A 144179-nucleotide genomic window follows, 5' to 3' on the forward strand; every position below is an offset into this window, starting at 1 on the left:
CTTCCTTCCACCGTCTCTTCCTTTTTTCCCTCTTTCCTTCCTTCTTTTTTCCCCTTCCCTCTCTGTCCCTTATAATAGAAAGTGTGTGTCATATCAATAACATTGTTAGGAGCAGGGCTACTACTAATGAGTACTGCCTTAACGAAAGCATTTGCAGGAATGAATTTTCTGACTCCGCTGGATTAGTATGAACCTAAGGGGCTACAACAGCGTTCACAGTGGCTGCAGATCTGCAGGTCTGCTTCACTACAGATTCCAGGAGCATTAAGAAAATCACAGGTAGTCATTTTTAGGCTCTAAGGTCAGTAAGAAACATGAATGTGGCCATCTTTATAAGTCTTTGTACATCTTTTTGTCAGGTCCAACTTGTCACCAAAATAGAGTACACAACTAAGAGTTTAAAAGAACTTAAAATAAAAATTCTTAATAGGAGACAGATGAATTTTTAACATGAATTATCTCCTCCCATGAGGAGAAGCCAACTTCATCAATTTTCTCCCAATTATCCCCAATTTTATTCCACAAAAATCCCATCTGAGTCATGAAGAGACAGTGAATATGCTGTGTGGAGACTGTGGAAGGAGGTTGCAACCAACAATCCAGGTGTCTGATCTGTGTTGAGTTTGTTGATTTGCAGTAGCAAATAGGATCCATCTTTTGGTGACTGTAAGGTGTGTATATCAGTACAAGGTAATATTCTAAAAGGATCCCTAAAGATGCAGAAACTTACAAAGTACAGAGGCCTAACCAAGTCTATTCCTTCAGATAGAAATACCCAAAGAAAAAAATAATTAATACTCAGACCACAGTCTCAGAGTAGGGACACTATGGTTTGTTTTCCAAAGCAAGTAAAGGGGATGGGGGATAACATACAAAACATACAATGTAATACATGAAAAGTGTACTGACCAGCAAGCTTTGTTAAGATCCAAATGGAATTTCAACATCTGAGGAATAAACCAATATGAGGAATGTGTTAATAAGGGTTTCTTCCCATGCTTCTTTGGCTTCAGAGAAAAGACTGATAATTTTTCCCTCTAGATTTTTGGTTCTGATGACTGACATAAAAGCAAAATGAAAAATTTACCACGTGGATCTTTTAAAGCACAATGCTGATCAAGGAATGTAAAACAATTTTTAGGTTCCTTTTATGCTCTTCTATGAGAGACTATATTACCATTTCCAGCTACTAACGGTGAAACTATTCTGTCTTTTCACATCCATATTCATTGTCAAGATGAGCTTGTTCATGGTAAGCAAGTGGCTGTGAGTCATCAGGCTGGAGCCATTAGTCATACACAGAGAGGCAACGTGTAGTCTGGTTGGTTAACTGGAACTCGCAGTGAGAAAGGCCAAGTATCATTTCACAGCAGATCAAGGCTTAAAGGTTTTTGGTGTAGAACTCTGTAACACTGCTTTTCAAGATGCATACACATACACACATATGTAAGTATATATACATATGCATGTACATATGTATGCCTATATACACACACATATGCCTATCACGTGTGCATGTGTGTGTATTTTATATATATCCTCTACCCCTAGTAAGATCTGGCAGCTTTCAGAGTACCAGTCACCAAAAACATTCTGTTCACACAAGTTAACAAGGTAACAATGGAATGACTTCTAAATCTTTGATTTATCAAAAGAGAACTAAAATCACAACATTTTTGGTTATTTTCTCTGTAAGTGCACAGTGAACAACATTTTTTACAAAATGAGAAAACAGTGCCGTAGTGATTTAAATTATAAAAACAATAGCAGGAGCTACTTTCTACAGCATGCAACACTATAAACACAGTGGGGTGACGCCACAGTGAAACTTAGGGAGACCATCCTGACATTTGAGTTTTTCAGCTCCCAGCCGAAGCCTGAGAGGTGATGAGGAATGCACATGAAACCATTGTCTGTTCTCCTTTCCATTGTCTTCAATATGCAATTGTGTTTTCTTTCAGAAATCCATACCTAAAATACTCTCTCCTTGTTAATGTATTTCGTATTTATCTTTACAATATAATGATTTCCAATTTCCCCAGAGCAACCCAAATTAATGATTGCTGTACATCAAATGAGGGTAGAATGAGCTTTGTGACTAATGGGCTAAGTCACAGTTTCTTCCTAAGGACATTCTTTCAACTTTCTTTGGCAGCAAATTATGCATATGGAGAAGGAATTTTCCAGGAAAATCTGGAGTTTTAGCTTTTTAAAATATGGCTTTACTAGGAATATGGCAGATTCTTAAATCTAAGAAGTCCTCTTCTCCCAACGTTGGGGCAGGAAAAAAAAAGATATTCAAAAGAGGAGCAAGAAAGGATTGGTATTTTGGTACATATTCCTATGGTATGAGAAACAGTGTTCTCCAGTGGTGTCTGAATTGTCCCTGACAGGGCTTCCTGAGGCTATACATACCCTTTGATCTGCTTGGGTGGTCATCACTAGTCTTTGGAACTACAAGGTATTGCATTGGAGAACCTTCCATGGCAGGAGTTTCTTGCCTATTTGGCAATGCTTATCACCACAGAGAGAATGGGAGTGATTTGGCTAATTGGCTAAGAAAGAGGAAAGTTCTGGGTGGGTTAGTTTTTATCAGTGACCACACAGAGTCCTTGGTAGAAGATTGGAAACCACTCCAATGGGGCAGCTTTGTGGCAGAGGGACATTGAGTTGATTCTGCTTCCCTGGGAAAGAATTGGTTCTGTCCCTCTCTTCTGCCTCAAGAACTTTGTAACTGAAACTGGGCTTTAATGATATTTTGAAAGGCAGGTAATGGAGAGATGAGAATCATCCTCCATCACAGGTATGTGTTTCATAACCTTTGATAAATTGACTTCCCTGTACTCCCAAAAGAGTTTACATTTTCTTTCCACAGTAGGTCCACTAAACTCACAAGAAAAGCTTATGACATGAGATTATGCCCTAACAATACCTTAATTAAATTATGGGCTAGAAAAAATACTGGTGTTTGAAAAGGTAGTGGAAGAATTTTTTTTGGCATTTTTGATCTGAGAAAGCACATTTTTAAGAGCATTGCTAAAATCATTAACAGTCATTGAATGTTGGTAAATATTACAGTTTATATATATATATATATGTAAATGGCTCTTATTTTGTGCTTGTTAGTTGTCACAGAAGTCTCCATTGCTTCTTTTTAATCTCCTCCTCTTATTCCTTCCCCAACTCCTGCTCTTCTGTTTGAATAATGTAAGTATTTATGGTTGTGGGATTCTATTGGTCGTCCTCAGCACTTGCGCATCAGGTGTTCTACCACTGCTGTAAGTGAAGGTCCATGGGAGAATTCAAATTGAGATCTGTGACATCCAGAAAATCAATGTTGAAGATGCTGGGCCCGCTGGTGGTGAGGGAGCTGAAGCTTGGTGTGGAACTTGGCGGAGTGAGGTCTAGCCACTCCATGGTTTCCCAGGGAGATTCGGTGAAGCTTAATGGCAGCCCATTGCTGTCCACAGATGAAGGTGAAAACTGAGTGTGCATCGGGGAGAGGGGACCTGGCAAGAGCTCGTGCGCATTGAAGAGGTCTTCTGGAGCCTTCCCTGAGAATCCATCCATCATGCCATCGAAAGAAGGTTCCTCACTCCCAATTTTTAGAAGGGTGACATCACTCACCTTTCCTAAGGGGCTCTGGGAATTTAATAAGACTTCAAGATGCTCATCACTGTCTGTGCCATAGTGATCGAATGGTAGCTGGACCCCTGAAGACACTTGTTCAAAGGAAGCTGAGGGCTTGGGGAGGGCAGAAGTAGGGCTTTGGGAAGACCTGGGAATCTTTGGGACTTTTGGTAAACATGAATGATCCTCTCGGGCATCAGCAGGCATTTCTGTTGTTAAAACACAAAGCAGACTGTCAAATCACTTCACATAGAGCATACCACACACTGTGAATCTTTGGAATGAATGAGTTACACTTAGATATAGGAGATGACTCTGCTTCTCCGGTCATTGCTCATTACCTTGTCTCATCCTGGGCTGCTCTATATATCCCCAATTCTTCTTCCCACCCCCTGCCCCCAGTCTCTCTCCAAATCCTTTCTTTCTGGAAATTTCACTGTGTGTTTATTAAACTCTCAAAATAGTTTCCTTTACCTGCTCCTTCACTGACACCTGGCTGTCCCCTGAGGACACTGCATCTTCTGTTACACCCTCAGTGTGGCCTCATTTACTTCAGAGCCAGAAAGTGAGTCTTCCTGGGTGCCACCTGCTGACACTATCTGATTGTCACTCCCTCACCTTCTTATAACTCCTCAGTGGTTTCGAGAGTCATGCTGCCCTCCTTGCCACCCCACCCCAGCCCAGCCTCCTGGCCACTCTCCCTCATCCATTGAAAACTGTTCCCCAGTTTATTGTTTTTCCCCACCTCAACTCTTGTCATTCCATGTAACTTCAGCATCCTCAGAAATGACCCAATGTCCACCTGGCCTCTGAGTTTCTTGATACCACCATTGCCTTCAATTTCAGTGTGTCCTTCAACCTCACTCTTGGACAAATGCTGGACCTTGTCATTTCCAAATACTGCATTCCCCTGAAAGCCCAATTTCAACCAAAATTTCTCACCTTCAATCCATCTCTTCCTTTTTCTACAGCTTACCCAAGGACAACTTCTCCACCACTTGGAGTCATTCCAGTCTACCAATTCTACTATTTTATCACCATCCATGAGTCGCTTCTGGTTTTTATTTCTGTCCTTGTCCAGACTATATACTCTGGTCTACCATTATAATTATTCTTTTATAAATATCCTCTATATATTTGTACTTTACCCCTTCCACCATTCTCCTCTGGCAAAACCTCACACTTGGGTGAATCTTACAATCCATATTATCTGAGCCTGCCCTGGATCAGCTGGACATTGTAAGAGGAAAATTACACAGTGAAGCTGACCAGTTTTCTTTTAAGTCAATGGTGTAGCAATCTACTGTTTCTCTGGAAAACTCGATTAATTTCATGATTGATTTATAACTTTCTTTCCACAAATTCCCCATGCTCCCTTCCTGCACATGTACTCTTTGCTGACCTCACCACACATTTTATTTAAAATATAAAGGTGTCTACTTTGAGCCTTCTCATCTTTCCATCATAAAATGTATAAGGATACCCACATCTGTGCCCATCTTTGCCTTCTCCTCTTTTGTTACAGTGGAGGACCTCCCTGTTCACTTGCTCATTGTCAGTATGCTTTACCAGACTGCAGACTCTGCAAAGGTGGGGACTTGGTCTAGCACAGCATTGAGCCAGCTGCCTGGACACTCTTTCTCTGAAACTTTGTGTTGTTACTTAAGGGTCAGACCTGAGGTTTTCCCCTTTCTATCAACACCTACTCATCACATGACCTTATTCATTTGTGTGGTTTCAAATTCTAAGCATATACTATGTAATTTAAAATAAATAAATAAAAGGGGCAAAAATAATATGTTGATCATTTTTATTGCTAGCTTGAATGATATTTAAGCAAGAATGGACCATTTAATGGGGCATTACTAATTGAACTTCATTTTGAGTAGGTGGTACAAAAACTTAGTTTATTCTTCTTAATTAAGAAGGTATGGACATTGGCATTAGAACAGTAGAAACCGTACAGCAAGAAAAACATTAGGGAAATAGGGACTGAGTTGAAACATGAAACCTGTTAGAATTATTAGTGAAAGTGTTTCTTGGCAAAGGGACAAAGGCAGTGAGGAATCATCCACTAATGCCTTCCTTTATCTGCTCAAAGTAGACAGGAAGCTGAAATGGAGAGACTACTCTTCCCACAGAGGTTTGGTCCCATTTAGAGTGAGCATTCGAGTTTGCTCCCTAGAGGACATGCAGAAGCAGAGCATCCCAATGGGCAAGGCACATGGCATCTCACCTCCACTCTCAATGAGGACATCCAGGAGTTCATCCATCTGTTGACTGCGAGTCATCTGCTGTTACAAATTAACCGAAGGAGGACAGAGAAGTCAAAAGGCAGCTGCCTCTTAGACAGGAGATCATTAGAAGCAGCACTACAGGCTTTTGAACTAGACTTGGTTAGTTGTATTTTTCATTGTGGTAAAATACACAAAACATAAAATTTACCATCTTAACCATTTCAGAGTGCAGTTCAGTGGCATTGTTAAGTACGTTCACGTTGTTGTGCAACTATCACCACTATCCATCTCCTGAACTTTTTCAACTTGTAAAAGTGAAACTCTGTCCCCATTAATCAACAACTCCTCATTCCCTTCTTCTCCCAAGCCCTGGAAACCACCATTTTATTTCCTATGCCCCTGTGAATTTGACTACTCTAGCTTCCATAGATAAGTGGATTCATATATAGTACTTTGCCTTTAGTGACTGGTTTTTTTCACTTAGCATACCGTCTTCAAGGTTCATCCACATCAGAATTTCCTTCCTTATTAAGGGTGAATAATGTTCATAATCTGTCTATAACACATTTTCTTTGTCCTCATGAGGAAGCAACACTTGGGTTGCTTCTACCTTTTAGGTTTTGTGACTAATGTGGCTATGAACATGGGGGTAACTGGGTTTTGGCCCTTCGTTCCACTTGGAAGTGAATGTAGCCCAAGAATGTGGCTCATATTTTTCTAGTCCCTCATTGCATTAGTTTGTGGAACCCGTCGACACTTGGAGGAAATGGACCCCTCCCTTCTGGCTCATTGGAGTTAAGTAGAGTCTTATTTATGGAAGTCCTCTTTGCTTGGCTTTTTTCTTTTCTTTTGAAACTATGAAGGATCAGTTGATGTTCACAGATACCAGGGTGAGACACAGATTGATTTCACTCCTCTGAGACTGCAGTCCCAATAAACACAGGTGTCAGTAATCAATACAGATGGGAGCACTGCTCAAAGAATGAGTCATTTGCCAGCCCAGGAGGATTCAATGCCTACAAGGTCTGACAGGTTATGTGAATGGGCCAAATATAGAACAAAGGAGAAGGGTAGATTGTAAAATGTATGTTATGGTTCAAGGAGGCAGCAAATCTTTGCTTCAGGTGATTGTTTTCTGGCAGAATCATGGCCTTAGTATAGCCAGATCCCCTAATTTTTCAGAAATAGAAAGCCTACATTTTGCATAAAATCTCCTAATATTTAAAATATTTTCTAGGCCAAGTGAAACCTGATGTGATGGTGGGGTACCAGTATGCAGGAGCTGATGCAGATCTTTTTTCTGCAAAATATGAAGGGCTAGCCATTATTTGATACCAACTCAGGCCATTTGGAATATAGATCATTAATTGCTTCTTTTTTTACCTTTTATTTTGAAAATTTTCACACATAAATGAAAGTAGAGGATACAATGAACCTCCATTGTCACCCAGCTCAATAACCGTCAACATTTTGCCAGGAACAGTGAAATCTGAAGCAGGGAAGGACCTTACAAAGTGTCATCCTGACAACTGCACACATAGGTTTGAGTTGCACCCGAACAAGCTGTTAAATGCTACATTACCTAGAATCATTACAAAGGAGATATCAGCACTATATTGTGTCACAGAAGTTGAGCACTGCCCAGCCTTAACAGCAGAGGTAGCTGGCTGGTGGCACCAAGTCCAGCCACCTGAGTGTCCAGGCAAACCTCTTCCCTCAGCCTCACATGGCTTATTTACACATCAGCCCCCTTCTACAGTTAGCACCTACACACTTTGTCCATTCTGGTGGGCAGACACCAGATGCACTTGATACTGGAACCCACAGGCATGAAGTCGCACCCTGTAAAACAAGGTCCAATGTAGCCAGCCCATACTTCTATAAAGAACAGTTCATGCTGTTACCTGCTTTACTGCATCTTCATAGGATGGAGGCTGTGTTATTTCGGGAACTGCTGACGTTGACTTAGAAAATGTTGGGGATGGAATTGAAAACTTTGGCCCTGCCTTATCAGAAGAGTGTAGACCAGCCATCTGTGTTAGTAAAATGCAGAAATAGACAATCAATTCATGAGTCAGAAATGGGACTACTTCTGTATTAGGAATTACAGGCTAAATTTTGGAAAAATTGCTTTGAAGGGGAAAAAGGAGTTAGCACTTAGAAAACAAATCCAGTATGTTAACAATAGTATGTATCACCATGGACTTATTGCTGGAGGCGTCTTTGATGATAACCTCACAGATTCATCTCTAAGTTATACCCTCTCCGGTTAGAAGAAAGCATGATTAGGAGAGGAAATAAAGTAAAAGAGTCCAATACAAAGAAGTCCATCACCCCAGGAGTTTCTGGAGTAATTTATCTTCTAGGCTGTTTCATTCCTAACTAGGTATATTTGCAGAGTTGGAGATGCTGCTGGGGAAATCCCTTCAAGATTCAGCCTCATGTATTGTGGTGGGTTTGTGTTCTGCCTGGGCCATTTTGGGGTCTCCATTTTCAAAAGATGCCTTGCCCTGGCTTGTGGTATGTAGCACTTTTCTGTCATGACCATCTTATATTTGCTCCTCCTTATCATCTCTTCATTGCTTCTTGGAACTCCCCATATCCAGGGACCTTCATGTCCCTGATTCTTCCACCTGCTGATATGTACCATCTCTTCCTTTTTCTACACCGTGACCCCAACTTTCTGTATCCTTCCAACCCTTGTCACAGATTTATGCACTTCACTTTTTCTCTAGCATTATTTTTTCCACGCTCCCCTATTCAATCTTCAACTTCACCGTACTGTGTAGTGGTTTCTTTGCCATGTGGTGTCACAAACATACAGTAAGCACTTTTAGTCATCGTGACTTCTGGAATGATCCCAGGAAATGACCCATTGGAGTACCAGGGCATCCCTCAACTACCCAAGGGTAGTTGTTTCTATCTAAAATGTCATTTATGTCAGCTTTGAACCTCATAATTGGGAGGACAAGGGCCACAGAAGAAAGAAGAGACAAAGTCAGTCCCAAGTTTAAACCTTTTTCCAGGTGCCTACCTTTTGCTGTACACCTGGGCTTTGGGGACAAGGGTCTACCCCAGTACCATGACTGCTGTCTGCTGGGGCTCCAGAGAAAGGATGGTGAAGACTGGAAGGCGGAGGAGAGAAGCTTGGAAGATGGCCCTCGTGCACTTCTGAGCTCTGTAGAAAGAAAGAAACAACAGATTATTTGCCCACCTGTGGTATGTTTGAGAGTAGCCTTACTGGCTCTGGTGTATTATCTTGAAGTCTATGACCAAAGTCTCAATTCCAGCTGTGTATGTATCGCCTTCTGCTCAGAAATTTGCAGTGGTTCTGACATATCCTCAGCATAGGGGCTCCACTTCTAGCCAAGGTTAGTGTTCAAGACTTTACACAGTCAAGTATTAGTTCCTTCTGCAAGTTTAAATTCTGCTAATCCTTCTATGAGTTTTCCTGAGCATGCCCTGTATATTCTACCTCCTTATCTTTTTTTCTCATGATATGCCTTTTCCCTGACTCTCCTTTTTTAACTCTATACTTCCATTTAAGTTCAACACCTTCCTAAAGCCTTCCTGGATTTTTCTATCCCTTCATGATCAACCTGCCACCCCTACTTCCACTACAAGGTCATAAATACGGGTCAGTAATGTTATCCTACATTGCTCAATATCTTTTTATCATGTAATCATTCCTGTTTTTAACAAGTGCTTTGTAAACTGTAAATCACTGTATAAATTTGGATCTTCTTGAGAGTATCAGTATCATTAGAATTGAATGTCTTATGGTCCAGCACTGAGTAAAATGAGTTACTTTTGCCTTAGTTGCCCAGGACACAATGCATTCAATAAATGTTATCAATGATGATGATAATGCACTTAAGTCCCAACACCTCCCAAAGTGCCAATTCAGGGGTGAGCATAATTAGTTTGAATGTGTTGTTCCACTAGGCCTGTAAAAATATATTCTCATTACCTATGGCCACACCTCATACTCCCAGCATAGAGAATATTCAGTGTAAAAAGAGCTTGTATTTTATAATCAGATAGTTCCAGGTCTGTGCAACCCTGGATACTGGCTTAACTTCCCTGGACCACATTTTCCTGAGTGGCAAATAAAAAATAATGACTTGAAGCCCCAAAGATTGTTGTGATGATGAACAAGGTTGCTCATATACATGCCTCATAGACATACATATACATATACATAGGTATACATACATTACATAGACATACATATAAATGGCAGGAATGCAGTTAGAGTCTCTTTCCTATTCCCTTCCTAATGATATAGAGCTCAGAACCTTTTGATAATATAATTTTCTTTCTCAGATTAACTCAAATAGAGGCTCCTAATAATTCTTTGGCTTCATAGACAAAGCCAAGTCTTTGATGATGACCTTGGTTTAGTCTTTGAAATAGTTCCTCTTCTGGGCCATCTCCTACAATTTTCCTCTCACTTCATTCCAGCCACACTGGCCTTCTTTCTGATGCCTGAACATTACATGCATGCTCCCACCTCAGGGCCTTTGCCCTTGCTCTTCCTCCTTCGCCTGACATGCCTTCACCCCAGATATTCACAAGGCTTTCCCCATTACTTCTTCAAAGCTTTGCTCAAGTGTCCCTGGACTTTTTATTTTTACTTAAGTTTGCAAACTTCCAAACTCCTCACTCTCCTTCTTTGCTTTCTCTCCATAAGATGTATCATCTTCTAATACATTATGTATTTTAGTTATTTTTTTTAACTTGCTGTCTGCCCTCACATGAGGATGGAGTTGTTGTTGTTGTTGTTTTTTGGCTAGTTCAGCACTAATCTCCAGAGACTAGAAAAGGGCCTGGACTGGCACACAGTAGGTGCTCAGTAAATGTTTGCACTCTGTAGACCACCATACCGAGAGACTAGTAAGGTCTGTTAACTCCCCATTTGGCTCTCCTAATGCATTGCTTTGACTTAGGGTAAGAAATCCTGAAAACAAGCTTTGGCAATCTATAGCTCTGTGAACCAAACTTGTTTTTTTGTAAATAAAGTTTTATTAGAACACAGCTGCATGCATTTGTTTATAAGTTGTCTATGGCTGTTTTTGTGCTATAGGGTGGAGTCAAGTAGTTGTGGCAGAGGCCACAATGCTCACAAAGTCAAAAGTATTATCTAGCTTTGTACAGAACAAGTGTGTTGATCCCTGTCTCAGAGAAGCCAGTTGGTCTACTCTGAAGGCCTGAGAGTTTTGGTGTCTGGGAGTTACTGTTGCACTTTTGATAAACACTTCCCATTGAAAGTTCCAACGCCAGCTCTTTTGTTTTCAAGTCTCACCTGAGAATATGTTTATTGATTTTAGAGAGAGAAAGAGAGAGAGAGAGAGAGAGAGATTTATGCAAGCAAAAAACATCGACCAATTGTTCCTGTATGTGCCCTGACTAGGGTTGGAACCTGCAACCTAGGCATGTGCCCTGACAGGGAATTGAGTCCACAACCTGTGGTACACTGGGTGACTCTTCAACCATTGACCCTCCCAGTTAGGGTGCAACATCAGTTCTTTAGAGTTGCAAATCTATATTCCATTTCCAGGAGGAGGGGTATATTCGGGCATAGAGCAAGGAGTTCTTACCTGTGCAGTACACCCCTGGGTGCTGACAGGTGAGGAGACCCTGTGCCCTTCTCCTTGAGTGCCTGACGATGAAGCTAGGAAGTAATGGTTGTTTGGTGATGGGGGCAAACTAATATGTTGTGGGCTTTTCACAGCCCCAAGTGGCGAGTGCTGTGGAGAGCACTGTGGGCTGAGAAACGTGGAAGAAAGAACGTTGGTTTGGCCAGAGGACTCCACACAGTGGCCACTCCCGGGGGGCAGGAGGAGTGAAGCAGCTTCACACGCCTGTGCTGGGCTGTCCGAGCTGTTGCTTTGTCTATTCCCAGCTATTTGTTGGGATGCAAATGGGCAACTGGAGACAGCATCTTCCTGCTTGATGGGGGCTCCCAGGAAGGGCAGCGGCTTCTTCTCAGAGCACTTGCTCCTCTTCTGCTTCTGCAGCTGCATGCGCAGCTCCTCCACGTGCCTCTGCTCCTGCTGCAGCTTCCAGGTGAGCTCATTGATCACCTTCTGCTTCTCCACCAGCATCTTGTCCTTCTCGGAGTCCAGCCCGTCCAGCTCGGAAGGCACGCTGCCCCCATTCAGGCTGCTCATGAGGCTTTCCTCAGGGCAGAGGTGCACAGGGGATGGGTGGAGGCCGAAGGAGGGTGAAGCATCGTTGAAGGTCTCTGGCAGGGACCCGGCCACCGATAGGTCTGATGAGGCAGGTGAGATGGGGGGGCTGGAGCTGGTACTGCCAAAATGGTAGAAGCCATTAGATAAGGCGCTGGTGGAAGGGGAGGACTGGTAATTGGGCAGGGCGTTGGTGGGCGTCACGGGAAAAGTGACGGTCGTTATATCGCTGAAGTTGGGCACAGGGTTCCCAGGACAGTCCTGGAAGGGCCGAAGCCTGTCCATGAGGGCCGTCTTTGTGCCTGATACTGGCAAGCCTCGTATTCGAAGCTGTTGTCTCAATTCAGAAACCTGAAGAAAGCAGGGCACTGTTAGTGTGCTGTTTAATGATGATTTTTAAAAAGTGTATTTATTATTACATGAACTTGAAAACATCACAAATAGAATTTCACAATGTCCACGTCTCTTTTTAGTACTTCTTTGTGACTTCCTCCCCTGCGCCTATATAAATCAGTTTTGCACAATTTTAATAATGCTTTTAAAAGATGTCATAGACCATGTTTTCATGGTTCCAGGATCAGAGACATAGCCCAGAAATGCAGAGCCCAAACGAGCCACAGAGGCAACTACTGTGCTGCCCTGCAAGTCCAATCCTGGCCCTTGTCCCCATTTTACAGATGAGAAAACAGACATCTGCCTAAGTTCAGATATTAGGGCACCGGTCACCCTGAAACATGCTGATGCTCTGGTGCTCTGCCTCCCAGTCTCCCCACGTGTGTCCTTTTTGTGGGTGATTCTCAAACCTGAGCAGGACCAGAATCACTGAAATGATATGCTGCTATTAAAATTTTTTAAAATTATTGACTATTAAGCATTATGAAAAATGTCCATGTGTTAAACAAAAAAAGCATGCCAGAAACTTATGCTCACATAATTATTTTAGCACGGTTATTTTAAAACAAAATAATGTCCATGTGCACTTTAAGTGTAGAAGGAAATATAATCCATAATGCTATTTGTGAGTCAACTATCTATTAAAATGCTCTTTACTTCTCTACACTCTATTATATTTCAATAATGAATATATATTACCTTACACTCTGCTAAGTTATTTTAAAAGATCTGCAACAACTTACACTGCCACAAGCAATAAATGTGCTCTCCTCCCTTCCCCATCTTGCTATCATTGTTTTTATTATTTTCTTTTAGATTTGGCTTGAAAAAGTACAAAATGGCAACTCATTGTTTAAATTTTGAATTACTTTAATTAATGAATTCTGTATTTATTTTTAGAATCTGTTCTGGCACTGAATAAGTTAGACTACATTATTAAATATTGCAGCTCAAGTTATAAAATAAAACGAATGCTGGTCAAATGCAATTTACCTTAAGTTTCAGAATGCTTGGAACAAAGTTTTGTACACACCTCTTTCTTATATACATTGGTGTTTCAATCATTGAAATTTTAAACCACTTATAAAGGAAAAATTCAAACATACATGAAAGTAGATGAAAAAAGGTAATAAACCCCATACACGCATCATCCAGTCTCAACAACGATCAACTCGTGCCCTCATGCCCAATCTCGTTTCATTTACATGCAAACCATATCTTTATGCTTTCTGAGTTATGTTGTAGCAAATCATTTAATCTTCATATATTTTGGTATTTATCTCTAAAAGATTATGTACTTTAAAGAAACACAGATATAATGCCTTTATTACATCTAAAAATGTGAACCATTATTTCTTAATATCCATTGAATGTTATTCCAGTCTTTAAGTTTCCCACTCACTTTCACATTCCCTTTCTCTCTCCCTTTTCCCAGTTTGTTAGAAAGTGGATACAAAAACAAAAACAAAAAGACGGACTAGGATATTACTGCTTATAAGTTTTTAGTGAGAAACCAACAAACTCTTCTTGCCTTACCTTTCTGATTACTGTTTTGGAGAGTCACCTTCATTAAATCCTTTTATTTCTTCCTTTCCCAAAGTGTGATCACATCACTTGTTCCCCTTATTCATCTTCTCTCCTTCCTTTTCTCCCCTGTCTCCCCTTCCCTCCTCTTCTTTCAATTTTGCTCTATCTCATCCACTCTTTCAGTTTCAATCCTCCCCGCTGTGAAAGCAATTTCAAAAATTCTGCACCTATCCCTGACAACACTGTTGAGCCCAGCCAGGTTGGTATATTTGTAACAGATGGAAAGTGGATAACTTTTTTCTCTACATTGTCCTGCTGGTACCTGCAACTCAACTTTCCCAGACTGAATGAACTTGCCAACGTCCCTTCAGATCAGCTCCTCAGGCTACCCTCCCACTTTTTGCTCTGGAGGAACTCTCCCAGGTGCATTGGACGAAGGTTTCTTCCTCGACCCTCTCCCACACACCAGTGGTGAAGTCCAGTTAGGGTTTCTTCTGTCTGTCCCTCCCTTTGAAATACCAAAGCCTCTGGAATCAGTCACGTAAGTTCAACTCCCAGGTTTGTCATGTATTAACTGGTTAACTTGCATATCATTGAACCTCTGTAAGATTTTGAGTTTTATGTTCATAGTTAAAACTTATCTTGCAGCAAAAAAAAAAAAATAAAACCAATCTAAGTAGAATGGATGACTGATAGTTAATATTAAAAAATGGTAGTTGCCATCACCATCATCATCTCCTAATACCTATGCTAATTATTATGGCTACAACTGGCCAATGACCCTGTGGACACCATTCTGGGGGTTCTGATAGCTGGTATGTCACACCTGGCTATGTTTTTTCTGGGACCAAGGCATCTCCAATCCTACCTGACCCAAGTTCCCACCCAGAGGTAGACTACTTTAAAAAAGAAATCCTTTTTATTGTGGTAAAGACATATAACATAAAATTTACTACTTAATCATTTTTCAATATACAGTTTAGTGTTGGGCAAAAATCACCACCATCCACGTGCAGAACCTTTTCATGATCTCAAACTGAACCTCTGTCCCCATTAAACACTAACTCCCCATTCTCACCTCACCCACCCCTGGAAACCACCCTCAATTTCTGTGTCTCTAAATTGGACTACTCTAGGTACCTCATATAAGTAGATTCATTCAATAATTGTCTCTTTTTGTATGGCTTATGTCACTTAGTGTAATATTATTTTCAAGGTGAGAGAGACTGCTTTTACCTCTATGGATTCATGATCTGGGGAGTGGAAGATAGTAACCTGCGACTCTGGAGAGTATTATCATATGCTCGGCACCTTCTTCCAGGTTATGGGTGCCCAATTCAAACCTAAGCTCTTGTACTCAAGTGGAAGGAATGGAGGAACCAAGACACATTTTATTTCCTGGTGTTGGCACTTGCCAGCCATAGAATTTCCTTTACGGATCATTCCTTTGAAACAACCTCATCCTACTTCCCCCCAAAGAAGATAATGGCTGAGAATGGGAATGAGAGTGGCAAGTGAGGGCTGAGAAAGCGCTGTCACACTGGCACAGTGAAGACCGTGGGGACTTTTATGAATTCAGGTTTTTGGAAATGATGAAAAGATCCTTTGCTGGGGGAGAATAGTCGATGAAGTGGAAGCCAAGTAAGCAGGTGTCGTGGCTGAAAATGCAGTGAGGCATTGCAGGAAGCATGGGTGCTCACACATTAGAGAAGTTGAAGGCACTGCTTTCATAGTTTGCAGTTCTTCCGCTAATACTGGATGAACGCACATGCAATCCTCAGGATCGCTCCAAAGTGCACTAGGTTCAACTCAAAGCTCAGGATCATTTCAGTAACCTGAGGTCCATGTGCTCTGTGAGCCAGAGTAAATCACTAGCACATTTCAGAAGGTCTCAGTTTGGGGGATTTCCTAAAATAGTACAGTGTGTTAAGTCATATAATGGACACAGAGTTACCAATACTTTATCTTGATAAATAAAGACTAACATCCTTACTTAATGATATTTCTTTTAATAAAAAGAAACACAACTCTCCAAGAAACACTCAACTTTCATCTACTCTCATCATTTCCTACTGGAAAGTATCTTTTAGCACTGAAAACACTGAGAGAAAATAAGTACTTTGAATAAAGATTAGTCAGATCTGTTGAACATGCTTAGATTTATGAAAAGCCCTCCACATGGTTCTTATTTTCTTATTTCATCATTTTGGTGAAAAGTCACCAAGGAACTAACCTCTGGCTGAGAGCTCATGTCAGCCCCACAGCTGCTCTCTGGGCCAGGCTTTATCACGTATATAGGATTGCATTTGATTTTCACAGTCAGTCACTTATGCAAATGAGGGTTCTGAGGTTCAATAGAATTAAGAAATTAGGCCAAGGTTGCATGGCCAGTAACAGTGCTGAGATAAGCCTTCAACCCCAGCAGTTAACACTCTCACCTCCTTGAGTCCCTCCCATGTGCTTCTCCAAATTGCTCTTCTATACAAGAAATCAGTTGGTCAAAATGTTATTGACAATGTACTGAGGTATTTGTGAAAAAAGAAAAAAGAAGAAAATCATGCCAAATCCTATACCTTCAGATCATCTAGGTTTGATGGGAGTGGGCCTGGTTTGAGAGACGAGACCCCAGTTTGTCCAGAAAAACTGTTTTTGACAGGAGACAAAGGGGTATTGCTCAGTGGTGTTGAAGAAGAGTTTGGATTTCTGACCATCTGTTCATTTGGTTCCCTGAAAAACAAACAAAAAAGAGGCACTTAATATATAGTCAAATCTAGACATGTGGCTGTGATATTATGATATTACAATTATAAGAAATAACCATATATATTTGTATTCATGTGGTTTCTGGTTTGCAACTCTTAAAACCCTTGAAATTTCCTAAGTAATAAGTGCAAAGGTATCTTTTGTCATGTTAATGAGGTGACTTTTGGACTCTGTTTAAGGAGGGGTGCTGGTTGCCAAGAGAATCTGTCATGCAGTTAGAGGTTTAAAGCTTTTTTTCCTACCCCCTGACCTCCAGGTGGGGGAGAGGGACTGGAGATTGAATTCACCAATAGCCAACGATTTAATCAGCTGTGACTTTGTCGTGAAGCTTCTGTAAAAACCCCAAAGCTTGGGAGTCAGAAAGTTTCTGGGTTGATGAACACATGGAGGTGCTGGGAGAGTGGCTGGCTTGGAGAAGGGATGGATGCTCCACACCCTTTCCTCCTGCCTTGCCCTGTGCATCTCTTCCATCTGGCTGTTTCCTCAGTTATATTCTCTCATAACAAACCAGTAATCTGGTAATTAAAATGTTTCTCTTAGTTCCATGAGCCTCTCTAGCAAGCTAATCAAACCCAAGGAGGAGGGTTGTGGGAACCTCTGATCTATAGTTGGTTGACCATAAGCCCAGGTGACAACTTCTGGACTTGCAATTGGCATCTTAAAGGGGTGAGAGTGGCAGTCTTGTGGAACTGAGCCCTTAACCCCTTAAGGGTTCCATGAGCCCTTAGCCCTTAGCCCTTGACCTGCGGAGTTTGATATTATTTCCAGGGAGCTGGTGAGAAAATTAAGTTGAATTGTTGAACACCCACCTGATGGAGAATCACTTGGTGATGTGAGGGAAACCTCCCCCACACATTGGAATTGGGTGACCAGGACCTTTAGGGGGTGCTGTATTTAGATCAGATCACAGGTTAATTTGTCTACCCGGATCAGGAAAGTAATAAGTCAGCAGAAGAGGCAGGGTGAGGAAAACCCCAGCAGGTGAGATGACAGGTGGCAAAAGAGACTAAAGCTGAGCTTGGGGGAGACAGGAGGTTTGTGGAAGAAAGTGGTGGAGACACTGGCATGTGGGCAAGGCATATCGATGTATGACTGAGCAGGTCCACTGTCCCATGGAGGCAGAAGCATGCCTGGGAGACTGTCCTCAGCATAATCACCTACCTCACCTGAGGCTGAACCGAGAGACAGCTGAAACCCGCCTCCCAGCTTCAGAGTGGAGGAGACTGACCATTGAGAAGGTGACCTGGTGTGGAGGTCACACCCTGGGGCTCAGGAGTCACTCTTCTTTTATTTCTCATTATATAAGTAACACATCTTTACTTTAGAAAGTTTGTGGAAGAAAGGAAAAGACTTTAAGTAATGAAAAATATTCATAATGTCACTATCTAGAGATAACTATTATCAACATTTTATGGATTTTCTTTGAGTTTGTATATTTTTAAATTGAATCCATTAAAGTAAGATTGATGAATAACATTATATAAATTTCAGGTGTACAACATTATAATACAAGAAAAAAAGGAAGTCAGTCTTTGAGGTTGTCATTCAGTCACTCAGCCCTGTCACTTCCTAAAATACAAGTGCTGAACCGATTTAAGGAATGTAACCTGTGTTGGAATTGCTCACAATTCCAGCATACACTATTAAATGGTTCATCCTCTCTGTTCCACAGTTCAGTCTGCAAGTGCTCATACCTCCCCTTTTCCCAAGCAGGCTTCTGATTCAGGGGCATTGATTTACTTGCTCCCTCCTGACCTTACATTCCTGAAAAGGTATGTGTGGTTTCTGAACAGTCATATCCTACACATACCAGAGAAGGACATGATGCACTGTGGGACTCTCTGGATCTCAAGGCGCTGGCCCATGGTGCCTCAGATGGGCAGAAGCCCTCTGCGAGCAGCTCCCAACCCTCACCCTCCTGACTCACTTGAGTTGTGCGTGGTGAGCCCCAGGGTAGCTGAGCCGCTGCTGCTGCTGCTGGCTGAGGATCTGGAGCTGCAGGAAGAGCTGCTGCTGCTGGAGCAGCCGAGCATAGGCTGAGTCCATGGGTGGAGGTGACTTCTCTGCCTTCTGGTCTGGGGGAATGTACTGGTGGTACTTCAGCTTCTTCACCTTTGGCTTGGGGTCCTTGGGCTTTTTGTGGCGGTTCTTACTGTCACTCAAGGACTTGGACTGCAAAAGGGTAAAGACACGCATGTGCTTCAGGTGGGAATGATTGGCACTATGGGTATACTGCGAGGAGGTTTTGTCTGACCAATGTTCTTGAATCTCAGAAATATAGAACAGCAAAGGCACCATGTGCAATCTCCAGGACATCAAGCCATCTACTAAACAAACCCATCACAAGTGTAATACACTGAGAGGACAGCCCTTAGGTGGGGAGTCTTGAATCTCAGAAGTGGCTCCTGGAGTATTTTCTTCCTCAAGTAGAGTGAGATTAAGTCTGGGTTTTAGTAAGAAAGAACACTTTCCTCACCTTTAGCCAGCTGATGGCCTAATAAAGGATGCATTCTGATCCTGGGATTGACTTGTAAGAAGGTTCTTTCTTATGTACACATGTAATCACAGTTTGACTTAGATATGACATAAACTTAGATCACATTAACCTTGTCTTTGAAAATCCATAATGAGAAGCTTTGTTGGTTCAGGCTGAAAAGTCAGATAGAATGTTCCACTCCACCCCCAAACCCTGATATAAAATCAGGAAGTGATACCCTCTGAACGAATGACACTGTACTCACTGCAAAAAGGGTTTACCACACACCAGGGCCCTTCCGGAAGTTACCCTTTGTGGAGCATGATTTGGACACATTGAAAGAAGTGAAGGGTACAGGCTAGGAAGCTGAGAGAAATTTCTGGACGTGGTACAATTACATTACTATATCCTAGTTACCTCACCTGCAAGTTGGGGAAAACATTCTCTGCTTTCTATCTCAGTGATTAAGATAAGGGCAGTATTTAGATAACATTGAAATAATAATAATAGGTCAGAGGACAGTGTGATTACCGCTATAACCTGCTTCTAAAAGCAAAAGGCCTCTAACAAATGTTAGGAAGCAAAAGGTCCATACTGTGACCAGTTGAAAAATACAAATTTTTAAACCTTAACTGTATTCCAGACAGTTGAAATGAAGAACATGGACGTCAGGACAAAAGACTGGAGACTTTGGGGAAAAGCTGGCAGGAAAGTGAGATACCAGCAGTGCCCAGAAGAGGGAGCTCCTGAATAGCTGGCAGTTGTGTTCTGACTGGGCAGCATCTCCATTTTAACCACAAAACACACATCTGAATGTGACCTCTCCAAAGGCTGACCACTGACTTTTCTCTGACTCAGCGCATCCCACCACCAAAGCCTCTTTTGTGTTTTTCTCAAGGAGGCTGCTTCTTGGAGGCTAACAAATAGTGAGCACATGTACTTCTCCTTGCTCATTAATTGAAGAACATTTTAGTTAGTGAGTCCGACTTCTGCACCTGGGAGAGTTTCTGCAGGCCCTGCAGTCTCAGCTCTGCCAGCTTTGCACCAGCTCAGCTTCTGTTTCTACCTTATGCTAGGATTTGCCTTGTCCTGGGGAGCTGCAGCCCTGGGCCTAGCTAAAGGATTCACCCTCCATGCTGTCTGAGCACATGGACTGAGCCATCCCCAAGATACTAAAATCAGACCATTTTCTCTGCATAGTGAGGGCAAAGTCTACTGAACACCTGGAACTCTGAATTCATGGGCTTGTGTAGTTTCCCCTCTTTCTGAGACCAGAGGATAGTAAGGTTGTGGATTTGTTTTTCTGTTTCCTACCCAGAACTGCACAGCCAATCTAAGGAGAGAACATTCATCTTTCTAAAGCAGAGGTGCATCCAAAGTCCAGTGGCTTGAGACCTGGGCATAAATGCGTAAAGCAGGTTAGAGTAATGTGACAGGGAACCATGTGGCCTGTGGTCTCAAAGGTGTTCTCATTGTAAGCTGCACACACACACTGGGGCTGCCACATTGCACAGCAGCCAGGCTGCCTTCTGCCCTGCAGGGCGAAGCTGCACAAGCCAGTCTGCCAAAGCAGACTGTTCACCAAACAGCCTAACCTACCTCCCCTCTCCAGCAGTTCACCCCTCCTGCCTCTTCCCCTCGCAATTCTCCACTGTGTGCAGCTCCTGCTTCCACTTGCTGTCTGGCTCTAGCTCAGCCTTTGAGTCCAGCTCAAACCTCAGCTCATCTGGGAAACTTTTCCTAACTCTCAGTTGTGTCTGTCACCGACAGGCCTCATGCAGCATTTCCATTTCAAGGCTGCCTGATAACTGAGCGAAGGGGCCTGAAATCCTGCTTCCTAGGCTGCTGGCCTGTGGGGGAACTGTGGCTGCCTGGGGAGGGGAACTTCTTTCTATATATTGTGGTAAAATATAAGTAGCATAAAATCTCCACAGTGACCATTTTAAAGTACACAAATCAGTGGCATTTTAGTATCTTCACAATGCTGTATAAGTGTTCCAGAACGCTCTCATCACCCCCAAAGGAAACCCTGTACCCCCTGAGCAGTCACTCCCAATTCCCTGCTCCCTGAAGTCTCTGGAAACCCCTACCTACTTTCTGTCTCTGTGGCTTTGGCTGTTCAGGACATTTCATAGAAATGGAATCACACTGAATGATATTCCATCATATGGATAGGCCACATGGTTACCCATCCTTCAGCTGGTGGACATTTGAGTTAGTTTCAACTTTTGACTGTTGTGAATGGTGTGGCTATGAATATTTGTGCACAAGTTTTTGTTTGAACACCTGTTTTCAGTTCTTGTGAGCACATACCCAGGAGTGGAAACTGGGTCACATGGTAATTCTACACCGGATTTATTGAGGAACTACTACCATTCTCCAGGGTGGCTGTACCATTCTACATCTCCGCCAGCAGTGTAAGAGAGTTCCCCTCTCTGCATCATCAGCCCTGGCCGTTTTCTTTTTTCTTTTTTTTTTGACTATAGCCATTCTGGTGGGTGTGATGTGGTATTTTGTTGTGGTTTGGTTTGTATTTTCCTGATAACTAATGACATTGAATACCTTTTTATGTGACTATTGGCAATTTCTTTACCTTTGGAGAAATGTCAAGTTCTTTGGGGCCCATTTTTTTTACTTTCTAAAAACACCGGGGGGCTGTGATACCCAACTGGACTATAGGCTCCTTGAGGGCAGAAGTCCTGTGTTATGCAGCTTTGATGTGCACTGACCACGTAAGAGACGTTACAGTTTTCAGAGCACTCCGCTTCATTCCATCATTGGCTTCCTCACACGAACCTTACAAAGTCACCAGGGCAGGGTGGTTTTCCCCAGCTCGATCACCTCCTTCCCTGAGAAACCCACTAGTAGTATCCTCCTAATTTGGAGATGACGAATATTGGACAACTGAGAGTTTGCAGGCATTGAGCAATCAGAAACGTGAACAGCCAATCCTGCTCTTCGTTAAAGCTTACCTGTCCTTCCAAAGGGCAACAGTAGCATTCTCTTACTACACTGAGGCTGAAAGCTTTGCTAATATGAATCATGATATTTTAATACTGTGGTAGAAGTGTTAATAAAATTTCTTTGTGCACAACATTGGAAATAATGTGAATCATTCCCTCTTCCCCCCTGCAATCAACAGATGTCATTGGTAGTCACGTAATTTCAAAGCTGTTGAGTTGTGTGAATTGTAAGCTGGGTTTAAGCTGCTGCAGTTTGGTGGGGGCCCTCTACTGGGCAGCCGAAAGACCTGCCAGCCACTTTTGTGTGTGCTATGGAGGGGACTATGGGGCTGTTACCACAACCATGATTCTTACTCAGTTTATAATCACTAAAAAAATATTTCCTAAGAGTCATTTCAGTACTCCATAAGTGGTGGTACCAGAGGTGAGGAGACATGCTTCTAAGCCAATGAGAAATTCTATGAGATAAAATATTATGGAGAAGGCTAAATGACTACCATAAAGTTAATTGAAGAGAGAACACTCTGTGAACTATTAAATATAGTAATGAGAAACTTAAACCAAAAATATATTATAATGCTTGCAGTTATGTGTCTCCTGTGACTAAAATCCCTGCCTTTATCTGTATTTCCATATGGAGACTGGCTTGGATGGCACAGGTCTTCCCTGTGCAAGGCCTTCAGGTCTGCTTCCTCTGCATAAAAGTCAGCTCCCCTACACTATTTCACAGTCCTTACAAATTCTGTGTGCATACCATCAGCTGTGTCCCTCTTCAGGACGAGCTTATGAAGTGTTTTCAGTCAGGAACATACTAGCTGAGCTGTGATTACAAAGAAATGCAAACACATAGATTTCTCCTCTGCGGGGAAGACCCATGTGATGCTGCATAGGTAGTAGGATCTAGGTCCATACTCACTGGTGGCCCATGGCTAAACTGTTGTCATGTGATGTTCCCAGTGGACTAAGCTCTTCATGGGTCAGAGTGACTCCCCTTGTGTTGCCAGACCTAACTCAGCACCTGCTCAGAGCCGGCCCAGTGAATGAACTCTCAAGCAGGGCTAGGAGGCTGGTCCATCCATACCTTGACAGCAGCATGCACAGGGTTTGGGGTGCTGAGGGGCCCAAGCCCCTGCTTCCCTGCATCTGACTGGTGGCTGGGCTGTGAGACCGAGTCATTCCTGTCATTTTCTGAGCCAGAAGTGAGATCCTGAAATCCAAATTTTAGCATTATTAGGATATAAGAGTAACAACTGTGTGACAGAGAAATGTTAGAGCAGAGACCCCCCAAACACACACACACACAGCTCTACTGTTTTAATCCTATCTTTATATCCAAGTATATAGAAGACTACTTATTCCAGGGGGAGGAGTCACGTATACAACTTGCCAACCATTTGAGGACACTCTGAGGAGAGAAAGGGCTCATTATTAGTAATCCTTCCACAAGACAGGTGCAGAACTGACCTATTCATGGCAAACTCGGATGTCTGTCACCCTGTGTGAGGGTTCCTCCTGTCTTCGACAAAGTCCACCTGTTGGACTTGGTGATGGGATTAAAAGAAAGGGAGGGGGAGAGGTGGGTGTAAGAGCAGTGAGGAAAGTGGGACAAGTAGATGACAGGGTGTTTGCAGATGGAGAAAAAACGTGTGTGCATGTGCATCTCTGTCAACATGTGTGCATGTGTGTGTTCTGTGTATAGCTGTACACGTCTCTGTGTAGTGTGCATGTGTAGATTCACATGTGTGTATGCGTGTAGGAAACACGCGTACATGTATCTATGTATGGATATGTGGCGTGTTCTGTGCATGTGTGTGGGTCTGTAGTGTGTCTCTTGTGCATGTATGTGTATATGGTGTGTGCTCTATGCATGTGTGTTTGTGTGTGTTCATGTGCACATGTACACACTTGTATACATGCAGGTATGTGTGCATGTAGTGTCAGGACAAATCTTTGTGACAGGCATGTTTCTGTAAGTAGAAGACTTGGAAGGAAATGTAATCATTTTTTCTCCCATTTTCCTTCACTCCTATGCTGTGACTTTGACAAAAAGGGGCAGGGGCTGCTCAGGATCTCCCCCTGGGACTGCACAGCCCTTCCCTGAGCCCTGACGCCTGCAAGCAAAGGTCTGCAGGACCCATTCCTCCAGAGCCTCAGTGTCTCCACCTGTCACTGGGGTTTCAGGCAAAAGGACAAAATGATCCTTGCCTTTTGCCTGGCTTTACTCAGTGTTCCCTTCCTCCTTTCTCTAGGGTTTAGCGAAAAAGTACTTGTCTTCTCCTCAAACTGTTCCTATATCAGAGGCTGAGGCATTTGCTGTCAGACAATAGTACAAATGGTCTGAATGACTCTTTGATGTTATCAAAGAGGTCTGGCTGTGGAGACCTGGCTGTGGCAGGCAAGGGAAGGAAAAGCGCTTTGATTACCAGCTCCTCCTGCACAGGAGATGCGTGCATATTTTGGCTCTGCTCTCCCTGTTCTTCCCTTTCCCCATTTTCTCCCTGGCAGCCTCAGCTTTGCTCCCATGTAAGTGGCACCATTTCAGGAAACTGGGCCCTGGATGGTAATTACCAAACTATCCCTGTTAACTGTATGGTGCTTTATGGTATAAAAAATATTTTCAGATGTAACATCTAATTTCAGTCCATCCAATAATTCCTGTGAGGCTTGGAGGAGTGAACTCTGGCTAAAGGGCAGGGACTGAAGGTCTGGAGGCTTCTCCCCAGAGTGGGTGTGCCCTAGAACCAGGGCTGGAAGACCCTCACCTCACGGCCACACCAGTGGGTGTCCTGCCCCTCACGTGCGGGCACCCTGGCACATGCTCCTAGGGCTCCATGGGTACCAGTGTGCTGGCTGAGGAAAATGCCAGAAGGCCTGGTGGCTTCTAGAGGGGCAGCTCCAGGGACCAGGGGCACGGCAGTGTCCCGCATAACACACAGCTCCCCAGCTTTGTGGAGGGGCCTTACTTCCTCCCCTATCAGAATCAGCACCAGTGCTCCCTACCTGGGGGCCTGTGGTAGCCAATAGAAAATTCATATGAACTGGCTAGTGCTGACCCTGGCACACAGTGAGTCCTGAACACATGGCCGTGGCTGCTGTTAGTAATCATCAGGGTTCTTTATAAATGTGCGTTTCACAGTATTTTCAATATACCTTCTTCACATTTTAAGAGTTTCTCTCCAGAAAGAGGTGAGTGCTGTGCTGGGTTTGGGACTGGAAGTGGACCTTGCAGCAGTTTGGCAGGTAGGAACCTGTTCACTGCAGGACCTGCATGGGCCTCTGTCCTGTGGCCCAGCACCTCTAGTGGCTGTTCCCTGCATGGAGAGGCTGGGCTTTGAAACCAGTTCTGCTCAGGCACATTCTGTCCGGGACATGGTGGGTGGGGCATCTAATCTCAGTAAACCTCATGTTCATTTTCCCTGTAAAAATAGAGATAAAAGGTATCTACTTGGCAGAGTAGGTGCTTGTAAATTAAGTCAAGGGGGTGGTCCTGGGATTCTCCCTCAGGGCTTTATGGAGGTTGTTGCCACTACACCCAGAACCCTGGACCCAAAAGTGTGAGGAGAGGCACCGAGGTGATAGGCTGCCAAGAGATACTTCTGGATCTCAACTCAAAACTGTTAACTTTCAGACTGAAGAGATGACAGGCTGAGGTGTGGTTGGTTTACCTGGATTGTGCCTGGAGGACCTGCCAAAGAGGTCTCTGTAGCTTTAGTGTCTGGGGGGGATCTGGCTGGGCCCTGGGGGTCTTCGCTTCGAGTATGATCTGGAGAGAGTCCATCGCTGCTGCTATCTTCCTCAAAGGCAAATGCATCTGAGGATTTGGAGAAAGTCACCTGGTTACCTGAGGGGTGAAATCCAAATCTGGGTCAGTGGCTTAGGCGCATCAAATGCTTCAGTGGGTCCCTCCCCTCCCCATCAGGATTAGCTCTTTGTTCTGTATCCAGGGGAAGAGTGAAAATGAATTTTAAATTGTTTTATTTCTTTCTCATCTATTTACTCCTTATGGGAACTTGGGTTTTTTAAAGTAGCACTTAACAGGGAGGAATGAGTTACATTACTTGTTAAACTTTATTTTCAGGTTTATCCATTCCTGAACATTTTCTTTGTGAATCCATGTATTTCTGAAACCAAATCAGGGAATAGGAAAGGTGGAGAAGGGATGCAGACTGAGGCAAAAGGAGCAAGCCCTGGGAGGATGCCCGTCTCCCTCAGCCTCACAATGAGAGAAGAACTGAGATGACAGTGTGTCATGTGCATCACCTTCAGTACAAAGCAGAACACACAGCACAAAATGTTTAGCAGACTCTGCTAACAGGATAAGCTAGTAAGACAGCTACCAAGTCTAAATTCCTGAATGTCAGAATTAGCTAACGTCACCAGGGTGTCCTAAAGCCCCATTCGACTAATGCATATCTGTTCTTAAGAGCCATAAATGTGTCTCAGAAAAGTCAGGATCATCTTTATTTGTCTAGTATTTAAATTTTCTTTCAATTCCTCACATCTCTGTGTCTATTTTGGAAATCTGCATTGGCTCACACATGCAGAGCTGCTTCCTCAGCAGCCCACGTGGACTTTGGAGCAGAACAGGTACCTGAGCTTGGGGAGAGGGGCTCTCAGACCAGATGGGACTATAATGACATCTTTGCATGTCCTTTATGGTTCTTAATCACTCAATTCCATCTGATTTATTACCCAACTACACTTTGTAAGATGTGCTGGGGCTGCATCACTCATCTGGCCCTACTGCAGGCCTGGCTCTTATGAAGGAATTTGAGTGTTATCAGGAAGTTTCCAGCCCAGTTCTCTGCAGTCACACTGACAAGAACTTCTGACTCCTGCTCTGAGCAGATAAGAGAAAGGAGCTTTCACCCTGCAGCCTGGAGAGGCAGTGAGGAGCTAGAAGTCATGGAACAAATGTGGTTTGGGACTTGTCATCGCCACCACTGCTGGCAGCTGTCACGGCCCCTCACTCAGACATCCAAGGGTCAAATCAGGAAAAAGGCCAGACAAGGACAGGGCAGGTGGAAACTCCAGTCACTGGCCCATTGGGCAGCCTGCTGACCTGGAACAGCTTGGGGACCATATTGCTGCTTTCTATGATTATAAAAGTAATATATGCTTATCATAAAAATTCATATCATATGGAATGTCCATAGTAATTCCCCTTCCCTGGAGTAATTTGTTTTCTCTTCTAGATTTAATTCTATATATATAGCAAGACATATACACACAAATTTTTTAAAAGTATTTCACCCAGGTAAGACTGGGTAAGATATGCTGTTCTAAAACTTGCTTTCTTTCACTCTAAAATGTTTCCTGGTGATCTTTCCATGTGAGCACGTAAGAGATCTTCCTCAATTAAAAATCATTATTTTATTGGTTTTTCCATGAAACCAATAAAAAACCAATGGTTTTTCCAAGCAGCTACAGTTTTCCATTGCATTAAGGGGAACTTTTATTTTACAACTTTTATCTTGTAAAGTACATTTTTAAATATAAAAATACCTGAAGTAATAGACAAGTATGAAGAATAATATAAAACATCAGTTTATATATCAACTGAAATAAATACAACCTATCATGTTCTTATATTTGCATCAGAAACCTATTCATTTTTCAACAGGGGCATTTCATTGGATATTTGACAAATGTCAGCTTTTTCTTTGAGGTCTGGGGTCACTCACCCCCCATCCTGTTAATACTCTGGTCTCAAACAGCTCCCTCTGTCTTTTAAGAGTCCAGAATTAGCTCACTACTTTCCTTTCTTTTTTTCTCACAGCAAAGCCTGCACTTCATAAATAAGGCTGTATTTGTCCTTTTCATGGAATGTGGAAAAAAATGTATGTGTTTCTTTCTCCAGGGGATCTTTGGCCTGAGATCTTTCCAGGAAGGTCCTTCCAGTTGCCTCCCTGAATATACTTCCATTTTAAACTCAATCTATACATTTTTTCACTTTAGAAACCATGTTTTTTTTAAAAAAAAAAATTTCTAAATCCTACTTACATGTATGGGATTAAATGCTTTGTCCCAGTTAGAACAATTACATGCATTATTGGGGGCAGGTGGGCATGGGTGCTAGAGGTGGCAGATGGGTGCTACACCTTCCCCAGCCCAGGAATCACAGCACTTTGTGGGGGCCCACCTGGTGAATACCCAGAGCCAATGCCATTCCTGTCCTGAGGGCATGCCGAGTGTGGCTGTGCTGGTTGGTCCTTTGAGGTGCTGGTTTTCTCTGCCCAACATGGCCCCCATCTGAGAGCTTCACTATCATATATCCCCCCTCCCTACTTCTTGAGTCTAAATGAGTACAGATCTTCTCTGGGCAATTTGATACTTCAGGTGACAGACTCCCTCCACCCCACACCTGCCACACCCAGAGCATCACATCTCAAATGTGTACAAATTAGAGGGAATTGGCCAAACTGCCAAGTTGTCAAAGTAGTGTAACATGGGTAAAAATGTTGGGAGAAGGGTTGTTGGAGGGGAGGGAAGAGAGAGAGAGAGAGAATGGTGTCTCTTCTTAGCTCCCAGCAACCCCCTTTTTAAGTGGAGTGACAGCAAATGATAAGAACAGTAGTATGTGTCAGTAGTTCACTTCATAGTGCATCAATAATAAAAATAATCAACGTTTGTTAGGCCTCGTGTGGACCAGTAAGTCAGAGCAGGGAGCATGTTTTCTCATCTCTCTTTTGAGGACCTTGCAGGGTCCAGTCTGCCCTGTTTCTCTGAGACTGGGCTGATGGAGGGCCCAGCCTCGGGACTCTCACAGCCACAGCAGAAGGGTGGGAAGTCAGTGCTGCTCCCTGGAGGCCACCAGGAATCATGTTTAAGGACACACTGGAAGATCTGCTGGCTGTTTGGAGGGAGGGAACACAGAAGAGAGCCAATGTCTTTCCTTTTTCTGCACATGTGTCCCCAAAACATCTCCGTATTTCACCATGTACTTTGCTTGAGCTTTTGTGATTTGAGAGGCTGAATGTGACACTTTGATTGTGAGAAGAGAGAAGGCAGGAGATTCTGGTAAGGGTGATTGTGATGATGTCACTGGGACTTGTCTCAGAGAAAGGCTGGAGGGGTTGGGGAAGCCCTGTTGTTGCTACCAGTACATCAGCATGTCCTTTGCACTTGAACTCCTGACATTGGGTGACCTCATAATGAGGCACTGGAATCACGTGTAAAAGTCTAGTAGTCAAATGTCTGGAATAAAGGAGCGAGTAGTCAGTCCCATTTCCCCAGTACCGTGCAGAGCACTCCTCGATTATTTTATTCATTTCTAGCCTTCCCATGTAAGAGTAATAGAGAGAAGAGACACCTAATCAGATGTGGTGAAGAGATGGCAAACTGAGAGGAGGTAATTTAGCTGTGGCCATGGGACACAATGGGCAAATCATCGAGGACTAGGCTGGGGAGCGCTGCTGGTGGGATGAAGGAGCCAGCAGTGTGGGGCTGTCCAAACAGACTCCTGGAGGAGGCAGGTTTCAGTGGAGCCTGAAATGACTGTCAGCTATGGGCGGGCCATTAAAAGGGGGAGGGGGTTGTCTATAGTGGGGGGAGTGAAGGGGAAGCGACAGAGTGGTGATTAGCAGAGCTGGGCTGGGAAGGGTGAGGGAGAAACTCTCCCAGCCGGGGCAGAGGTTTATTTTGGGAGCCAATCCCTGGAGAGACACAGCTTCTAAGAGTCTACTTTATCAGGTGACATCAATCATGTAAAGAGGTTCTTCTGCTTAAATCAGTGAAGAAACCCTTAGTATGTGCAAACATATATAGGGTGCTCGTTTACACCTGAATAAAAAAAATAAAAGGGCAAAGGCCAAAGCCCCATGTGGCATCTAAAATGTACAATGTGCCAGGTCAGAATATGCCAACAGACACACTGAGACCCGTCAAGGGCTGTCCAGGCCAAAAGACCCCGCCAGGGGGCCCCAGCCACTTACCACTCCCCAGGTGCTGCCAACTGTTTGAGTCTGTTTACCAGTGCAGGAGAGGGTGAAAGGGCAGGAGACCACACACAGCTACGCACTCAGCCCAGACTCTGCGTGAAGGAACTGAAAGAACTGAAAGACCGTAAGAGCAGAGAGGCCCCGAGATCCAATGGCAGAGGCTTCCCTTTGAGGTGACATAGGTGGTGTTCAGTGTGGTCGGTGAGAAGCTGGGTTCTGGAGCCAAACAGACTCAGTTTGTTTCTTAGTTCTACCACTTCAGTGATAAAGTGACTGTTATTTGATCCCTGGGTCCTCAGTTTCCCTATCTATAAAATGAGAAGAAGAATAATAGCTAGCTTTCAGTGTTTTGAGGATGAAAATAACACAACATATATAAAGCACATTGTATGTTATTTATAATACAGTCCCTGATGTGTAATTGTTCAATAATTTCTAGCTGCTGTTATTGTTAGATTGTTTTTGTTAGGAGTATCTGCTTGTCTCCAGTTTACCATTATCAAAATAAAAAAGGCCACCCGGGAAGCAGTTTATTCTGTGGTCAGCTTTGCAAAGGTCAGCATAACTCCAGGGACAGAAAAACTGGCTCATCCCGAATGGTTCACTCTGGGAGAGCAGATCAGGACCTTCTCCAGGGTAGGAGGAGTGTCACAGGAAAGGAGTGCCACATTCTCCTCCTCTTCCTGGTTCAAGTCATACACATGTGGACCAGGACAAAGGTCAGCTTATCTCACCACCTCTGGAACAACCAAGCCTATCACCTTCACCTTCGTGCTATGAGCTTGGGCCTCTGCCCCAGTCTCCCTGGTGCTACGCTCTCTGGGAGTGTTGTGCCCTGGCTATTGTCCCTGTAGACACTTCGGGGGTGTGATGACAAGGACCTGCTTTGGGAAGCCCTGATATCATCCCCCAGCTATGCCTCCGGGGCTAGCTCTGGGCACTGGCCCCTGGGGGATCTTGGCCTGGTGACTCTTAGCTTCCAAGTGATTAGATGAATGAGTCAGTTGTACTTTCCTCTGCATAAACATTTAAAATTCCAAGATTAGGGTGAGATAATTCGAGTACTAGTTACCTTACGGCTGGGCCCACACCAAGGGCTGGAAACCAAGAAATGGAATGTGAAAATGGGCCCTGCCTGCTTATCTGCTAGCAAGCTGGAGCCTGGCCCTGCTGCAGAATGGCAGGAGAGCTATTTTAACACACGGGCAGATCATCCCCTCACGTCCTCCTGGAAGAGACTGAAACCAAATCCATTCCCTCAGTGAGAAGGCTACTAGGTGAAGGTATAGTTTAAATACGGCTCTTGTCTTGAGATGTTTCAGTACACGGAAGATACTCTTTTCTGTAGAGGATGTAGAGGATTTTTCTTTTTTAAGTAGCTGAAAAGCTGACTCAGGCATTCAGGTGGGAAGCCTGGCTCAATCCAAGGCCAAGATGAAGACCCCCGGGGGGAAGGTGCTTGTTGATTGGAGCAGAACCCCAGGACCCTTTCACTGATTGGAGAGTTGGGAAAGCCAGCTGAGTTCTGTTTTTCTCAAGCACAAACCAGGACTCTGGACAATAAACAGCTTCCCTGGTAGCTAAGGGATGTTCCTATCACATGGAGAAAATACTTAGATAACTAGAAAGAGAATGAACAAGCTAGGAATAAACTGAGGGATCACTGAGTAACAATGACCCATGCCTAAGCTGAACAAACTACATGCCAGCAGAAAACTTCTGTTCCTGTAAATCATCACTCCCACATACCCTCATGTTTGTTGTGTGTGGTATGCTGGCCTGGGAGAGGGTGGCTGGCAGGGATTTATGGAAGAAAAACAGGGAGTCAGGTGCATACTCTGAGATGTGTCCCCGCCTCACATGGAAGTCCAGTTGGAAAGCTCCCTGTTCCTCCACATTACATCATTCCAGTCACACCAGCCCATGTCTCCTCCAGCTGGAATCATCAGAATTCTGCTTGACTCAGGAAATGTACTTCCAGGCTGGAATTGGGATTGCTAGCTCATTCCATAAAGGAGGGGAAAGTTTCTGGGAAAGACGTTGCTGTCATTCAGCTGACTGCAACAGGAGTTGATATCTGGGAATGAGAAAAAAATGCCAGGGCAAAACTGATTCTCTGTCAAAAACTATCCTCCTCTGTGTTGGGAGAAGTTCTATATATATATTTTTTATATTAGGACTAGAGGATAGTTGGCCTTTATTAAAATCTGGAGGGAGCAAGACAATGACTAAGCATTCTGTTCAGAGCTTGGCAGAAACACAGAAACACAGCTGCAGAGAGAGCTGGAGAATGCAAACACATCTGGAAAAGCGCGTGGATAGAGGGAGGGGGGAAATAGACAGACACCAGGAAAGTGATATGCAGTAAACCTCAGCCTGAGTCACTGCTTCATCAGGGGGAGGTGATCTGATTGTAAGAAGTGACAGGAAGGTGATTGGACCATCATCGCCATGGGAAAGGCTCCACAAAGTGCTGTCTCTGCAGCTGGTCTCTCAGCAACTCCTGCCTTTGTGACATTCCGTATGATGACATCACCTTGCCCTCAAAAACTCTTGCGTTTTGAAAGATTACCAGTAAAGAGGCTGGGGTGTGGGTTGGTAACAGGTGCCAGTTCCCCATTACTAGTGTCCACTACTCGACCACTTGGATCGGGTCAGCCTACACTCTCCGCCTCTCTCAGGAGCCATTCCTCTGTTCTTCTCAGAAACTCTGCCTCTGTCCCAAACACTGCATGCAGACTTCATTTTAGCCCTCTTTTTATACATCCTCCATTCCCCCAACCACTCTCCAGTGGGCACTTTTGACTCTTTGTACCCTGGATTAATCCTACTTTTCACAGCATTTATTGTCTTTTATCAAGATATATAATTATTTGTCTTTGTTTATTGTCTGTCTCCCCCCACTGCTAGAGCAGATATTGTGTTTTGTTCACTGAGCTATCCCAAGCACTGAGAATAGTGTCTAACACATGGAAGATGCTTGATAAATATTAATAAATAAATAAATCAAAGGACAATCTTATATAGTTCATCAGTTTAAATTGCCGTACATGCTAAAGTCTCCCAAGTCTATAGCTCTAGAAGGATAGCTCAAGTCTATTTTCTTCTGAATCCTGGTTTAACAGCACCCATTGCTTAGTTAATCCCTGCCTATGGAACTCTTGTGAGCCTTTCAAATCCGAGAGTTAAAACAAGAATTCATCATCTCTCCCCAAATCTGCTCCCTATCCACTTACGGTTCCTATCTTAATGAATGGCTGCCATTTACCCAACTGCCCCAAAAGGAAACGTGGGTGTCACATTTGCCTCTTCCCTTTGTCCAAATTCATATAGCCTACTCATCATCTAATCACGCAAAATCAGTGACCTCTCAGATCCTCTTTTTTTTTTTCATGTCTGCAGTCATGACTCTGGTTCAGACTCTCATCAATCTGCATCAAAGAAGTCCAAAAGCCTCCTCACAGAGCTCTGTAACTCCATCTCACTTCTACTGAGCCCACACTGCAGCCGAGGGATCTTTCTACATAAAACTGCTGCCTTGTTCATGCAAAATACAGTGTTGATTCCCACTGGAACCCTTCCAATGGCTCCCCACCACTCACTGTTAGTACTTGCATTTTAAATTATGCTTTCCCTTATTGGGTAATTAGAAGAGTGCTTGAATTTGTTCCCTTAAGTGATAAGAGAAGTTTGAACCTCTCTGTTGCTTTTAAGATATAAGTTGAAAAGACTTTATAGCCTGACCAGTGCTACATGTTGGTCCTTATTACTCACTCTGCCCTCTCCTCTTGGGGCTCATCGAGGAAGCCACTTCTCCCAGGATGCCTTGGTTAGGTACACACATTACATTGCATGGTGACTTTTATTTATTCCCTTCGTAAGGATTATCACAAGAGATAACTTTCTTCTTTCATACCTTTTTTTCTTGCTGAAGTGCAAAGTCCTGCAGGTCAAAAATGAGATGAAGTGTGCTAACATGTTTGCAGCACCCAGCCTAGTCTTTATATAGATTTTAAAATTGAATACATCTTGAAAAAAGCCCCATGAGACAACCATTATTATTGTTGGGATTTCAGAGAGGAGTCACTGAGGCCCAGAGAGACATTTCCTAACTCAGTGGCCATTTGGCCAAAGTCACAGAGTCCAGCTTTGAAAACCAGGCTCCTGCTTTCCTGCCTTCAGGCACCTGTGCATCCTATTCATTACTTTGATTTTTTTAAAAAAGCCCTCATATTTTTTGTCTTCTATCAGTTCCAATGACCTTGACCTTGCTCCTGCTCATGCCCTCCTGACTGCTCACCTGGATGGGGTGCACAGTGTTTAACCATCCCTCTGCCTTTGCCCTCTCTTTACACCTGCATGTGAAGCCAGTTACTACACCTGCCCCTCAGCTCTCCTCATGGACAGTCACGACCTTGACATAAGGCCAAATTAAAAGAATTCAAGGAAAGACAAGAAACAACAAAATTTATGAACAAATTCATGAATGGCTTCTTTGTAATAATAATCATTGAAACAAAAAGATTTTTAGCAAGTGTATGAAAAAGAGAGGGAGGAAGGGGAGAATACTCAAAGTCCAACATTTGCAGTGAACACTGGCGCGTGACCCCGGGTCAGAGAAGCTCAGAACAACTGTAAACCAACACTTTATGTGACTTTAGGTGAATAACTTTGAAATTCATGGAGGATGGTGAGAATTTTAGAAAAGTTTAAATTTTACAACTTGCCTTAAGAAGAAAATTTGAATACACAGAGAACTATGAACAAAACTGAAGAAAAGCTATCAAAGGACCACTCCTAAGAAAAGTACCGAGCCCCAATGATTTTAATAGGCAGCGTTTCCAAGCAACTGATCATTGTGATCATATTTAAGGGTTTTCCAAACATGAAAAAATATGTAAAGGTAATTATAACACTTTCCAAAGCACATGTAGCTTTGACATTTAAACCTGAGAAATATAAAACGGCAACAATATAGTCCAGTATTATTTGGGAACATTGTAGCAGAGAGGATTAGCTGTTCATCAAAATTTATGTTTCCCTGGCCACAGCATAGATACATTGCTGGGAAATCTCTATTCATACAGAAAAGAATGTTCCCAGCCGTATGTACTATTTGTAGTATTTGCGCCATGGAATGTGAGTGGAAGTGATGTGTTCTTTTAGAGGTTATAGCTTTTTTAATATGATGCAGTCCTTTTCATTCTTTCTTTCCCCTTCCCCTCAGAGGATAATGGAGCTCTAGGGCACAGGTTGGCACATCGTGGCCACCATGTGCCAACCTGTACCCTTGCTCTGTTTTTATAAATAAAGGTTTATTAGAACACATCCCTGCTCATGCTTTTACTTACTGCTATGGCTCCTTTCATGCTATAGCCACTGAGCTGAGTAGTTGTGACAGACAGCTGAGCCGGCTTAGCTTATTTACTATCTGGCCCTTTAAGAGGAAGTTTGCCACCCTGCTCTAGGGGTTGGCGGGGCAGTAAGACTAAAAGAGCCTGTGGTGCCTGAAAGATTTGCCATCGAGAAGCACTCTGGGTTGTTTATAAACAATATATACTTCTGTTGTTAAGCTGCCAAGATTTTGTGGTTTGTTTAGCAGCTACCATTATTCCAACTAATGTTACAACAGATGCAAAGTCTCAGATAATAATACTAGCAACTTCTAGAAAAAAATAATCTGCCCTGGCTGGTGTGGCTCAGAGGTTTGAATGCTTGACTACAAACCAAAGGGTTGCCAGTTCGATTCCTAGTCAGGGCACATGCCTGGGTTGCAGGCCAGGTCTTCAGTAGGGGTCGCTCAAGGGGCAGCCACACACTGATACTTCTCTTTCTCTCTTTCTCCCTCCCTTCCCCTTTCTAAAATAAATTAACAAAATCTTTTTTAAAAAGAATCTTTGTAAGATCTTTTTCCCCAGATATGCAAGGTGACCAATAGGTCTAAAAAGAAAACCCATGTTATCTTTTCACGCATGTCAAAAGCATTTAAAAAGTCTCCATATTATAAACCATTCCTAGGGGGACAGAGTAGAGAACTATCCTCAGAGTATCTACTTATACCAACGACTAATGTCATATATGATGGTGAATTTATGATAGAACAAAAACAAAATTATTTATGATAGAACAAAACAAAACCAGTGTTATCAACAACATAACAAAAAACATACCATACATGTAACAATGTCATGCTGCTTTTAAAGCATCAGCAGTGCAGCAATACTAATACTTTTATAACATGTTCTGTATTAATAATTATTGAATTATATAATACATTTTTGCACAATATAAAGTAATATAAATTATATGTGCTTTATATTCATACACAGAATTTTACATATGATATGCATCTACATATAATGTAAATATTTTGTATACAATGAAATATATTTAACTTGATTTGTATAATATAGCATTTTATACTTCATAATTTATAAAATTTAACAATATTCATATAATTTGTAAATAAGTGTATTGTATACAATTTATAAATAAAACAAAAATTATATGTAGTTTATATTATAAATATTCTGTATATGATCTTAAAACTGTATTAATTATACAATCTATTAATAAAGCCATAATATCACTTGTCAAGTGTGAACCAGTGCATCAAGGCAGAAAAACATGCAGCAGGACGCAGATTTTCACTGTTTGCAGACAGAACAATTGTGTTCCTACATAATCTGTGGAAAACTGAGAAACTACTGAAGCTATTAAGGGAATCTGCAAAGTTATAAAATAAATGGCAAAATCAATAGGTTTTCCATATGTCAGCAGTAATTGACTTTAAAAACCTATTTAGGAAATTAGAGACTTGAATAGGTATACAGAGAGAGATTGTGTTTTTGCCTCAGATTAATATATTTTATTTATTCATTTTAATATATTTTATTGATTATGCCATTATTGTTGTCCCATTTCCCCCTTCATCTTTCTCCACCCTGCACACCCCTCCCCTACCATTCCCCCCCTTTAGTTCATGTCCATGTGTCACAAGTTCTTTAGCTTCTACATTTCCCATACTATTCTTAACCTCCCACTGTCTATTTTCTACCTACCATCTATGATACTTTTTCTCTATACCTTCTCCCCCTCTCTCCTTCTCCCACTCCCCTGTTGCTCACCCTCCTTGTGATCTTCATTTCTATGGTTCCGCTCCTGATCTAGCTGTCCTCTTAGATTGCTTTTGTTTTAGGTGTGGTTGTTAATGACTGTGAGTTGGCTGTCCTTTCACTGTTCATATTTTTTATCTTCTTTTTCTTAGCTAAGTCCCTTTAACATTTCATATAGTAAGGGCTTGGTGATGATGAACTCCTTGAACTTGACCTTATCTGAGAAGCACTTTATCTCCCCTTCCATTCTAAATGAAAGCTTTGCTGGATAGAGGAATCTTGACTGTAGGTCTTTGGATTTCATGACTTGGAATACTTCTTCCCAGTCCCTTCTTGCCTACAAGTTATCTTTTGAGAAATCAGCTGACAGTCTGATGGGAACTCCTTTGTAGGTGACTGTCCCCTCATCTCTTGCTGCTTCTACAATTCTCTCCTTCATTTAATCTTGGCTAATGTAATTATAATGTGCCTTGGTGTGTTCCTTCTTGGGTCCACCTTCTTTGGGACTCTCTGAGCTTCCTGGACTTCCTGGAAGTCTATTTCCTTTGCTAGATTGGGGAAGTTCTCCTTTATTATTTGTTCAAATAAGTTTTCCACTTGTTGCTCTTCTTCTTCCCCTTCTGGTACCCCTATAATTCAGATGTTGGAATGTTTAAAGATGTCCTGGAGGTTCCTAAGTCTCTTGTCATTTTTTTTTAATTCTTATTTCTTCATTCTTTTCTAGTTAGATGTTTCTTTCTTCCTTCTGGTCCACTCGATTGATTTGAGTCCCAGTTTTGTTTCCATCACTACTGGTTCCCTGTGCATTACTCTTCATTTCACTTAATGTAGCCTTCATTTTTTCATGTAATTTGCAACTAAAATCATCCAGTTCTGTGAGCACCCTGATCACCAGTGTTTTGGATTGTGCATATGATAGATTGTCTATCTCTTTGTCGCTTAGAAGTATTGGCTCTGGGGCTTTGAGTTGTTCTTCTGCTTGATCCATAATGTTTTAGTCTGTTCATGCCTGTTAGATATGAGGGGCGAAAGCTTAGGTGTTCACTGGGGTGGGTCAACCTAGTCTCTGGGTTGTGACTGGGGGGCGGGGTCAGAGAGGGAGAAATGGTGTTTTTTCTGCTCTCTCTCAGATTTCAGTCCCCTCTGCCACTTCCCACAAGCAAATTGGGTCCTTCTGGTGCTGGTTCCTGGGTGGGTGGGCTTGTGTATGTTCCAGGGCCCTGTAGGTTTCTCCAACAAATTCTCCTGTGAGGGTGAGAGCCTCTCCCGGCACCTTCAAGCCCCCCAAGTTTTTCCAATTGGTGCTTTTAGGCTTTATTTCCTGGTGCTGGGGCCCTGCGTTGCACAGTCTGTCTCGCTGTCTGTTTTTTCACCTGGTTTATCTGCACGTGAATGTGTGACCATGGTCAGCCAGCTGCCTAGTGCCCTCACTGGGTCTGCCTGTTGCCACCCCGCACTTGGGATTTTCCAACCACCACCTGCACACCTGGGTTGGTCTGGCAGCCACTGCTTTTCCCTGCTGCGACCCCTCTTCTCCAGCCACTAACTCCGCCCCTCTTACCAGTCTGTATGAATGGATCATTGTTGTCAGACTTCTGTATAGTTCAATTTTCTGTCTGTTTTGGTTGTGTTTCTGTTTCAAAATCTTTGTTGTCCTTAAATTTGGTTGTGCGAGGAGGTACAGTATTTCCACCTACGCCTCCATCTTGGTCGGAGGTCCAGATTAATATACTTTAAACATATGAATTCATTATAAATTAACCTGTAAATTCACTGCAGTCCCAAAGAAAATTCTAATAAGACTAAAATTGGCATGTGATAAACTGATTTTAAATTTCACCTAGCACATACTTGTGAGAGTAAACAGGAAATACTAGAAAGACCGGGTCAATGTAAAAAAAGCCATGAAGACAGATATTAAAACAAATTGTAAAATATCAACAAAGCCATATAATACTAAAACTAGGTCTTTATCTTAAACCACGCGCTTAAAAATATCATGTGGGCTAAGGACTGAATTATATAAATAAAGTATATAAATGTTAGAAGACCATATAGGAGAATAACTATATTCTTGAGCTAAAAATGTTTTCAATAACTAAATTCAGAAACCACAAAGAAAAATATTAATATATTTAACTATACAGAAATTAAAAACTGCTATACATAAAATATACTCTACATACACACCCACAAAAACCAAGGACAAACTGGTAAAAGGATCTGCAATACCTAAGGCAGATGGAGGATTAGTTTTTTTTTTCTTCCTTACATAAATAGCTTGGGCAAAGCAGTAAGGGAAGAAGGTGCTCAGTAGGAAGAAAAGGAGTAGCCATAAGTTGGCAATGACACAAAATCATGTGGAAAAATATAAGCTCACCATAAACCAAAGAATGCAAGTTAAAATGAGGTCTTTTGCCTATCACACAAAAATCAGTAATAAATTTACACACATGGAATAGAATGTTCTAAGAAACCATGAGAGATGCCCGATGGAGAGCTTTCCTTGTCCTGGACCTTACCAGGGTAGAGTTGGAGGAGGTAGTGTGATGTTGAGCAGGCTAGTACTAATTCAAAGGCACAGGATAATTAGTGTGAAGAGAAAGAGTGCAGCAGATGGCAAATCGCAATGACATATTTAGGGGCACTGACAGGTGCCCCTAAATATTGTCTCTCTTAGAGTTGATATTTTTATATTTACAGCTTCTAAATATAAAATTCATGTGGCCTTTGAATGCTTGGTTGAGGGCAAGGTTTTAGAATGTGAATAACACATTTAATGATAAGTTTAATAGTAAACGCAGTGTTTGATAAGACATCTTTACATATACAGTGGTACCTCAGAACTCATCTTTAATTTGTTCTGGGACTCATGATGAGTGACAAAACCAATGGGTACTGAGCAATGAAGAATTTTCTCTTGCAGGGCAGCTCTGTGACTCATATAAGTTCTAGTAAGTGTGACTAGTCCTGAGCAAGCTGAGTGCTGAAACATTTTTTTTTCTCATTAAAATGTTGTGAGGTCATTGTTTGGTGGGTTCTGAAGCCACAAGTACCCAGGTATGACTGTACTTTTTCAAAATATGTCATAACATTTAAAACTTCATTGTTTGTTAATCCTTAGAGCTCTTTGGAAGAGAGCTGAAAGAAAATGAGTTTGCCTATGGGAATGTTAAGCTCTCCTTTCTCCCTTCTACCATATTTTCCTAGTTTCACCCCAACCAACACTTCTTTCAGTGGACTCAGTATGCTCAGGTTGTTTGGGTCCATTTGCTCTCAATTGTTCAAAAAGTCTACAAAAGATTTTATACAGTTTTTAATAGAATTAATGTTTGTGTCTCTCCTTTAGGTATTTGTACTCCTCTTTTTAGCACATATGAGGGTTGTTGAAGAGTTTTCACAAACTTATGGAGCCTGAACTTTGCTCCCAGAGCCTAGGAGTTGGGCATGTTTAGTGATTCAGGTTTCTGAGAGAGGTGAACTAACTTGAGGAAACCCCAACACACCGCAGGCTAACAGGGCTTAGAGTTCAAGTCTTCTCATCCAAGTTTTGGCTGTTTCTACTCTGTGGTCCACTCCCCTGTGCAAGAGGAAGGCTCAAGACAGCCATGGCTCCTAAATGATTAGATGCTTGTAGAGCACATGCTTTGAGGATTATACCAAGGTGGGTTCTTAACCTGCTTACCTAGAACAAAATTCATCTATGTTTACCTGCCCTTGGAGGGTGAGTGGATAGAAATTTGTCTCACTCCCAGGACCTCTGGTTATGGGAACATTCTGGGACAGCAGCCCATGGCATGAATCTCGTCCAGGCAGAGGCCTGCAGCCCCAGGGTCCGAGAATGTCTGAGCCATGGCTGCCCCACATCACAGGGCACAGAAGGAAGCCTGCCACACGTTCTCCTACCTTTTATGGCCTCTTTCACAGTAGAATCAACAGGGAGGATGTTCTTCTCCACCAGCTCCAGTGGCCCTGGCCGGAGGGCGATTCTTTCATTGAGATCATCCGCAAGTCGAGCTCTCTTCAGCTTCATCTGAGCAGTTGGAACGGACCTCTCTGCAGTGGAGGCTGAGGGGTGGGCAGTGAAAGGACCAGCTGTAGAATGTGGTATTTTTACTATGGTTTTGGGTTTTGAAACCAAAATCATGTGTCACACTGTGTTCTACCATCCGAATAATTTTTCAATACAATTATCATCAATTCACATGTATTAGCAGCTAAGACTAGACACTTCCAAATAAAGTCACATAGTGAGTCTGGTACACAGAAAAGTTAGAGAAACTTGCTTTGTGAAGATTTTTTGAAGAAATGTGCGATTTGGTGATCCTGTAAGCAAGCCATCCCTGGGGCCTGCAGTGCTTGCTGACCCTAAGTTACGACATTTGGATGCACACCCTGTCTGTAGGTTTCCAGGTGCAGGCTGAGCCTGCAGTCAATACTGTCTATTTTTATAATTAGTTGGAGTAGTATGATTTCTTCAGGCTTTTATACTTGTCAATGTGATGCTGATTCAAATATCCAGGTCAGTTGTAAAAGAAAAAAATTCCTTTGAAACAGTTATTTAGTTAAACTGAGGAATTTTAAAAGTTTAATTTATCCAACAAGTGGTTGATGATCCTTTGGTGGGTGAGAAAGGTCACTGACAGAGCCTTAGATCTCGCCTGTGTTCCTCTGCCAGTTAGGCCCTGACTCACTCCTGTGGATGAACGGAGGAGGAGCTAGACAACCAGGTATTGCTATGACGCAGAACTGTAAGGTCTGCAGTTTAACTCTCAACATTGCAAATTGAGAAAGTGAGATATTTACAGACAAACCTCTCAACCCCATTGTTTCATTACTTTTATCCTATTAATGCAGGCCTACTGTCTGACCTAGAAATCTCCATACAGCAGTAGCCTGGGGACATCTGACTGTTACAACAGGCCAGACTTGTCTAAGAAGCTGTATCTGCAGAGCACTAGATGTGGGATGGAAGCACTGGGAAACAACCCACTGAGAATCTAAGTGGGTGTCTCTCTTAATTACATACACACACATATTGCTAGGGCTATATTTTTTCATCATGAAATTTGGCTGAAAATACAGTTTGTGTGTATGGGTTTTCTTCCTTGAATTTGATTGCAAATATAGTTTTATTTTCTGTTTTTTTCACTAAACATCATTTTGTAAACCTTTTGTCATAAAAGCATTATTCTTTCAAAGCATTATTTGCAGTGGCTGCAAGGTATTTAATTATATGGCTGACGCATAATTTATTCAGCTTATCCCTTATTGTTGTATATTTCACTATTTGCAATGTTTCAGTACCTACAGTAATTCCATAATGGACATCACTGTATATAAATCTTTGCATGTCTGATTATTTTCTTTGGATAAAATACAGGCAGATTTTGTTTTACTATGCTTTGCTTTATTGCACATCACAGATGTTGTGTTTTTTTACAAATTGAAGGCTAGACCTTTCACCACTGAAGAGATTACTACTCACTTTGTGGTGATACTTGCTTTATTGTGGTGGTCTGGAACAGAACCAGAAATACCTCTGAGGTAGGCCTGTTCTAGGAATTTATTACTGGGCTCAAGGCTGGGCACATTTTAAAGGAATTTGCTATATGTTGGACATTCGCTATGTACTCAGAGAGAGTTAGGAAGTGGCACAGCTAAAATTGGAAGCCAAGTCTGATACCTTTCTAACCATTATATGGCTTCTCACATTGGTTGTCTAAATGGCCTAGAATGACTAGGTGACTGCTCAAAAGCACCCATTTCTAATGGCAGAGGACACTTTCTAAGAGTACTTAGCAACGGTACAGAGACAAACAACTCTCAAATGGCCAACCCTTTGGGGGGCACCCTGGTTTATGGTTTCCTGCAGACTTACCCTGGAGTATGTGCATAGTAACCAAACCAGCACTGCTGGACCTGTTCCTGGCCTTGCGCTTCAGGGTGTCTTCAGTCTGCAGGTGCAAGGAGAGAGTGAATTCTTTTATCAACCACATATAGATGAGTCACCTAGTTTCAATTTTAAGAGAAACCCAACTTTCTCAAAGGGGAGGGTATTTTTTATGACAAGTGGAACATGGAAATATCCCTGGTTGCCTATGATTTCATGTGGAAACACAAAAGCCTCTTTAATAGTTTTAGGATGGAGAGGTAAGATAAAGAGGGAACAAGCTTGGGTCCACATCAGTTCTACAAAGTCAAAGGCCAGGTAAGTACATGTTAGTAAAATATTAATGAAACCATGATGGCACCAAGCTGTTTGTATTATTGTTAACACTCTCCCATTGCCTCTAAAAATGGCCACAGCATTAATTAGGGTTAGAGGTGACATGTAACCTGAGTCCATCTGTTATAACATGACAGCATACACCGTCCCCCTGTTATTCACCTGATTTCTCTCTTCAGTAAAAATGCAAACCCTGCAGATTCAGACCTGTCCTCAGTTAGAAAGACGCTTAGAAACAGGCTGTAGACAGTCTCATCCCTTCCTGATCACAGTGCTGCCTGTGGGGGTGAGGTGGTCTGTGGCAGGGCCACACTGCCCCTCAGGCCCCTGATTCCCACTTCTGGGTTTTCATCCCACTACATTGGCTCTCTGATCTGGCCTTTGAGAAGGGCCTGGGGACCACCCCAGGTCTGATTAAACAAATAAACAAACAAATGCAGTCGTTCTCCAGGTAGTAGGAGCCACAGCCTCTCATCAGCGAGCACTTTGAAGAGTTACAGAGCTCTGTTTCTTTCTCCACTCAGAGTAGTTGCAAGGCTAGAACTCTTAGACAAAGGAACCCAGGAAGAAAGACACCTGCTTTGTGTCTTCTTCCCATTTATAGTGTGGATGCTTGCTAAACAGTATTTATATTATTGAGATGTTCAGGTGGCAGAGCTTTGCTACAAAGGTGCAGAATATATGCCAATCCCTCCCTGGCAAATGCCAACCCTTCCCTAGAAACAGAAAGAGAAATAAACTCAAGGCCTTTTGCCTAAGTAACTGCAAATAAGGCCTGTATCCACAGTCCCTAGCTTAGCACTGAACTGCATTTAAAAAATCTGCTTGTTGCTAAGAAAGGACTATAATGAAAGGCAAAGTGCCTTGCGAGACAACTTTTACTTCCCTGTTTAAAATCTCTTTGCCCTCTTTTTAAAAAGATTGTATTTATTTATTTTTAGAGAGAGAGGAAGGGAGGGAGAGAGAGAGAGAGAGAAACATGCATGTGAGAGAGAAACATTGATTGGTTGTCTCTGGGGTCCAAACCTACAACCCCAGCACGTGCCCTGGCCAGGAACTGAACCAGCACTTTTGCCCTGTGGAACAATGCCCTTTGACTTCTACTACATCCTTGCAGTAATCTCCCCAACATCAGAAAGATTGGGGACATTTTTAAGCTGAAAAATAACATTTTAAAGCTAATATATTTGACCGCATTTCCACAGCTATCAGTTTATAGGAGTAAGATTTCATAGGGCATGGGGGTAGGGAACTGGCAAACTGGTTGAGCTTCCTCTAGAATTCTACTGGCTTTAGCCAAAGCTTAGCATTGAGAGGCCTATACCCCAGAGTCTAAGTTCAGGAAGAGGGCAGTTTGCAGAAAATTACCTTGTTACTATCCAAATGTTTTCTTTGCTCATGGAATATAGTTGGACTTTTCAGTGCTGAAACAGAAAGACAAAGACGTAAGCAGAGCTGGCCCCAGAGCTCTGAGCTGCATTGTAGCATTTGCTGGTGCGCTGGCTGAGCTGTGCATAGTACGAACGTGGTTGCCTTTATTAGGCCACAAGCAATTGAAGAGGAAAGGCCTGGAGGACACCAGTTTCCCTAGAGCCACAGGACACAGAGGAAGGTGGAATTTAGGCCTAAAACAGGAGGAGCAGCAGAGGCAGGTGTGACAGGAAGAGGCGACAGGGCATTCCAAGTTCCAGAGGAAACAGGCTTATGGTAAACCTGGGGCAGAAGCAACTCTCTAGTTTGAGGGGAGTGGAGAGCCTGGGGTCAGTAACACCCTCTGTGACTTTGCTTTGCCCTTGAGTGCCAAACACTCTATGGAAGCTGTGGTCTGTGGACAGGGGTTCCATATTGTAAGAAGGGACTTGCCCCTTGGATGGAGCACGTGGCTGCTTGGTAGGAACGTGCGACTAAGAGTGCTGAGTGAGAAGCACAGAATCAGACTTTGAGGGCTGGAAGGGACCTTGGAGATGATGAAATACAATTCCAACCTTGAACAGAATGGAGAAACTGGGGCCCAAGGAAATTGCTTGCCTTGCCTAGGATCACACAGGTAGGGCTAGCAGCCTAGTTGCTCTGACAACCTGACTTCTTTCAAGGTGTGTGCCCAAGATATGAACAACCAGTAGATGCAGGCACTGGTCAGTCATTGCACACAGCAGTCGTTTACAACCTTGACTGAATGCCAGCCTCCATTCTTCCCACTACTTCCTGTTTTTCCTACCACATACCAGCTCCTCACCACCAGGATTTGTTAAGCTCTTTGGACTTAGCACAGAAGTAGACTCGTTCAGCAAAAGCCTACATTTTTTCCTTAGGCTTTCTGATCTCCTGCAACAATCTCAGTCAGGAGCCACACACATTCACTTTTCATTACAAGTGATGAGGTTGATCAGAGATTACAGAATTGCACTGAATATTTTTCTGTGTAAGTCTGAACAAGTGGATGAGTCATGTGAGCCATAGTTCTAATACTCTGACAGGTGTCCACTTTTAAGCTATAGGCAATGAAATATTCTTCCAAATTTTGGCCAGAATAAAAAACTTGGTTTCAGACCAAACTGGCAGTTGGGGCTGTATGTGTGTTTATGTGTGGATCTGTGCTTCATTCAGTCCTTAAGATCATGCTAAATTTGAGCAGTTTTCCAAAGGGCTTGCTGGACATTAAGCCAAGTCCTTCATAGTCCAGACTATGTTATCCTCTCTTGGGGACACTGCTTGGGAAGGTGCTAAGCATGCTCTGTCTAATCTCACTGCTTCATTCCAACATTAACAATATTATCCAAAGGAGCATGCCGAATAGTCCCAGATGACTGCCATGTGCCAAGTATATGGGACAAGCCCCTCCCACTACTTTGAGCAGATTAGGAGGCTTCCCTTCACATAGGAAAAAATAAATAAATGTGTTGACTGAATATCACATTTTCTATTGATCTAACAACAGTTTCTCTTGGCTACTTCTACTCTTACTATGGGCTTCTGGCCCCTCTCCTTTCCTCCTTTTGTCCTCACTCAGTGACTCCAAGAAATCATCTGGAGACATGTGCAATTCTATTGTGATGTTCGTGCATTTTCTTTGATTTGAGTCTAACCCCATCTTTAGTAAGGAGGCTTGCCTTTTCCTGCAATTGATCACAGTTGCAATTTGTGTTGATGGAGTTCTAAAAGTAACTCCCATTTCCCTGGGCAACCAGATCCTACACATCTGCTAAAGTCCAGTGGACCCTAGTGGGTCTGTACAAGCTGAACAGATAGATCTTCACCTGTGTCCCACACACTAGTGTTCATCTCAGTTGATATTATATACTAGTGTGGTTTGATCACTTATAGTCTGGAAAAGGAAGTGTTAGTGAGGCCTGATTAAGTGGTTAAGAAGAATAACACATCCTTTTCTTTAAGAAGGAACCCCTAAGGGCACAGTATGTCTCTTGAGATATCGCTTACATTTCAAACTCAAATGGTTTTAATTGGGCTTAAGACTTGGGAGGAATTTATCTGGTTCTCTTGTCCCTGAGGTTCTTCGATTCTTTTTAGCAGTTTATTAGTTGTTCTAAGAAACATTGCATTTCCTGTATCTTAGCTTGTCGAGCTATAATTCATCACTTCTTGGTGTTAACAACTCCACTGTGAAATGACTCATATAGTCCAGTTCTCTGATGCCAGGAGCCCAAAGGTCTTCTGGAACCTTCTAAAAAACACAGGGTGGAGAAGCTATGTCCATTTAGCAAGAACTTGGGAAGAAAGCCAAAGAGGCCAACACACTGCATTTTACTACATGCTGTTCTCTTCAGGGGTCAAAGGGATGTTATATGGGGCACTGACTGGAGGTCACTCTGTGGAAAACTACCCCGCCAGGTCTTGCCACAGACATTGGCATTTTCTGTGATTCTGGAGAGTGTGGGTTTAGCTACCTCCCCTGAGGGCCAGTGCCAGCCATGAGGCAGACACCCAAGTTCACCTTTTGGAAAACACATAAAGGGACCTCTTCTGCTGCCAGCCCTGAGAGTATCGAAGGGCAAAATTTTGTCTTTAAGGGACATTAACATTTAACATTGAAAAGGCATTTGAATTTCTAAATTAAAAAAATAAGTCAATTGTGATTTCAAATTAAAATATGGTTGTCAGTCCAGTCAGTCCCACACCTAACACATTCCCCCTGGAGGGAGACTAATCACGTCTTCCAAGGGAACTCACATTCTCACCTCAGAGTTTAGTTCCTGGGCCTGGCCATTTCAGTGCCTGCAGCTCCAGCTAACTTGGGTCAGCTGTGTGTACAAACACTTGCTTTCTTAGAGTGCAGGAAAAGATCCCCAGGTGAGAACAGGACTCCTGCAGCACTGCTCTGCACTCTAACCTCACATCTTCATCTGGATCCCAGAAAAAAGAGGAATAGATCACAGGGCACTGTAATCAAGTAAGGAGAGGGGCCAGCACAGGGCGGGGGCCTGGTGTCAGTGGCGGCTCTGATGGCAGAGGAGGGCTGTGCCTGAAGCAGAGCTCACCTCTTCTCACAGGTGGCTTGCTCCCCCAGGCTTGGAGGGAGAAAACCCCAAGGCGCGGAGGGCTCCTTTGGTCTTTCTGATCAGGGCCAAGAAGGAGAATCAAAGTGCCAGTGTCCTGGGACAGGAGCTAGAGCATGGTGCTCAAAGTGTGGCTCCCAGACCAGCATCTTCAGCATCACCTGGGCACCTGTCAAAAATGCCAGTTCTTGGTTCCCACCCCAGATCTACAGAATCCAAAACTTCCAAGCTGTGGGACCCCGGGTCTGTGTTCTAACAAGCCCTCCGGCTGACTCTGAGGCACAAGTCTGAGAGCTGCTCAGAGTTTATAAGGCCCATGGGTCCTAATGTAGGGTCCTTGGGAGTTCAAAATGGAAGTAATGATTTCTAGGAATGATTTTCAGTATTTCAAAAGCTTGAAGAAAAGGGGTATGTTTGCCCAGAGGGGAAAAAAGGCTGCTTAGGCAAAATGAACTATCACTTTCCAATATCGCTGCCTGGATTCATCGCAACATGGTTTAGTAGTGGTTGTCCTCATGAGAAAGCACTGGTCAGTAAGTTTATGTGCCATTCATTAGTCAAAGACAGACATGTGGGTTAATAATTCATGGACGTAGGGTCCTTTGGGAGGAAGACAAAACTAACTCAAACATTAGATCTACGGCAGTGATAGGTATAATTAAAGAAGTCTTGGATGACTAACATTTGGGAACCATTCATCTGGGCTCTGTCCTGGTTTTGCCGCCTATTTTTGGTATAGCCTTGAACAACTCTGATAGTCTCATGTTCTCAGTTTCCCACTTATAAAATGGGTCTAGTAATGCTTGTCCTCTCTTTGCCTCACTTTCAAAGACAAATTGGATCATGAATATTTTTATTTCAAGTAAATGACTCAGCTGTGATAATGATTTGTAAATTGTTCTCTTTTTTAGGTTGACAATAAATAACCAATTCAGTACCAACTAATAATCTTAGGGGTCTTCTCAATGTAACTTTGTAATACTGAAGACCTGGCTTGGGGCCTGGCAGAAATGAAAATTTTGGAATTTCTCAGAAGAAGGGCACAAAGGAAAATTCATAGCATGCTTATAATTACTGGCTTACTAGTGTTGAAGGAACAAGAAACCATAAAATTGAAGGAAAAAAGAGGAAAAGAAGGAATTTAGGATTGTTGACCTATAACAGGTTTGTCGTGAAAATCTGGGATGTGCCTCTTCCTATCTCTGAAATTGAGATGTTAGAAAGAAGGGAGGAGGCGGACAGGTTAATCCCTTGTGCCGTGTTCTACTCAAACAGCCAGCAGTGTGTTCTAGGGTGCTGTAGGGGTAAGCCAAGTCAAATGAATGCGCTGAGGAAAGGAAGGAGGCTTTGCCCAGTCCACTTCTCAAAGCTATCATGAAGCTGCCTGTGGTGTGGGAACAGGAATTGCTCCCATCACTCTTCTTGCTATGCAGGAGGAAAATCACAGAATTCAGGGATTTACCAAGGCTTTGCAGAAAGTATGTGGCTGCTGTGGCTTGGATTAGTCTGCAAAACAAATAAAGGCAGCACCATTCATAGACAGCTCATTGAATCTTTAAATTCACGTACATCGATCAGATCATGGAACCAGGCCACCCAGACATTTCATCCTGGCCAGTGGCGACCTTCTAGGAGTTTCTGCAGAGGAGTCCCAGCCTCTCTGGGCCCCGGGTCCTCCAAAATCCATTTTAGTCCTCTAAGCTCATTTTCTGTGTACCAGGATGAGAAACTAAATGTTCTCTCCCTCTCCCCTGGATTCATATAGATTAGCCCCACTTACCCAGCAGTGGAAAGAGAGAAAGAAAATGTAATTTATTTCCTTCAGTCCTTTCAGATACCCTCTTCCACATGGTCATGTCAATATTGTTAATGGGGACAATTATGTAGGGGTAATTCGGGTCCCTTCTGGGCTGTAAGCACGTTGAAACAGAATTTATGTCTCACTCTTCTGTGCTCTATGGGGCCTTCCTCACAACAGATGGTCTTACTGAATTGCTCTCTGATCACTGACTGCATCTAATCCATATAACTGGTCATCCTTCTGCACTAAGGCTTCTGAAGTTGTTGGAATGAAATTGTATCATTTAAAATTCTACCCAGGAGACGAATGCCCAAGGAAAAAATTGTGGGTGAGGTAATTTTTGTGAGAAATGATGAACAGATCCAAGGTCTACAAGGGGGAAGAGGCTGGCTCTGTCCTGTATCCCTTAGAAAGCAGAGAACCTTGCTGCCCTCTTGCAGCCTGGAGCCTGGAAGGAAGGCACAGGGAAGCCATTCCCCGTGGATTCGAGTTGATGGTAGCAAAGTAGGAAAGTTAAAATCTCCATTTTGAGAGTCAGAGATAAGATTTTGGATATAAGTCCAAACAATAAATTCTTTAAGTATTTCTAAGTTAACTTCATGATTATTTCACTGAGATATTAAGACTTTTGTGAAAATTTGAATTTCACAACTGATATTATAAGTGTAAAAGTGATTTTCAGCTCCGGCTTAGGTCCATGTTCCTGGCTGGAGAACCCCTTTTCCACTGTTTAAAGTTATTCTAGGGGTTCTGGCCTCAGAACCCTGCCTATCTTGAGTAAAAGTCAAGGAATAATGCCTTTAAATCCACTCAAAGCACCAGAAGGGGAAAATTCTAAACCTATAATGCACAAAAGTAAGAAATAAATCAAAGCTTAATGAAGTGATTGAGGGGGATCATACAAGAGAATTTACCCTGGTGGCTGAGGACTCTGTTACTCATTGGCAAACTCAAAACCTACAGGATGCACAGCTAAGGATGGGGAAGACATCAAATTAAATCCATTTGGACTAGTTTCATTAGTCAACTGAAAATTACGAATACTTTAGTCCACTGGAGTTGGGGGAGGGGAGGGACCTTAACAGTTTAACCATTGCTTTGGCATGCAATTGAATTAAGATCTGCCACATAGGTAAGTCAGTGGAATTTTCCATTCTATTTTGGTCACACTGAGGTATAGATTATGATGTAGAACCTAAAGCCATTTAAAAAACGTTGGTTTATTCTTGTCTATATATAGTGTGTGTGCGTGTGCGTGTGTGTGTGTGTGTATAAAATCTTGAGCCATAAAATGCCACAAAATGCTTTATGGTAGTAAAGTAAAGTAAGTAAACTTAAGTAAGCCCTTTAAAAGTTCAAGTGATTCATTTCAAATATTTGAGAAAAAAAGTGCTGTGTAGAGAGCAGAACCTGTAAAGACACAGGTTCTGGCCTCAGCTCTCCCACTGTGCACAATAAGAAGGGTGCATTTTTTCAGTGGACAGGCCCAGTTCTGCCCGATGATACTGGTGTGTCTGTTGACCAGCTAAAAGCAGTAGTGCTATACAATAATAACATAAGAACAATTAACAGTTCATTTGGTTATCAACTTTCACTTTTGGCAATTTGTGATGTTTTCACTTTTGGGTGAAGATTGCAAATATTAAAAAATTTATTGATAAAGTGGAACATTTATTAATAATTTTTTGTGCGCACAGTTAAATTGTCGCCATTCTAATTTGCAAAGATTAGAACCGAATTGTTCTAATCTAATTGTTCCGGGCTTCAGAACATTTGAAATATCTCTTGGGTCTCCTCAATCTCAGTTTTACGAACATGAAAGACAATGCCTGGGGGTGTGGACTAGGTCAGGGGCTTTCAAATACTGTTCTGAAGAGAACCGGCTCTCTGGGGAAGACAACTGCAGGCATCTAGAAGGGATGGGGGTGCTGAGTAAGTGGGGTGGAGGCCCCCACCCTCTTTCAGGCAGCACATGTGTACACAATATATCTGTAACAATTCAAAATATTGAAAATCACAGAATTAGATGATCTCTAAAGATTATCAGCTTTTCTTCCATCCATCTATTCCCTTCCTTCTACCTTATCTCTTTTGTTGTGTTTCAAAAATTCAAATAAAAGAATGAAGAAATAAGAAGCCCTCTTGTGAACATAACAAGTTCCACCTGGACTCATATGTGCATTTCTCGTCACCCTTTCTCCTAGAATCTTGTGTTTCCCTGAAGGGCTATCTTACTCACTCTAGTGCCTATAGAGCCTGGCATCCTGTCCTGCAGAGAGTCATGCTTGAAATGGATTGAATTCAATTAAGTTGAAAAGCCCTGAACTGTTAGATCCTCATTCCTTTTTCCTCTGAGGGCTGCCACAGGTACCCTTAGGGCCTGAGTAAATAAGCTGGCTACCCTGCCCTGCCCAGCCCTGCCCAGCCCTGAGTTACTTTGCCTATTCATCTCTGATTGGTTTGAAGAGGCCAGCCCTCTTCTCCCCAACCCCACCTCTTGACAGGTGGAGATTCCTCTGTGTCCAGCTTCCTGAGAAGAGCTCAGTAGTCAAGGCTTCTCCAGGCTGGGCCTGTGGCGTGTGCCTACGGTGGCTGGGACATATTCCTAGAGAATCTACACCCTAGGAAAGCCTGCTTGAGAAGAGGTGGCTGGAGACTATAGAAAACTGATGTTTAATTAACTTTTATAATTTTGCTGAACTCAAAAGAAAAAACCATTTCCTCACTCATAGGACTTTTTCCAGTAATTATTTTAATGATACAGTGGACTATGCATAAAAAATTTCTGTCAAGCAGTATTTTGTTAATTTGCACACTACCTGATTCTAAAAGTCCTGGGGAACAAAATATTCTATCCCCATTGAACCCTACTATACAAACGGACACTTGGTTTTCCCAACTGACATAGAGGTGTTATTTTAAAATGTAGCATGGGGTTAATTCATATCTTATTAGGTATTTTTACCAATTTCCAGAGATTTAATCTTATTAACATCAATGCCCCCCCCAAAATACCAGTTTATTCTCATCCAAATGCCAGCTGTGAGACCCAGACTCAGAGAATTTAAGAGGGGAACTCTTGAATTCCCCCCTTATTCCCTGAGTTTGTAAGACCCAGACTCAGAGAATCTATGGGGGGAACTCCAAGTTGGCTGTGAACAGCTGGAGCTGATTTGCAGGTCCTGGTCTGTCTCCATTTGCCTTTCCAGAATCAAAACAAAGAAAACCAGTGAGGGGGTAGATTATTGTCATACTATTCAAATCTGTGGCTCATCATCTATTTAAGGGCACATAGTATAGACTGTGGTCTGCTGAAAGGATCCTAGTGGATCTACGTTTGTCTGCAATCTTAGTGAATAAATCCTGCCACTGATGTAGGATTCCTGAAAAACTGGCCTTGTCAGTACTGAGTGAAGTTGGATGGAATTTGTGCGACCTGAAACCTGCAGACCCCTGTCTCTCCTCCATCCTGAGCACATGCTCAGGCAGTCTGACCACCACGAATGGGCCACACATAGGAGAGAGTTCCTGTGCTTTCCCATCATAGTTGTACATGTTGTTTAAGCAGCTTTGAAATGGCAGGATAAGCTGGTTATTTTGTTGTGTGTTTAGCAAACTTCTAAAAAAGTCGTTCCGCTATAAGCTCACTTGCTGTTTTCTGTCTGTAGGGTTTAGCCATTAACACAAAGCTGCTTTTGAAATACAAAGGAAAAGGCCTGAAAAATTCTTAGTTGTGTGTTGGCTCTGAATTACAGAATTATACTTACAAATTTTAGACCTAAAATCATAGGACTCTGATATTACTAACTGTAGGACATTTTTTTCAAGAACATATTTCCACTTATTTCATACCAAACTCTAAAATACTAATTATAACAGGGACCCGGATTTCTGCAAGAGTCATTATGAATCTTAAATTTTGTTGGAGAAAGTTAGAAACTATGACCTAAACAAGCTTAAACTGTGACTTCATTCATCCAGAACACTCTTTTTGCTGTTTCTATTTTTTTTAAAAAAGTTAGCCTTAATTGCTAAATTGGTACAAATTTCAAATACATCTAAAAGATTTGATAATCTTTATTGTCTGATTCACATTATGGCCAGTAATTCAACATTATACTGCTTATGCTAGAATTATATTGCTACTCAGTAATCCAGAAAGGAAGCACTTGACAATATTCAATTAATTGTGGATACAAATATCCCAAATAGAAGTAAAACCGAGGAGGTGGGAAAAGGTGATGTGATTAATGCTTCTGGAAAGAAGAGTGATTATATCCTATTTTAGAAGCAAGAAAAGGGTGAGGGATGCCCATAGTGAATTGTGCTTACCCTGAAACCAAACCTACCACAATGTGGAATTTTAGGGAATCATCCCCTTGTGGGTGGGTAGCATTTGGGCCAAAGTGTCCAAAATCTGAGATTTTCTGATGACACAGATTCTGTGAAGATCCATGGGCTTAGACTAAATGACCTCTGAGGTGCTTTCCAGTTCCCAAAACCCACAGTCCCACTGTAGTAAATCAATAAATAGGATATGCAGCTACTCACATGGTATGATGCCTTGGTTGGCCAGTTGTTCCTGGGTCCTTCTCTGTTGAAGTCGTAACTGCAAAACTTAGAAAAAGAAGTGTTAGTTTGTGAGTTAGGCCAAATGTGATCATAACCACTTATATTTACATCATGATTTTTTGCCTAGCTCTTCTCATTTTATCTCCAGAGCAGTTGTGAAAGTTTGTGCATCTTTATCTCTGTTATAGATACAGAGAAAGAAGGAAGAGAGCAGCTGAGAGGGTTGCAGGGCTTTTCAGGAAGTTGGCAACAACCTAGAAAGAGGACCCATGTCTCCTCTTTGAAGTGAATGTTATTTTCACAGCACCATGCTCCCTCTGTCTCTGCTATGCCACTTGGAAAATAAATACCATCAAGTTCTTCTGGGAGTTGTCCTGTAATTTCAAGAGGGAGGACAGAGTAAAGGAAGCATAGGCTTTGGAGTCTCACATGGTTTTACATTCCATCCCTAGGGTTCACAGGTGCGAAACCCTAGGTAAGACCTTTCTGACTTTTGAGTTTCTCATTTGCAAGTGAGAACAGTGCCTGCCTATAGTGTTGCCATGAAGTTTGAAAAGACAACCTATGCAGGTTGCTTAGCAGAGTGCTCGGAACAAAGTCAGTCATCAATGAATGGTATTATTGAGACTCTGGAATCCATTTATAAATTCAAAGAAGAGCTACTGGAATCATGCTTTGCTTAGAGAAAATAAAACATTGTAAATTTTCCAAACTATAGTCTATTTTATAAATATTTATGTTACTATCCATAGCACAAATAGATTGTATCATATACATATATACATAAAGGTAGCATATATATAATGAGTGTATTGTGTATATATATGAGTGTATTGTTTGAGATTTCTCTTTTTTCTCACCCCTCTATCCCAAACACATTCTGTCTTCCAATATCTATCTTCTTTCTTACAGATATTCCATTTTCTCAGGGAGATTCTGGGTATAAGTTGCTCAGAATAAGAATAGAGAGAGCAGACTTTTGCCTACACTGGAAAAGAAGGAGATTTTTCAGGGGCTCAAAACTATAATCTATGAGGCATAAAAGGAATGTGGGATTGAATTTAAAAACTTCCTCCAAAGGCATACATAGGTAAGTAATTGAAAGCTGTGCCAAGAATCTTTTTTGCCCAGGAACAGAAGGGAGCCTAAGGCTCAGTCTACCAGGGTTGTTGGTTTGGGTATCAAAGCAGGAGGTCAGCCTCTACCATGTCCTCCTCACAGTGAACTATGGGCATCGAACTGTCTCTCTGCAGGTGAAAGAACAAATATGGCATCTTGGGGGACCACAGAATTGTTCAGATTGTTAGCAATACCCAAGAGAGTTAAGAATCCTTCACTGTCTGAAACCAACTACTAGATATCCTGTACCTCTCTGCTAATCCCTAGAATCAGATCAAAACACAAGTGTCAGCAACACATCTTTTCCATGTAGGCTGGGCTCACCTGTGCATCACTCAGTCTAATAGAAACTTATGAGGGCACACTGGGAGGGTACCATCGGGAATAACCTAGCCCGGGAGGCATGTCAGTACCACAAAGGAAGGACTCCAAACTTAACCATGAAAGAATACATACTCAAGGTTACAGTGTGAGTAAATGCAGCAGCCCTTTCTTGAAGACAGGCAAAATAATATTCATTAATTAAAACTAAACTAAACCACTTCACACATGTTAGGATAGCTACTATATGTGTACAAAAAGCAACAAGTGTTAGAGAGGCTGTGGAGAAATTGAAACCCATGTGCACTATTAGTGGAAATATAGAAAGGTATAGCCATTGTGAAAAACAGTATGGCAAACCTCAAAAAAAATTAAAAATAGAACTACCACATAATCCAGAACTCCCACTTCTGAGTATATATCCAAAAGAAGTGGAAGCAGAGACTTGTACATCTGTGTTCCTTATTCGCAATAACCAAAAGGTGCAAGTGACCCAAGGGTCTGTCTGTCAGCAGATGACTGGCTAAGCAAAATATGGTGTATATAGAGGTGGGCAAGAGTAGATTTACAGTAGTCAATGAATTAATGATATGAGAATAAACTGCTTTGTGTACTCACAACTGTAAACCTACTTTTGCCCACTCTGTATCTACCACAGAATATCAGCCTTAAAAAATAAGGAAATTCTGACACATGCTACAGCATAGGTAAAACTTGAAGGACATCATGCTAAGTGAAATAAACCTGTTGTGAAACGACAAATCCTATATGAACCCACTTACATGGGGTACCTAGAGTAGTCAGATTCCTAGGGACAGAAAGGAGAGTGGTGGTTGCCAAGGAGTGAGGGATGGGATTGGGGGTGGGATGAGGGGTATTTTCTCATTGATGCTGAGTTTCAGTTTTGCAAGATGGAAAGCGCTCTGAAGATGGGTGGTGGTGGTTGTCACACAAGGTGAATGCTTTTAATGCCACTATGTTGTATATTTTAAAAATGACTCAGATGGCAAACTACTCAGCAGAAGCTATAACCCCTAAATCAAACACTTGTAATTATGTAATGAACATTCGTGAATGCAGATGTAAAAAAAAAAAACATTATTTTAGAAGATATTTGCTAGTATCTTCATAAAGTATGATGAATTTCATGGTATCTTTCAATTTAAGACAGACTTAGGGTTAGCCTAATGTTAGAGAGTAGAATTGAGTTGAAGTTAAAATTCAGGTTAGTTCTGGACATGAGAATATTTATAGACAGATAAGCTTTTAGGTGGTGTTAGTCCTAGGTTGAAGTTTTAAGCCAGACCTAGAATTAACTAATGTGATAGAATTTTAGTGTTTTTGCTTATTGTAACACTAGAATCGCAGTTATACTTGGCTTTTTAACTTAGTTAATATTATGGTCAGAAGGAGAAGTAGTTCTTGTACAACTACTGTTTGGCTCTAATGTGTGATTTCAGTCTTGTAGTAAAGCTTAGTTTGCAGTAGAGTGAGTGGGAGTGTTGAAATTTGTGTTTGGTTTGCAGTTAGAATGGGTTTAGCATTAAGTTTTAAACCAGCGTATACACTGTGTTCTTCAGTGAGTGCGAGTGAAGGATGACCGTTTTTAAAGGAGCTGCCACACCCAAAGCTATGTTTGTTACCATGTTAAAACTGTAATGGCAGTAACTATAGTATTTTGAAACAGAACAAGCCTTTTGCCTACTGTATTCATATTTAGTTAGAAACATATTCTAAATAAAAAGTTTTAGAAATTTTTAAAAAGGTTAAGATGGTAAATTTTAATTTATGTGTTTTCTAAAATTTTTAAAAATAAAAAACAAAGATCAAAGTAAATCTTAGTTCATTAGAATAAACAAATTCAAATGGATAACTGAACATCAGAAGTAACAGTTAAAAACGAACCAGTAAGCCAGAGGACTGAGCTGCACACTGTTCCCTCCGAGTGTAACACAGAGCAGTAAAGTGGGGAGAAAGCAGATCAGTGTGTATTCAAGGTGGAAACACTGTGAAATGTAGAAAAGCTTCCAGAAAAAAATACTATAGCCAAACTAGAGATAACTATTATTAATACGGGCTGTGTGTCCTTGAGGCCCTTTTTTCTATGTTTATATGGGATCATATTATGCTTTCTTTCATTAGCTGCTTTCTACCATTAATAATATATCACAGCTATATTCCCATGTTATTTAATACCATTCAAAAGATACTATTTTAGTAGCTACATAGTATCTTGTTTTTTAGTTATTCTTTAAGTTATTAAACCAAATGCCCATTATTGGATTTTTAGTTTGTTTCCAATATTTCACTATGAAAAAACAGCAGTGGGCAGTCTTGGTAGTTAATTCCAGCCCATGCCCTCAACATTACTATAGGTTGACTTCCTCGAAGAGGAATTTTCCCTCCCATTCGAAGTGTCGGATTTGAAGGGTTGTGGTCAGAAGGCTTCTGGAGGTTGTTCAGATTCTCTTCTTGCTAGCGAGAGGCCGGCTCGCCCGCTGCCCTTGGCCCCACCACTTTTCTTGCCTGGAAGCTGCTGTGCTTCTCTCCAGGGAAGCTGGTGGCTTGGCAGCCAGTGCAGTTCTCCGTGCCTGAAGAGAATGGCCAGAGAGCCAGGTCCAGGAGAATCTTCACAGTGTGGTCTGTCCCTGGGTGGCCTCCTCTCCAGGTCTGGCAAAGCTCCAATGCCAGAGGTGGGGCAGGAATGACCCTGTGTCTTTCTGTGGCTACTCCCTCCTGCACATGGGAGGGGCCCTACACGCCTGGAAGCAGCTTGTGCTTGGTGAAGCAGCCTTTGCCTCTGGGCACAGCTGTCCTCAGTGAGTGCCTGGCCTCCTTCCCTGACCGTCTTTTTGGGCTTTGCTGAACAGCACCTGTCTCCCTGTGTTCACCTTGCCATTTGTGGCCCCAGACCTGCTGGCAACCTTCACTGACCCACTGTGACTAAAAAAAAAAAAAAAAAAAACCTGAGGGGAGGGTTGCATTTTGGCCCCTGCCTTCCCCTACTCTCAGTTCTAGCCACCTATACATGCCAAGTACTTGTGGGGTTTCCACTTCACGTCCTTTGAGGCCATATGGTCATCTCTGGGTGGTGAAGGAAAGTGAGTTCTTGGTACCTTTTCCACTTCATCCCAGTATGTTCCTTTATGATTCTGACACTCAGCTGTCAGTCTCCATTAGTTTCCAGAACCAAAGTTTTTTTTCAAATCTATTTTTGCATTCCTTTGTCAGAATTGTGAGTCATTCGTCTGCACTGAAGTCACTTCTTTACTCAGAAGTTCTAGACTCTTGAGTCTGATTTCCTCATCTGCCTGGCTATACTTGTTCAGTGCTACATTATTTCAATTACTCTAGACCCATGATAGATTTATCTGTCTGGTAGAGATAATCTTATATTACCCATTTTTTATAAATGCTGCTTCACTACTCTGGTCTGCCACCCTCTCCTCCCCACCCCCAAATAAATTTCAGGACCAGAGAAGCAAATTCCACCCACCCCCCAAGCACTACCTCCCCAAAGAAGAGGGAATATGTTGCTTCAATATTTTATAATCATAAGCGTAAACTCCATTAAGTCAGAGAAGCAGCCACCTACTTAATGATTATTAAAGAATATAAAAAACTGCTGGATCCACTATAGTGAAGGACCAGAAATAGAGACCCCATATGTAGCTGGAGCTGGGGCTGGGTACCCAGCTCAAGAATCGGAGTTAGACTGTCTCTGCACACCATTGGTTACAGACAGAAAGTTCCACTTGCTTGTGCCCAGGAGAGGAAGAAGCAGGAGCAAGGGTGCAGGTATCTTGAGAGTTTCAGGTTGAAGAACAGGGAGATATTGGGATTGATGGACATTGTCACATTTCTCATCACACAGACAGCCCCTCTGCTACATGCCAGAGGTGGTGGGCAGCACTTACTTAATGAAGAAGGGAGGCAGCTTGATGAAGGAAGGGTGTTGGGAATGGAAAACATACACTCAACTTTGACTCCACTGCACTGTGTGACCTGAGGCAAGTTGTCTCCATGTCTGTGAGCCCTGGCCTGCTCATCTGTGTATAGTCACAATATTAACACTAGCCATATATCACAATTACAGTTTCACAGAATTATTGGGATGGAGTTAATGAGTTAATCATTCCCTAAACCAGGAGAGTCAAACTGGGGGCCACATCAGCCTCATGGTTGCCTTCAAAGGGCCGAATGTAATTTTAGGACTGTATAAGTGTAACTATTCCTTAAATAGAGGCAAGGAGCTCTGTGCTACTGCTGGGTAGAAACAAGGTGCTGGGCTGGATAAAACAAGGCAGAGGGACAGATTCAACCTGTAGGCCTGGCGTCTGACACCTGTGCCCTAAATTATACAAAGCTACCTTTCTGTTTTACATCGACAATGGATGCTTCAAGAGAATGCCCATCCATTTGGTTTTGGTAATAGAATCCAAAGAAAAAAAGGAAGTTTAAGTTGCAGCGGGAGCGGCAATGTATAACTTACAAAACGTCAGCCATGCCCAGGGCTTCCTGTCTCTGAGGGGAGGTGGTGCAATTTGGGAAAGAGGAGTTTGTAGGAAGAGGGCACTGAGCACATGGGCTGCCCGAGCTTGTCAAGGCAGGAGACAAGAGGAGTGAACAGAGAAACTGAGGCATTCACTCATGATCACTTCTTTCATCTTCCTGTTCACTTCTTTTATTTCTCCTTCCTGCCTCTCTGGCATTGACAGGATGAAAAGTGCTGTCTCAGGTTAGAAGTTTGTATACAAATCATCTCATTGAAACCTCCCACATATCCCACAAAGAGTGTGAATTATTTTGTGTCACAGCTCATAAGGCCCAGAGGGTGTAAATAGCTCATCCAAAGCCACAGAGTTAGAAGTGAGGGAAGCATATTTTAAACCCATGACTTTGGACTCTAAAGTTTTGCCTCATGGGTACAAATTCCAAATGGAACTATTTGAATGATAAAAGAGTAACTTTTGCCATGTCATACCCTGTGTTTGAAAGGAACACATTGCGGGGCAGGGGGCGGTCCTTTCATTAAGAATCAGGATCCACTGGAACATGAGGAACATTTCATGCTACCTCCCTCGTAGGTAACTCAACATAAGGGACCCTCAGTTCAGCATCACTGCCACAGTGTCTCCAAAGCCACAGTCATGAAGGATATCATTCTCTTTCTGGCAGCAGGGTGACTGTTATTAACAGACATAGGTTACGGGCCCAGTCGAGTACCCAATTCAGGAGGAGGCTCCTGAATGCTCCCAGGCTCTGACGTATCACACAGAGTTGTTGCCATGATTTTGGTGAGAAGTATCACTTTTCTGAGGATTGCAAAACACTTTATGTTCCAAACCCATGCTCGCTCATTCCTGACAGAGTGGAAAATGTGTCTCCTTGGCTGAAATGTTCCTCTTGAGTCCAGCCCAAAGATGACATTTTTAGGAAAGTTTGAGAAGAATCCTGTGGCTGTTACTGAGTCACGATAGAGTGGAAATGGATCTTTTCTATTTAAAGAGTTCTGTGCTACTGTTTGAAATGTCACATTGCTAGGGAACGGTGGAAACTTTCCATTTGCCATCAACAAAGAAAGATCATTACTGAATATGAAACAATGGAGCTGAAGAGAAGCTCAGTTACCTGTCTAACTGAAGAAAGAGGTTGATGGGAATTTAATTTAAGATTACTGGCCTGAAGAAGCTCCACTCTCTAAAAAGAGATGACTCCTCTGGAATACAGCACCTGCGATTCCAGACCCCACTCAGCTACTACAGAGTTGTTGCTTTAGCCAGAATCTCTCTGTATCTCAGTTTCAATATAAACCCATTGAAGAAAGAAGAGATTAGATTTTAATAATTAGATTAGTATTTTAGCTTGTTTACCCCAATTTACCTTATGAGAGTCACCTGGGCCAAAAAATAAAAAACAACAACCATTTCTTTTGTCCCTTTCCTGGAGACAGTAGTCCAGTAGGCCTAGGGCATATTGAACTATATTTTATCAAACATTATAGGAAATTTTGAGGAAAACATAGTTTTCAGAAATAGAAATAAGCAAGGATATTATGTGCAAAAGTGAGACCACATTTTAATACTGTTTTGTGCCTTGCTTTTTTACTGACAATATATTACTACTTTTTGTGTGGATATGTATATGTAGTCTCTCATTTTTAATGGCCACCAAGTATTTCATCCAATATCTTTTAAACTAATGTCCCTTTACTGTATATTTAATTTCTTTCATCCAGAAATGATGTATCATTTTATACTCCTGTTAGGACTATATAATTTCACTATACACTATTAACAATAGATGATGCCAATAAAGACGGATAAAGAGCTTTGCTAATAAGTAAATTTTTTAATTGTAGATTTGGGAGAGCTATTTATATTTCAAACACATTAAACACAATCATCTATGTTGTAAATTTCCACTAATTTTTATTTAGTCATTCAATCTCGTTTGTGAAAATTTTTGGCATTTAACATTTTTATATGTAATCCATTAAAAACTTTTATGATTTCTATCTTTGGTGTATACTTAGAAAATCTTCTCCATATCTAGATTATATATTCACTTAAATGTTCTTATTATACTTCTATGTTTTTAGTTTTTGCATTTAACTTTGCAATGCATCTGGAATTAATTCTGTATATAGTATTAGAAAAGACTTTAATTACTTTTTCAACTCTTAACTAATCATTCTAACAATTTTTGTATTAAATGGATTTTAGATATTGTGTATGTCATAAAAATATACTTACAATACCTTAAATCTGTTTTTATTTTTTCTTTATATTGTGACCTAAATATTTATTTTGTTTAGTGGCAGGCTGAGTTGATACTTGACTTAAAGATACAGTTTGTAGGGCGTGGGAGTCTAACCTGGAATACCCTGTATCTCCCAGTTACACAAACCCAGTTTAGATTCTCTAAACCAAACTTTCAGAATAATTTCCAGATAATTCCAAAGTTTCAAGGAACCAAAAAGGAGAAAGTAGCTTCTGCCCAATAGAGGCACCATGTCACATTAAGATAGTATTTTAACTTGCTTAAGTGTTATGTATTTGCCTGAATGTTTACATACTACAGGAAGGGAAGGTTTCATCAGATGAAATCTGAATATGAATCAATTCTAAAGGTACTGATGATTTTAGGAGAAAAGGGAGTAGACAAAAGAGAAACAAAGGGGAAAAGGTAGAAAGAGGAACTAAAGAGAAAACAACTAGGAAAAAAGGTTTAATTTCTTTATTGTGAGTGTGAGTATGTGTGTGAGAGTGTCTACTCCGGCGATGGCTATAAATTAATATGTATTTAATAGAAAATAAAAGATGCATTAATCCAGGGGCATACCTTGCCCCAGGAAGGAAACAAGAAATAGGCCAAATTAAGTAATAATTAATAAGGCTATGCCAAATAATTAATAAGGCTAAGCCGAATTAATAAGGCTATGCCACTGCCCTCATCCTGAGCTGTTTCCCTGGGCCCAATGCGGAGGTGATACTAATTCTAAAAAAAGGAAGGAAGGAAGGAGAAAAGAGAAAAGAAACCTACTTATGCATGAAAGATTTGCTCTAAGAACTTCAGAATGGATCTGGCTATTTGGTCAACTGTTTAGATAATTTGGAAGCAGCAATTCAGGCAGAGGGGGTGGCGGTGGCAGGATATTTCACCTGAGCTATGTTCCCTGCTGTAATAAGCCGGGTTATTTCCCATGCCCACCTCAGTTTGGTCTGTGTTGACAAAGCTGGTGGGTACAACTGAAACCCAGAAATCTATCCTATTGTCGCTCATGGTGGAGAAGAGCTGCTTTCCCCCTCTTGGTTGTATAAAACTTTCCAATCTTCCAGTAATATTGTTGTCCCCAACGATAATACAAGATATCTTAGTGGTTCCCAACTCTCTGGTCATTGTTAGTTCTTGATTATTCTTTTGACCTAGATGACATAGACTCATCCAAAGAATCTCAAAGAAGTTACTGGGATCTGTGTGTTAAGCTTCTATTTGGTTCATCCAAATAAACTGTCGTTGCTAAGAGCATCACCCTTACCCATTACTTCTCCTATGTTGCAGAATACACGGTCTTCTGAAGACCATATTACTCATATTTGATTAATTTTTCTATTCTGCCCTCCTCCACTCAACTCTTTTTTCCTACCAAATTCTTCATTTTTCTTAAACAAATACCCTTTAGTCTCACTTGGCCTGCAGCCTCTGTGCAGCCTACTTGCCACAACATCTTCAGTCTCTAAGAATGGTCCGGCTTTCTCAAGGAGCACCAGAATGTCTGGTCTAAAAAGACTTTTTTTTCTGAATTATAAATTAATGTGTATTTAAACCTTACCAAAGTCATAAAATAATTTATGCTTACTGAATATGTAGTAAATCATATTTTGGGAAAGAAATAAGTATAAAATTGTGGGAAAATAGTGATTTATAAAGAAAATAAACAATGTGTGCCCATAGTTACTAACCATATGTTCATCATCCACAGAGTCATCTTCCTCTCTTTCTTCTAATGTTCCACGAATTCTAGTCCCTCTAGCAATGACTCTGCCTTGATGAGGTGGGGAGGTGAAAATAACTCCCCAAATTCTACTAACTAAACTTAAGTGTCATTTTCCCCCAACACTTCGAAATAATAATACAAGGATTTCAGCTCTCTGGGCTCCAGCCCCTCTACCCATTAAAGGAAGGACTAAGTTAGAATTAGGTGTTTTCAAACTTTTTTTTAAAAAGCACTGGAAACATTTTTTAACTGAAATATAACATGAAAGGAAAAAAGCAATAGCAAAGGGGTGAGCAATAAAAGCAGAACCTCTTATAAAATGTCAAAGCCCCTTGGAGCAGAGTTTGAAAATCATTAGATTGCATGATCTCTAAATCCCCCCTGACTTATATTATTTTTATGATTTAGATGTATCAAAAATATCAAAATATATCAAACCTCCAAAAAGATATTGCTTAGAAACAGATGGGGTGGTTTTATCCAGGAGCAGGGGCTGGGGGTGGGTTATGGTGCCATTGCATTAACATGACCCCATATTTCCAACTCATCTTGATCTTTCAACATTCCTTGTGGGAGAGTGAAGCCTCAAGAGCACAGGAGAGCCTCCGATTTCAGCAGAGGACCAAGCCCAGGTCCCTTAGCAACAGCAGTGGAAGGAAGGCCACTTTAACATCAGCAGATGGTGGTGGGCTTACACTACCTTCTTACAATGGACCCTTGGATACTGTTGGAATCTTCTTTGCCCCTCCTAGCAACCTGCACCCCTTGGTAACTACAGAGCAGTCATTCCATCAGGCCCATAATACTGCTTGTAATTTCATTACTTTATACTTTTTCCATGTTCTGCATACACAATAAGCCCTATGTCTAAATGAAAATTTTAATAATTTAAATGTTGGATAATATGATGCTAAATTCCAGAATTTCATAGAAAATCAATGTGAATTATATTTAAAAATATAACCTGCAACTGATTCATTTTTGGCTTCACACACAAGCAAAATACTTATGAGTAGTAGTTAGAAGGTCTGACACAACATATCAATGGGATGTCCCTTGAAAGTCACACAAGGCTCAGGGGGCCTTTCACTAAATAGCTATGTGACCTTGGTCAAGACAATCCACTTTTTCAGGCTTCAGTTTCCTCCTTCGTAAAATAAGAAAGATGAACTGCCCATCTTGCAAGCTCCTTGGAATGCTAACATTTCATGACTCTTGGCTCCATTTTTGACCCGGGTCTTTCTTTGTATGTCTCAAATTCAGACCTCTGAAAATTTCTTAATTTCTAGAGTTGTCCCCATGAAATTACAATATTTCTTGTAATAGTTTTTAGTATTATGTTCAAAGTACTACAGAAGGCCTACAATATTGCAAAGGGCTCTAAAAGTCAGTTGTGAAATGTAGGGTTCGAAACTGACCCTCTAATGGAAAATGTGAACTCAACTAGTTATTACTCTCATAAATGCCACAGAAATCTTTAGACTATTTAAAATCACCAGCCCAGTCTGGTAATCATGCATTTATCAACCAATTCAGCTTCTCAAAAAGCATTTAGCAGTTCCTTTTTATTTGCTGAGGCATCTCTATATAGTGAGGATGTTATGAAGCTATTTCAGGCAGGAAAAAATCTAGTGGGGAGGAGAAGACACACACACATTTGAATTAGATAGTGTTAACAACATGTGATTAAGGAATACAGATACATAGAAGGAGAATTGGACTTTTTATTTTAATTAAATTAAGAGCTAGACCTTTCATTAAGGAGAACTGTACCTTTAAATTTTCAAGTGAGAGTCATATGGGTAAGATGGGTGATAAAGGGTATTCTTGACCAAGAAAAGAACATGCATAAAAACTTGAATATGGAATAAACATGATCTGCCCATAATAGCCCTGTGCCTGCTTTAACACTGTGCTGTCACCACCTGAAATTTTTTATCATTTTTGAACAAGGGGCCTGCATTGTTGTTTTGCATTGGGTCCCACAAAAGATGCAATGTGCCCCAGAATATTGTCTTGATCAAAGAAAGGGATTGTATTGTGGAGTGGTAAGAGCTACTAGTAGAAAAGATGGTGGGGATTCAATGACAAAAAGCCTTGACTATTATGCTGAAGTGTTTTGGACTTTATCCTGCAGGAAGAGGGCGGCACTGGCCTGCCTAAATGTAGATTTCAATAATTTAAATGTTGGACAATAAGATGCTAAATTCCAGAATTTCATAGAAAATCAATGTGAATTATATTTTAAAATATAACCTGCATCTGAATTCAATTTTCGCTTCACCCATAGGCAAAATACTTACGAGTAGTAATTAGAAGATCTCTCAAATTTCTGTTTGAAACAACATATCAGTGGGATGTCCCTTGAAAGTCACAGGAGCTTCAGGAGGCCTCTCATTAAATAGCTATGTGACCTTGGTCAAGAGAGTTACCAAGTACTATGGTAACACCGAGATTTTAGGATGACCAATCTTGTGCTAACATGAATGGGGACAACGCTGCTGGCTTAAAGACTCAGCATGATCCATGCATAAGACAAAAAAGTCCACTTGGACATAGTGGGAATGAGGAGAGGAGGGAAGATTTGAGAAACAAGTGGAAAAAAGTTACTACGCCTTTATAAAAAAATTAGGAAAAGAAAGGGAGAGAGAGACAGTCAGGGACAGGTGAATGAAATTTACATGATAATTTTTTAAAGCAGACTTTTGCAAAAAAGTAAAACAACAAACAAAATTATTGTTATATGATTTTTTGTAGCAAAATTGGGAGGGCTGCCAAGAGCCTTTGAGGTAATGCTTTCATCTGGACACTTGACAGGAAGGTGAACCCACTAACATCATTCATTCATTTGATAGTTTTTGATCCCCTGCTATTCTTCCAGGCACTATATAAGACAGGGAAGATTGCTGTGAATAAAGCTGGCTGGGGCTCTGCCTATGTAAATTTTGAAGGCAAGAGGGGGAAAAGGGTGTTAAACAACTACAACTGTGGGATGTCATGAAAAGAGAGTTGCATGTGGTTTGGGAATTGCAGAAGGCTGTTCTGGCCCTTTCTCCCAGGAAACTTAAACAAATGAATGATGTTGTTAAGCCCACACCACATCATTTGCTTCCTTCTAGTTCCCCCCAGCAATAGCCCACGTGTGCATGTGTACACGTGTATGAGTCATTTTTGTTTCCTATAGACTCGGCATGCCCTACAACAGAGGGAAATGCTGGCAGCAAAGTTACCAGCAGAGTGAGGAATAACAGAGAAGATGAGTGGCTAGTGATAGCTGCCCTTTATTCTCTTCTGAGTAGTTTTTTTCCCACTGGGTTTATAAGGAAATGCCCCTCCCCCTCTTTTTTTAATTTGTCATGGATGTGGTTTTCATGTAGCTAAGATGTTCCCCCTGGGATGCCTCTCTCCCTGACCATAGTTTTTGTGTCAAAGATGGGTATTCACACTGGGCTATTCCCCAGGAATTTTGGAAATGGCCCTGCAAGAGAGCAACCTCAGTAGCTGTGGGGTGGTGTTTTCCAAGCATACAGACTGAGGAAAACAGGAAAGCTTGTGTAGAGAGAGGGAAAAGAATGATTGTCACTGAAAGCCAGGGAGGTGAAGGTGTCCAGTCTCTGATTCCAGCTTACTTTCCTTCACATCCCAACCATATTCCTGTTGCTGAGTTCCATGAGACATGCTCCTATCTCCATAGTAAGTGTTCTTTTTGCCTTAAGATTGTTCAAAATTTCTACTATTTGATTCTCAGTTGTTTTGCAAACCCAGAGGCTCTCTCCTGCTCAGTGCTGGGAAAGGGAATCAGTGCTGGTGGGAAGCTATGAGCACAACCAAGCAGAGGTTTGAGATCTATTTTCAAATCCTTACTTGCCAAGGACTCCTAGGTGTGTGGACTTACAGTTTGTAAAGGTGGCTGAAACATACATACCGGAGACACAGTGGCACACCCAGGAACAGGGTTAAGCGTGTCATGGAAACTATCTTGGATGGCTGTGTATGTGGCGCCCTCTCTATACAATGCCAGCTATTAACACCACTAGCTCCGGACAAAACAGAGCATCAGCCAGCTGAAGGCTCTTCCCTCAGAAGGGCAGTAGTACCTGTGCATAATTTAGTCCTTGAACTTCTTTTTTGTTGAATCCTATCCTGGGTTTAGCTGGATCAACCTTCATGTATAAACTCTGACATTGACATTGTTGCCTTCAAGGACACTGTCAGAAGCAGGCCAGGAAGAAGCTGCTGACCAGGGGATGAACGACATCCTGGAAAGTAAAAAGCAGCACCATGATTGGAGGTTTCAGGTCCCTTCCAGAGCTGAGAGTCAGCATTGTGGGACACAAATTTATAGCTCAAACTCTCCTCTTCTTGCCCAAAAGACACTCCCGAAATTCTTTCCTCGACCTGGTATTATCTGAATCTGGGGGGAAAAAGCCATCCTATATGAGTAACCTGAGCCACTCATCATTCTGATTTGTTCTTCCTTGGGGTATATAGGCATCAAGCCACCTGGTGAAGAGGGGGTAGGGCCACCAATGACATAAAGCTGAGAGAACGTGGCCTGATAAGTTGCATCGTCTATGCTGTTTCTGCCCCAATCATGGCCACATTTCCCAAACAAGGCTGAGAACCAGGATTATTTTTGTGTGCAGTGCTGAGGCCCGAGAACACTCTGCTCCTTGCCTTCTGAGTCCAGGTACCAATAATAACTGCTCCCTGGTCAACCATTGCCCTGTGTGCTGATGCACAGCCAGATGGTTGCAGTGACCAAGAATGACATTGGCCCGACTAGCTACCCATCTATTGCTGGCAGCGGCTAGAGAAGAGGAAGCAAAAATGATGCTCCTACCACTGAGGGAGCCCTTCATGGTTAGGAAGAAGAAGGGTGCAGAGGGGAGCTGGCCTGGCCGTGGTGGCCCTGCAAATGGGCAGACCTGCATGGGAGAGGCCTGGCTGGAACACAGTGTCATTGCTTCATCCTAAGAGATATTCTGAGTTCCCTTCCTTTAACAAGACTGAGAATCATTACCTCAGGCCAGCTCCTGGCACGGGGCATTTGGAGGGTAAAAACCAGGAGAATATTGAAATCCAAAGAGCCCTAACTCAGAATCATCACACAGTTACTTCAATGACCAGGCCTCAGGCAGGGTCTAAAGTTGTTTTAGGAAGATGTCTGTTCACACAAGCATTGGGAAGATCTATTTTCAAGAGGAAGAGGAATGTTCCATAAGCATTGTGGAAGCATTCTTCCCTAAGCATTGTGTGAACAGACATCTTCCTCTTGTCATTCCTTCCCTAAGCATCACACTCTCAGTTTGTCAAAACATTTGAATAAAACTAATTCACGCCTCAAAAGGAATTCTCTCTCACGCACAACTCTGCCAGGTTTGTGAGATTAGGGCTTTTATATCACAATATCCCAAGTCACTAGAGGGAGAGGAACGTGGACCTCGAGTGGAAATGCTTCCAGGCTCACCATGTCACAGAGCAGGCAGAATTCACAGTGCGCATGCTCTCTGAGAGGGCAGATTGAGAGTCAGGTCGCTCCAGCCAGCTCTAGCCAGTTTAGGTGCCTGTGAGAAGCAGTACATAGGCTCGAAAGCCAGGGGTTCTTGAGTTCAAGTCCCAACTTTTCTGTTTATTAATCATGAAATTTTCTTAAGAGGACGTGCTTCGGTTTCTCCATCTTGGGGGCAGGGGCAACAGAACCTCCCTTTAGGATTGTTGTGAGGGTTAAATTAGTTACACATGTTTAGAGTGTGCCCAGCGACACAGAACTTCTGTGTCCACTCAAGGGGTGGACTCTGCAGGGGTAGACTTCTAGCGTGCTCTGCTGGGCCTGCAGTGGACCACCCCAACTGCTGCCTGCATCGAGAGGCCAGGAAAGCGCAGGGCACCCTTTCATGGCAGCTGCCCCATAGGGGTCGCTCTCCAGCTGTAGGGACTTTTTCTTCCACCACAAACAAGTCCCTGAAGTACAGAACAGAAACTCAGCAACTGACATAAACAATTTCAAACAATAATCTCAGAAGACAAATCACTCCATTTGGGCATCCAGACTGCTCTCTGAGGCTTTCCCTGCCTTGTTTATGTGTTCCATGGCTAAGCGCCACAAGTGTATTAAGCAGACACGTGTGCCGCCCTGACACAGGAGGGGCCTTGGGGAGAACTTGCCATCTGACCAGCTTTCAAGGAAAGCTACTGCTGGGGAGGGGAAAGCTACTGCTGGGGAGGTCTGAGGGAAAGGACTCCAAGTGACGCCTCCTTGTGTCTCGGCTGTTCACTGAGAGGTCAGAAGACCTGGGGCCCAGAGGTTCCAGTTCTGCGCTGCCATTTGTGTGTGTGTGTGTGTGTGGGGGGGGGGGGGGGGGTGAATTTCAGCAGGTCATTTGTTCATCGTAAGGGAGTACAGGGAGTACATCGTTGTAAGGTACTGTTATACAGGGAGTACATCGTTGTAAGGTTATTTTTTTTAAGATTTCAGAGGGGAAGGAGAGAGGGAGAGAAACATCAATGTACGGTTGCCTTTTTGTGCGTCCCCTACTGGTGCAAGGAACCGGCCTGCAACCCAGGGCACACAATCGAACCTCGATCGTCTGGTTCGCAGACCCGCGCTCAATCCACTGAGCTACGCCAGCCAGGGCTTGCTACACCAATATTAATGAAGTTAATGTAGGTACCCAGTGAATAATTGGATGGGAATTGAAAATAAAGGGGAATTAGAACTTGAAACAAAGGGTGTATTTTATGAGGGCAGGGAAAAGGAATTACCCCCAAATTAAGGGGAAAATTTTCTTTCCACATTGCCCTAGTCCTTAAATATCAATCAAGTTCTCTTGAGAATCAGTTAAGTCTATGAGCTATGATAGCATTTACAGCACACATTAACTTTTCTGATTGTAACACAAATGCATGCTCATTATACAAAATTTGAAAAGTGGGCAAAAGTTTCAGGGTGGAAAATGAAACTAATGGTAATTCAAGTCTATAGGGATGACCAACACCTGCTAATACTTTGCCTTCTTTCTTCCAACTCACAAACATGTACATGTATATAAAGATATCTACTCTACAATTTCTCAAGAATTTGGATTGTATTACATATGGACTTTTAAAAACTCCTTTTTGCATAGTAAACTTAGTGTCATCTCATTAGATATTCTTTGAAAGTACCATTGAATGGTACTTTCAAAAAAAAGTGCATGTTATATTATATTTTCAATGTATTCATTCTCCTTTTGTCAAACATTTTGTTTTCCCTTCAATTTTTCTGTAGTATATATAAGACTACAAAGGACATATTTCTTTGACCCTTCATGTGATTATATACTTGTGTATATATGTGTATAGACAATAGACATATATATGTATTATGCATTATACACTCACACTGTTCTACGTACTATTATTATATTACTATTTAATATATCTTACTATTGTGTATATAAATATTTTATATTTTATATATATGTGTATATGAAAGTATATACATTTCATTAATATATTGTACCTTTAAATTTTGGGAAAATAGTTAATGCACACATCTTAAATTTTTTTTGAAATGTTAGAAAATAATCTTGGCCTGTTTCTTTTTTACCAGGTTTTGAAACAACCAAGCATAACATGAAAGAATATTTTTCATTTCTGGGGCACTCTGCTGTATCAGGTTCTAATCTATGTGTTAAGACCAGACCCTCTGCAGAGGCTGGCATTCCATTAAGCCAAAGGCTGCCTTGCAAAGCCTAGCCCTCAGTCAGGTCTCCTCTCCCAGTCAACACTGTGTTGACCTGGATAAATTTTTACCTGTCCTTCTAATCTGCTTCCTTCAGTCTTAAAGCCAGTGTGAATGGTTACAATGTGCAAAGAAAGTTTAAAGCAGAAGGACCACTTTGTGAGAGAGCCCCTGGTTTGAAAGCCAAGCATCTGCACTTTGGAACCATTGTGACTCTCTGGATACAAATTCCTCAGAGGGATTATGTAGGAAATTTGATTCTGCCCAGAGTCCAGAGTACTGGTGCTAAATCTTGGACAAATTTCTTAATGTTTCTGACCCTCAGTCTCCTCATCTGTATAACCAGCTTTATAATTTCAGAGTCTGTGTGAAAATAAAAGCACATTAAATGATATAATTTATTTTATTTATGGTGAGGAGAGTTTAATGTACCATAAAAGTAAAATGTGTTAAAGCACCAGGGACATACAGGGAGGAACTGAATTGTCTGACATCAGGGCAAGAGCTGAAGGGGCAGCTTTCTCCCAGATAGAAGTGCTGGCAGAGGCCATTGTTTTTTGCTGAGCCCTCCCCATCAGAGCCACCAGACAAGCACTGTATCTGAGTCTCCATCAACCTGGCTCACACTGTTTGTTCCACACTAGTGATTCCCTGAGACCCAACCCCACCCATTCAAGCTGTTTTCAGTGGCCTTTCCATACAAATGGCCTGTCTTCACTCACACTGCAGACTTTCTTAAAATCTCTCAAATAAGCAGCATATAGCCTTGACAGGCCCCATACCACTTGCTAAGTGGCCCCAGGCCTGGCACTCATGGAAGCCAGCCTTGGTTTGAAGCTTGGCCTCTTCCCAGCACGTCCAAGCCTAGCACAAGTAGTAGCCATCTCCAGATCATTTTGTAGTTCATGCCAGTTGGCCCCAGGCATGGGTGGTGGCTGGGCTTGGCTTATACCTCTAGGAAGGCCCCAGAGCCAGCTCAAGCAGGGACAGATTTAGACTATACTGAAACACCCACACAACTACCAACACCAGCAGCACACTCAAGGGGTGGACTCTGCAGGGACCAGAGCCTCCCACTGAAGCCATTTCTGCTCTGTGGGGTGGACCCCTGCACAGCATGTCCCCATGGTGGTCTTGGCCAATTCTCATAGCCGATTGGCCTGGAGGGTAAATTTCTTCCATGGAGGTGCCAACAGCAGTCAATGCTCAACTACAACAGGAGGATGTACATAGCCCATGTTGGAGGAGCACACGTGGAGCACCCAGATCAGGACACCAGGGAGGCTGTGCCACTGAGCCCCACAGGACACCTACTACATAAGACCACTCTACCAACTCAAGGAGATGTAGCAGCTCTACCTGTTACACAGACACAAACAGAAGGAATCAGCCAAAATGAGGAGACAAATATTTCCCAAATAACAGAAAAGAACCAAATAAAATGGTGACAAACAATCTCCCAGATGCAAAGTTCAAAACATTGGTTATGAGGATCCCCAATGAACTGAGGTGAACAGTAGATAAATTTAGAGAGAACTTCAACAAAGGATAGGAAACAGAAAAGTGGAGACAGAGATAAAAAAAAAAAAGAAAACCAGTCAGAAATGAAGAATGCAACAACTGAAAGGAAGGATACATTATAGGGTATTGAAAGTGGAGTAGATGAAGCAGAGGATCAAATCAGAGATTTGGAAGACAAGGAAGCAGAAAACACCCAAATCAGAACAGCAAAAAGAAATAAGAATCCAAAAAAATGAGGATAGTTTTAAAAGCTTCTGGGACACATTGAAGTGTATCAACATTCACACCATGGAAGTATTAGAGAGAGAAGAGAGAAAGCAAGGAATTAAAAACCTATATGAAAAAATAATGACAGAAAACTTTTCTAATCTGGTGATAGAAATAGACATATGAGTCCAGGAAGCACAGAGAGTCCCAAATAAGATGAACCCAAAGAGGACCGCACAAAGACATATCATAATTAAAATGCCAAAGGTGAAAGACAAAAAGAGAATTGTAAAAGCAGCAAGAGAAAAGCAGTTAGTTATATATAAGGGGACTCCCGTTAGACTGTCAGCTGATTTCTCAACAGAAATTTTGCAGACTAGAAGAGACTGGCATGAAATATTCAAAATGATGAAAGCAAGGACATACAACCAAAATTACTCTACTCAGCAAAGCTATCATTTATTTTTTAAAAGATTTTATTTATTTATTTTGGATTGAGGGGAATGGAGGCAGAAAGAGAGGGAGAGAAACATGAATATATGATTGCCTCTCATACACCCCTTGCTGGGGACATGGCCTGCCACTCAGGCATGTGCCCTGACTGGAAATCAAACCAGTGACCCTTTGGTTCACAGGCTAGTGCTCAATCTACCGAGCTACACCATCCAGAGCAAAGCTATCATTCAGAATTGAAAGACAGATAAAGAACTTCCCAGACAAGAAAAAGCTAAAGAAGTTCACCACCAGCAAACTGGTATTTCACGAATTGTTAAATAATCTTCTTTAAAAAGGAAAAGAAACGACCAAAAATGCGAATAATAAAATGGCAATAAATGCATAGCTATCAACAATTATTTTAAGTGCAAATGGATTAAATGCTTCAATCAGCAGATATATGGTGGCTGAATGGACAAAAAAATAAGACCTTTACATCTGTTGCCTACAAGAGACTTGCTTTAGATTGAAAGATACACACAGACTGAAAGGTAAGTAATGGAGAAAAATATTTCTTGAAAATGAAAACAAACAAAGAAACAAAAGCTGGGGTAGCAATATTTATACCAGCCAAAACAAATTTTAAAACAAAGTCTATAACAAGAGACAAAGAAGGACTGGCAATCCACTTCTGGATATCTATCTGAAGAAACCCAAAACACTAAATTAAAAAGACATACACATCTATATGTTCATTACAGCATTATTTATAAATGACAAGATATGGAAGCAACCTGTGTCCATCAGTAGGTGAATAGATGAATGGACAAAGAAGTGGTGTATATATATATATATATATATAGTGTGTGTGTGTGTGTGTGTGTGTGTGTGTACATGCACACACAGAAGTACTACTCAGCTATAAAGGGGAATGAAATGTTGCCATGTGAAACAACATGGGCGAACCAAGAGGGTGCTATGCTGAGTGAAGTGGGTCAGGCAGAGAAAGACAAATGTCATATGATTTCACTTATGTGTGGAATCCTAAAAAACAACATCATCAAATTAACCAACAAAACAGAACAGAAACAGACTCATAGATACAAAGAACACCTTGATGTTTGCCACATGGGACGGGGCTTGGGAGGATGGGGAAAGAAGCTAAAAAGATTATAAAGTACAAATCTGTAGTTACAGAATAGCCACTGGGATGTAAAGAACAGCAGGGGGATTATAATCAATAGTATTATAATAACTATATATGGCATCAGATGGGTATTAGATTTATCGGGGTGATCACTTCATGAGTCATATAAATGTCTAATCACTGGGTTGTACACCCAAAACTAATATACTGTATGTCACCTATAATTGAAAAATTAAAAAAAATTTTAAGTGAAAAAAAACCAGGTTACTATTTAGCAGACTGCTGTAGTAGCTGTTTGATCCCCAAACTTTGTTTCTTCTGGAGAGAGCTTCCCCCTTAATTTTAGTTTTAGACAGAACAGCATTTTCAGTTTTACAGGTGAGGTTTGGGTTTCTCACTACAGCCTCAAAAACAGTCATGAGCCTTTGCCGAGCATCATAGCCTCCAGTAACCTTGCAGGGGTCCAGACAAGGCTGGGGCTCACTCTCTGCAGAATGCATGAAAACCTGAGCTGGACACCCCTCCTCTCTGGAGGATGAAAGTAGTAAAAATTCCTTTCTCAAACTTTTTTTCAAAGGGAGAGAATAAGTGATAATATGCATGTGAATCACTTTATTGAAACACCGTAAATTCTATAATGATAATAATTACGCTCTTCACTCAAACACAGCCTGGGGAAAAAGAAATGGGAAAAACTTGCAGCAAATCTTAAGGGATAATAAATAATGAGAGGCTGGTTGTTAGTATCGTCGCTAATTTAGAAACATACCAGTATGATATTTTATAATAACTTTAAAATTATTTAAAAATATTATAAATTAACATTCCATAGCATATTGAAATAAATATAATCATTAATGTATAATTATACTAACTTTTAAATAAAGTTACTACCATTTATGGAGTACATAAGCCCATCAAGCACTATGTCAAACACTTTTTATATGCCTTTTCCTAAAGTCTCACAAAACTTCCACAGAGAGGTACTTTTGTTTCTACATTTACAAATGGAGAAGTAGAGGTTTGAGAGTTTGAAGAATATGTATGTTCAAATTTATACAACCAGAAAGGATGGAGCCAGGATTCGATTCCAGGTCAGCCAGACTACAGCCTCTATCACAATATATATATTTAAAATTTCCAACATAAGTTAATATGAGGGCCTGTGGGTTTTCAGTCTCAGCTGAGGAGCAAGTTTTCTTGGTTGTAGTCTGAAGGTGAGCATGCTCTCAAATTGGTGGGAATAACAACTTAACCCTCCCAGGTGTTCAGCCAACACAGATTTAGTTGTTCTCCAGAGGTGTCTTTCATCCTCTATTTCTTCAGGACAAAAGTAAACAAGCAAGTGATGGTCACTGGTAACTGGTTTATTACCAAAGTTACTCCTGTTTATTAAAGAAGGTAATAAGAGACACTGAATAAACAATCGAATAAAGAATAAATGAGAAATAATATAAGAAAAATTACAAATTATTCATAATCTCAGTACAAATGCATCTTTCCAGGCTTTAAAAATATTTTAATACTTCCATGGTATGTTCATGGTGTGTCTTCATCTCTGACTTGTGGGGTTTTAAAACTTTCTCTTTCTGCCCTGGTTGGTGTAGCTCAGTGGATTGAGCGCGGGCCTGCAAACCACACGATCGCAGTTTGATTCCCAGTCAGGGCACATGCCTGGGTTGCAGGCTGGTTCCCTGCACGGGACTCACGAGAGGCAACCATACATTGATGTTTCTCTCCTTCTCTCCTTCCTTTCCTCTCTAAAGATAAATAAATAAAATCTTTAAAAAATAAAACTTTCTCTTTCTTTCTTCTCTCTTTCTTTTTTTTCTTTTTCTTCTTTCTCCTGCCTTATGGTCAAGATATTAGCCTGATATTTAGAAATTTACTAGCATTTCTGTGTGTGTTGAGAGAGGGTGATAAATTTAAAATTCTCTTCCAATAAGTTTAAAATATGTAATCAAATTAACCTCAGGCTTCCTGTCTTCTAAATCCTCATTTGAATTTTTGCCCATGTGATTAGACTTACAGAAGTATAGTTTTTGCTACTATCATAATGTCAATTTCTCATCTTTTTAGAGATATTTAAAACATTTCATAAGTACCTATACATTCTTAATTTAAAAGACTCAAATAGTAAAGATAGGTTCTAGCTCTCCTCCCACTCTGACCATCATTGTATGCAATTTGACTTAGATTATTGAATGCTTTTTTCTGTGTATTTATGTCTAAATAAATTTTAAGCATAAATGTAATTGTGTTGCCTGTTTTACAACCTGCTTTAAAAAATTAATTGTATGTCTGGGAGATCTTCCCATGTGAGTTCATATAATATTTTATCTATTTTCTTTTGCTTTGAGTGATATTTCATAGAATGAGTGTATCATAATTTAACCAACCACACCGTATTGCTGAATGTCTATGCCATCTCCACCTTCTACTTGTTAGCCTTATAAACTATGATGCAAAGAAAATCCCTGTGCATACAATTACTTCTTTAGAGTAGCTGCACTGAACTTTCTTGATTGTTTGTAAGGCTCATTTAAAATTCAGTAGAAACCGTCAGACTGTATCCTTTAAGCCTTACATATGTGCTGGTCCACAGGATGCATGCGCCTATTTCTCCACAGTTGTCCAATACTTGATGTAGATATTTTAAATTTTTGTAACCTGATGTTTTGAAAAAAGGTATCTTGCTCTTTTAATTTGCATTTTCTTGAATGTTAATGAATTGAGTATATTTTATGGGTTTATTAACTATTTTTCCTTTTTGAATTATATTTCTCTTAGGGTATATACTTTTAATCTTATTGTTTATAGAATTCCTTGTAATAACTTTGGCATTCTCACTTCAAGTATTTTCTTTTGATCTACTGTTGGTCTTTTAAATTTTTTTGGTGATTTTTTTCCATGTAACATTTTACACTTTGTAAGTGGCCAAATATGCCAGTTTTTATTTCTACTCTGATGTTGGTGACAGGCAGAGTGACCAATGTTGGTGATGCGTTTGTCCCACTCCAAGATTATAAAGTTGTTCTCTGGCTTCTTCTAATATTTTATAGATTTCCTTGGCTCTTTAATCCATATAGAATTTATTTTAAGATATATTATAAAATAGCTAAGTCCATTTATTTCATAATAGATAATAAAATTTCCCCAAAACTTTTTATCACATATTTAATTGCTATTTGAACAGTCACCAACATTATTGAAGATTAATAATTAGAGATTAGATTCATACATACACACATAAAACTACGTATATATAACTATACACATGCACAAAATTCTGATTCACTGATAATATTTGCCTGTTACACTCCTAATACTAGTTATTAGAGTTTTTTTTTTACTTTTCAGCTTTATTGAGGCATGATTGACAAAACTGTAATGTATTCAAAGTTTACAATATGACAATTAGAATTTGTCACCATTGAGTTAATTAGCACACCCATCACCCATATATTTACTTTTTGGGGAGGTGAGGGTAAGAACACTTAAGTTGTAGTCTCTTAGCAAATTTCAATGCTGCAATACCATGCTAGCAACTTTAGTATCCACATTCCACATTCGATCCTCCTATAACCAAAAGTGTGTGCCCCTTTACTGACCTCTCCCTATTTCCTCCACCCTCCAGGCTTTGGCAACCAATGTTCTACTCTCTGTTAATAGATGCAGCAGGGTGGGACAAAAGTTTACAGTTTTTTGCATGAAGAAATAATACAATAATTAATATATAATAATATAAGAATAAACTCTGTGCTTTGCATGCTCACAACTGTAAACCTACTTTTGCCCCAATCTGTATTTCTTGAATAGCTATATTTAGTGTTTTTGAGCAAGTCTACTTTTACAATTGTTAGTTTTCAGGAATTTCTTGAATATTTTTTCTCAAATAAACTGAGACTGAAGTAATCAAATTTCAATAAAAATCTTAGGATTTGGGGGAGATGACATGTACAGTTTACAGGCTAATTTGTAGTAGAAAAAGTGTCTTGATAAACCACTATCTAGGAAATCAAGCCCAATAATGGCAATGGGGTGTATGCCTGGAGTCATAGCCCAGAATGAGGTATATCAGACCCAGTGGGCCAGGTGTGTGTAAGTGAGGGGTGAGGCAAGGGTGGGAGCTAGGGGCTTTAAGTTGCCATAGAGATGGTCACAAATGGGATCAGATCTGGCCTCTGCCATTTATTGGTTATGGTACTCTGACCAAGTTGTTTAACATCTTACATCTTTGAGCCTCAGCTTCTTCTATGAAATGGGGATTATCATAGCACTTTGGTGAGGATTAAAGGAAAGAGTAAAAGTGCCACAGATAATAGGTTCTCAAGAGCTCCTACTTCTCTTCATTTTTCTGTGGACGAGTCATCAGTCATATCTGGTCACAGGTGGTCTCCACATAGCAGATGACACACAAGTTCTCAAAGTTATCAGATAACCATGGTTCCTTTTCCTTTATGACTGAAAGTGGGTGAGAAGCTCATCAAATATCAGTTACCATTGGATAAGTACCCAAGGTGACTCTGAGCCAGTTCTGTTATAGGAGCAAGAGTTCATTGCCACATGGAAATAGGATTATGGTTAAGCTTTGTACATTGTTAGTACTCCAGAAATACTAGCTACCATAATGGATCATAAAGATTTATATTCATTAATCCCACACTTAGAAGTTTACTCTAAACAATGAGCATTCTATAAAACAATCCAGAGGAAGAACAAGATTATGTGCATAAGGATTCTCATATTAGTGCTATTTTTAATATACAAATTATAATGGGCTGAAATTTCCAATACAAGTGGGAAAGATTTAGTAAGTTACTGTATACTCACTCAGTGGACTTTAGTAGTTTTTAAAACAAGAATTAGTTGGGACTACGCAGCTTTCCATTCTCTCTCTTGCCACATGGCTTAGGAAGCAGGAGAGGCTTTGCCTGGAAGAAAAGGGGTGAAAGGATTCTTGCTGGTGGTCCATGAGAAGGTGCCACTGGCTTTGGATTAACTGGAGATCACAGTGACGATGAGGCTGATGATGCTGAGAACTGAGGGAGGCCTGCCAACCAAGCATGGAATACTGGGAAGAACTAGGGGCTACCTGAGCCATGTGCTTCTATTTCTATTCCTGAGGCACTGTACCCTGTACTGGGCCAAGGGGGGAAGGAAGGACTGTGTGCATTTGTGGGTATTCTAAGGGATTTGGGGATCTCAATGAAGACATTAAGTCATTACTCTTAAGTTTGTATTAACTTTTAAATAAATAATTCCTTTCCTTTCCATAAAAGTTAAATAACCAAAACAAGAGTTATGCTGCTATGTAGTCAGCTTGAAAAAGTCCTTACAATATTTTGCTAATTGATAGAAAGGCTGAGTGTAAATTTATGCATATACTCATATATAACCTTGTAAAAATCTTTATGTATCTGGACAAATATCTCTACAAAATAGTAGAAATATTTAAAGCACTGAGGAGATTATTGTTCAATCAATTAATGTTGAATAGCATTTTCTGTATTTTGCCTGTTCTGGAGCCTCATACTGCCCTGTCAGGAGCTTGAGACCCCAAAAGTTCTGTGTGGAGCTTTATCTCAGATTGAGAACCCAGCCCGATCAGTCCTGAGAGAACAAAGCTGAATGGCATCCTGAAAGGAGAGGGTTTCTGGAATTAGGAAAGCCAGGACAGCTTATGGGCCAGTCATTTCATCTTGGGGCTGTTTGTTTATATTTTGTGAGAAAGAAACTGCTTACCTTTTGTACAACTAAGAGGCTGAGGGCAAGAGATGCAGACTGAAGGGTGGAAAACTTACATCTGCTAAGAAAGACATATTGAGTATTTGAGAAGTTGCGTGTTTACTCATTATTGCTACACACTATGTGATGGCTAAGTTCCTATACATGAGGGAACCCAATAAATACCTTTTACAATATTACAGTGCCCTAATCCACTGTTTCTACTGCTGAGAATGCTATGCTTTTTCTAATGACCTAAGGTTGTGGGACACAGCCAACGTCACCTGGAGTGACTGAAGTAATAAGGGAAGTACTCTACTAGTGTCTCTAAGGAAGTGGGAGATTTCATCTTCTTTCAACCAATAGGAGACAAGAAATTTCTTTTTTCTCTGGTTCTAGAGGGCACCTTCCTGGGCCTTGTAAAAATAAAAGTCAAGAATCACCTTTATTTATTCTAAATTTCAGAGAATAAATGATACATTTTACTTTAAAAGAACTTGGAGACCCTGGTATTTCATCTAAGAATAATGATTGAAGTCTGATTAAGTCATGCTTGGCTTAAGTAGCTATTCTTAAGCCAAGCTATTCCAGCTATTCTGGATGACCTCAGAATAGAAGTTAGTGCAAATTATTGACTTAAAAAAGAAACAAATGCTACCTGCTGAATAAAGTTGAGAGTCAAAGTACTAAAATTGTAAGGCTGCAAAACTACTATTTGGCTAAAGGTTTTCGTTTTTTAAAATTCTTCTTGTGTCCACACAAACCTTTTTAACTATTCCATGCTTCTATCTCACGAAGTTATCATGGTACATGGGGAACAGGGACTGTTTTCTGTAAAAGAAACCCTTGATGGCTCTCAAAGGTCTTTCTCTCACAAATGGCATGAATCACTTTATCAGTATAAAAACAAAGGCCCAGTGAGCTGAGGCGACTTCCCCAAGGTCACGGGGTAATAGCAGGGTGTGAGACAGCAGGGTGTGAGGAGGTCTAGCTGGATATCAGGAAAGAGACCCAGGAGGCAGGTGCCTGTGAAACACACTTGCTGGCTCCTCCTTTCTAGAGGAGATGCAAGCTAAATAGCTGGTCAGCATCTGACCAGTAAGTTCTTGCTGATGAGATGGAAACAAGGGAGACGAATGAGCACTTCAGGCTCTAGCAGCTCCTGTTCAGGTTGGGCTTTTGTGAAGTATCTGAAGCTCTAGCTGGGCTCCAGCACTGCACATCTGCCGAGCACGTCTGCTAGTCTCCAGTCTAATCTTCCTAATCAGAATCCCCGCAGTTTGGTTTAACCTAATGTAACAAAATCGTATCCTATACTATAGCAGATGAAAGATGAGCACCACTCTTTCTGGTCTTAGAAAACAATATTTTCTATGTACCTCAGGTACCAAATGAAATTAGTCGTAATTCTTGGCTCACGAGGCACTGCCACACAATCATCATTGGTCCATGAATGAAGATTTTGTCATTAACTTGCCCCTCCCACTCTAGAGGTGCCTATTGTACTTGTCTGAGTTTTGTATTTCTATTCACTGATTTCTTTTTTTGCTATAGTTTTAATGCCTACATGTGTATCAAAATATGTTGTTTATTGTTTTTCAGTATTCTTTGGGCAAGGATAAAATGTATTAACTTAATACATTTTAAATGGTGCCTTCTCTCTGTCAATCACCAGTAAAGAAGAACAAATAAACAAAAGTTCCTACCCTCATGGAATAACAAATAAAATGTCTAGTATGCCCAGTAACGGTCAGAGCTAAGACAGGAAAGTTCAGGGGCAGAGAAGGTTGGGGCTCTTGCATGTAAGATGGTGGGGGAAGGCCACCTGGTACCTCAGGAAATCTAACACAGTCAGGCCTCAGGTGAGAGCAGTGATCCTGAGTCAGGATCAAGCAGGTGGCCTGAACCAGACCCTAAAGTTTCCTTTGGCTTTTAAAAAAGATTTTAAATTCCCATTTGAGATGAAAAAATACACTCATCTTTTTAGGTTCAGCTAATTGTACTCCAGGATGGACGTCTGAAGGTATGGCTTACAGGGACCATACACGCTTACACGCACGGCGTGTTAGAGCGAGGCTCTCTTGTTCCACGTCAGGACACAGACTGTGTCTTTTCTGCTCCCCACCTTCTCCCTGGCTCCCAGCACAGTCTTCATTACAGGGAGCCATGAAAGAAATATTTGTTGAATAAATGAATTAATAATATATAACTCCCACACCGAACTTTTCAGATTGCCTGGGAGCTCCTCGAGGGCAGGGAGTAGAATCCTCTGAGAGATATCCTTGGGGTGGGGAATTACTCCTGACACCCAAAATAATAGATCTGAGGAGTGAAGGGTGAGCCAGAGATAAATAAGCAGCCATGAAGGAAAGAGTTCTTACCTTGGGGTTGGGGAGAGCTTGCCAGCAACATCCACATAAAGATTAACCCCATTGAATGAATGAGTGTTGAAAATCGATGGCTTTTCTGCTTGGAGCAGAATCTTCCACAATGTGTCTGCCCAGCTAGGCATGCCCTGGGACATGCCATGCAAACACAGTGCAACATATCTGGGAATCATTGTCCTTTAGAAGTTCATAATGTACATTAGCAATATTACAGCTTTGGAGAAGTCCTGAAGTTAAAAATACAGAGGCCTTATGGAGGTGAAGGAAAGCTGGGAACGCCACATTGGAAGTTGCTGTCATAGGCAGAATAACACCCCTCTGAGACTCCAAAGGTACCCATGTCTTAATCCCTGCAACCTGTGAATGTGGTTTTATGGACTGAATTGTTACCCTCCCCCCCACTCCTCACTCATGTCAAAGCCCTAATCCCCAATGTGATAGTATTTGGAGATGGGCCTTAAGCAAGGGGTGATTAGTTTATATAAGGAGATGGGGGTAGGGTCCTGGTGATGAGGACAGGACCCTTATGAGAAGAGATGCCAACTATTATTTCCCTCTCAGACTCTGTGCAAAATGAGGACACAGCAAGAAGGTAGCCTGTAAGCCAGGAAGAGGGCCTTCACTAGACAGTGACCCTGCTGGCACCCTGCTCTTGGACTTCCAGCTTCAGAGCTGTGAGAAAATCAATGCTGTTGGTTTGTCACCAGTCTTTCGTTAGAGCAGCCAGTGCTGGCTAGGACTCATGGCACGGGGGAACCAGTGCTGCAGGTGGAATGAAGGTTGCCAATCAGCTGACCTTAAACTAAGAAGATGATTTGAGGTAAGCCGAATGAGATTGCAAGGATCCTTAAATGTGGAAGACAGAAGCAGAGGTATTTGAAGAGAGAGAGAGAGATATTTGAAGACATTACAGAGAGATATTTGAAGACACTACACTTCAGCCTTAGATGGAGGAAGGGGCCACAAGCCAAAGGATATGGCAGCCTCCACAGTCTGGAAAGGACAGGAAACAGATTCCCTTTAGAGTCCCCAGGAGGAACACAGCCCTGCCAACACCTTAACCGGTGAGACCCGTTTTAAACTCCTGACCTCGGTAACTATAAGATAATGATACACTCATGCTGCTCTAAGCCACTACTTTGTAGTAACTTGCTAGAGCAGAAGTAGGAAACTAATGCCATTGCCACGAAGGGAATTAGTGGTTGTCAGCAGAGGAAGGAAGGAGACAATGAGCTGTGAACAGTTTGTACAAAAGTGCAGAGGGACAGTTTGCCCTTAAGTTCTTCTTGTTCTGATTATGTCTAGTAGAAATTCCTGGAAGCTTTTAATGGAATACGTTTTCCCAACTTTAAAAATATTCTACTGGTCATTTCAATAGCAAGATGGAATTGGGGACAAGTTATTTGTGCTTCAGTAGGCTTCACACCCAAAAGCTGTCAAAGAAATTTTGAAAAGAAGACTAAACATATGAAACAATGGAAGTAATTTTTTGAATGCTATTGTGTTAATTATGAAAATAGTAGGTGTGAATTATTCATTCATTCTTTTAAGAAGTATTTATTGTGCATCTAGCATATGTTAAGTTCCCTCAGAATATAACAGTTCAGAAACATCACAGGAATGCTTTATAAAGCTTATAGCCTTTAAAACTCTACAAAAATACTTAGGGCCATTCATTTGGAAAAATTCCAAATGTTAGAGCTTCAGTGATAAACCAGTCAAAATCCTCTATGTTGTAGATAAAACAAAGGAAGCATAAAGAGGTCAATTAAATTAGATTTAATTAAATTAGCTATATATATATATAGCTATATAGAGCTATATATCTATACCTATATCTTTATACAGTTTTATAGGACAAGTAATTTAACCTAGACGAGTGTCTTTTCCATGATAGACATGACAAGGCACTGGGTTAACATATTTGTCCTAGGTTATAAAATGAAGTAATGATGAAGGTAAGGCCAGAGCCTGAACTTCTCTTGAGATCCTGGTGGAATTTTCTTCAATAGTGCCCATATGGTAAAAACCTCTGGACCAACCTCATAGTCCCGTCTCCTTGACTCATTGAAGAAAGATTCAGTCTCAGAGATGTTAAAGATCTAGCTTAAAGCAGAACTCAGTTGTCCTGTTAGTTGATCTGAAGGCTGGAGGACAGAGAACACACGGAAAGAGGATGGTGTACAGCATCCTGAGATGTCCCTTGCTTTCCCTGGGAGGACCCACAAAATCACAGACACTGGAGGCCCGTCCCCGGATGTCAGAGAATGCGGTGCTTATGTGCTCTGCCACCCAATGCTGAGCTGAGCTCAGCCACTGCCTCTTCATGCCAGTTCTGCACAGCTCCTGGCTTCTTTCAGCTGCAGCACCCCCCCCCTGCACCCCGTCTGGAAGCCCCTGCACCTGAGCAGCCTGTCTGCTGAAGTCATCTTCCTCTTCCCCTTCCCCAGAAAGCTAAAAGGGAAGTTGTCATAGTCTTCCCTAATCCATATGCTGGCTCCACCCCCAGAGACCCAGAGTTCATGCTCACGGCATGCCCTTCTTATTCCAAATCTCTACTTTCATGCCTGAAAAGCAAGGTTTGCATTTTGGGAGTCTTTGGGCACCCACATTTGAGAGTGTGATGGATCCTGGACGGGGCAGCAGAGAGTGTTGTGCAAAGACTGCTCAGGTTGGAGGCAGGGTTGCCAGATGAAGCACAAAATGCCTAGTTCAATGAGGGTGTCAGATAAATCACACCCTTGATATTACAGTATGCTAAAATAATAATTGTTTATCTGAAATTCAAATTTAACTGGGCCTCCTATATTTTCATTTCCTATTTTTGACAATCCCAAATTTGTGGGGGATAGACACCACATCCTGGCAGGTGCCAGAGTGCTGAGCTGTTTGAATGGGAAAAGGAGAAAAAAAGAAACAAATGAAACACAATAGTTCTTTAGAAGCAAATCCATCAATGCCCCCTCTCTCATTTTGATTGTGCATGGTGTGTGCGTATACACTATAAATCCTTGTGTTTCGCTGACACAAGATCATGGCATTGAGGAAGATTGTTGATAGCAATACTGATTATTGATGTTGACCAAACAACAGTGAGATTAAAAACTGTAAAAATGTACTTAGTTTAAAAGTAACACTATTTATTACATTTGTATGAGCTGCCTACCCTATCTGCCCAACTGCCTCACAGCCTGGTCTCAGTTTTGCCTGTGCCCAATCTTTATGTGTTTTCAGAGAACCACAAAATGTTACTGACGGGTCTGAAAAATCATCTAGTCCAACTCTGGCATTTATACATGAAATAACGAAGACTCAGAGAGAAAGTGACCACTACAGAATCTGGCTTCTTAGTAATATTAATAGTAGAACAATATTTTTTGAGGGCTTACCAAGTGCCAGGCATTTTCCTTAGTGGTCTATTTGCATGATCACATTTAATCCTCACAACAACCCTCTGATCATTCTCATTAGTCAAATGAGGCGCCTGGAGGCAGAGAGAATTCTGTAGCTTATCTAAAGTTCCAGGCTCTATGGCTAACACGTGGAGACACCCACTAAAATCCCAGCTAGTGTTGTTCTAGACCCACACACTCAACCATGAAACTGGTTGGCTGGCGTCTCAGATAAGATGCGTTTATAGCATGAAACATGTTCATACATGGACACTGTCACAGGTCACTGCCGCTGTGGCATGGCATCTTCCTTAATCACAAGGTCACTTGAATATAGCTCACAGGAAGCTGGCTGGATGCTGTTGCCATTTTTGTCACCTTCGGAGTCAAAGCAGTTATCTGCTCACTAATAAACAAGCTCCATATTACAAGGAATCTACTATGATCAGAGAGCAATTTAGTTTCATTAATTTTTTGAAGTATTTTTAATGAAATATGAAACACCATAGTTTACTGTCAAAGCAAACATTAGCAGTCAGATAGAATTTTATGAGTTTACAGTCTAAGGAGCTCATGAGAGAAAAGAAGAAACAAAGAAAAGAGAGAGTGAGAGAAAAATCAAAACAGGGAAGAAGGCGTCCTAATCCACTGTTAGTTACCGAATAAACCAAGTCCTCTCAGGAAGAGGCAGACCCCTGTGTAAATGCACTGCCCGCCAGGCTTCCACATCAGTGCAGCTGTAGTTGTGATTACATCCGGAATGAATAATCACTGTCCTCGATATTACGTCTCCTTAGTTTTACATTCTGCTTGCTGTTCTCTGCCTTTCGGATGACCAACCCCTTGCATCACAGATGATCAATCTGCTCAGTCCGTTTCCAGACCTAGCTTCCCAGCTTATCAGAGGCGGAGGACTGATTGTGTCTGTGTTTGCTTTGACACCTTGTTCCCTGACGCTATCCTTCCTGTGGCACCAGAGCCGGTCCAAGCTTTAAGGGTGGGGAGGGGGGAGGGGGGAATAGGCAGCAGTTGGAATTCTCAGAAGCTCCAGAGTCTGCCTGGGAGACCCCAGAACAACACCAGTCCATGGAGGCAGGAATTGGGAGCCATAGTCTTCCCTCTGGGCTGCATCCCAGAGGGAAGGCTTTCTTTGATAAACCTGTCCTTGCGATCCCATCCAGTACCTCACCAAATCCTTTGAGAGACAAACCAGCCCCTCCCCTGCCGCCCCCCCGCCCCACGAACTGGCAAGGTTGCCTTTGAAGTGAATGAAGCTTTTTGCAAAACGAACCTGCATCCTCTTTTCTTCAGAAAGGTGGCAGTGTTGCCTTGCGGTTTTGACCAAATTACAAAGCAGTGACCAAGTCTCCAGTGGATTAACAGACCAACTACCTCACCTCACCAAGGGAAGGAGAGGAAGGATGTAATTAACCAACACTGAACCCAATGGGCCCCGAAGTGCCAGGGCCCTGAGTATTATGGTCGGCTAAGCTCAAGTTTTCATCTTGTTCCAACAGTACAGAGACTAAGGAAATCTCCAATGGAACCACAGACATCTCAAAGCCAGAAACATCTAAGGCAATCACAGTTAATCCTTACTTTCCAGCATCCACTTTTCTCATTCTTGAAACATCCATCCCAAGTGAAACATGAGTGGTCCTATGAGAAGGAGGAAGAACACTTGGCAAACTAGGCCAGCATCCTTCCAGCACCTGCTCTATGGAATGTTCACATTGGAGTTCTCACAAATGAATTCATCTTCTAAGTAAAAGTTCTGTCATTTATTGAGTGGCTTGTTACTGCTTTTATAAAACCAACCTTATACACAGAGTTTTGGAGAAAGAACTTAAGAAGGCAAGTGGTCTCTGTCTAAATGTGGAACCCCACACACTCAAAGCCACCATGGGTGCCTACACCAACCCTTCATGAGCAGCACTCAGCGTCCCCGTCTCTCTCACTCACCTTTACTCAGCGTCCTTTGAGAAGTTTCTCTATGCACTACTGACACAGAAATTTGAGGGAAAATTCTCCATTTATAAATATCAGATGGTTTGGGAAAAAATATTTGTGGCACTGGACTTTTTTTTCTACAGTGATGTCATTTTAAATACTTGTTGTGCTCCAAATTTGCTATTTTTACTTCCCCCAAGTGACTTTTTTTGGGAAATACATTGTTTGGATTAGCTACATTTTAAGTGACCACTGTAATCTGATACACAGCATCAGGTTCATCTTCTCAGAAATTATAACTAATATTATGCAGTTCATAGTCTTGAAATCCCTTATTTGTTCATTTTCAAACTTGTTCCTTTTGAGTGAATCTCCAATTTTTTTATTCCCAAATACAGAGAAAAAATAAAATGAAAGGATTGTCCTTTTCACAAACAAAACCACATTCAACCACTCAAAGGACTTAAAAACGGAAGACAGGAAAGGTTCCCGAAGTCAAATAACATTTTCACTTCCAAAATGTGCTCTTGGGGAACGAGGTTGAAGCAGCCACGGCGGGCTTTGAGACATTTACTGGAAAGCAATCTAGAGTTGAGAAGTGCAGAAGAAGAAAGTTTAGGAAGGAGTGCTAAATGCCTCAGCCCTACCTGATCTGAACTTGCTTCTAATCAGCAAAGAGTGCTCAGCCCCCAGGAGGGTCATGTTGAGTCTCAGCGAACCGCTGGTCCCTTGGCCAGACGCCCCCTGCTTTCCACCAGGAACGGGCTCCCGGGAGCCCAGCTGACAGCAGCTAACAACCCAGAATTCATCCAACTCTCCGGGAGCTCCCCTGGGTAGGAAGGAGTACAGTGGCAGTCTGTGACCGAAACCAGTGTCCCCAGAAAACTGGTGTCTCCCCCCTCGCTGTGCAGGGCTGGTTAACTCTTAGCCGCCAGGACCCTCCTCCTCCTTCTGCGTCTGGCCAGGACCAGCGGCATCCCAGGCGTTCTTGGCTGATGTCACAGGCTGCTAGCGTTTGCGGAGTATTAACACCACGCCTTTATCAAGGTCCGAAGTTTGCTATCTGATACTTTTTTACTACTGACAGGAGCTCAGCCAATCAGGAGCGGCGAGAGGGGGCCTGGGACTTGGAGCAGCCAGAAGCGTCTTCTGAGCCGGGTCTTAACTCTTTGCTGCTGGCTGAGAGGACGCGGAGGCGCCAGGGCTGAAGGCAGGGCAAGGGTCGGCACTGGCGAGGGGAGAAGTTAAGAAGCCGGAAGGACAGACAGGAGGGTTGCAAAGCTCCTGGGCTCTCGGATGGTGCACGTAGAGGGCTTGGGCTTGCTTGGATTGGAGCCGCGGGGCTTCCCCGCCGCTGAGCCGCTGCCTGAGAGGCAGGAGAGGCGGGAATCTCTAACCGAGGTGGGGCGCGCGCGCCTGTGGGACTCGCAGCGCACCGCGCTTCGCAGATAAACTGGACCACCTGACGATTAACAAAGCTTCTAATAGAGAGAAGTTCCCACTTTCTCTCCCCGTTTGAGGGTCACAGGCACAGACCTTATACATCTCGCAGCTCAACTATCAGACTTGGATACACATCCATGGAGAAAACGAAAAGCCTTTCATTTTTCTGGGATGGGCGCTTTCTGGACAACCCGGCTCTGAGTGTCTGCACATCCAGCAGGACACAGTGCTCTCCGTCCGGGGAAGACGCACGAGTTGAACGCCCTTTTGTACTCTCAGTAGGGTGAGATTCCAGGACAGAGGGTGTTTGGAGCAGGGGCAAGTCCGAGCTGGGGTTGGCTGGGCTTAGGGTGGAGAGGCTCTAGGGCTTTTCCTGGGAGGAACGGAGCCCCCCCCCCCCAAGGGCAAAATCCATTCCAAATCGAAGACCGAACTTTGCACACATAGAATGTGCCAGGGGTTATCCACTCATCAAAAAATAAAATAAAGACCCTGCTCTCAGGAAGCTGCTTCATAGTTGGCAGCACAGAAAATTAAAAAAAAAAAAAAGCTATGTATGTATGTGTGTAAAGTAGGGTTGAATTTTCCTTGCAATCTTTTTTTTTTTCCTTGCAATCTTATATGCATGTTGGCCTCCAGGTATCACCTGCTACACACATGACTGCTTGTGTCTCAGGAGGCCCCTAAATCCTTAAAAGATTAGTGGGTGACAGATGAAGACCTGATAAGACAATAACTCATGGTACAACTTTTCATGTCCTGAGTCTAGGCCTCTGCCCGAATTCTCTGATTCTTGAGTCCACTCTTTGGATCTGAGCAGTCATTCATTTACCTGAGGTCTTCTTGAGAGACCGCTAATCCGGATGTGTCAGAAAGGAGGCAGCACAAGCCCACCCATGTTCCCTTGGGGAAGAGTGGCCTGGCTGTGGAGCTTGTGTAGAGGCTGATGACGTGCGCACAAGCATTCCAATGGTTGTGCAGCATTCCCACATAGGCTGTATTACTTTCTTAGTCCTGCTGTATGCAACAGGCTGAGGGGCCCAAAACAGCACAAATTAATTATTCTGCAGTCTGGGAAGTGAGAAGTCTGAGATGAGTCTCAATGTGCTGGAATCAAGGTGTTTGCAGGGCTAGGTCCTATCTGGAGGATCTAGAAGACAGTTGTTTTCTTGCCCCTTTCCAGCTTCTAGTCTGTCTATGTGTCTTGGCTCAGGGCCCCTTCCTCCATCTTCAAAGCTAGCAGCAGTGGGTCAAGTTCTTACCATGTAGTATGTCTCTTACTTCTATCCTTCTACCTCCCCCTACACACTTAAGGACCCTCATGAGTACCTTGGGCTCATCTGGATAAACTCTGGTGCAAGGTCAGCTGATTAGCAACCTTAATCACTCCCATCTATTACCTTATTCCTTTTTGCCATGTACTTTATCATGGTCACCGACTCCTGGGGTTAAGATGTTAAATGGGAAGAGAGGGCTTTATTCTGCCTGAGAGACAGCATGACCCCTCTTTCAAACTAGAATGTTCTTGTCCTTGGTCAATCCCCGGGCTCCTGGTCTTCAATGAAAACAGGTCAAGTGGAAGGAGATTTGGCCATGGGGATACACAGGAGCCTGAAGGAACACTGGCAAGCTTGGAAATGCCCGTGGCAGGGAGGTCTTGGGTGGGGAAGAGATTGGTGGGATAAGAAACAGTGCTGAATTATCTGAGTAGAGAAAAAAAAACTATTTTGAGCAACTTTAAAAACAAAAGAAATCCAAACAGATTGTTATCCTGAGGACTGTGGAGGAGATTAGAAGAAGGCAGCTTGGCAGAAAATTGTTTTCTTAGTGAAAGCTGTGACAAAAACAGCAGAGGCCAGCATTGAATATGAGGGTCTGCATGACCTAGATGAGTTGGACAGGAGTTAATTGTTTTTCCTCTGATGGCCTGCATGTCTGCAAGTGTGTGTGTGTGGGGGGGGGAAGCAAGTTTCTTTTTTTCAGTGCATTTGGGAAATGCTGGTAATCTTAGCAGCCTTTCTCAATTCTCCCATCATACTGTGGAACTGACCTCTGGGATTTATACCCCCTATGTCATGGAATATCCATGGATATAAATATGCTCATATAGAAGCTCATCCTTCTCTATGCAGGCATTTTTTGAGAAAAAAAATTTTTAGTAGGATTTGATGAGGGTTTTCCCAAGGGGAACAGCATGGCCTGCATTGGGAAGAGCAGGCCCTTGTGAGAGCAGGCCACCAGGCTCTGTCCTGCATCTGACTGATCACCTCAGCAGCACTTGTCTGCCTCACTACCCTGTGGCCTTCTCTCCTGAGGCCTGTCTGGGATGTAGGGAGACACAGGAGCTTCTAGTAGCAGGGGGGATTTCATTTGAGTCTCAGCTACCACAGTGACCTGGAGTGAGTTATTAAAGTCCTGTGAGACAGTGAGCATCTTCATGTAAGATGAAGTTAGAAATGATCTCCAGAAAAGTTGGAAAGTTTAAATGAAATAACACATTTGGAATACCCAGAACAATTCTTGGCACATCTAAAGTTCCTCCCTTTACCCTCTTCTGGTCTCCAACTGTTCTTACTGATTTCAAGCAATCCTGGCACGTTCTCTTTTGCTATGGCTTTCCTTTCCTTTGCCATCAGTTATCTCTGGCTGTTTAACAAATTACCAGCCTAAAACAGCACACACGCTTATTTTCCCATGGGCCAGGATTTGGGGCTTGACTTAACTGGTCCTCTGCTCAGGATCTCACAAAGTTGCAATCAAGGTGTTGGCTGGGACTGTGGTCCCATCAGAGGCTTAGGGTCCTCTTCCCAGCTCACTGGCTGTTGCAGGAATTAGGCTCCCTGCAGCTCTAGAGCCCATCAGGGCTGCTTTCTCAGGGCCAGCCAGAGAGTCTGCCTCGGGAGTCTCTTTTAAAGGGCTCATCTGATTAGTCAGACTCACCGAGGATTATCTCCCTTTTGATTAACTCAAAATCGTGCTAATTAGGAACCCTAAAGATACCTGCAAAATCTCTTTACTGCAGCCAGATAACACCACCTAGTCAAGATAGTGTCCAGAGTCTCCTTCGGCAGCCCAACCCATGCTGAAGGATTGATTATACAGGGGTGTAACTCATTGAGGGTGACTTGAGAATTCTGCCTTCCACAGCTGTGATCCTTGGCCCTCCACCAACTGGCAGTGATGCTGTATGTAGGTGTGTCTGTAGCACAGTTCAGGGTTGTCAGCTTGAACTCTGACCCCTTGTGGACTTTCTTATGGGTCAGCATGAGGTCAGCTATGAGGTGACAGAGCAAGGGGCAATGAACTGAGGGACAGACAGCTCACCTCTGTTACCCTTAGAGCCTCCAGCTCTCCCTTTCTAAGCATAAGATGCTCACCCTGCCCAAGGTCATCTTCCAGTCCTAAGTGCCTGTTCCTGGCATCACCTCTCATCTGTTTCTCTTTTTTCTTTCACATGTCATGATGATCATTTCTTCTCTTTTTCCTTCATGTGTTCAAGGGAACATTTGTTTCTCTTCCACCTATTCATTGGTAATGCACTGAGGGATCTTTGCAAGTCACTTTGGCAAGTGCCCTCGTAGATATACAGTAAAGAGACAGATTTGAAGACTCAGATGAGAGGACCAGAGTTAGAGAAAACTTGGTGGGGAGAGGGTGTATGCAGCAAACTCTCAGCACACGGCCCATCTGCGTGGGCCAGCCACAACCTGGCTACAGCTGACTGTAGCCTTTGGGGAGGGACAACAGATACTCACCATTCCCTCCAGTTGTCCAAACACACTGGAAATCCAGGTTATAGTGTTCAGTGTATTTAAAAGATACAAGCAACTATCCATAATTTAAAAGTAAGTTTTAAGACACAGTATGAGTTAACCAGGAGAAGATTAGGCTGTGGGACCTGAGCCTTATACAACTGGGGGCCTTTCACAAAACAACTGCAAAATTAGAAGTGTGATGGGTAGTGTAAGTGTGGCCACTGACTTAGAATGATAAATTGAAGTACAATGAACCGGAGTGTGGATGGTTCATTTCTTTTCTCCTAAGATCCTCAGTCAACTGCCCAGAAATGGGAATGCCCAGACATATTTCCTAATTGCATACTGGCTTCCTCTTCCCACTGGATCTCACTGGAACTCCAAGCTATTTGCAGCACCCACAGTGCCAGTATAAGCGGGAGGGGTTGGGGGGAACCCTGAAGCTTAATCTTCATTAACGTCATGGTAAATCTAAATCCATCTTGGGCCAAGAAAATGTATGCAAACCGAGGGAGACTCATGCAGCTCTGTTTTGTGGCCCCTGCTATGAAATCTGTGCTCTTGTCTTCAAGAAGCATCATCGAGACTCCAGGGTGAAATAAGGGTGAAATAAGTACTTCCAGGTCGCCTGTTAGGGGATTGCCTAGTTAAGGAATGCAACCTCAGCCTATCAGCTTGTTTCAATTCTGGAAAAGTTTATCAGCCACAGAAGGTATCCTAGCACTGTAGGGTTTACAAAGATAAAGAAGATACAGTCCTGGACCTTGAAGGGCTATGAACGCACTGATAGGCACCCCCCACTCCTAGCAAACCAGACACCCAGTGTCATCATCACACTAGTAATGCAATGAAACCTCACATGGAACTCATGGGAGTCACCCTCATACAAACTAGTTCCTTTTGTTTTTTGATGAAAATTAGTATAAAAGGACTATTGCCCAATTTAAACAAAGACTTAAATCAAACAAATGTAAAGAAGTTAGTTTCAATTGAAAGTATCTGACCAGCTCCTTCTTCCCTTGCCTGCCAGCAGCTCCTCTCACCATTTCCTCCTCTCTTTAAGCATCCTTATTCTCACTCCTGCTCAAGAAAAGAGAGTCCAACTTGATACTTCCGGTTTAAAGATGTCAGGTTGGCCCACACGTTGCCAGAGGATGGTCACTGTGTTAAAAAGCCGTGCATCCACATATCACCTCTTCCGTCTCTCTCTGGGTCTTTCTGAGACCATCACAGTGGGGAGGAGCAAAGATCAGAAACAAGGAGTGTGCTTTCTGATAGCATTTGAATCAATCATACCAGTTGTCCCAGCTCCATTTCTGCCTTTCTCTGTCCTGCTTATGCTTCAAAGCCTGGCTCAGACTTCACTTTAGTCAGAAAACCTTCCCTGACAGCCCAGGCAGAGCTCATCCCACTGCCCTTGCTTTCCCACTGAAGGTATCTTGTAGGTACTCCTGTTACTGCATTTGTTGAGGGTTATTATCAATGACTTTGGTTTTTATCTTCACCAGAGGATATGCTTATTTTAGATAGAGGAGAAGGAAGGGAGGGAAACATCAATGTAAGAAAGAAACATCGTTTGGTTGCCCCCCATACATGCCCTGTCTGGGGATTGAACCTGCGACCTAGGCCTGTGTCCTGATCAGGAATCAAACCTGTGACCATGTGATTTATGGGATGATACTCCAAGGAACTGAGCCACACCAGCCAGGGCTTGCTGGCTTCTTAATATGAAAATTGTTCCACTAGTTTATAGGCTACTGGGAGACCAACATATTATTTTCATCTATATCTATAGCTCATTATCTATTTTTTGAAGTCTACTTTGCTGATTTTTTATATTACTCATCATATAATAAGCTGCCCTTTGACGTAAATTGTGTTTAAATTATTATATATCAAATAGTGTTACTTGGTTTTGATCTTTTCATCTGCAAGTTGATCATAACCTTTTTGAGGGCTTTGGCTGTGTCTTACATTCTTTATATTTGCCAAGGCATCGTGCATGTGGCTTCCAAAGATTACATGCAACAGGGGCTGTTGGATGGTGCCTGGGGTGCAGGGATTGTTTTGTTCAGATTTGCTCCATTCAGGGCCTGCTACAATATTATACACTTTCCAGAAATGATGATGAAACCACTTGTGGTTCATAAAGTGTGAGCTGATCCGGGAGTCTGCTTTCTCTTCCAAACCTGTGTGTGATTGCAACTGGTCACATTCTGTTTCCTAACTCCTCCCTTCGCTGAGCATGCCTGCCATCTCCCCCGCTCCCCAGAAAACAGAATGGAGGCCCATAAATCCCTGACCTGCTTCAGGTGACCTTACAAATCATGCATGTCTTGTCTCATTAACCCGGCACGCCTATTATGGCTAAGGAATGGTGAAGCGCTACCCCAGCATGCAGTAGGGGCTGGGGGTGGGGGAGGGCCACCGCCACTACTTAGTGGACCACTATTGCTCAACAGCTTTCCAAACTGCTTCTTCACCTCAGCCCACATCTCTAGGGCTGTGAGTCATAGAGGAGAGCTTTTAGCTCTAGAGGACTCTGTCTGGGAAGAGTATTTCTTTTTTTTTTTTCTCCCATCTCATCCTACCCCCGTGCTCCCCCGCTCCCTCCCATTTCCACCCTTCTCAGTTGTTGTCCATGTATCCTTTATATATTTTCCTCTAAATCCCTCCCCTATTTCCCCTGAAATTCCCTCCCCTGTCCCCCCTGGTCACTGTTAGCCTGTTCTCTATTTCAGTGTCTTTGGTTATATTTTGCTTGCTTGTTTGTTTTGTTGTTTAGCTTCCTGTTAAAGGTGAGATCATATGGTATTTGTCCTTCAACACCTGGCTTATTTCACTCAGCATAATGCTTTCCAGTTCCATCCATGATGTTGCAAAAGGTAGGAGCTCCTTCTTTCTTTCTGCAGCATAAAATTCCATTGTGTATAGGTACCATAGTTTTTTGATCCATTCATTTACTGATGGGCACCTAGGTGCCAACTTTTGGCTATTGTAAATTGTGCTGCTATGAACATTGGGGTGCATAGGTTCTTTGGGACTGGTGTTTTAAGGTTCTTAGGATACAATCCCAGCAGTGGAATTGCTGGGTCAAAAGGCAAGTCCAATTTTAGTTTTCTGAGAAAATTCCATACTGTTTTCCATAATGGTTGTACCAGTCTGCAATCCCGCCAACAGTGGACCAGAGTCCCTTTTTCCCCACACACTCTCCACATTTGTTGTTTATTGCTTTATTTATGATAGCCATTCTCACCGGTGTAAAGTGGTATCTCATTGTGGTTTTAATTTGCATCTCTCTGATAGCAAGCGATATTGAGCATCTCTTCATGTGTCTCTGGATCCTCTGTATGTCCTCCTTGCAGAAGTGTCTGTTCAAGTCCTTTCCCCATTTTTTAATTGGGTTAGTTGTCTTCTTAGAGTGAAGTCATGTGAGTTCTTTGTATATTTTGGAGATTAAACCTTTGTCTGAGGTATCATTGGCAAATATGTTTTCCCGTACAGTTGGTTGTCATTTTATTTTAATGCTGTTTTCTTTAGCTGCACAAAAGCTTTTTATTTTGATGAAATCCCATTTGTTTATTCTTTCCTTTATATTCCTTGCTCTAGGGGACATATCAGTAAAAATGTTGCTACGTGAAATATCTGATAAGGGAAGAGTATTTCTCCCTCTCTGAAAACAACATGGCTCTCTCAGTGTATTAGAACAGCTTAGCTAAAACTGACATCTGACTGTTAAAATTAGTACACTCCAAGTGAGAATGTCTGAAAAGGGAGAATTCCAAGTGCTATGAAATCCAGCTATGATAACAATAAAGAAAATTTCTTTATTGTAACAAGTGGGAGCTTGTTAAGAAGCAATACTCTTAGTGGTCTCTGGAACCCAGTGCTCAGCAAAAGGTAACTTTAAAAAAATCATTCAGTTTACCAAATGACCAAAAGCCATTCAGATCCACTGAATGCTTCTGCAGCAAAACCTCTTTTTATGAATATGGTTTGAGTGGATATGCCAGTTTTATAGAAATTGACCCAGCACCTCTCAGACTCAAACCCATGTGCTACCCAGGCAGGGGCTGCAAATTTTGATATGCCTCTTCTTAAAAGATTTGTTTTTATTAAAAAATTTTAGGCTACTTTTAGGTTCACAGGAAAATTGAGAGGAAGGCATAGAGTTCCCATATAACCTGTGCCCCTTACGGGCACAGCCTCCCCATTATCAACAACTCACCAGAGAGGTATGCTTATTACAACTGATGAGCCTACCCTAACACACCATAATCACACCCAGTCCATAGTTTCCAGGAGGGCTCACTCTTGGTGATGAACATTCTGTGGCTTTGGGTCAGTGTGTAATGATGTGGGTCCATCATTACAGTATCCCACATAGTCCTGTCACTACCCCAAAATCCACCATGCTCCACGTACTTATCCCCAACCCCAGATTTTCTTGTTATACACTTGCACTATTGTCATGCTTCTTTTCTCCAATGGCATATGTCCTTTTAGCTTTTTAAGCCCCACTGTGCATATGTTCCTCTGTGACCCTCACAGCAGTCCCGTGTGGCATTTGAGACACTTTTGACAGCTGAAGTATCTGATGTGGGAGAGAGGATCACTAATTCGTGGTGAGTTGTCCCTCTAGATAGAGGCAAAACCAGGCTCGTGTCTCAAGGCTTCTGGGTGACTATCTTCTGCACAAGAAGCTCATGCAGCCTCTCATTTGACTGATGACTCTGAGCCTGCTTAGGTTTCCCTCTCTGGGTATATACACTGCCTTCAACTGGTGTTTGTTTTTTGTTTTTTTAAATTCCTCTCTGGTGGTTAGTATTCATGTCAGGGAAAATTTAAACATCTCTACGTTGCTTCCTGGCATATGCAGTATTTTCTTACAGTACGTGGCCAATTTTTGTTTTTCTTCTGGAAAATTCTTTATTACAAATTGACCTTGATACTGACCTATGCCATAAAAAAATGAAACCACAAAAACCAGGATTTTGCCCTGGCTGGTGTAGCTCAGTGGATTGAGCGCGGGCCTGCGAACCACATGATCGCGGTTCAATTCCCAATCAGGGCACATGCCTGGGTTGCAGGCCAGTTCCCAGCAGGGCACTCATGAGAGGCAACCATACATTGATATTTCTCTCCTCCTCTCCTTCCCTTCCTTCTAAAGATAAATAATTAAAAGCTTTAAATATTAAAAATAAATTAAAAATAAATTTTAAAAAGAACCAGGATTTTATTACATAGTCATTTAAATTATAGTAACTGTGTGTCTAAAGCTTTCAACACATGAAACTGGGGTACCTTCCAGTGTCTTTGACGGAACACTTATTAAACATGACCAGAGGAGAATCCTAGAAGATCCAATAAAATGGAGCCTTGAGGGGCTGCCCTGAGGCCTCATGACCAGTGCTGGTTGCAGGAGGGCAGCCTCAAGAGCAGGTAACTTCCTCTGACAGGTGTGTTATTGGGCTGCCAGATGGTGTTCACATGCTGATTTTGAATTACTGAAATTATTTACATAGACAAGAGTCCTGCAAAAAATATTTCCCAAAGCCCCTGGTACAAGCAGCCCTGTTTAGAGAGATGGAGCTATCTGACCAATATCTTCCAGCTTAAGTGACAGGGCTGCTACCTGACCTCTGGTATGTGTGAGGTACTCCCATACTTGTTCTTTATTTAAAAAGATATGAGGAGTTGTCATCCTTACATGCACATTTTGCAAAATCATCAATCCCCTCAACAATATTTATTAAGTCATTTTTGTGCAGAATGACAAAACAACTCTTCCACAATTTTGTCTGTGACCATCTTCCGTGCTAGGCCATCGTAGATAAGAATATGAATTTAATAATTTACCCAGGTTTATTTATGGGACACTGGTGCTTAACAGGATTAAAGTAATGGTTTGGGATTGGTGTTATAACACCATCCTTTGAGCCACTCATCAATGGTGTATGCTTACTCTTGAAGAGACATTGGTGGATTTTTAGAAACAGCCTCAACTCTTTAGCTGGAAATGATACCACATGTGGGCACAACAAAAGCATTTCTGATGTCTGACAAAAGTATCACCAGAGAGAGAGAGTGAAAAACAACAACAATCTACATTCATGGCTGTGGAATTTAAAAATTACTGACGTTATTTGTTTACTAAAGATTATAACTCACTTCAACACTGCAAAGAATAAAAACCCCTTAACCAGATAACAAGCACAGCATGTTCTTTATGATAATGCCAACAATAAAACCAGAAGACTTCACTCTTTGTTATTTATCAGGTTGATTGGACAAATCACTTTTCTACATGTGAGCTTGAAAAAAAACTCTTGATTTTCTCTTCCCTTCTTGTAAATGAAAACAGCACAGAGATGGTGAGTTAACCTCGGTGCACTTGGCCCTGTAAAAACAGCACTCGTTGGCACTGGTGCAGCGACGTTCCAGAGGGTGCAGCATCTGTGTTCTTATTTTCCACCAGGTTTGGAGAAGGGATTTGTTAAGCCCATGGCAACGACAGAACTTAAAATATCATTTTTCCAATGTCTATCTTAAATTCATGCATTTTCTGTATCTTCAGCCAGCATGCTCGACTACAACAACATGCATTTCTTACTTAGTTGGTGTGATAACCTTCTAAATATTCTTCCAACTTTCACCCTTGTCCCTCTAAAATCTGTTCTCTACACAGAAGACAGGTTGACCCTTTTAAAAAAAATTCTCACCAGAAGACATTTTTTCATTGCATTTCAGAGAGAGAGGAAGAGAGAGAGAGAAACATTGATGTTAGAGAGAAACACTGATTGGTTGCCTCCCATAAGTACCCAGACCAGGGATTGTACATGCCCCACCTGGGGATCTAACCCCAACTGGAGATTGAACCCGAAACCAAGGTATGTGCACTGACCAGGAATCAAACCAAAACCTTTCGGTTACTGGACGCTGCTCCAACCAACTGAGTCACACTAGCCAGGGCTAGATTGACTCTTTTAACATAAATTAGTTTAAAGTACTCTCTTGCTCAAAACTCTTAAGTGGCTAGCCAATGTCCTCAGAATTAAACCAAACATCTTATTATGGCTACTCTGGGTATCTTCTGATAACTTCTTTTCTTTTTTCCTCCTTCTTCCTCTGTCCTACCCTTCACTTGAGGGTGGTGATATGGGGGGCGATAGGGCGGTTTGCCACTGTGGTCAGCCCATGGGGAGCTCTGGCACGGGTTAGCATGAGGTGGGAGAGTGAGGCCAGGACATTTGTTTCCTAGGGTCCCTCGACCCCACCAGTCTTCCCCATTCAGCTCCCTCCCTGTGGCTCCTGGGGACCACTCCATCCTCTCCCTGCAGCAGGAATGATCAAGGTGTCCTGCTGTTTCTAACCCTGGGGGTATGGTGTTGTGCTTTGTGGTTTTCCTGCCCCACCCACATCTTGGTGAATATGGCTCTTAACGAAATTTCAATTTGCCCAATTTTCATGTGCCATCTGCTCCTTGCTGGGCTTAAAGTTCCCCAAGCCTGGCTCCTGCCTACCCCAGGCTCTCCTTGTTTACTGACCTCCAGTCACACTGACCTCTCCTTTCCACACACACCCCATGCTCAGCTCCCTCGTTGTGCTCTCTGCCTTAGTCCAGGTCTCTGCACACCTGGACTCCATTTCACATACGTGGACACCTGCGCAGAAGAGCCTTCTCTGGCGTTTTTACCTTAGGTGGCCCACTCCTCCAAAACACCTTTTAAAAAATCGGTTTCTACATTTTGTTTTCTTAAAGTCCTCTATCATTAAAAGAATTGATTTAATCTAAGTCATCTACTGGTCTTTTTTAATTTTTGTCTCAATGACTGCATTGTGAGCTGGGATCTTGCCTCTCCCTCGTTCCTTTTTAACCCCAGTGCCTGGAACTATGTCTTGAGCGTAGTAGGTGCTCAATAAGTGTTTGCTGAGTGTTTGTTGAATGAGTCCATTGGACCATCTCATTTTGCAGACGAGGAAGCTGAGACCTGTGGAAATGGACTGTGTCTAGGTTCTCACACTGGAACTTGAACCAAGGCTTCTGTGACCCAGGCAGGGCTGCCTTTTCCAGTTTTCAAATTTCCATTTCATTTTTATCATGTTTTTGGGAGGTGGGGAAGTGGCTAGAGAAAAACCTCTTTTCTTTGTGGCCTATTTACTGGATATGCATTTTAATATAATGAGTAATTGCTTCAAAAGCATGGATTTTCTAACTTGCCTTTCCCCCAATCTCTCTTTATTCTCTCTTTTTCATCTGTTCACATATCTTACTTCCCCTGACTTCCTGTAGCTGTGAACCACTGATTAAGGGGGAATGATAAAATAATGACTTGGAAAAACCAAGCTGGTCTTGGAGAGCAACTGGGAAAGTCAAGACCTGAGAGGTCTTTGAGAAAGTCAGGGCACTGTACTACAAGTAGTAAAAATAATAATTAAGTGAAATAATAATTTAGTTACCACACTTAATTGATGAATACTCACCAATTGAATATTCATTTGGTGAATTGAACTCAGCAAGGACTCAGTGAGGGCAGGTTGCTGCAGGTTATTCAGCTTCCAAAGTGAGGAATGAGACAGAAGTGTGATCCTGATTGGAAGTTCACCAAGAGTTTGGAAAACTGTACATGAGTGACAGAATGAAATTCAAGGAATAAAGAGCATAGGAGAGCCAATTGAAATTGAAGGGCAGGCATTAGATCTTGAGCTCTGAAGTTAGAAAATGGGGTCAAGGCTTATATAGATGGTGCTTTCTGGCCCTTGGATATTCTGGCATCTTCCCTGTGCCTTCACGAGTGTTCTTTTGAAATGACATGGAAAAAACCCCTGATATTCAAGGAGGGTCTTTCTTTATGAATCAGTGATAAGAGAAGGTGCTGGTAGGACCCTTTATAGAGTAGAGATAAGTTGTACGTTTCAGTAGCTTCTGAGGCCTAATAAAGCAGCAACACAGAACAAAGGTAGGGAAAAGTGCTCAGAAGTTCAGAGTATCTAGCAAAAACAGAGGAGGCCAGCTGGAAGGCTGGGTGCTCTCTGATTGCCAAATGCAAGACTTCAGACCACCAAGTGTCAATTCTTACTTGCAGCCCAAGGTTCAGTACCAAACGTACTCCCTAGATGGAAGCCACTTGCCCATGTCTACATAGCCCCAGAAGTTTCTCTACTTCAGAAAAGAAATCAGTGGCCAAAAAGGATAATTAGACTGGCCTATCAAGGGAACCAAAGGCAGGTAGAGGCAGCATCTAGCCATTCAATATTAATCTTCATGCTTCAAGCATCCCAAAGAAATTTCTTAGTTTATTACTCTGCAGGGGCTGTTATGCAATTGACACTAACAAAAAACACTTCTGCACTTTACTAAATCTACTTTTGAGCAGCCCAATGTTTCCATCATAATATTTACTTCTGGGTAAATAGGCAAAATTCTCCAATTCTGATACAAAACAGAAAGATCAGAGAATGAAAATAAATAGATGACATGGCTGTTTAAAGATCATGTAAAATGTTTTCTAGCAGCATAAATATTTGATTGTAAAACTTTCAATATGTTGTGTCTATTAACTAGTAGTGTATAATATTTAAATAATTCAGCCAGCTGAAGTGGGATAGCGTCATACGGGAGGACAGATTGAGGGCCCAGCCTTGTGGGTTGCCAACTTGCAGTCAAAACACAGCGCTGAGCTGGCCCCAGACCCCCTTTTTTCCAGCTGGTGCTCTGTGGTCAGGGCCTAGCCATGGACAAGAGCAGAGGGTTAGGTGGAACATGCAGGGACTGGTAAAATTTCCCCATCACTTTCCACTGCTAATTCAGCTTGCACAGAAGCTTTTCCATATCTTTTATATTTGGATCTTTAGATGTTCAATTCAGTCAGTAGTCTTTGACGTGATCCTTTGATTTTTGTGTTTGGAGCAGGAGAGAGCAGTCTGCTGTTTCTGGAATATCATCCAGGACTTATGTGGATGACTCTGAAATTCTATCCACCCTATTAATATTCTTGACTCTCTACATGTATATTCTGCAAAGAGCATTAGATTTATAGTCCAGAGGACTAAATCTGGGAGACCTTCCTAGCCATTTGAATGTAGGCAATTCTCTGAATCTTACTGGGCCTCACTTTCATCATCAGTAAAATGGGACCAACAAGTTTCCTGGCTATTATACTGGGTGGTTGTAAGGATCAAAATGAAAACAAGATAGAACAATTAAAAATATAAAAGTTCTATAAATCATGGTTCAAATTGAAGGGAGCATTGCATTCACTTCAGAGTGTACGCCATGCTGTATGTGTTCCAAAGTCTAACACTGAGCCTGATCCATTGTAAATCTCTTTACAAGCTTGTTGATGGATTGAGTGAATGAGCAACTTGGGCAGCCTATTTCTCTCCCCATTCAGTTCTCCAAAGAGGCAAAGAGGATGCACTTCCAAGAGTGAGGAGCCCCTGCTCATCACGGCCACAATGTGCCTGTGGCATTCTCCAGGGCAACAACTGCAGTCTCAAAAATCCTCGGCTTCTGTTTTTTTTTAAATTTATTTAATTATTTTTCAAGTACAGTTTTCTGTCTATTACTATTACTAAAAACTCTTCCTGGAATCCTTCGTGTACACACAAGTTTTACACTTAATTTTAATGGGTTTTGAGCTCCTTTATCTCTATCCATGACCCCTAAGTTAATATCTCTGGTCTAGAAAGACATAAAGGTAGAGGAAATTAAATGTATATACTTTCTTATGGGTAAAAGAGTGTCTACCTAATGGAATAAATAATGAATGTGCATTTTCCCATAAGCGGGCACAGTATTATCCAGACTCTTAGTCTGTTTTTGTTCATTTATTAGAAGCTGTGAACTTTATCCATCACTTGAAATTTATAGCTAATATTTCCTAGTAAAAGCCAAGTGAACACTGAAAAAAAAATCCTCGGCTTCTGGAATGACAGTGAAGCGGAAAAGGTCAAAGCTGTGCTTCCTTGCAGAAATACTGGCTGGCAGGCAGTGCTCACTCCCTGCTTGGTGACTCTCTTTTGCCTGAGAACATCCCAAGGGATTGAATTCTTAGGAAAACGGCAAATTTCTAGACATTATGAATTGTAGGGTACCTCATAAACAGTGAAAACCAGAAATCTTAATGAGCAAATGACAAAGATCCACAGATTTGTTGTTTTAAATAACTGGGAAGAAAGGAATTATATAAAGCAGTGTGAATAATGCATTCATTACCATCCTCTGGGCTCATTTGTTTTACTGGGAGAGTACTTGGGACGGCTCTTGGTCACATCTACGTAGCGGGATTGCTTCATCCCACACTTTGCGAATGTTTTCTCTCTGTTTTGTGAGGTAGTGAAAAGGCGTTCACATTGAAAGGCTGACATCTAATTAGTTACAACAGACCGTATATACTCTTATGTCTGAACTTCGAACTGACTTTATTACACTATGTGCTCCCTCCTTTCACTTATTCTCACACTCACTGGATATTTAGAGTGCCTACTATGCACAAAATATGAAAAATGCTACCTCCTATGCGAGGTAAAATATGAGACATTAATTTATACCTTTAAATAACTGGGAAGAAAGGAATTATTTACCATCCTATTGGTGGGGCAGGGGTATGATGACGGTGGAGAAGGTAAAAGTCATGTGTGCAGCAGAGTACAGAGGTGGACCCCCCAAAACTGGAACTTACTTGTGAAAAATCATTTGTTTATTCTTAGGAATTTAAACTTCAGTCATTTTTGAAGTACTTTCCATTTGATGCAATACACTAATCAAGTCATTTTTTTCCACTGCTCAAAACAGTTTGGGGACTTACTGATTTTGATGTCTTTTACTGCTTCTGCCTTTTTTTTGTTTTGTTTTAACTCTTCCACATCAGCAGAATGGTCTTTTTTGAGGATTTTTTCATCTAGGGAAACAAAATAAAGTCCAGGGTGAGATCCGGTGAGTAGGAGAGTGAAGCACAGGGGTCATGTTGGTTTTGGTCAAAAACTGCTGAACACTCAGTGTAGTGTGGGCAGGTGTGCTCGTAAATCACCCATCATGAAATAGGTAAATACCTTGAAAGAGTTTGCAAAAAAATTCACTGAAGTGAATGTGGCCTCTCACAATGCCAGCTAGTGCACTGATGCAGATGTGTTCCTAGAACACTCAACTAGTGGGGGAAGCCTGTATGAAAAAGGCCCATCCTTCAGAAGATAATTCTGTTTTCTTGGGTCCCCCCTTGTGAACTAGAATGTAACTGCCTTGTCAGTGTTGGTATTGTTTGGTGGTACTACCTGTACAGTGCTGAGCAGATGGTGGGGAATCGGGAAATATTTATTGAATTAATAAATGAATGAATATATGAAATGCCTACTGTGTTTTATTGATCTTTTGGACATTTTTCTGTTGTAGACCACTCTGACTGGTTTTAGGAATTGTATCTCTACCCCTGTGGCTAAGGGCGAGGGACAACCTTTGGAATACCAGCCGCAGGAGACAAAGCTTGTCTCTGGTAGCAAATGCTGCCTCAGTTCCTTTCCCTGTCCCCAAAGCCTGGTCGGAAGTCAATGATGGGTAAGACCCCTCACAGCCAGGGGCAACCTAAGCCAGACTCCATCACTTGGGAGGCCTTCATGGAAGGACTGGGGGGGGGGTGCGGGGGCTGCAACAAAGAGAAATGGACTCTCGCCCCCAGCTTTGTCAAAGCCCGAGTCCCCACATTCTCTGGGAGAAGCGCTTCCTGGCTCTAATCCCCTTAAGCCTGAATACCTGTTGGGGAGAGGTGCAGCTCCCTGCCTTGCTAGAACGTGTCCTGGGGAAAAATCTGGCATCACAAAGACTTCCTGATAAACCTGTGAAATCTGCTCTGCTAAGAGTGCTCTCATTCATATGATAAGGGTCCAAGAGGAAATGAGTATGTCTCCCAAGGTTTCTGCAACTCTCTTCCTGACAGACACTGACTCAGACTCTGAAGCCCTCAGATACCTTTGAAACGTTATCTACTGTTTGATCCTTGCCTCCCTGTATCCCTGTGTATTACAACCCAATAAAAGGCTGTGGAGGAAGGCGCTTGGGGCCTTTTTCTACTCGGAGAAACTGGCCACTGCTGGCCTTTGTCTCTCCAGAGAAACTGGCCACAGCCCACTTCTCCTCCCCAAGCAGATCTGTCATGTCTCGGTCATTATTCACTTTCATCCGTGGCACCCCAGGGGTCTCTCGAGAGAAGTCGCCCTCACATCTTTCCATCTTTTACTATCACCCAAAAAGTAATACTCCCTAAAAATCAGTGAAATGTCCACTGTAATTGGCAGTTTTTTTCTTAATAGTTCATAAATAATGCTTTATCTTTCAATCAGCACTGAAATTTGGTGGTAGATGATCAATAATGACACAAAAAAGGACTTATTTAAATATTAAAGTATGGCACTTAATTCTTTGGATGTTGGAAGAAGAAAGTTTGTTGTTGTTGTTTTTGGACCAAGCTAGGCAACATTTAAGGAAGAGAAGAAAGATATTTTGGGGCCTGATGGTGGGAGCAGAAGGTCAACAGTCAATGTGGATATAAACAGGTGGAAGGAAGTTTCAAGCATGAACAAAGACACAGGGAGAAAATGATTAAAACATATTTCGGGGCTATTGAAAAGGTAGATATTCCTGCAACAAAAAGTTCACATTGGGGGGAGTACAGCTGAAGGCTGTAAATAAAGGTAAGGTTGTGGCAGATTTTAGAGGCTTTGAATAACAAGCTGGGAAGTTTGGATTTCATCTTGTATATACATTTTAAGCCCAAGAGTAACATACTAAGAACAGTGTTCTGAGGCATTTAATCTGGGCAGGGTGGTTGGAAGTGTAACCAAAGACAGGGAGAGCTGTTAGGGGCTTATCTTGTACTCCAGCAGAAATGTAATGACAGACTATACTAGGACTGTAGAAATAAGAATGGAGATCAAAGGAGGGCTTTGAGGAAAAATTTGATTTATTGATCAATGATATCTCATAAGCTTTACATAACGACCATTTATTTAACCCTTTCTATGTGCCAGGCAGCATTGTTGAAGTACTTTTAAGCATCATCTCACTTTATATTCAAACCAGACTTATTTTAACTATTTTTCTATTATTTTCTCATTATACCTTGTAATTTTCATTATTTTTTAGCTGAGGAAACAGTAACAGGTACATAAATTTGTGTCCAAATCTTTTCTGGGCCCCCCCCTTGGCTGCACCCTGTATCAGTATTACTATCCCTACATTTTTGTTTGTACAATTTATTTTAATTTTTACATCATTTTGTTTAGACATTTATCTAATAAAAAACACAATTTGGATTTTCAATCTGATTCAATTCCAGAGTCATTGAATGGGAGAGGTTTAACCCATTAGTGTTTATTGTAGTAAATTATTTGGTTAGTATTATTTCCCTCATCTTGTTTGTTTTCTGATTTTCTGTGACCCATGGATCTTTATTTTCTCTTTCTATTTTTCTTTTCTATAGTGATTTTCAAATACCATATCTTAGTTTTTTACTCTTTTCATATTACGTTATATCTTTTAAAACAAATTGAACATTTGTTTTTCTATTCATGCCATGATCTTTCATTTACATGTTCCTTGTGTTAGGTACAGTATTTCCCTTCTCCTCACCTTGACATTCTCCAGGATTTAGTTAATTGGCACACCTTCTGGGATACCTTCTCTGATTCTTTCTTTCAAACTAGAGTTTAACTTAATCTCTGTACTCTCCCCTTCTAGTTTTTTTTTTAATGGCCAAGAATAATAAATCCAGAAGACTTAATTAATAATCAGGCTTAAATAATTTATTTTTCACTATACAGTATTTTTGACAAGAATTAGTCTTACATTTACATTCAATTTAGAAATCTTTTAAAATCAAAGTATTAAACTTAACTCTAGTCAAAATATTACTGTTTTAATTCCTCCTCATCATTTATTTGTACTCTGCCCTCTTTGATCTTGCATTATCTTTTTCAGTTCTATTTACTTGTTTTTGTGAAATCACTTTCTCTGGCCTTTATTGCAGAAGTAAGTGTACTGGTATAGTTTTAAAGTCTGCATGTTGAAGAACATTTCTGTTTGTTGCAGTATTTTCTCATTTAAAATGTGTATAGGTTTGTCTTCTGGTTTTTAGTGTTGCAAAGGAAAAGTTTGATGTAGAGTTGACTTTTTTATTTTGTGGGTAATTAAAAAAAACCTTTGGATACTAGTGGGATTCCCCTACTCCCCAATACTTAAATTTAAAAAAATGCAAACAAGATATGCCTTGATGTGTGTCTCAATTCATGTAATAGATGTGGTACATAGTGAAAGTACTCATGACATTTTTTAGTTCAGAAATAATTTTACTTTAATACTTTTATTTTTGAATCTTTGACTATTCTGATCTCTCTTTCTGGAATTCTTGTTCTATAAAAATGCTAGACCTTCTGGATCATTCCTCCCATGTTTTTCATCTTTTAAATATTTTGGTGTTTTAATGTCTTATACTACAAGTTATGGAGAAACTTCTTAAACTTGTACTGTAATTAAATTATTTAGTTTTCATACAGAATCCTTTTGCTATGTACTGCACTTATTGTACTTTTAAAAGTATCTCTGTCATTTTTTAAATGACCAATAAGTATTTTCATATGTCAAATAGCTTTCATCTCAGGAGCAGTTTCATAAGTGTAAAATCCTCCTGAAGAACATTAACAATACATATTAGAAACCAGGTTGCCTAGGATTATTTCAATAACTGTTACTGAAATAGTGATATCTACTTTGATTTACTGGATCAATTCCTTTTTTGAAGATTGTTGAATATTTTCACATTTTTACTGCTTTTCCCCCAGGTATACTCTTACAAATTATTTGTCCAATACATAGATTTGAGATGGTTCTACGTGTATTAGTACTAAAATATTTCAGGTCTAGGTGAAAGAAAAAGGGAAATGTTTAGATTTTCAGAACCTTAGTTTGCCAGATCAGAAATTCAGTAGCTTGCAGGGAGAGAGTAAGGAGGAATTCAAACTAGACACAACTACGGCAAGAAGGCATCTTGCTAGCACAACACCCCTATAGGTTCCCATTGTTTGCATGTGTGCAGGTGCCAGCTCACACTGGCTTGTGAGGTTTGGCTGTTTGATTCTCTTCCCAGCTCCATGCTCAGTGACACTGCAGGGCTAACCTGAAATAGATGGTGGAAATATTTACACTACAGAAATTGGCAAACACTATAAATCATGGCTTCCTCCCTCTCCGACATATGATTGTTAAATATTTATCAGCATACAAGTGTTCTTAGTAAATATATTCATTTTTCATTTTCCTGCCCCAAATGTCTAAATTTGCCTTGAGAAAATTCGTGATAAAGACAAAAATTTATTTTGGTGATTTTATACATTCCTCTTCTTACAGGCTTAATTATATCCTCCCCAAATTCATATGTTGAAGTCATTATACTCAGTACTTCAGAATAAGATTGTCTTTGGAGATAAGCCTTTAAAGAGGTGATTAAATTAAAGCAAGACTGTTACAGTGGGCCCTAATTCAATCTCACTGAAGTCCTGATGAGGAGAGGAGATAGGACACACCAGAGATATCATGGGCGTCCAGAGAAAAGACCCAGTGAAGATGCACGGAGAAGACAGCTACCTACAAGCTGTGGAGAGAGTTGTCAGGAAAATAACACCCTGTTGACATTTTGGTCTTGGACTTCTAGCCTTCAAACCTGTGAGAAATAAATACCTTTTACACAGACTGCTGTGTAAGCCACCAGTCTGTGGCACTTTTTAATGGCAGCCCTGGCCAACTAATCCACTCCCTCGGTCATCCCACACCACCTCATATTCCATGTTTGCCTCTGTCCTGCTAGAATGTTGGTCAGGGTCTCTTGTAATTCCTTAGAGAATAGAAGAGGATTCTGGAATGAAGCTGCTCCTATTTGTCAGTTCACATGTTTAGTTGATGGTGGTAAAGATTCCAGTTCTAAGGAACAGTCAGTTCAGTCCTCCTTTATAGTACAAAACAGCTGGCCTCTCCTCTCCTCTTAACTTTCTACACTTAGTCCTAGAGTTTTTGTCAACAGAGAGCCAGAGAAGGGAATGGGTGGAACAGTGTGAAACATCACACAGGAATGAAAATGCAAGTGAAACATCCAGGGGTATGGGGTCAAAGATAATGGACAGATACAGTTATTTTAATATGAGAAACAAAGGAATTTTTCTTTTTTTGGCTGAAAGAAACTTCTTTCAAAATAGACTATCTAGGGGACTATGAAATGGTGGGCTCAGAGCTTCTCACAGAGGAAATGCTGAAACTGGCATCTTTAATTCCAACGGTATAATCAGTGGTCTCAGATCCTTATCCTATTCCCACATAATTCTATCAAATTGCATCACTTAGCCAAAATAATCACTGGGTGATGCTACTTCAATGTCTTAAAAAGAGTGGTAATTCAGTCCTATTGATTATATTTAGAAAGTTGGAAAGTAGTTGATTTTTAAATGATTGATGAATTACAATTTTGCAAAAAACCTTTGTATTAAAAGATTCTTTAACATGGCTAAATAAATATTTGTCTCATTACCTTATGCATGCTTTAGTTTCTGATCACAATAAGTTTCAGAAGTCATGTGTTCTTTGGGATGAGATGGCATGATTATTCATAACACTAGACTTCTTCAAATGCATGCGTTGTAGCATAATATATAGAAAATTCATTCCTTCAACACATACTTACTGAAGAAGTTTTGTTGTCTGCTGGACACTGAAGACACAAAGGTAAATGATATATAGCTTCTTTCCTCAAACAGTTTCAAGGCATAGAAACAATCTCCTCTCACACTTCTAATATAGCAGCTCTACCAATATATATTGTGTACATTTGAAGGAGACATTTAACTTTTCCAAGTCTCAGTTCTCTTATCTATAAAATGGGATTACTAAATCCTGTCTGACCATTCCTGAGTTTCCATTCTTGAGTTATTCCTCAGTATCAACACAACCTTCTTGTTATAGGCTGAGTTAAGGGAACGTTAATGACAATGTTAACGGCAAACTACCTCTCAGGCCTTCTCAGGTCTCATCTTAGAGACAGAAGCTTAGGTACTCATTGGTCTGGCTCTCCCAGCCAGAATGGTCCTCCTGTTTGCACTAGACAGTTTGGGCCAGCCTTGGTCTACTGGAGCCTGTGTACCCAGAAGAGGATTGTCTAGGGTTGCTTCACTTCTTGCTTCTCCCACTCCCATGGTCCTGACCCACTGGGCCACAGATTCTGCCATCTTCAACTAATTGTGAGACAGAAGGACACAGATTTGAGTCTGAGGAGCAGGGAATATAGATCTTGTTTTTACTTGAATGGAAATTTATTAATTTCTTTTTCATCTATTACAGATATTTGGAAGAAAGAAAAGAGACCTACCAGCAAATCACTAAGTCAATAAACTAAACAATAAACCTCAACAGAAGTCAGATTTACCTGGAAGAACTAGCCCTTCAACCTCAGTAAGACCACTCATTTGCATTAATTGAATCTTTTTTAAATGCCAGGTGCTTCTGTGAGTTCCCACAGTAATTTTTAACTTAAGGAAAAGCCAAGAGAGGGTAAGTACCCCAAATCACATGAATCTGCGTGACTTCACACTTCAGCTCTGACTCCTCTACTCAAATTGCCTCACTATTGTCCCCGAGCTCCCTATCAGTTTTCAGAAGTAGATTATTCATGGAACCCTAGTTTCTGGGCCCAGAGCACAGCATTGCTCATCCACCATTTTCTTTCCCTCATCTTTCGAGTTTATACTTTGAGTCATATGCAAACATCTTTTGATCTCAATTTCTGGCTATTCCTGACCCTGCCAGCAAACTGAGGCTCAGTGAGGTTACATAACTTGCCCAAAGCTACAGAGCTGCAAAGTAGGGGGGGCCAGAATTCAGACCTAGATCTTTGCATGTCCCACGTGCTCCATCTGCCAGGGAGGAGCAGGTGCTCCTCTGGAACAGTCCAATATTAGGATGAGGGCAAGGAGTCACTATTGAAAAGAGCTGATGTCAAGGGCTGTAGCTTCTGAATCCCAATTCTCTATTAACTTGCCTTGTGACCTGGGTTGGCTAAGACACAAGCAGATCATAGTTTCCTAAAATGTGTTTGTGAAATGAGGACGGTTGAGTTGGGTTTCACACTTAAGAGTGGTGGGCACTTGGCAGAGCCCAGGTGTCCCACCACCACCAGGGTTGTTTCACCGACAGCTCTGTGGATGGACACAGTCCTGTGGTGGCAGGAGGGAGGTCAGGCTGGCACGCTCCTTTGTTACCTTTTGCTCTTTAGTTGGCAAATCCTCAGAGAATACAAACGCCTTTTCGTGTAACTCTAATCAAAACACACTTTGAAAGGGGTGCCTGTTGCCAAAAATTTATATTTATCCCAAGAAAAATGAGACACTATTTTTGGATTATCTGCACATGACTCGCCAGCCTTACTGCAGATAAATAAGAATTAGTTGAAGGCAAACCCCTGTGCTGCCCAGAACACGCCTCACCCTCCCTCCCGCAGTTCTGCCCATGGAAATGCAGGTTCTGGGCACTCGCTCCTCCCTGGCAGATGGAGCACGTGGGGCACACAAAGATCTAGGTCTGAATTCTGGCCCCGCTACGTTGCAGCTCTGTAGCTTTGGGCAAGTTATGTAACTTCATTGAGCCTCAGTTTGCTCACGTGTAAAATTGGGATAAGTAATACATAATTTTAAGGTGCTTGCAGGGACTAAATGGAATAAAACCTTGTTATATGGTGGGCACTTAATGGCTGCTCTGTCCCTTATCTTTCCAGATCGGTTTTTGGCCCTGAAAGAATAGATCTTAATCTACCTTTAAGGGAGATGGCTGTGAAATGAAATACACATTTATCTCAATCTGCACATGTTTTGTCTAGGACCATTTACTCCAAAGATGAAAGTGGCTATGGACCAGCATCTGCAGAACAGAAGACACACTGAAGTGGCCTCGGGGACCAGGCATGCACTGTAGTGTTGCAAGCAGACCGGAAATGATGGAAGATTCAGTACAGTAGGGAATGTATATGCTAGTCACAGGTGTTCCTATTTTTTAAGTATATTTTGTTGATTATGTTATTGCAGTTTTCCCATTTTTTTCTCTGCTTTCTCTCCCTCTGCCCAGCATGGCCTCTCCCTTCAGCACCTCTCCCTTCTCTTAGTTCATGTCCATGGGTCATACATATAAGTTTTTTGGCTTCTCTGTCTCCTATACTGTTCTTAATCCCCCATCCCTATAGCAGCCAGCAAACATGTGAGTTGGAGGAGGGTGGCTTTTGGAGCTCCAGTTTGCAACTCCAACCCGACGACCTTGTTTTTCATTCCTTCAAAAACTGCTTCACAAAGACCACCTCACCTGGAAAGCTCTTCTTTCCTTCCTTGTGGTTCCTGACCTTTTCTAGCACAGCCACTCCTTTCCAAGTGTTTGTTAAGCACCTTGTTTGTTTTGCACAAAACGTTATGGAAGAGACAGAAATCTTAAAAAAGTACAAGAGTGATTGCAGCCATGCAAATTTAAAGCCAAACATCTAGAAAGCAGAATAGTATTTTAAACTATGGAAAGAGACTAAAGAGGTCACTTCTGGCTGGGGTTGAGGGTATAGGAGACAGGAATGCCTAATGAAGGAGCTGTCACATGGGCCCTGACAGGTTTTGACAGAGTGCAATGGGAGATGGGTGCATCCCCTCAGAAGTCCATGCTTATGAGCATGTGTTTGTTCTATCTTTCCTACTGGAGTGCTGGAAGTTTCTTGGAGGAGAGGACTGTATATTCTCTTTGGTTTTCTTAAAATTCCATGATGTGTACCTTAGTTCTTGCTATTTAAGAACCTTTTTCTGGTCATTGAGAAAACGAGATGCCAGATTCCTTTATCAGTGAGCAGCAAACAGTCTGAGGTGTTCAGGAATACAGATAAAGCAAGTGAGATTAGTGTGGGTTTGAGTGAGCCTGTGGACTCCTGAGACTGCGGCTGACAGGTGATGTCTCCTGGTGATAATGGTGTGTCAAGACTTCCTCCTCAGCTGAAAGGAGAAGAATGGCAGACACAGCAGTCCCTAATTGTCCCTAATCACAGGCATTTAGAAAAACCCAGAAGGAAGACCTCACACATTACATAATTTACCAGGAAGCAGTGGGTCAGATTATCAGCAGCCCACTGATAAAGAGTGTGAGTCCACTGTAAGAGGATGAACCCTGGCTGATCTGGCAAAGCTGATGTAACAGGGTCTCATCTCTTTTCTTGTGGCCTCTGGTCTTCCTGTGACAGGACAGGGTGCTTATTTCAGTCTGTTTAAGAGCTCAAGGACAGGGAACACCTCCCTCAAACCTATTATTTGCTAGATACTAAACTAAGTTTTTACCTAGAGTAGCTCATTGACTCGCTCGAAGAAACCAGGGTTAAATGAGTAAGAGGCATTGCTGTTCCCATTTTACACTGGAGGAAGATCTAGCTGTGGAGGCTGTGCCTCTGGCCCAGGCTTACACCAGCAGTAAGCTAGGAGCCATCTCTGGCAAACCCACTGTGCTAACCTCCTATATATTACCAGGTTGTCTGCCTGTCCTAGGTCAGCTCCTCAGGAAACAGATTGACATTCTTAGGTTTTTGTGTAGAAGGCTTACTGGGAATGGGTTGGGGATAATTCCTGAAAGGGAGTGAAAAACTAGGCAGGACTGAAGAAGGGGAGAAGTTCAACTATGCTGCATCTGGGGAGAGAAGCCTTAGCAGACCCCTGTCATGCCAGGACCAACGTGAAGCAAATCTTGCCCTGAAGCACAATTTTAAGGGTGCCAGAAAGCATAGTAGTCAAGAGATATACTAATTTAAGGCAAAATTTAAAAATTTTTGAACTAATACATATCAACCATTTAAATAAAGATGAACTCCAACCCTACATTTGCCTACTCACCTTGCTCTCCTCACCTTACTCAACCCTTGAGGTCTGTCTTTATTTAAAACTTTGATATTTTTGCATTATTTTAAAATATATATTGCATTAAAATTTTCTCTGTAGTAATTACTGGGATTTTTGGTGTCCTCTTAAATGTTGTGCCTGGGAAGGGCAAGAGCCTGGTCCTCTTCAACCAGGTTCTGGCCCTGAATCCTAGGCAGCTCGGAAGTTGGGATGGTCCTTCAGGATTGTCCTTCCTTGGGGCAAGGAGGTTGGGCCTCTTACCCACCATTCTGTGGACCAGTCATTGGGTAGATCTGCCCCTGGAGAGATTATGTTCCTTGGGTAAATCTCTTGGATGGGAAGAAATCTCCTAATGTGGTTCCACTGAAAGCCACCAAACCCCGGTACTCCCTGCAGCTGGGGCTCTTCAGGCCATGTTGCTGTGTCCTCTACACTCCTCAATTCAACTTGCCTCAAGTCCAGGGCTGTTATAGTCTGGGCTGTGTCCAGACATTAAAACTATACCTGTCCTCTGAACTAGAACTCTTAGGGAAGGAATTTTAATTAAAACCATATTCTCTACAAAATAAAATGTATCATTATGGTATGATTTTGTTAAGTTAGATGTTCAGGGTTGGAAATACTAATACATCTATTCAAGAAAATATTTTGTGTTGCTATTTCCATGGGCAAAGGTCACCGCCATGAGGTTAGACTATCTGCTCCACAGAGTTTACTAGCTTAGCAGAAACTTCTAGTTTTCAACATTGACAGGATGAGAAGTGCCTGAATCCATTCAGCATCCACCTCCGACTGCACCATGCACACCCTGCTGATAAGTAACTCAGCTTTGCTCAGTTTTCTTCATGCTCTCTCAGGTTCTGTTGAAACTCTGGCACTGCGATCAAAGTTCAGACATGTTCCCCTTGATATGTTCTGCCTGGGACTCCATCAGAACCAACCATAGAGATGAACTGATGAGAAACAGAAACAAACTCTCAGTAGTAGATATGATCAGGGGAACAGAGAACTCCTTAGCTGGGCTGTGGAGCTTGCCTCCTTAGGGGTGTCAGGTCCCATGGGGACATGATATAGGGTCACATGGATTAGAAGGCTTACACAGGGGTCGTACCTGGGTGAAGGATGATTGGCTGAGCTGGGCATTCAGAAATGTTGTATGAAGAGCCCATGAGTGTGAGTAGAGAGGTGGAAAGTACAGAGCAGGGCTGCGGGTGGCTGAATTCTGAGTGGGATTTGTGATCGGCCGTCCTTGGTGTCTTAGCTCACTTGGGGCTACTGTAATAGAATACCACAGACTGTGCAGCTTACAAGTAACAAAATCTATTTCTCACAGTTCTGGAGGCTGGGAAGTCCAAGAGCAAGGCACCGGCAGATTTGATATTTGGTGAAGGCCCACTTCCTGGTTCATAGGTCCTATCTTCTGGCTGTTATGTCACTTGCAGGGTGGAGTAAAGGAGCTCTCTGGGGTCTCTTATATAAAAGCTCCACCTTCATGACCTCATCATTGCCCCAAGGCCCCACTTTCTAATACCATCACACTGGGGGTTATGTTTTAACATATGAATTCTGAGGTGATATAGTCAGTCGATACCATTGGTCAGGATAGCTCAGTGGGGCTATCCCAATCCCTCATTCACATCAGCTGGCAACAGTCACATTATCCCATCGTCAGCCCTGGAGTCTGGTTACTTGGGTTCCAACTCCATTTTCTCTACCCACAGGCTGTGTTGACTTTGAGCAAGTTACTTAACCTCTTTGTGCTCCCCTTCTTCAGAGGTGGTAACAAATGGGCCTTGTGCATTTTTATAATGAGTAAAGCAATTAACATATTTAAATCATTTAGAACAGTGTCCAGCACAAAGTAAGGGTTGCTTATTTTTCCCAAACGTTTTATTCTCTTTCCCTTTTTCTCTGCTGTTTTCTCTTCATCATTCCCTTTTCTTTATTTCCCTTCTTCTTTTTCTCTTTCCCTTAGCTGAATCTCATGGGATGTTGACATGTGTTTTGATTTATTATTTAAAATATGGTGTCCTTCGTGCTTTAAAATCAGGTGAGGGAAAGGTCTCATAATCTTCTCTTTCAATTGTTTCTTTTTGGTCATTTATGGTCCTTAAGGGAGAATTTCCCATGGCTATATGGCTCCAAATAGAAAACCTGTTTCCCTCCTTGACCTACATTCTCATTACCTCATCATTAAGCCTCTACCAGCTTATTCTGGACCTTCAAGTTGCTTAGATTAGACTTAATGTGCCATGGCCAAGTACATAAGGACCCCTTTGGGCCATAATAAAAGTTTCTCTGTTTCATGAGAAATCTTGAATTCATTTTGAGATGACTTCAAGAGGATACAGAGATGTTCTTTTTTTAAAAAAGTTATTTTTGCCTGTGGAACACACCATTTCACAAATAATGAGCCTCATCCAAAACACTGCTCTAGGCAGGCAAACCCACAGCTTGTGGGATAGTAACTCTTTCCTCTCACTACTCTTTCCTCTTTGATGACCTGTCAGCATAGCAGAGGAGGGTTATCAGCTCTTGGGAGTACACTTAGAGACACGCAAATTTAAAACATGCGAGTCAGTATTGTGAAGTCAAAATTAGTAAAATCCCAAGGAGACCAAACAGTTTTTAAAATCTAGTTGCTGTTGAGCATGGGGATCTGAAATTGACAGAGGGCCAAGTAAAGGAACGGGAGCAAAACAACTTGTGAGAAGTAGGGCCAGGTTCAGAGAAGTCTAAGACCAGAAGTTGTTTTCTGCAATAAGGCCAAAGCATGAAATAGCCCCCGTCAAAGAGAAGACAGTGTTACTCACAAGCCAAGTGAGGCCCACTAACACAATATAGTCACAGCTATAGAACTTACCCAGAGAAAACTGAAATAGATCCACTAGAGTTTAGTTAATCAGAATTATTTATTTTAAAGTTTCAGGCATTTCAATTAATATTATCGCTAAGTTAAAGAAATGAATAATCTTATAGGGGACAGAAGTGGATAGCAATGAAAGAAGAGTCTACCCATTTGTAATGTGCTAGTGGCAGTACTAGGTGATGCAGACATGCAGTCTGAGCCTCTGAGGCTTCACAGACAAGCGGAGAACAATCGTGCCCACAGTTACAGCATGATATGACGAAATAAGGTGCCAGCAGCACAACCTGGGGGAAGGCAGCCTATACCTGCTTAAAGGACCTAGAAGGTTTTGCAGAGAAGACAGGCTTTGTGCTGGAATATCAAGGCTCAGCAGGAGTTCATGGGGCCACAGCCCTGCTCTCTCCACCTGGAATGCCTCTTCCCTATGTTCTCTGGCAGGTGTAGAGAGGGAGGGGGCAACTTCTCGGGTCTGGCCTTTGGGAGAACTGCATTGCTAAAGTATAAAACACAGGGGTGCAGTTTTCAGCACCACAGACCGATCTGAGAATCTGACAAGCATCCTACTCCCACAGCAAATATACAATTGGGTGTGAAATTTCAGGAGGTCCCTGAACCTATTTGTGTCCATCAGGTTGTGTCTTAGAAATGAGAAAAGACCGAGATGGTCTTCCCTGTTAATCACACCAACAACCTACTTACTAAAGACAACGTGAAATATGTGGACTCCAAAAAAAGTGTCAAATTCAAGCAGTGAGTGGAGAGGTGGCTGCCAGGATCTGGGAGTGCAGGAAATAAAGAGAGTTTGAAAGGGGGGTAAAACTTTTCATTATAAGATGAATAGGTTCTGAGGATCTAATGCATAGCATAGTGGCTTTAGTTGATAACACTGTGTTGTATAACTGAATCTTGCTACGAGTGTGGAACTTAAATGTTCTCACCAACTACTACCCCCCCAAAAAAAACAAAGGAAAGATAAATGTGATATGTTCAATATGTTAATTAACTCAGTGAGGGAATCCCTTTCACAATGTATACAGATATCAAATCATGCTGTACACTTTACGTATCTTCCAATTTTATTTGTCCATGATAAAGCTGGAGAAACAATTTATAAAACCCCACCAGTGCCTGATCATTGGAGTCTCTTGTGATGGTTTCTATCAATGGTTTTGTGACCAGCATGTATTTTCTTCCATTGCATACGAATAACAGACACAGTTATTCTTGAACAGTTCCTTTATTTTCATCAGGATATATTTGGGTGTGAAAGAACCCTTCTAAGCATCCTCTGTTAAAAAGGAAAGGAATACTTAAACTGAAAGACCCACTGAACCCTTGCAGTCAAGACCTCAGGCCTCCTGGGCAGCAGCCCTGTGTGGAATGCTGCATGAATACAGCCCAATCCTGTGGGTGGCACCTGCTCTGCAGACACTGGTTGTGTGGGAAGATTACAAATGTTTCCAACACTGGACCGCCTCATGTGACAACATTGCCTCATCATGGGAGTAGGGGTTACTAAACTTGAACTCGCCAGATTTTGAACAAATCCTGGACATCATACTGTTATGAAAATGTACCTTGAAGACAAGTTTTACCACTGTCACTTCCCCCTTAGCATCTACCCCTCCCAGCTAGACCCGCCCCATTGCTGACATTCTGGGTAGGATTATAGCAACTGGGGATTTCTAGTATGAGTGCTGCAAGCAGTGGCCGTAGGTTCTCTAGAAGCCAATGGTTTTTCTCATTTTGCTTCAGATGTGAATTTAGGATATTGCACAGATAGTAGACTATAACATGGGCCTTCTTTTCTTATTCGTTTCTAGGGGAAGTGCAGAGACACTTTTGCCTGACATTTTAAGGATTAAACACTCACTATTTACTATAGTTCTGGGAAAATGGTATTCTTTTCAACCTTCCAGATTATTTTTTAATGTCCCATGGTGAGAAAACATAGAGCTTTTTGCAGTGTAAAATGCTAATTTTAGACAAGTGGGTACTTCTGGAAGGTATGAAAGGCTCACTGCAGTCTCTGTTTGTGAAAGAGACTGCTGGGATGCTTCCGAACTAGCACCTCCCACCTACTTTTGTGGCTGGTAGTTAGCAGGTGACCAAACTATGACCAATGAGGCATAATGCCATCTTGCACAAGACTCCTGGCACATCTAACAGAGAGGGGAGCACACTTTTTCTCATTCCCTTCTCCATTTACTTGGAAGGCCATGAGAAACAGTAAGAAGCCTGGCAGCTGTCTATGATAATGAGGTAACCTGCAGAATAAAAGTCATGTGCTCAAGGTGGCAGAGGAGATAATAAAGAGCTAAGGTCCCTGATGACACTAATAGTACCATCATACCAGCCCTGAGGCTCCCCCTCGACTCTCTATGATTAGGCCACTGTTATGAGGGTTTTTTAGTCTTAGCAGCAAGACCTAATTCTCCCTGTTGCACCACTGACCTTGCTCTACCCACAAAGATCTATCTCTATGCCTAGGGCAGCAACTACATCAGTGATGATGTAATCGCCCACAGCTTATCTTCCTGATTGGCAGCTGTCCAAGTCTATCAGTCACTCCATCAGGCTCTGGCATCAGAGGCTGGGAGTCATCAGCCTGATGGAGAGTTCCAGCGTGCATAGTTTAAGAATGGCTCTGCCCCAGCTGGTGCTCCTCAGTTGGTTGGAGCATCATCCCATACCTGAAGTACCCTTCAGGTATGCTTGCCAATCAGTGCACATACCTAGGTTGTAGGTTCTATCCCTGGTCTTGCTTGGCATGTACGCTGAGGGAGGAAACTGACCAGTGCTTCTCTCTTACATTGATGTTTCTCTTGCTCCCTTCCTCTCTCTAAAAGAGCAATGAAAAATGTCCTTGGGTGAGGATAAGAAAACATAATGGCCCTAACACTGCTCTTATAAGATCTAAGAAAATATCCAAAGCTCTGCCTTCTTTCTGCTATTTGTCAAAATCTCCTGACCTATTGAATGGGTCTAGACAAGCTTAACTTCTCCCTCTGTTGTAAGTATTCTAGATATAAGAAACACAACCCATTTGTCTTTCAATTATTATTGGAATCTTATGGCTATTTGACTTTTCTGTGTAAAAGGCAAACACAGAACATTAGGATGAGGCTAGGTCTGCCTGCCACAAATGCAAAAAATATATTTTTTTCTCTTACTCTGAGTGTTTTTCTAGTGACTCCTTTTGGAATGTTATTTTGAACTTACAAGGTTCTTTAAAAAAAACTTTGTGTATTTCTTTTAAACATCCCTTGAGAAAGTCAGATTTAAACTTAGCCAATGCATTGGCTTTTTAAAAGCACTTTCTTAAAATAGTTGATGTAAATCTTGGTGGGAAATCTTTAGGTGCCCCAAATGGACAGAAATAGAAATGTTAATGGAAATACCATTTGTGAAGACAGTAGTGACGGCTCCATTCAGATGGGCCCAATCAGAAAGGTTGGATCTTGCAAACTATTTCAGGGTGAGTCTGACTTTAGGAGCCCCAGAAGTGGGGTATAGGAAGCTAGTGGAAGAAAGTAAGAAGGCAGGTGATCATAAAATTGTTTGGACAGGTCAGACTCCTAGGTATGTGTGTTATCACATTACTAAAGTAATGGTTATTTTCCAACTCCTTTTTATGGAGCAACCTCATCTTTCAAAGATTACGAATATTACTAAATGAATCACTCTGGTAGGCTACAAAGGCCTGGAGTGACGCCAGCTGGTTTGCTGTAGGTCAGGAGGAAAGTGAAGTCACAGAGACTCGAGCTGAATAGAGACCCAGTGGCAGAGGCCTGTCTGCTTGGCTTTATAGATGAGGACCTGAGGTTCAGATGTCTGTCAATCTTGGCTGTGCCAGCACAGAGGTGTGGCTTGCTGATGGTGCTGTGGGGGCGGAGGATCCATACATCTACTCCAGACACTATCCAGATCACTCCACATAAAACAAAATTACAGAATTTGCTATGGCAGTTGAGACTTTCTTAGTCTTATTTTTAAGGGTGTTTGAAAGTGTCCATGGAAATGTAGTTTTGCAACACGCCTCCTCCCACCCTCACTTTCTTGATACTTCACCTCTCTCTTCCACCCTGAGGCTCCCTTCACCACAAACCCCATCAGGTTTTCTGTGTGCACTGGAGTCCAGCCAAGGTTTCTGTATGGCAGCACATTGTTACATATCTTCCTAGAGTCATCGAACATCCTTTCATAGCACCAGGCAGATATCAAGCCCATTAATAAATGTTATTGTTTAGAATTGTTGATTCATTTATAAGGCTGGTTATTTTTACTAATGGTGAACTCTAGTTAGGGAGCACAGCTGCCCGTCAGCCCTGTTGTGCCCATTATTATTACGGTTCCCTTTCACTTGTAAAAGTGTCCTAGTTTGCATGGCAAATTACATGAATACCCTACTTGCAGGGGAACCCCAGGCCCTGTGGTCTGGACTCAGTTCAGAGGATGAATGGGCCATGAGTGCCCTGTGCCCGGGCCAGCTGGCTCTGGCCAGAGATGCTGGCTCTGCCACAAAGGTGTGTTCTTATCAGAGAGGTAGAACATTGAGTTGAAATTCTCCCCATGTGGATTTTCCCTCTATGAGGCTGCGGACAGTGTCCCTCAGGCTTGGTCGTGGACCTCACTTCAGGAGGCTGCATATGACATGCAGAATCTACAGAGGTTAACAGGTTCTTCCTAAGGTGGAGGGGAAATCTTCCTCTCAGAGGGGTGCAGGTAGTCTGCTGTCTCTCTGACCTGACAGCACCTGGATATTATTATCCTGGGAGGTCAGAGGACAGAAACACACTATTGGGCTGGAGGGTCAAGGGAAACCACTTGCTTCCCACCTTTGCAGCTGCCCCCTGAGGGCAGAGAGGAGGCGTGGTTCTGAGCTCCCTTCCTGGCCTGCAGCAGCTGCTTGTCCTGGGGCAGAATGTCTAGTACTCACCTTTGGTGCTAAATGGTCAAGGAGGACACAGTGCTGAGCTCAGTGCTTGGTTTCTCTAACTTCGCAAACCTCAGGGTGAACTTACCTGCTGGTTAAAGCATCTCCAACCTACAAAGGCAGGTGCTATTACACCCCCATCCCTTGTGTCCCTGGAGGCACTGCAAAGTAGCTTTCTACTGCCTGGAACCTTCTTCCTCAGGCGACTCAGGAAGTACCTCCAGGGTCTCATTTTCTAAAGTCCTTTCCTTCCCTCTGAGGCATGTGGTTCTGTTTTCTGCATTCCTTCCCCTGTCCAGTAGTTGGTCAAAGACTTCTTACATGACACTGACCCTTCAGTACTCAACAAACATTTTTGAGGTTTGGAGACTAGCTCGTGAACAAGACAGGCACATGCTCACTTTCACAGGGCTTTAATTAATGGGGGTGGGCTGGGGTCAGGCCTGAGAGAACCATCACTGGATCCATCCTCAGCATGGCTGATGAGGGCTGAAAGGTGGGGCAGTACCACTGTTAAATTAAAAAATTACAAGCTTTTTGGTTTTACAACTTTTCCCCAAACTTTATTGAGATATAATTGACATACAACATTGCATTGAAATGTACAATGTATTGATTTGATACAGCTGTTTGTATGAAAAATAATACAATATTAATAAATAATATGAGATTAAACTCTCATATACTCACAACTGTAAACCTACTTTTGCCTATCCCTCTGTGTGTGTATCGTGTTTTCTTTCTTTTATTCTTTTATTTCTAGAGAGAGGGGAAGGGAGGAGAAGGAGAGGGAGAGAAACATCAATGTGTGGTTGCCTCTCACATACCCCCAACTGGGGACCTGGCCCACAACCCAGGCATGTGCCCCGACTGGAAATCAAACTGGCAACCTTTTGGTTTGCAGGCCAGTGCTCAATCCACTGAGCCACACCAGGCAGGGAACATTTTCTTTATCCATTCATCCATCAATGGACAGCAGTTATTTCCATGTTTTAGCTGTTGTAACTAACACTGCAAAAAACTGGGAGGTGCAGATATCTCTTTAAGACAGTGATTTTATCTTCTTCAGGTAATACTCAGAAGTGGAATTGCTTATGATAGTACTATTTTTTTTTGAGGGACTTCCACACTCTTTTCCATAGTGGCTGCACTCCCACCAACAGTGCACCAGAGTTCCCTTTCTCCTCATCCTCATGGATACCTGTTATTTTTTGTCTTTTTGAAGATAGCCATTCTAACAGGTGTGAAGTGATACCTTATTCTAGTTCTGATTTGCATTTTCCTGATGATTAGTGATGTTAAACCTCTTTTTATTATTCTGCAACTTTTAATCAGTATAAATATTCAAATATAACTTTGATAAAAGGTAAAAAAATCTTTCAACTAAACACCCTAACAAAAATCTATTTTTGTTGTGTTACATCCTTGGATCTTTCTTCTTCATTGCAGCAATACTGGACACACTCTTAGGTATTGGGGGGTATGGAAAGCCTTTGTATACACAAAGTTGATATCATTTTTGCCCCAACTTGCCACCCATGTTCTGTGTGCTCCCTGCCCCAGAGCTCAGGGCCCACTTAAGAGGCCTTTCAGCTCCAGGTCATTTGGTTCCTCTAGACTTTTTGTCCCTGGTTGAGATTACTCAGCAGCGTACACACCTCTGTCTAACTTGCCTAAGAAAGAGCAAAGATAAGAAAGGCTTTCATCCATTTGCTTAGATTCTCTGAGTGGACTCTAGACAGTGCTGTTTGGGAACCTACTTCTGATATCGCTGTCAAAGTTGTCAGCTGTCTAGAAACCTGCCAAGAGAAAAATACCACTGAGATTAGCTAAATGCAGATGGCTGGCCACTGTGAACCCTCATCAAGGGCAGGGGTGGGGATGAGAGCAAGCAGCACCTCCTGGCCAGGTGTCATACAGAAACTGTGTCCATTTAATGTCTCTCTAGTGGAGCACACCACAAAGCCACTGGGAGGCAACTGTCCCTGTCCTAAGACCAGACCCAGAGCCTTTAACTTGTTATTTATTTGTCAAACAGAGATGGGTCTCATGCTTTGTTGTAGTGAACAACAGGAAGGGGAAGCGAGGTGTGTTTCAGGAACTTTGTGTCCAAAACACCAAAAAAATACTGCCCCAGGATGGCGTCCTTAGAATCAGCCATCACCCTCCCAAGGTTGTGACGGTTAAGTTTCCATGTGGCTCGATGTTCACCATCCCACTCCTAGGACCTTGGCAAATTTTATTCTCATTTCCTGGAATGCTGCCTCCTTGCCTCTTGGCAGATGCCTGCTCTCATTCCATTCGTGGGTCTGGTGAGTGTGTCATCATCACACAAGACTGTCCTGACTTCATCATGACAGTGTCCCCCTTGGCCCTGGAGCTCCCCATACTCTGCCATTTAATGTGCTGACCATTAATCACATGTGGCCATAGAGTGCTTATGTGACTACTACCACTGAATTTTTAATTGTCTTTAATTTAAATTTAAAGATTAAAGGCATGTGAAAAACTGTCTTGTTCAACTACTTTATTGTTTGGTGGGAGTACATTTCACTTTGCTGACAATTTAGTATTACTCTAACATGAAATACACTGTAAATGTAAAACACACTTGGTTTCAAAATTTTTTTAGTGGATTGTGAAGATTTAGTATGAAAAATAGTGTTAAATGTCTCACTGTTTATATTCATTACACATTGACTATTTTTGTATATATTTGTTTTTATCAAATGTATTATTAAAATTAATTTTACCACTTCTTTTTTTTCAATTTTTTTCCTTTATTGATTTTAGAGAGAGAGAAAGGGAGGGAGAAAGAGAAGGAGAAAAACATCAATGAGAGAGAGAAACATTGGTTGGTTGCCTCTTACATGCCCCCAAACTGGAGACCAAAACCACAACCCAGGTGTATCCCCTGACCAGGAATCAAACCCACAAACTTTCAGTTCGCAGGATGACACCCAACCAACTGAGCCACAGCAGCCTGGGCCACCACTTTCTTTTTACATTTTAAATGTGACTATTAGAAATTAATAATATCTACTGGACAACATTGCTCTATTTCTATTTTTTTCTACCTGACATTACATATTTTGATAAATTCTACATTATACAATATATTATTAAGTATTATTTATTGTTTGTTTTCTTCTCTAGAAAGCCTGCTAGGGTCTTATATTTTCTTAAGAGCAGTATTGGAATGCCTTCCTGAGACCAAGGAAGAGGAACACCCTGGATTTGGTCCCCAGCAGTAAACAAATACCAATGTGCTGGGACTCAGTGAAAATGAGCAATAGGCAATAGGAAGTTTACAATAAACCAGAAGATGCCTCAATTTTTTTTGTCCAAACCTTTCATTTTATCTGGGAGGTCCAAGGTTAAGTACTTGAATTTTTTAGGACCCAGCCCATGGGAGGATGCTTCTTTTTCAAGTGAAAATTATAGATGTGTGGTGAGATTCCCCGGTGGACTGTAACTAAGGGGACTGCCACTAACTAAGTGGAAGGGCCTCTATGGTCACCCACAGTTAGGACAGTCTATGTGCACACCTGCCTACACAGTTCATGGAAAGATAATGTTCTCTCATTTTACCTCTAGATTCACACATACCATATCAAAAACAAACAAATAAACAACTTTTGGATTGATAGCTGCAATGGAGAAAGAAGATGTGATATGTGGGGGAGCTTAGCCCACAGAGCCCCGCCGTCCACCGCGGATGAGAATAAGTCTACCAAGACGTCATCTGCTTGGGGAGGAAAGGTGGACATTCTCTCAAAGGAGAAGGACCAAGACCCTTTTCCTCAATGGGCTTTTATTGGGTTCATTTTGCACAGGAGTACAGGCAAAGCTCATTAATCATTGTCAGATAGTAAGAATCAAACAATAGATAACATACAAAGAACTAGGAGGGCTTATTCAAGTCAAGGTCTGTTAGCTAAAGAACTACAAAATTTTGGAAACAAACTCATTTCCTGCTTGGACACTTATCATTTAATTGAGAGCAATTTAGCAAATCAGGTTTCACAGGATTTTATGTATTCTTTCTTAGGCCTGATCAGCCTCGGGGAACTCGCCCTTTCCAGCACAGGGCTGCACCACCCTCTTGTCATTTTTCAGGCTTAAGTCAGGCAGGGGAAGTAAGGCAGCCAAGAGATTGGAGACTTCTTGCAGAGAGAATGAGGACTCAGGCTACGTCAAAGCCTAGGGATGAGGGGCCACCACTCCTTTTTGCTATAGCCCCATAAGTCCTTCCTGGGGGCCCCCATGATCATGCCTGTCTTAGGTTGTCCCTCCCTTGAGGAATCTTACCTGTCATTGGCTAACCAATCAAGCACTGGGGGCCAGGCAGGGTGAAGTAAAAGGGGCAGAGGTGGCACCCCTGCCAGGGAGATAAGCTTTGTCTCCTTAGTGGCTTATGGTCCCAAGGTCTCTCACTTCAGCTTCTGAAACCAGGCAAGGTGGTTCCCAACAGTAATAGTGTGATAATGGAGGCCATTCTGAAGCTGGCTGGAGGGAGGCCATGGAGATGGGCCTGCTCAGTGCTCGCAGTGATACACTGTACAGAAGGAAAGCCCACAGTGTTTTTGCCATAAGCAGAGAGTCATGGGACTTGATTATATCCCATCCATTCATTCAACAGATATATTTTTAGTGCCTTCCTTGTGCAAGGCATTGCTTTAACTGCTGGGAATGCTGTAATAAAAAAGCAAGGTCCCTGCTTTCATGGAAAGCATGTAAAGCAACAATTTCCAGAGGGTACAAGGCAAAGTGAAGATAGAAGCCAAGAGGAGAGAAGGCAACTGATATTCTGTGGACTTTGGAGCCCTGAGTTTTTCTCTTTCTAGAGATGAGATCCTCCCTGAATTTCTGCACCTGGCAAATGTGAGTTAAGCTAATTAGGGCCGGCCCTCTGCCATTTGCCTCTGAAACTGGGCTAACACATGAGGATGCTACCATTTGGTTTGCAAGTTTATTGAGATGGTTTAATAAAATAATAATGCAAAATAATCTGTGTATGACTGGCATACACAAGGCTCTCAAGAAAGAGTAATGAGGATGACGATTCAAAAATCTCTTAAGGTTCTCTAAATCTTTCTCAAGCTAAAGGCCCTTAAACTACATAGAGCTCTGTGAAAAAATCTGGCCAGTGCTGAACATTTTAGAGAAAATTATGTTGATTTTGGCTGCAGAAGAGCCTAGTTTCTGAAGAAAACCTGATGAAACGTGTGTCTTTCACCTGAGTGAGCTGGGCTCATCAGGAACAGCTGTGACATGTATATATCAAGCCCTCATGTTCACCCATTATGAAATGAGTTTCAGAAGCTTACCTTCTTCATTTTTTCTCTGAGAAGCAGGTTTTTTTTCCTCCTTGCAAAATCTTTTATAAATTCAAATCCTAGAAGTGGTGCTACTCTACACATCTGTGGCAGCTCTGGGTCCTTTAGCTCATCTTGCCCTTGGACATCCTGGCAAATCTCTCTGAAACTTCCCCTTGGAACCATTTGGAAAACACTGCTGTAGGCAGTGAGGTAGAAGAGAGTGATGCAGAGGTTTTAGCTTGGCAAAAGTAACTGTTAAATTAGTGTCAAAGGGCTTATGAGCAAGGTAAGGAGGCATTGTAATGGAAATAGGCACTGATAACATAGGGCATTAGTGCTTGCATTTGTCTGGTATGAACTCACGGAGAACCAGTGGGGGCAGGTGGGGGGCACAGCTGCCCCAAGGGTTTGAAACAGGTTTATTAATGGGATAAATAAGAGGGAAGGTTAGAAACTGAGCTTTATTAGAGTTAAATGGCAGAACATAGTCTTCTATTTAGATGTCTCTTGCCTCTCTTTTTACTTTCTAAAAACAACATGTAAGTTTCTATATTATCTTACAATTTATAAAGCCCACACTCGTTCACTATCTTTGCAGACTTGTATATACTTAACTTTACATGGCACTTGATCGTTTATACTTAATGTGAAATTTAATTTATTCTACTTCTAAATAATTATATTTCTTTATATAATGCACTAAATGATTTTCTTAGTGTCTGAAGAAAAGCAGACTTGTGTTTCTGCTATGCTAGTCTCTCTCCCTCTTTTAAAATTAAAACCTTTTTGTTATGGGAAATTTCAAATTTATACAGACTTCAGAGAGTACTATAATGAACATTCATATACCTTTTACACACCTTCAACAATTTATTTATGGCTGATCCATTTTACTTATATTTTCACTTTCAGTCCTTCAAATTATTTTGAGGCAAATTTCAAACTCATCTTATTTCATCCATTTTTATGACTGATCCTTATTATTAATCATAGCTATGTTCTTAAAGTCTCATTAGCACTGACTCAAGGCTCTTGGGAAAATACAGGGTTAAGTTCCTGGGAGCCTCTGGTCACAACATTTTTGTCAACCAATTAACACATAACTTTGTTTTATGTATGTGTCTGTTTAATGACACCTTATTTATCATAAATTGTTGATTTATAAACATTGATCTCATGGTCAAAAGCACTATGATTCATAACTGAATGAACCTTATCTAACACACTTGTTTTTCTGTAAAGCTCATGACAGCTTTTCTGTGCTTAGGGACACCAGATCGCCCTTCAGCACTATGCTTGAGGGCCTTTTTAAACAAGAAAGTCACCAGCAAAGGTCATAAGAATGCAAAAACATGACACTAAACACAGAAAAGGACTCCTGTTTACATTGCAAGAGGTCAAACAAGAAGACAGAACATCATTGTGTGGACCCCAGGTGGGACCACGGGTGTTGGGTGGCTCTAGTCTCTCACCACTCTGCTCCTGTCCTTGATAAGAGTGAGAGCACCACAGGCGCTTGGTGCAGCCAGTGGTCAAGTCTGCCAAGATGGAATGATGAAAACTGTATTTCAGTATGTGCCTCTGAAAAATGAAAACTCGTTCTAAAAATCATAACCAAAGTCCCTATTAACAGGAATTACTTAAAATTACTAAGTATCCAGTCCATGTTCAAATTTCTTTGACTCATGATTCTTGTTTTACATGTGCAGTTTGTTTATTTGAGTCACTATGTAAAGATTTTGTCAACTTTATCAACTAGTCTCGACTTTCTCATTTCTTCCAGCAATATTTTAGCACCCTTTATGGAGTAATCCACACAGGCCTTGTGCCAGGGAGCCTTTGATGCTCACTTCATGGTGCTTTTCCAGTTTCTTGCTCAGGTGGGAGCTACATTGCATGTCTCTTAAATTGTGGGTGGCTTCCATCTAACCCCTTATATCTGTGTTATGTTTAGCAGAAATCCTTCACAGTTGTTTTCATGCAGATAAGGATCTTTTCCTTTTATAAAGCTGATGCAGATTTTTTTTGCTATTTTTTCTTTGTGGGAGAATGGTAGTGTGTGGATATTTGGAAGGGGAGGATATTAAAAACATATTCTTAACCAGTCAGTCTAACCTGGAAAAACTTAGTTTTCAAAAATGTATAAAACTCTTCATTTGTGACTCATTAAATAGGCTTACACATTAAAAGCATCCACCATTTAGAGGGCTGCTCAGTCCTTTAATTTGTAGATGCAATTAAACATTCATTCATTTAAGTAATTTTTCTACTAAGATTTCTGGAATATCTACCATGTGCTCCATGTTAGCAGTCAGAGGTATAAAAAGAATAGGCACGGTTTCTGTTCTTATGCTTCTCACAGTCTGCACACAACAAGTCACATATACAGCTCATGAGGGGCAGTGGGATCCATGCTGGGCCAGTAATGGGAGCAAAGGGTTCTGGGAGCAGAGAGTTTGAGAGCCAAAGAAGGTGATTCATTCTGCCTGGAGCTATGCTCTTTGAAAAGCTCATGTGAAGGTAGTATGGAGGGTAAATAAATGGACAGTAGGGAGGAGGTAAAGGGTGTGCTTAGTAACTAATGGGCAACCTGGTGCTTCTGGATCATAAAGATATGAGACTGAAGAGAAAGAAGCTCTGTGACATAAAAACCTTTAGTGTGAAGACTTTGGGCTTTATCTCTTAGGCAGGAGAAATCCACGTATATTTTTAAAACAATATTGTGGCATGATCATAAGTTCAAAGAAATGAGAAGCAGTAACCAACTAAATCATCTTGAGTGGCCAAGAAAAGACTGGATTCAAATAAACTCCAAATTTAACCACAATTTAAAGGTGTTTCAGATATGAGACTAACAGTATAGAAAAATCCCAATGTTTTTGATTAAGATAAAAAAGAGCATCTTTTTTCATTCTTTAACTTGATTTTCATTCCAGTTTAGTCTTAATCTAACTTCTTGTTTGGTGCTTTTTTGGAGAAAAAGAACCAAGTCTCCCAGGTTCATATTTTGATTCTCACATTTTAACTTTACAAATAACACCGACTCAAACATCCTTAGTGGTACTGACATTTTCCTTATGATTCAAGACCTGAACATTCTTCCAGGCCAGTGATAGCAGGGAATCCTGTCACATGCTCACCTCCACGTACTCTCCTTCTCTTGGTTTCTGTAGTACACAGCATGTGGAGCAAAGATGGTGGTTTCCTGATCCACCTTTGTCTGTATTCATGTGTCTTATCTAAATACTTAGTCTTCTGACTTTCATTCCAGAAGAAAGGATGTTTTCTCTCTAAATTTATGTATGTTGCCCAATGCCTCAAGGTTTAGAACACACAAAACTTTATCATTATTGTTGTTGCCCTTCCCATTGTTGTTAAGAATGTATGGTATATTGACAATACTTTTCAGACACCAGGCTTTGTCCTAATAATAATTGTAGAGTCCTGAGAAAATTTGGTATTTTACAACATGATGTTTTCAAAACTGATGATAGCTGGGATCACACTAATTGACACTGATCTCTGTTTACTTTAAATTGGTAATTATCTGTGAAGCTCATCCATGTTGTATAGGCAGTCTAAAATTAAAACCATGTCCAACCCCAGGAAAACCACTGCCCTGTGGCTGATAGTCTTCTCTTGTACTTCTGGGTGGAAAAGAAGATAAGATTTATGGGGTGTTATAGGAAATGTTAACTTGCTAACATGTGACACAGACCAATGGCATTGGCATCACTTGGAAATAGGAAACCTCAGGCCCCACCTCAGATATTCTGATTCAGAATCTGAATTTTGCCTACATGTCCTGGGCTGTCTTTGTGCACATCCCCTTTGAGAACACTGCTCAAAAGGGCTCAGAAGAATTTGTCTGTTATCAGTCGGTTTCTGACAGTCAGTTTTGCCCTCCTCATAGCTGATTTGTAAGAACTGGATGCAGAATCTCAGTTCTCTCAAAAAGACATCCAGCTGTTTTTTAGGTGGCTTGTCTATGTAGAAGCATGATGGGAAGACAAAGGCAGCAAACACTGGGTGGTGGCGCATCCATCTATGCAGAGTATATTTCAATTTGTGGATTTTTCTTCTGGATAAAAGTTTGTTACATCTCTCATAGCTCTATAACCAAAGACTTCCAGCCCCAGTTGATTTTCCATTTGGACTGAAATTGAAATAATAAAAAGACTTGAAATGGTCCCATGGGTTGCTTGACAGTGTAACTCTATCCGAGTTGGGAGAAATCACTTTAAACCTTTTCTCCCGTTCAAGTCCAGTTCTTCCTTTGGTGTCACCACCCATCACAAAGACACAGTTGGGCAGCTGATTGTGGATTTCCCCATTGCTTCCAGACTAGATTTTAATACTTGATTAAGAATTTTGACTTCTTGCTCATGGCTGGCTATTTCCCATTTCTTCTGCCAAAAGACTAAAGCTTCCTGATTTCCTATAATCTCCTGAATATAAATTTTTTCCTCTTGTTGGAGTTGCTAACCTGAACAAACTTCCATCTTAAAGTGAAAGATCAACATAAATGATTATTTCATATTATAAGTATTCTTTTTTAAAACGCAAGGCAGTCTTATCCCAAGACCCCAGAAAGATTTGAATATATGTTTACTTAGTTCACATTGCCTATGTGTTTCTGGGCCTCACAGTCTGGGGCTGATAAAAGTGTTGTAGTTACATTTGTCCTCAAATTGTAACACTTTGAGCTCAAGCAAGAACAAAGTCTCCTGTCCTGTTGTCCATCACTTGCTTTCCTGTGGTCCTAAAGGGGCTCCTCCTAGGAACAGAGAAACTGGGCAGTGAGCTGTGGTTTCTATGCAGCCTCTTCTATTCTAGTTTTTCTTGTTGCAAAGCATAATTCATAAACCCAACTGCTTTAATAACTAGACCAAAGGATTTAGACATATTAATGAAGTTTTAAAAAGATATTTGGGGAGTATGTGATAGCTAGTACTGTCTGAACCTCAGCTCAGATAATGCCAAATGCCAAGTACCACTCTCAGCTACCTTATGGCCAATCCTTGATTACGTGAGATAATAAAGGTGGAAGGGCAGTGGGTTTGTTTTTTTGTTTGTTTTCTTTTCCAGAGCCACATGTATTCTTGAAGCAACTTCAGCTAGGCATTCAGCGAAGGCTTAGCCTTGGTCTTCCAAATGCCATCACTGGAAGTACAATTCCAGGGCCCCTCCAACAGATGAGACATCTGGATTATTCTGAGAATGGAGAGCAATGTCACAGTTTTCATGGATCAACAGAAGCCTAGCAGAGTATGAGACATGCTATAGGTTCCCTAGTGTTTGCTGAACAAACAGGGAACCCCATCCATGCATGGTCTCCATACCCAGGGCACTCCTGAGCCTCAGGGAGCTGGCCAGGAGCTTTGGCTGTGCCTGGAACCACAAGCAGGATAGGGGCGAGGGGGAGAAAAGGAGAGGGGAGTGATTGACAGCATTTTTCTTACTTTAAACTATACTCCTATAATAAATTTCCAGCTGAGTAGTTTGGATTCTAAAAGCAATGCTTATTCATATTTCTCTTACACTGATTTCTTCTTTTATACTTTATTTCTTAACAGCATCTGTGCTATTGTCAGCCTCTTATCAACTTTTGTGGTTTAAAAGAGTGAATCAAAATCATAAACCATATATTACAAAAGTCTGTATCTTCATGTCTCCAATTCCCTATTTGAAAAATCTCCACTTGGACACCTTGCTTTGGTTCCTCAAACTCAAGCCAAAAGGACTCACTCATTCTCCCAATTTAACTCTCTTCCTCTTTGGCATTCTTATGTCTTTGGCAGGTGCTCCCACCCCCACCCCCGACTTGCTAAAAAATATCTTTGTCCTTTACCTCTTCTTTTCTCTTACTACTGGTCTCCAACCAATCTTCAAAAACCATTGAGTCTATTTTCTAAATCTCTTTCAAGTCTCTTCACTTATTTCCAACTTGTTTACCTGTCTGCTGTGCACTGTGAAGTTTTTAGTACACAACCTGAGGGTACATCATCTGTTTGGAAGCTGCCCCCTGACTGTGCTGAGCATGGCCTGCACTGACCCTCAGAGCAACCACAACCATAGTCCATCCCTCTGTCCATCAGCCAGAGAGCTTCTTCAGAAAGATAAATCTAACCATCCTCTTCCTGCCTTTTTGCCCATTCAAAACACTTCCTTGCCCTTAGTATTAGTTTGCTAGGGCTGCCACAACCAAGTACCAGGAACTGGGTTACTTGAAGCCAGAAGCTGATTTTCTCACACAGCAGTCCTGAGTTCTTCTGAGGCCACTCTCCTTGGCCAGCACATGGCTGTCTTCTCTTTGTGTCTTCATATGGCCTTCCACTGTGTGTCCTCATTGCTCCTCATAAGGATTGCAGCCATATTGGCTTAGGGCTCATCCTAATGACTTCATTTAGACTTAAATGCTTTGTTAAGTTTCCTATCTCCCAATACAGTCATGTTCTGGTGCACTATGGAGTTAGGGCTTCAACCTATGTATTTTGGAAGTTGGAGGACACAGTTCAGCCCCTAACACCCTGAGGATAAAATTCAACCTCCTGACTCTGACTTTCAGGGCCCTCATAGTGGGCCACTCCTCCCCTGTGGCCCCAGCTTTCACCCCTTGGCGGGCACTCCATACCCCAGGAATCTGCCCCTGTCATGCCGGCCTCTATACGCTTCCCCCAGCCTGCCTGGCCTTTGCACACGCAGCTGACTTAGCCCAGAACAGTGTTCCTTCTCCCTGATCTGGTGTTCACCCGAGATATGACTCCTCATCCTTCAAACCTCACTTTAGGTGTACCACCTATCTTTGTGCACCCAGCTATCCATGTTCTGAGGTGCCTCTCTTGATTTCCTGTGAACCCTTATAATTTCACCAATTACAGTACTTCACATATTATGTTTTCATTACCCATTGACTTGTTGGTAACTGTCATCTGGCATAAATCATTAAAACCCTCCTTATTCACCTGATCTCATCCCAAACAACTTTTATTGTTTCCTGGATAAAAAAAGTCCTCATAGGGAAATGTTTTGCCCATGTGGAAGAGGTGAAACAAAAAAAAGGCAGAAGGATTAAAAGACATCAAAAATAACACATTCAGACCCTGGCTGGTGTAGCTCAGTGGATTGAGCATGGGCCTGTGAACCAGAGGATCGTGGTTCGATTCCCAGTCAGGGCACATGCCTGGGTTGCAGGCCAGTTCCCAGCAGGGGACACACAATACATTGTGTGTCCTTGGCAGAGGCAACCATACATTGATATTTCTCTCCCTCTCTCCTTCCCTTCCCCTCTAAAGATAAATAAATAAAATACAAAAAAAATGACATGTTCAAAAACTCTTTTGAGTAGTGGAAAAAATGTCTCACAGGTGTAATGCATCAAATGGGAGTATTTTGAAGGTGACTGAAGTTTAAACATATAAGAATAATACACAATTTTTAATTAATAAATTCCATAGAGTCCTCCCTTGTATATTTTTCAATAAAGCATGTGAGGTTGGGAGACCCTTGGGATAACGATATGTGCAGCCATATCACAATGTCTCCTCTGGACATCACCTGATCACCACAAGCTGAAAACCATGGCATATCCATGAGAATGTGACATTTATATTTTTATAAGTATAATTACAGCTCGGAAACCATCCAGTAAATCCATTTCTGGGCAAGACAAACATTAGAGAAGACTGCATTACTTGGATACATGCCCAAAGCATTACAGTAAACATCAGCCACATTTGCATTCAATTATTAGTCTCTTCATCCCAAATATGGTGAAGCTTTGATTGTGTGATAAACAGGAATTAGGCGAAATGGTTATTTATATTTTGTCTTCAGTTTTTCAAAAGCAGTGTTTAAGTTGAATGATTTTATTGTTTTCTCTCATCAGCTGACTATCATTTCCTCTGAAAATCATATTACAAATATCCAGTCTGGCAGGAAATTATGTTTCATGCCGTTAAACTATTCTCTTTATTTATTTACACCAAAACTCTCATTTTTACCTTTCTATCTTGAATGGACTTACCTAACAATGGCAAGATGTGCTGAATCATCATTGAGAAATACTTAGTAAAATTAATCACCAAAAGAAGGCACAAAGTTTCTGTGGCCCCAAAGTTTCCAGGGGCAGGCACATGGCCCGAAATGCCTCATACAACTCATAGGACCAGGGATTGGAGAACTGCACCTGCCCCACACTCGCCTTCAGGGAGGTGAGTTTTAAACTTTAATTATTTTTACCTTATAATTAATATATGTTTGATAATTATAAACAATTCTATAAATTAGAATATAAAAATAAGCAAACAAATCAACAACTTAAAAGACATTTAAATAGAATCATGCTGATTTGTTTTTTTATTAGACCATGCTCACAAATATACCTCTTTATAGAAGTGCACCATTTCATTTTTAAAGTAGTTTATCCTTCCCTATACAGCATTCATAGTCATTATAAAAATTATACACATAGAGTGAGATCTTTAGATCTCACATCCTAATTGAATTGTTCAGGTATACACTCTTTTTAAAACGGTTTTGATACTTTTAATAAACTTCTTATTCTGGAATATTGTGGATTTTCATAAAAGCTATAGAAGCTTTTCATAAAAGCTATGGTGCAGTAAGTTCCCACATGCCCCTCAGCAACCCCCATTGTCACAGCTTACTTTACTGCGGCACATTTCTCAGAGTGAAGAAATTGACATTGATAGATTACACTTTACTAAATTCCATGCTTCATTTGGATGTTATCAGTGTTCCATTCAAATCTCTTTCTGTTCCAGCATTCAGTCCCAGACACCACTGGGTAAAGTTGCCATTACGTGTCACATCATCCTGGGCTCCTTGGTCTGTGGCAGCTTTTCAGTCATCTCTTGTTTTTCACGGTCATGACAGTCCCAAGGAGGACTAGCCTTGGAGTGCTTGTTTTTAACCTTTTATTAATTTTCCCAGATATGGGTGCTCACACGCTAAACATAACAAGATACAAAATTTTGATATGAATGTGACTTATACTTTACTCCTGTTTTATAATTTTTTAAATTGCGATGTCATTCCTCAGTGGCACATTATTTTAAGAAAATGGTTTCATGGTATTCCATTGTGGAAACAATATCTTAATTATTAACCAAGCTCAGATGATAGACGTCTCCTTAACTTTGGATATTGAAATGCTAAACTATGCAGCAGTAAACAGCCTTGATCTAAATACCCAGGCCTGTCATCAATAGTTTTCAAAGAATGAATGCTGGAGGTGATCAAAGACATTCACTAAAATATTGTCTAATGGCCCATAGTTCTCCAGAAAGTTTTTGTGTGGTCATGCTGCCAGAGCACACACAGGCTTCATGTTGCCCGCCCCCCCAGTGCTTTCTTATGTGGAGTGTTGGTGCTTTTTATCTTTGACAACTTGATCAGTGAAAAGCAGTTATTGCACGTGAGGCTGAGCTTTCTTTTTTTCTCCCTTTTTTGCAATTTATTGGGGTGACACAGGTGAAAAAATTATACAGGTTTCAGGAGCACAATTTCACAATGTATCATCTGTACACTGTGCTGCATTTCATCCTCCCAAGTCAAGTCTTGGTCCATCACCATTTATCCCCCCATGCCCACACTCACCTCTCCCCAGCCCTCTCCTCCCAGCAATCACCACAGTGCTGTCCATGTCCAAGTTTTTTTCTGTTTTTGCTCAATCCCTCCACCACACCCCCAATACCCCCACAACTTGCTCCCTCCCCACATCCCAGGCTGAACTTCCTTCCTGTCTATTAGCCACACATCTCTCTTCTTTGTAAAGCATCCTGTGTGTGGTCATGGCCACATTAGAGCAGGGGAGAAGAAGGGACAGGTCATCCTTTCCTAAGTCACTTATTAGAGCTTCTTCTGTACTGAGAAGAATTAACCCTTTAACCTGATACATCACAGTTATGTTTCTTAAGTTATTGTTCTCCTTATTTTGTCTATGGTATTTTTTATAAAGGGACACTTTAAAAATGTTAATGCAATCAACAATCACATTTCCCATTATAATTTCTGCTCCAAGCATTTTAGTCATAAAGCCTTTTCCCATAACATTGTTCTATCACTATTCACCTGTATTGTCTTCTGATATTTTCATGCCTTTGTATTCCTTTCCATATTTAACCCACTTATTGTTTATTTTGGTTTGAGATAAGGTCCTAACTTTGTTTTTCTAAATGGTTAGCCAGCTGTAACAACATCATTTAATGAACAACTGAACTGATTGAAAAGTCTGTTTTAACATCTCATATTGAGGACTGGAAGGACCGAGGAGAAGTTTCCAAGAGAAATGGGAACCAGCACTAGCTGAAAACACTCCCAGCTCTGTTTCCATGGCCACAGTTAAGTTGTCAGTCTTTGCTGAATGACAAAGATGCATTTCTACTTCTGCACAGGTGCATTTCTGTCCAGGCCTGGAATCTCTCTTGTTCTCTGCCTTGTTCTTCCCAGGAGCAGAGGGACCCAAGCTGCAACAACTGTTGGCAGAGCTGCACAAATCCTCTGGAATGTATTTCTTTAAAAGTTTCCACAAGCCTTATGGTAAACTTGCAACTTTTGCTACTGACATACATTTTTGCATAGAGAAACTCTATTCCCCTAATTAAGAAATCCACCAAAAATTACTAAGTACATAATAGTTTACAAGCTTAGTTGCAAATTCAGTGATTTATTTGAAGAATTAAATTTTACCTGATAATAACTATCTAGAGACTAGGTACTGGACTCAAATTTTTAAATTTCACCCAGTTTGAAGGAGTGGGTACAATTATTGTCTCCCATTGTACAGGTTTCTATCTCTATCACAGCCTGTGCTGACATCCATCACTTTGACCTGCACCTGAAGGCTGATACATTTTAATGGCACCAGTATAGGGTTCCTCATGTGGCCTCTGCTTCCTGAGCTGATTTTAGTATGTATTATGATAACTTCCTAACCAGTGATTCATTTCACTTCTGAGCTGTATTCTTTCTAGTATGTGAAAGAAAATCAGCAATGACTGCAAGCCTTAGATGGATTGTGGGCCCCCCAAATTGCATTGCTAAGTCATTTTTTCAGTTGTACAGAAATAATATTGCCAGAATTTTACTGGGTTCTAAGGGTTTATATCTGTTATATTTCCTGTGGATTGTACCATCTACCATGAATGATGGCAGCTGACAAAAAGCCATTATCTTTGTTCCTTCAGATCTCTCTGTGTTCCTTTCTGTTGGCTCACAGTGAGAGGTTTAGTGTGATTCATTACATCATTAATCTTCAGGAGTTGTCAATTATAATAGGACTTAGTCATCTTGAGCTCAAGATTGTTAAGCAACCTCTCCCCTTCCCCTATATGAATGAGGAAACACAAGTTGCTCAGGGTTAACTAAACATCCAAGGGCATACAGCAGATTGGTAGTAAGTGTGATGGAACCCTCAGATCTGACTCCCCACACTTTGCTCTTGGTCCAACAGTTGCCTCCACATGTATGACCAATCTTGCTTTTGAATGATTTTTTTCCTTTTCAGTCACTGGATGGCTGACTCAGTTTTCATGTAACCAAACACAGCTTGAAAGTGTTCTTCCCTGTCACATACAACAAAGTGCCTGCCAAAGACTTTATGGTAGAGATATGTGTGCTGGACATCAGCCTTCTAATCTTTCCTCAGTATAGAGACATAGAATTTATAGTGTCACACCCCTGCAATGTAGGGATCAGAGCCTGAATAGTTTGTGAGTACATCTCCTAATTCCTTTTAATGATCAGATGGCACAAATGCTTTTTAGAGAGCCTGCAAAACACAGTTCTTGCATATTTTGGTTGTCACTACATAGAACCAAAATACACTCTACAAAGTATGTTTTTAATTTTTGACATAAAAATACTATGCAAAAACTGCAGTTGGCTCGCTAGCATACATTCTCAGGCCCTTCTTTCTTTGCATCATCTACTCCATCATCTAGAGTCCAGAAAATGGAATACTTATTTCTCGGCTTCCCTTTGGTTGGCCATGTGAGATGTAAACACGTGTGTTGAAGGAGGTTTCTGGGAAACAGTCCTGAGGAGAAGGGGGTCTAAATGCAGAACGTAGGCTCTCTTTCTCCATTCATTGGCCTGGAGTGTTGATATAATGCTTGGAAGTGCAATAGCCATCTTGTAACTGTGAAGCAACAAGCATATTTGTTAGCTACTTGTATTCCTTGTGCAAATGATGCCTTTGGGCCTTTCCCTAATCCTTTTTAACATATAGTTCTCATATTTCTTTTAATAATTCATAAGAATTATTTATATTTTTAAAACAGACACATTTATAAATAGAGTGCTACAAATTTATTCATATCTTGATTATATAGTGAGCTTATATTCTCTCCTATAGTTTTGTTTTAAAATTAATTACACAGCCCTGGCTTGTGGCTCCATTGGTTGGAGAGTCATCATATACACCAAAAGTTTGCAAGTCTGATCCCCAGTCAGGGCACATATGTAGGTAGTGGGTCCCATTCCTGGTCAGGGTATGTACAAGAAGCAACTGATAGATGTTTCTCTCTCACATCCATGTTTCTCTCTCTCTTTCTCTCTCCTCTCTCTGTCTCTCTCCCCACTTCCTCTCTTTTCCTCAAATCAATAAACATATCTTCACCTGAGAATTTTTTAAATCATAAAATTAATTCTATAATCCTTTATATAATTGTTAATTATATGATTAATGATACAAAAAACCTGGAGATTATTTTGAAATATTATATGTCCAGAGATCTTATTCTGCTTTTTCTAGTTAGGTAGGTAATTTTTCAACATTTGTTGAAATTTGTACTGATTTCTTAAAGTGTTTTTTTCATCTGTTTGACTATTTTGTCCATTCCTGTGACAACAGTTAACACTTTCACATCTTATACTTTTAAATTATTATAGTTTTGACATCTACTTTTAGACATCTGGAGCAGACATATATTTTCCTATCCCTACTGCTAAGTACAACTAAAATTCCTGGATAGTCTACACAAAAGAAATAGGAGAAGACTTTCAAAGGTGAAGAGAAGGTGGGCTGGCTAGAGACCCCAAGATCCTAGGAACAACATAGCCATGAATCCTCTGAGTTTTCTTGCTTGCTTGATATGTTCCAAACTTGGAACTGAAGAAACTCATAATACAGAACACTTAACTGGTGCAGACAAAAAAAGACCCCCCAAAATGGCTGTTTTTTTCAGCCAGGAACAGGGAAAGGTACAGTCCTGCAAGATAAAAAAACTTTCAGACCACAGTGGTTCTCACAAGCCAAACAGCACAGAAAGAACTGTGGCTACACCTGGCACTGTCCAGGAAAGACCAAGGAGAGAGCTGACTTCTATCATTGCCAGGTTATAACAAGATGCCCTAATGTCCTGGCCAGGTGAGGTCAGGAGAGGATGCCTGGAGAGTCAGGATGTTCATCATCATTCAGTGCTTAACAAGACCAAGCAACCTCTCCCTGTGACGTGAGTGGAGGCCACATGGGGAGCAACAATGTGGTGCTGTACCTCTTTTCTGCTACAATAGTGTTAGGGAAAGTCTAATGGGAATCTTAACTCCCACTCCCCCTCAGCAGGAATGAGGAGCCCTTCCCCTGGCCTCCAGCTTACACTGAGGCTGAGTGGAGAAGTTAGAGCTTCCAAGTCCATCCATGTGGCATAAATGAAGTGACACCCTCTTCCCTCACCAGAGTGCTGTCAGAGGATATAAATGAGATACAGTATTATATCATGATATCCAATACGCTTTGGTTTCAGTAAGATATCATTTATCATACCAAAAACATAGAACATTTAACAAAGCAAGAGAACACCTCAATGAAGAAATATAAGGCATAAAAAAGAGCCAAATAGAAATTTTATAACTAAAATATATAATAACCTAAACAGAAAACTGAACAGATGGGATCAACAGAAGAATTTAGAGGGATGAAATCAGATGACTTGAAGATATAACAATAGAAATTGTCAGTCTGGCAACAGAGAGAAAACACACACACACAAAACAGCCTCAGGGACATATAGGACTGTAACAGTAGATGTGAGTCCCAGAAAGAGACAAGAAAGAGCATGGGGATGAAAAAGTACTAAAAAAAAGGGTAAATATATCAAACAGGAAAAATAATGTATAGATGCAAGAAATCCTCTGTAGGGACACATCATAGTTAACTGCTAAAAACCAAAAACAAAGAACAATTCTTAAAAACAAAAAGAGAAAAACAATGCATTAGCTATAGAGCACAGGTGGCAAACACAAGGCCTGCGGGCCAAATCCAGCCCTCCACCTTGTTTCTACCCAGCGGCAGCACCAAGCTCTTGCTTAACTATTAAGGAGTAGTTACATTTATACAGTCCTAAACTTGCATTCAGCCCTTTGAAGGCAACGATGAGGCTGATGTGGCCTCCAGTGAAAATGAGTTTGGCACCCCTGCTATTGAGGAAGAACAATTTGGATGACAGTAGACTTCTCATTAGAGGTCCAAAGAAAGTGAGACAATATGTTTTAAGTGTTGATGACAGGGGGAAAAAACCGTCACCTCAGAATTCTACATATATTCAGAGAAATGCCATTCAGGAATAAAGAGCAAATCAAGACAGCATGAGATACAGGAGAACTAGGAGAGTTTGCCACCAGCAGATTTACTCTCAAAGAGTGGCTCAAAGAGGTTATCTAAGCAGAAATGAAAGAACAGAAGAAGGCCCTTGAAAATATAAGAAAGAAAGAAAGACTACAGGAGCAAAAATGTAGGCAAATCCAAGAGATTTTCCTTCTTCTCTTAAGTTTTCTAAATTATGTTTGACAGAGCAGAAAGCCATAACGTCATCTAATATGGCTCTCAATGTATGTAGATGAAATATACAAGACAATTACATTATAAATGTGAGAGAATAAAGGATGTCAGGAGAGGTAAAGCTTCTATATTTCACTAAAATTGGAAAGAGTCATATGTATGCTCCGTAAGTTATGTGTATATAATTTAATACCCAAAGAAATCACTATCAAAGCTGTTCAGAGAGTTATGTATTTTAAAATACTGTGGACAAATCAAAATGGAATTCTAAAATATATTCAAGCACCCCATGGGAAGGCAAAAAACTCAGAATTTTTTAAAAAGGAGATAAAC

At 41.6% G+C, this 144179-nt stretch overlaps 1 protein-coding gene across 2 annotated transcripts; it reads right to left on the reverse strand.

The window, feature by feature from the left end:
* Positions 1 to 669: 669 nt before the first annotated feature.
* MYOCD (myocardin) lies at positions 670 to 89770 on the reverse strand. 2 transcript variants are annotated; one of them, XM_037028255.1, is made up of 15 exons: positions 89431 to 89447; positions 54331 to 54396; positions 49441 to 49484; positions 44833 to 44888; positions 43117 to 43192; positions 41142 to 41303; positions 25846 to 26021; positions 23262 to 23387; positions 18669 to 18913; positions 16552 to 16705; positions 11468 to 12409; positions 8902 to 9045; positions 7772 to 7900; positions 5867 to 5924; positions 670 to 3839 (listed from the first exon to the last, which is right to left on the reverse strand). In XM_037028255.1, exons 5-15 carry the CDS (start codon positions 43130 to 43132, stop codon positions 3268 to 3270), a joined length of 2724 nt encoding a protein of 907 aa, XP_036884150.1. In that variant the 5' UTR covers positions 43133 to 43192; positions 44833 to 44888; positions 49441 to 49484; positions 54331 to 54396; positions 89431 to 89447; the 3' UTR covers positions 670 to 3267. The 2 variants fall into 2 exon arrangements, with proteins under 2 accessions (XP_036884150.1, XP_036884149.1); XM_037028254.1 differs by lacking the exon at positions 49441 to 49484 and having other exon boundaries at positions 89431 to 89770.
* Positions 89771 to 144179: the final 54409 nt, after the last annotated feature.

This window comes from Sturnira hondurensis, unplaced genomic scaffold (genome assembly GCF_014824575.4).
Source record: "Sturnira hondurensis isolate 20B ecotype Veracruz unplaced genomic scaffold, ASM1482457v3 Scaffold0019835, whole genome shotgun sequence".
In the NCBI taxonomy this organism is placed as follows: domain Eukaryota; kingdom Metazoa; phylum Chordata; class Mammalia; order Chiroptera; family Phyllostomidae; genus Sturnira; species Sturnira hondurensis.

Coding starts and splice junctions, on each gene's coding strand:
- MYOCD (XM_037028254.1), bottom strand. CDS start 89,485: ATGACCCTCCTGGGGGCTGAGCACTCTTTGCTGATTAGAAGCAAGTTC. Junction 41,304..43,116: donor TACTATGCACATACTCCAGG/GTAAGTCTGCAG, acceptor CCCACCCCTCAG/CCTCCACTGCAGAGAGGTCC. Junction 9,046..11,467: donor CCCAGGGGTGTACTGCACAG/GTAAGAACTCCT, acceptor TTCTTTCTACAG/AGCTCAGAAGTGCACGAGGG.